Raw genomic sequence first — 139,042 nt, 5'->3', positions numbered from 1 at the left:
CAGTGAGGTACTCCTCTAACTGACAGAATTTCTCACTAGCCTCACGGGCGGACGATTCCACCAGGCTCTCAAGCCGCCTGACCTTCAGCTACCGCTCCTCTGCCTCGCCCTGAAGGCTAACCAGAGCAGCTTTGAGCTCGGAGTATAGCTTGCAGAGGAGCGAGCCCGGAAATGCTCGGCCTCCATGTCTTGGATCTGAGCCAGCCTATCCTTTATTATAGCCTCGGAAGCATGTACCTTCTTTTTGGTCTTCTGAAGCCGCTATGCGGCGGCTGCAGCTTTCTCCTCGGCCTCACGCCGCTGCTGCTCAACAGCGGCCGCCCGATTTTCGGCCTCCTGTTGACATTGCGCAGCAGATGCCGCTCGGGCTTCGAACTCTTATTCTCAGAGCTCGGCATGCTCCGTCCTCAGCCTGAGCGCCTTCAGCTCCTCCTGGTCGGTAAGTATGCTGGACATCAACACGTCGACCATGTGAAAAGACTAGCACGGAAAGAGAAGAGTGTCACCAAAAATTGAGCATTCACAAAGGAAGTAAACAAGGGACAGAAGGACGGCATTACTTACCCGAAAACTCGTCAGAAAAGGTGGACAGGCAGAGAAGAAGAATGTTCGCTGGAAGAAGAAAGCAATAGCCGGTGCCAAAGCTGACAGAAAGCTTCCGAGAGCGTCCGAAAGAAAGCTCCAACACCACGGCAATGGCGGCTGAAGAAAGAAAATCAAGAGCGGGAGAGGGTCAAGTAATGATCCTAGGACCCCCTTTCCAGGCCTTATATAGGCCACTACAGTGGCTCCGATCAGGTAACATAAATGATCAGACGATTCGGGATCCGCCACGTGGCGGGCCATAAGACGGCCTCAAAAAATGTGCCAAGCCATACCCAGTTCGGTACACACCTCTTCTTGTCTATGTGATTGAAGCACTGGACAATCAGGAGTCTGCCTACTTCCATCATTCGAGCTGCGAGGCAGCTCGACCTTGGGAGTGGGGGGCAAATGATAGAAAAAAAATGGATCATCCAGTCCACAACTAAAAGGCCGCCCAGTTTCGGCCCAGTAAACGTCAATGCCAATCGGCTGAATCTTCACTTCGGCCCAAAGTCAGCCGAACTTCGGGACTCCACCAAAAGCTCCACCAACTTCAGATATTCGCCGACTCCCCCGACTAAGCTCGGGGTGCCTTCAGACATTCGCTGTCCCGCCCCGACCAAGCTCGGGGCGCCTACCTCAGCAGTACGCCCCGACTTTCGAGCTCGGGGCGCTCCACCGAGCACACCTTGGAACCCGAAAAGCTAAGCTAGTTCCAGCACCCATCAAGTAAACCTCGTCAAATGCATGACGCGATCTTTTAATGAGCTCGACCTCGCCAACGACTGCACCCATGTGCGCGCCTACGTCCATCTGCATGGTCGTACTTTGCAACACTATCGTGTCACATCTCCATATCCGGCCTTCAACAGTCAGACGGCACCTTGACCACTCCGACAATACCCTGCCATGATTGTCAACATCCTATCGTTCTCAAGAACGGGTAATACTACATGCCACCAGCCAACCTAAGCTGCGCGCCATCCGGCTCAGAGCCACGCCCCCTCATGATGAGGGCAGATAGTGCCTCTGCCACCTAGGTCACTCCACCGAAACTATAAATAGCTCGGTCAGATAACTTCTAAGAGACTTTTGGGCTGGACCAAATCTATCCCACTCTAACTTGATCGTCGGAGGGCCCTCACCGAAAACATCGGTGAGGCTTTGTGCAGGTCCACGGCCGTCGCACAGGAGGTGGCTCCCGTCTTCTCCTTCCAATCACCGGCAGCTCCTCGACTCCACCAGCGTGGTCACCCTCGGGCCAAATTTGAACTACAACAATACCTACTAACCAAAATTTTTGAAGTTTTTTTAATCGATATAGGAAGTTAGATTTGATTTTTAACTACTCCGGTATTTGGTTAGGTCTCCATCAATCCAACAAATAGATTGTAGCGTGGTGATTATATAAGAGAGGACAATTTTTAGGATTTGCTTGTATTTATATTAGCTTGCCTTTGTATGTTACAAAGATTAGGTGAATAAACCCTCTTATGTTAATTTCTAAAGTTGCTAAATAAATAGAGGAAAGATCTAAGGCTCACTATTTAGGTCGATCCTCATCAATTCCGTGGATGCCATGAAGATGCCAGACTTGCTGATTCTGAACCAACTATTGAGAGTCGAAGGGATTTGTCCCTCTTTCTTCTACTTTTGTCTTCTCAATAGTCCCTTTTTTTTTTTGGTAAATAATAGAAGGGGAGGGGGAGGGACCAGCCCACCCGCGTAGCAGCCCCATTACTGAGCCCCCCTTCCACTAGGGAATGTTCGATACAGGTCGCAGGTTTCGCGTGCCTTTCCCGACCCGTGGGCTCACCCCACTGGGATCACCGCCTCACGTGTGGGTACGTCACCCCAGTGCCACTTTGGTACAAGTGAAAGGAAAGCATAACCGCCAACAAGCCAGCCGAGCGTGGGGCATCCGGTCCCCTAATTTAATCGACGCCCGTGCGTTTCGAACCCGGGCAACTTGGGCGGAATTATCGCCCCCTTACCACCAGGCTACTACCTTGGTGGCTTCTCAATAGTCCCTTTGAGCCCTCTAATATTGACTAGCATGTTGCTTGGTGCAAAGAAGCCAGAGATGGAGTTCAATGGAGATGGTCAAATACAGTGATGGGCGTGGCTACATGCTATTATAGACTTCTCCTAATACACAACGAGAGAAGAAGAAGAAGAAAGAGAGGATAAGGTAGGAAAATGAGAAATTGCTTTTATATATTTAGTGTTTGCAGGTTGTTTATAAATCACCTTTTTATTAGACTGAACTTAATTAATCTATATATGGGTTGAGCCATCTTTTCCATTAGACATGTGGCTAACTTATTATTAGGTCTAGTTGGCCAAACCAAATATTTCCATCTTTCATCCAATATCAAATTCTCGATTGGGCTTGGCATATTGATAAGATTGGAAACCAAGCTGCCTTCTTGTTTGTCGAGTTCACACCTAATATACCTTGACTCAAACTAATGATTAGAGTTGCCTAGGAGAAGATATCAACTTAAACCAAACATTATATAATCTATTTGATTGATCCACTTTAATCAAACATAAATCTCTTTCAAATTCCCCATGCTTGTAATTTGTTGAGTTAATATGAGTAGTATTCAACCTCAAAAAAGCTTGGATCCAAACTCAATTCCAATTATTAATTGCGTTTGAAGGCAAATTCTGAGCTTAATTTGATGGATATAGAATTGGATCTTGAGTTTAGATTCAGATATAGCATGGATCCGACCGAGTTCGAACCTTTTATAGCCCCTTGGTAGATTGGGAAAGAATACTTGAAATTGTTTAGATTTGAAATTAGTAAGGGGATCCTTAAAATCAGAAATCTATTAGAGGAAGAAAAAGGTGGGAAGAAAGTTAGAAGAGATGAGCTTAGTGGATTGAAGAAACAATGCTCCTAAGTCATTTGAATTTAAAATTAGTAGGAGAATTAGTCAGTCTGGAGAGATAATAATTCGAGTAATTGACAAACAAAAAGATAAAAAAGAATATTTTAACTATGATATTTATTGACAATGTCATTCATAAATATGAATTTTTAAATAATGTTGTTCTAACTAAGGGCATTTTTTCTAGTAAATTTATCAAAAGATTTTATTCCATACATTCCTATACTATTCTATAATATACTTAAAAAAGTAAGTGCAATGCATGTTTGAAAATAATAAAAAATAATATTTAAAATATATAAAATTAAATATAAAAAATAATTTATTTTCTATAAATTAAATAATTAAAATATAAAAGATAAACCTAAGTGTGCAATCTAATACATTAAGATGAACAATTAAAAATAATTCAAAAAGAAACTCGTGTGGATGGGTACCCATTAACCTGCCTTCTTATTAGAGAATTATGACTGTTTGAATTTTTGGAGTTTTTGATTCTGCTTGGTTAATGGGAGGGAAATGGAAGGATGTGGGAATTTTAGAGAGGGGGCTTTTGAATTTTGAAAAGTTAAGGGATGAATACATGATTTAGGATGAATATTAGAATGTATGATACCCTAAATCTTGTTCTTTGGTACTCAAATATATATTGATCTTTTGCAATAAATGATTTTTGATAAGAAATTATTGGTCTGCCTATTTGTCTTTGTGACATGGGAAACGTGGAACTCAAAACTTCCACATTTGGGTAATAGATCATAGTAGATATATGATATAATAGGGAAGAGAGATAATATGGTTAGTTTATAACATAATTTGATATGGGCAGGCTATCTTATATATATATATAAAAGCTATGGTCAAGTTACAATATAAACAAATATGAAAATAATGAAAGATATATTGGTTATTAGATAATTTTAGAATTATATTTGTTAGAAATTTAAGGGGTAAATTAGATGCTTATATGAAAATATGGATGGTTAAACCTACAGTGAAATACCGATTAGTGTTCTATTATATTTTTTTATTAAGACATACATGGGATGGTGGATATGCTAAGTTTGTGAGACTAGTGTTTGAACCACATCTTGAATATGCACCATGTGGCATATTAAAATGGGTTAGTAAATTGCGTCGAGTTGTTGATGAGTAATACTATAAAGGAGGATGATATGACTGGTTTATTAAAAGTGGTTAAAAGGTAGGGTGAAGAGAGTTTGAAGGAGATATCGAGCTAATAGAAATTATTCTACAAGAGAGGCTGAATATGGTTAATGAGAAAGAGCTCAAAGTCAAAGTTCTGTGAGTATTTGCATCTCGGTAATGCTAACAGGACGGTTGGAGTTGTCTGTTTTATATTTGGAATTAGTTAATCGCCACTATAAAAGAAAAAATTAGTGGTTGTAACTAATTGAGACTTGAAAATGGGGATAGTATTAGGTAGTTATTGATCTAACTGCATGGAGTATAAGAAAGGGTATTGTACAGAAAGAGAAGATTGCTGGAGAGGAATAAAGGGGATCGGAGTCGATGTGTTGAGACGTTTGGAGTTTTCCCACATGAGTTGTCGAGCAGATGACGAGGGAGGAGGAGAGTGACTAGGGTTTAGGAGATGGGAGGTTTTTTGAAGGGTGTCTGCCGAAAGCTTCCGAAGATTGGGAGAAAGTCCTAAGTGTTAGAATTAATTAATTGATTGATGGTGCCAAACTTAGTCGGCCTTACCAAACCTTGTCAGCCTCCTAGTAATATATAAAGGCTGCTCCTATACATTATAATGACGGGCAGAAATATAATTCTTTTATTTTTTTCTCTTCTTTCCTAAATATTTCAATACTAAGGAACTAGAATTTAGCACGTGAGATGCACGTGGCTGATATGAGAGAAAATTAATAATATATATGAGAGAAAAGAATCTGACTTGATTCAAAAGGAAACAAAAAGCGCACATGATTAGAATCATTAACATATTTTTGGGATAAAAATAAGAGGTACTTTTGACATAAAAAACGATATATATATAAAAAAAATTGATTTAAAACTTATTTTTAATAGTAGTATAGGTAAGCACATGGCCAAGGGTGAATATGTGGGAGAGAAAAAACAGAAAGTGGATTTGATTGAGAGTAAACATGCTTCCTCGAGATAAAAGATAGAGAATAAGATATAGTTTCATAGCCAACTAGTTGACATTGCAGCCATCCATTTTATAAAAATTAACACTAAAATCAAAAAAATTAACATGCAGAATCAAGGAGTGTGGATTTGTTGAACTGGAGAGAGGACTCCCTATTTATTTTAATTTGAAATTAGCAGAAGAACTTTTAGGATTAGAGATAACTTGAACGAGAAAAAATATTGGGAGATATGAGATTGGTGGATTGAAGAGAGATGCTTGCATATCATTTAAATTTAAAATTAGTCAAGGAATTGTTAGCATAGAAAAAACCTAGTTTGTGCAACTGCCAAACAAAAAGATAAAAAAATATACTAGTTTCAATATGTATAGAAAATACTATTGATAATATGATTTTTAGATATATTTTTACAAAGTCAAGAACATTTTGATTAGTAAATTTGATAGATGGAATCTACTTAGTATATTCTTTTTTTATTTTAGAGAAATTAGATAGCATAGATCAGCAAAAACTAGAATTCCTAAAAAAGTTTTTCTTTTACATTATAAAAGTTTCTACACAAAATTCTATCCTAATTTACCAAAGTATACCCTTTGCAAATCCAATTTCAAATAGAATCCAGCCTATATTTTCAAAAACATATTTCCTACTGAATGTTTTTCAGAAAAAAATTTGCATAAGATGGTATTATCAAACAAATTGAGCTACTTTTGGATTCTAAAGACCAACTTTAATTTTTAACATACCTATAATATATATGATAAAACTTAAATAATTATATTATTAAATTAATATTCTTAAATTTACTATTTTTTATTTTTTATCACACTTAAATGTATCACACATGCATGCATCGTAGTACTTAGTAAAAGAGAATAGCATTAAGTTGAATCATGTTGATCTTTGCCAGCAAAAGCCTCAATCTAGCTTCGGCCTAACTTGCTCGTCCATACTTAGGCCTCGTTTGGCAGAGCTATTGGTAGTAGAGCTTTCAAAAGTAAACTTTTTTGAAGTAAAGCTTTTATAAAAAGCTATTTGATGTTTGGTAACTACATTTTTAAAGTGTTGTGAGACTTCAATATGTGTTTGGTAAACAAACTGAAAAAGTACTTTTGATATGATAAAATGACCATAAAGAAGATTGCATAGTATTATACAATAGAGCATAATAAAATATAATATTTATTAATACATAAATATTATTATAATATAGTAATATACTATTGTATACTATAGCATAATAGTATAACATAATTTGATATTATACAATATAATATATCAATGTATTATGATATTATTTAATATAATATAATATTTATAGTATAATATAATAATAAATGTATAAAATATTATAATTAATATCATTACATATTAATATTATTATTTTTTATAATTATTATATTTTATTATGGATATTTTGGTCCAAAAAGAAAAAAAAATTATAACTCAAAACTGCTTTCCGACGGGGCTTAAAAGTACTTTTTCGGAAAAGCTCCATTTTGGAGCTTATCCTAAAAAAATGTTTTAGCTTTCTAGCAAAGCTAAAACAACTTTTCGATTTTTTTACCAAACACTCCTATTTCATCTAAGAGTATTTTTAGAAGGCTAGAAAATACTTTCTGGCTCTCCAAAAGCTGAATCTAAAGAACATGAGTTTGCATAAATCAATAGAAGGTTAACCTAGCTTAACGACCCCTTAAATATAATAAGCCAAGCTTGAGAACTATGTGGCTTTACTTTGACTTGTGGCTTTACTTTGACTTGTTTTCACCCCTACTAACCTTTCACCAAAATCAAATTGTTATTATTAGACTTCATGCTAGCAAGTCCAAGCTATCGATCTATCCTGTTGCTTCAAACAATTGGACATATATTGTTGCAATACATTATGATCATGATTGTTCAATTTTATTTCCTAGTTAAAGCTAAAGTGTCACTGCAAGGTATCTACTTCTCAGGATTTATTTTCCTGGTTCTCATTGATATACAGGGCCTTAAATCTTAGCGTTTGGATACATCATAAAAATCAGGTAGTTGATGAAAAATTGTATATTCTCTCTAGTGGTCAATAAAGTTATGCTTACATTAGAATCATGCATATATATAGTGGCCAAGCTAATGTAGCATGAACAGTGAAAGGTAAATCAGTAATCAGAATTATACTAGAAATAGGATCCAATAATAAAAAAACATGTTAGAATTATTCAACCATTAAAAAATTTAATAAAAAAATCCAGCAAAAACTTCTGAATCTAAATATTTGCTGGTCGAATTCTCTCCACGAATCTACCAACCATTGTAAAGCTTGGTATGGTAGTAACTGCTCATTGTACCCTATGTTGTATCACAAGCTCCACTCTAGTCTTTGACTGGCTCATATTCGTTGATCATTACTACTTTCTTTCGATCCAATACATATGCTAATCGATAAAATGCATTTACTTTGCCGGAGTAATACGTGGATGACATAATTATTTTTTATGATATGAATAAAGTGTATAGCTTTCTTCTTTTGGTTCTTGCAAGCCTTACAGAAATGTAAACATTATATGTTGACACTAATTTGAGCTCATTTCTGGTCGGAACCTCCGGTTGATGGAAGAACTAATTTACAGCTCATTTGCAAAATAGCAAGATAAGTAGTTGTTCTTTGCATTAAAAGAAGTTGTGTACACCAGCCAATCTATAGAAAAACTATCATGAAGGAGAGGCACTTTCTTTTATATGATGCCCAGGTTCTTGAGACCCAGGACGATTCCAACGCCCATTATGTGGCCTACTGTCCCACATGCCAAGGTATCAGCCAAGGTGAATCCGGCCGGATCGCCGGTCTGCAGCCCGGATTCACGCACCTCGAGCTTCAGCCCTGCCGTCGCCTTCCTGTTAGCCGATGGTGCCAATCCAAACCTCCCGGCGAACAGCATCAAGGTTGTGGTGGTCACCATTATCTGCCCAAATTAGATCACCCCATCAAAGAACATGGACATGGTCTGCTTGTCATAAATCTTGTCTAGAGTTGAATTCATATACCAAAACATATCAAGATGTAGTTAGTTTTTGATGCCATGATTGCTTGTTCTCGGGCTTAATTTCCATTCATCAGAATATTTAAGTTCTTTTGTATACATATTTTCCTAAATATTAAAATTTACATAAATACCCTTCTAAAATTGATATTTGCATGTACATCCTTATAAAATACTTGCTTTGCATGTATACCCTTTTATTTTCTTTTTTTCTTGTATATGTATCCATACCATTTAATGCCGTAAAAAAATAGCAGTTTAAAATTAAAAATGACTGAAATTCCTTAATGAGTAGATATGTAAAAAGAAACATTTATAAGGATATATATGCAAATAATACTTTGCGAGTGTATTCATACAATTTTATATATTTAGGAGACTTTACATGGAAAAAAATTCTAATTTTATTTTTTTTCTATTTCAACTTGTTTTAACACTCAGATTTCTTTAGTGCCTCCTCCTCAATATTTTTTATAAAAATATTGCTTAAGAAAAAAAAAAGTATTTTGTGAGGGCATGCATGTAAATATTAATTTGGAGAGCATTCATACAAATTCTAATATGTAGAAGGGTATCTATGCAAAAAATCTAAGATTTTTTTTTTTTTGCGTGTATACCCTTCTAAATACATGACATTGCGTGAATAACCTTCAAAGTTGCTATTTGTGTGTATACCCTTATAAACATGTCTATTTATATATTTGCCTACTATGGGTATTTTCATCATTTTAATTTTAAATCACTAACTTTTTAACGGCGTTAAATGGCATGGATAGATACGCAAAAAAGAAAAAAAAATGATATACATATAAAACAAGTGTTTGATAATACTATACATGTAAATATCAATTTTAGAAAATTATTCATGCAAATTTTAATATTTAGGAGGACATGTGCGCATAAAATTCCATTTTAAAAGAGTTGTCTGCAGTGCTTACAATGTTTGTTGGTGAACCAATGAAGCCACAGCGAGCACCCAAAGCTCCTTTTCCCCGTTGCCTGGTCGGTGGCAGCATCACCTGCCAAAAGAACAAGAGAGAGTTGGCCAGAAATGGTTGGACTCATACAAGAAAATGATTGTGCAACTTAAACCATAACATGCTTCCCTTCATTTCTTTTCAAAAATACATCTTTTTTGTGTAATGATTACTAAAGTTGAAGAGAAATAGTAGATAAGTTGTATAGAATACCAAAGTCTAGAACTGTGAAGCATAGTAACATCAGGAGCTTATATACCCTCTAACCTTTGTTTTGTTAGCATTTTCCATCTCTAAAAAGTCATGAAAACCCACTGGAGTTCAAGGAGAATCATGCAATGGACTCCAGTGGTTTTTATAACTTGAAACTCATCACAAAAACTTTTGAGGTGGGCAAGTAGTGGTATGTAACTTACCATGGATGGTTGGGCCTTGAGGCCACTGAAGTGTGGAAGAGAAGTCATGACTGTGGGTGGAGTGGCGAGCTTGGAAGCCATGGCTTCTTGCCAGTGTAGGAATCAAGAACTACCCTTCGTTGGGTTTTCAGGTCTGGGACTTGAAGAACCTTTAAAGCTTTGGAAATGGAAGCCTCGAAATCTTGGCCACAAGAGAGGCTTGTGGCCTCAGGCCGCCAGCGGATAATCTCTAGATTTCTTGGTGCTGACGTGGCTGTACCTGGTTAGCGTTTGCCAACTGGATAAGATATCGTTTTGAGACACCGAGTTTGATGCTCAGTTTAACTGGCCATTTTGGGCTGAAAATTTCATTTAAACTTGGGTTGGGTTCAGGCATGACCACATCTATGGATTAGCTCTTTTTTTTCCCTATTAAGGGATTTATTGATCTCTTATCTGGTGTTTCAACTTAGTTGAAGGCATCTCGTGTAGCACCCACTAAGATGATTATTCTTTTAGGCTAGATGTGCGTGTGCTCATCAAGATCAAAATTATCCTAATTAACATGCATTTGCTCAGTTTAAGCTCATCTATCCCGAATATCAAAGCACAATGTTCCTACATTTATGACTCTCGATTTTTGTCCCACCGCCTAGCTGTTACAATCCTATGTAATCCAAAATTTAGGATAATAATTGGAAAGAAAGAAAAAATTATGAGTGGCAAGAAAAGTTTTTTATAATTTAGACATTTATTATTGCACTACTAAAGTTTCAAACTGCTTTTAAGCAAACACCTTCAATTGGAATGAATAATTTTTAAACAAAAATACCTCATTCTTAATTGGCATTTCTTTTTCTAATGTGGTGCTTTGAAGCCTTCTTTGTATGCATCCCCATAGAGTTGCTATTACGTGCTTTTCCTTCAAGTTTAAGATTCTTTCTCTGAAGCGCAGCCTAAAGACCTTGCACTTACAAAATAAATCCTCAATATTTTTGCTAATAAAGAGAATATGAGAGTTTTCTGAGTGCTAGGTTTTCCATATACAAACATTTTTCTTGTTTTTATTGGCCTCCCAAAATATAGTTGAGAAGCAATCCAGTCTAAGAGTAAGTATTTTTCTTTTAATTCCTCCCCCATCAGTATAGACTGCAATTCTATGAGGTAAATGTCTTCCTTCGACAGCTGTTTGAAGTGACAAAGAACAGGATCACCCCACTTATTTCTAATGATACCACCAATGCCAGATTAACTTCTTGATGTAAAGCTGTCAGTGTAAAGTTTAAGCCATTGAGGAGAGAGCTTTTCCCATAAACAAGTCTTAACAATGGAGCTTTTAGTACAATTGGATGGGATCGACTTGTTTCCAAGCTGGAACCAGTCTAAATTTTTTTTGGTCCAATATGAATTGAAGTTACTTGGATTAATATTGGATTCAAAAACATGATCCATTTCAAATTTGAATTGGATTTGGATTACTAAATTTCCATTCCAAACCAAACTGATTCCCTTTATCTTGTTCTAGTTGATACTCATTTCATAAACTTTAACTCTATCTTTGGTTGGGGTCATGAGAGGAAGGATAGGTAGGGTTGGAAAGATGGATGGCCTCCATCCACCATTTGATCCCAAAAAATCTTAGGAATGATGAATATTCGATAAAAAAGAAGAAATTACCTATCCATCCTAACCCACCAATTTGCATCTTCTTAAATTAGGAGGATGCAAGGAAGGATGGATGGAGCATGCAAGGGGTGAGTTTCTACACTGACAAAATTAGCTCTCACTAATTTTTGATAAAACCCTAGAACTTTTCATTCTTTTACTAAGACAAGAGACCCTCACTAATGTTCTGGCAAAATGTAACCTTTTATTAATAATATTATTTTTTTATGAAATAATACTTTAGTAAAAATAGCATATAAATATCATCCAACCTCCATTTTGTTCCTTCTATAACAAGAAAAATTATTTCCTGCACTGCGTACATCACGTTGCCATGCATGCGGTATATCACAATCATTTGTTTCTATAGCAATGCATCGAGATGAGCACTTGATGAATGGGTCCCACAGAAATGAGTGGCTATATACACTGCATGCACAGCCATGCGATTCATGCATGTACGGAATAATTTCTTCTATACCAAATAATGAAGGAAATCATTCTATCCATCTTTTCACGTTTCTCCAAAGCATGGAAAGATGAATGGAAGACCTATCCATCCTTTCCTTCATCCATCCTTCCATCTCTATCCATCCTCTTTTGCATCCATCCATCAGAGAGAATATAAACTTCTCACATAGCAAGGTAGCTACTTTGGATACTTTCTTCTTCTTTTTCTTCCTTAATATTAAAAAGGCCAGTTTCAATCTGCCCACAGGAATGAGCGGCTGTGATATACTGCGTGCGCGACCACGTGGTGCATGCACATACGGAATAATTTCTTTTATACTAAACAAAAAAGAAAATCATTTCTATCTATCTTTTCATGTTTCTCCAAAGCATGGAAAGATGAATAGAAGACCTATCCATCCTCTCTTTCATCCATCTTTCGGTCTCTATTCATCCTCCCTCGAATTCATCCTTCAAAAAGAATACAAGCTTTTCACATTGCAAGGTAGCTACTTTGGATACTTTCTTATTCTTTTTCTTCCTCAATATTAAAAAGGCCAATTTCAATGATCCCTTTTTTCATTATATATCAATAATAACAAGAGAAAAGGTAATGGCCTTTATAATGTTAAACAATGCAGTGTCACAATTCATTATAACATAAATAATGGTTGCCATTTTACTTATACTTTTCTCTCAATGAAATCTATTTATTTTCAAAACAAATTTTTTGCATACTTTTTCACCTAAAAATATTGTATTGTTCGGATTTAATCTTTCAATCAATGAATAATGAAATCAAAATTTAATGCCAATATTTTCCTATTATAGCCCATTATTTTATGATATATTGGTTGTTTTATTCAATAAAAATCAAAACAATATATTTTTTGAGTAAATAACCACCATTATAACCATTATAATGGACAATTAATGGTTTCAACAGGTCTGTTATAATGAAATAACACCATCATTAAAACCTTGCCTTCTTCTTCTTATACGGCATGTGATTCAAAATACATTGCTATTTGTTTGCCTATAATTATATAGGTTGTAGTTACAAATGCTATGATTGAATTGTAGACTGCATTAAATAGCAAAAAATGATTCGAACTTTATGTTTATAACTACAAGTAAAATTACACGTAGTTTCAACTACAAGATTTATTGCAAATGCAAGTAGCCACCAAGGAGTCCCCTCACCATTCTCAAACAATTAAAATTTGATGTTATAAAATTTCAACATTAAATATTAATTATTTTAATAAAATATAATAAATAATAAATTTTAACATAATAACACATGTAACTATTATAATATCAAATTATTTTATTGTGATATAATTCCTATAGCAATTGCTGTTATAATAATCTAATAATAACTTATAAATAATATTACCTTTTCTATTATAGTTATAAGAATAATATGATGATTATTGTACTATAATAGAAAAATACATTACTATAGTTATTAAAATTCTAATGTTATAATATACATTTAAAAATATAGCTATTATTATTCTTATCATCATAATAATACACTTATTTAATTATTATGTATCATAATTAATTTCTTATTGTAATATATATTTATAATATTATATAATAATGATAATTATGTTATAATAAATATTATCCTGTAATTATGAGTTGTTACACTAAAAAAATTAAACTTTTGTTAAATCTAACTACATTTCAAGGGCTATTAAGTTAGCAATGAACAATAACTAGAAATGCCAATATAACATACAAGAGATTAACTATGAAAAATTGTCCAAAATTTGGCAAAATTGGGTCCAGACCTAGATTTCAATTTTGCTAATTATGACACTTTGGGTTTGGATCAGCGATTAGGGAATGAGTATAATGCAATCGAAGCCATGTAATTTTGACCTTGGCTAGAGAGCAAATCTTAGAACTTAACAAAACTAGAGTTTTTTTTTTTTTCCCAAAAAGTCAATACATATGCTCGACATGGTATGGATATCCAACAATTAGCATAAAAAATTCACCTAATTATTGATTTTTCACAAAAAATCGAATTATCTTTTTTAGAGAAATATGCATTTTGGAAACCCATTTTTGTCCCTAGTTTTATTACAAGAAATCCAGATAGACATCTATGGGATATTCACTGCACTTGATGGGGACCATACAGTACACGTTGGAGTCGTGGGAAGAGCACCGTCTCCCCTCCTGCCACGTGACAGTTGGGCGCTTTTTTTGGTTCAAAAGAAGCATTTTTCTCATTGTTTCCTTTAAATTTCCATCTCCCAGGCTCTTACATCCGGCGCAGCACAATCGCCAACTATTTTTCCTTCCAAGTTTATAAGCCCTGCGGCCTCCGGTCGGAAATGGCGTCTTCGTGAAGGCAGCCGCGATGACGTAAAACTCCGGCCAGAGAGAACTCTCCCCCTTGGCAACCCACCCCCCCCCCCCCCCCCCCCCCACGCGGCGAAATCCCGTTACAGAGCTCGCCCTATCGCCATCACGACCATCCAAGGTTGTACCTTTCTTTCTCTCCGTTTATATCTTCCCTCGTTACTATTTTTCTCTTTAAACCGTTATTCTCTCTTAATTCCTTTTGGTTCTTCGTTTTTTTCTTGTTTGTTTTTATGAATTTTTGACCTTTTATGACGAGTTTCTTTGTTTTAGGAAAAAAATGGCGATTTTTTTTGCACCCAAATCGTATCGTTGTTCGGTTCTCTGAAATTTTATATTGTTTTGTTTGTTTTGGCGGTGATTAGGGTTTATGGATACGAATCTGGATCCTTCCTTGATATCTTTTTAAATTCGGGCCTTTCTTGTGGTTGGTCTGTGCGATTTGTTGGCTGGTTTGAGTAGTTTAATGCGAAATTAGGTTGGGTGCGTTAGAATTTGTAGAAGTTCGGCCACTTTTTTCATGGAATTAGGTTTTCGCATCTAACTTGTTCTCGAGTTATTTAACAATGGTGACTTTGAGCTTTGCTTCAGGTCTCAGTTTCTATGTTTCCTTGAATTGCTGATTCCCTTGGTTCTATTTACATAGGATTTTGACTTCTGAACTGTTTTCTATAAGTTGACCAGTATTTTTTGATGAAAATTAATTTTTGAAGTCAGTTCGTTAATAAGGTTTGCAATTTTTGTTGGTCTTGTTGGTCTCCTACAAACTTTCTTGTTGTGCTGTTTGAGAAGTTGATATTAGTTCTATGTGTCCCAGAGCTATGTGCTTTTCTGTCTACTTGTATCATTTGGGATTCATATTTTATGTTGATTTGTTTCTCAGCTGAAAGGCATTTGTGAACTTCTTATATCTTGGTATCGAAAGATGTATCTTCATGATAAAGAAGGGATGAAAATACAAGTTTTGGAATCACTGTTGAATTTTCTGAGCTGTGTTACTGGAAGTGTAAGTTATGCAATGGCTAGAACCTAAAATTTATATGTTTCGTTGCTATTTTCCCCCAACTCCGCTAGAGGATATCGTTAAGTTTTTTAATATTTTATATGTCCTTTTTCCGTTCATGTGGAGACCATGATCTTCAGCCCTTTCCGAAGTGAAAATTTTAGAGTTCTTTGTTGTCGGAATTCCAGTCTTTTGTTCGTGCTAGTCAAGTATTATTGTGATATATTGGATGACTTTGGAGATGACTGGAGTTTGGCTGATTATGTTTTGCATTTGACTTTTTTTCATTAATTTAAATTTGAATCTGACCGTGAGATTTGATTTTTCCCTCTAGTGTGACCCATTTTGGTCATTGAGTGTATTGAGATATCGGATGACTGTGGAGGTGTTGAGTGATTGGAGTTTGGTTGATTATGTTTTGCATTAGACTATTTTTCGTTAATTTAAACTTGAATCTGAACTTGAGATTTGATTTTTACCACTAGTGTGACCCATTTTGGTCATTGAGCATATTGCAATATATTGGACGACTGTGGAGGTGACTGGAGTTTGGATGATTCTGTTTTGTATTTGACTATTTTTTGTTAATTTAAATTTGATTCTGAACATGATATTTTTCCCCGGAGCATGACCCATTTGGTCATTGGGCATAAAATTGGTGTTGCTTTCTTTATAGACTTACAATTTGTGATTTGTTCATCTGTCTGTGTATTGATGTGGGAGTACATGTTAGAGGACTTGAATCAGTAGATTCCTCTGGAAGGGTTTTGTGGCTTTTCTCTATGGGGGCTCCCAAGCAGAAATGGACAGCAGAGGAAGAGGCTGCTCTCAGGGCTGGAGTTGTTAAACATGGGGCTGGCAAATGGCGAACAATATTGAAAGATCCAGAATTTAGTGGCATCTTACGTTTGCGGTCCAATGTTGATCTCAAGGTGAGTCTTTTATTAAATTGATTATCGATCAAATTCAGTTATTGTAAAATAATTTAACTTGTCAGACTTTAAACAAAAAGAATATTGAAAGTGGTAGTATTGGTACATGATAGCTTTCTCAATAATTTAATGTGATCCTAATGCTTGATGCTGAATATCAATCTAAAAATGCATTGGGTTGGTTTACAGGACAAATGGCGGAATATGAGTGTGACTGCAAATGGATGGGGATCTCGAGAGAAGGCACGGATAGCCTTGAAAAAGAGCCGACAGATTTCTAAGAATGATGATAACCCAAAGGTTCTCAATACGGAAGTTGAGGATATTGATAATGAAATTGTTGACACCAAGCATCTTGCAATGTCTAGTGAGAGTTTAAGGTTTTCTGGTCCAAAAAGATCTATCTCAAGGTTAGTGTATAATTGCATCATTAATTCCTGGTTTGAAGTTATAGACATGCAGATTTGCATCAGGCAGTTATGCCGGCCTTTTGCTATCTTAGTTGTAATTTGGACTCTAACCCTGTAATTTGAGGTAATTGTATTTGCTTTGTCTTTAAAGGGCATATATCTCTACTGTTATACAACAGACTATAAACTACTTTGAGAGATTTGTCCATGTTGTGTGCGATTCCGTCAGTGTGCTAATATAAATTTGAGGGCACCAAGCACAAATCTCCACGGTCCCACTATTCTCCTTACCTCTATACCACTCGCATCTTTTAATAGATTCACCTCACTCTAAAGTAGAGAAATAAGCAGAGTATACCTTACAAAGTTGGATTGTATTCATGTAGTAACATAGTCAATAGGATCTGTTTTTAGTCAGATGGAAAATAACAACCTTCATCTTATGTGAATTGCATGTCACAATTACACCTTATTGGGTGTGTATCGGCATAGGAGATCCCTTTTCATGAGGGTGCTTGCACTTGTTAATAATTTGGAGATGAAGAGCTTTGAGTGGGGATATTGTAGGAGCCTTAAGATTTGGAAATGTCAGCTATTGATTGGGAATATTTGTCGGTATGAACTTATGAGCCAGAAGCTATGAGAGTGTGATGGAATAAAGATTTAAGAAAAGTGACAGTTATTCTGGATAGGAAATATGGATCCATGCAAGCATGCTAGGATATATAGGGATATAGGATGTTGTCTTATTAGGCATTGATGAAGGGATTAGAAGGGATAACAGAACATGCATATGGTCTTTCCTGTCTTAAAAGAGCATATGGTAAGCTACGAGCACAAGGAATAAACAATATATTACAATTCCCAGGACATGCATGGGCAGTGACATGCCATATTTAGATCTTGCATTTTAAGTAAATTTTAGTCTACATATATATCGATGAGATGAGAAAAATTAAATGCTAAATTGGAACTATTTAAAAAACATCGGACGATATAACTTGGACAGAGACGGGGTGGCCAAAAAGCTCAGAATCTCCCTTATAGTATGGTCATAAATCCAACATCATCCCTCCCCTTACAAATTTGGCATGGCTGCCAGCAACACGTAAAATATTGCCTATTTCATTAGGAAGTAATGTTTCTCAAATTCGGAACAATGATCGGTTATAACCCATTCTGATAGATGCCTTTCTCTCAGTGCAGCATTTTACATGCTTAGGAAGTTGAAGAATTCTTCTCAAATAAGAAAGCCTTACTTGGTATGATCATATGGAAAAATCACCGCTTATATTGCTTCCATTATGTTTTCAATTGGCCGCAAATGATTCTTGCTGGAGACTAGCATGGTTTTGCCACCATTTTCCCTCTCCCTTCCGTTTCAAACTTCCAATTGTTTTCCCAATTATGCGTCATAGGTGACACACAAGGATACAACACCCTTCCTCTCTCTTTTAATCACAGCAGAAAATAAATGCTGCTCTTTTCACATCTTGTCATGTGTTTCTATTGTGCATGTGCCTCACGTTAAGACATGATAAAATTTTTTTAAGCTACTCTAAGGTGTCCTTTCAAATTTTTATTACTTTAAATCTTTTATGTTTTCTTTTCTCTTTCATTCCTTCATCTTTATTAAGGCAAGTACCTGCTAACATATAGAAAAAATATGGTTTGAAAAATATTGAGGCTATTTTTTTTGGCTTTTATACTCTTTAATAGCCGAATTTAATAAAAAAAGTTATTTGTTCATCAATATTAGGCACTCATCGTTATGATATAATCAATATTTCAACCCATAATATCTTGCCCGATATAATTTGATATAGTTTGGTATGTAGGCCACTAAGGTTTCAAGTCTTATGGGATGGGGCTGTCCCAGTTTTTGTGGAATGGAATGCACCGCTGTTCTGCCCATCTCGACACCAAGGATGGGGGATATCTCAAGACACGCAGGTCAAGATGCTTGGACGATGGCAGAATGGTCCTATCCTGATAGTTGGGATGGTACCCCATCTTGACATCCCACGAGATGTCCTTCTGGGATTTGAGACCATGTAGACCCCTATAATATCAAAATGTTGGCTAGGATTTCCTACTCAGTCTTTTACCATTTTAACTTAATTTATATATGTTCAATATTCAAATTAATATCTTAAAATAGTAGTTAATCTTAATCTTGGATTTATCGTATCTACCCAGATTTTAGTATTTCGATTCCTAAGATATTGGTTGAGACCCCAAATATCTTGACCCTTTTCCCTTTTTGCCCAAGTTTCCATCTCACCCGAGATATACTAAAGACATGGTCCATCTTGGTATCAGCTACCCACCAAGATAGCCAAGTTCTCAAGGTTTTGAAAAGCTTGTTACTAACATCTATCCTAATCCGATTCCTTACTTGAATCTATCTGGATATGTACATGAATTTTATCATCTAACTAATATTTGTAATCATAGCTGTCTCTGTCAGATAAAAATAGTTAGGAATATGAATACACAAATTCTGACATATTTAAAAAATATACAAATCAGTTTTCTGCCCTCTCTAATCTCATATAATTCTCATGAACTACAAAAGGGTAATAAGTGACAGCATTGACATATTTTCAATGGGATGTTTCTTCATCGGTTGACATCTTTAATTTAGCGAATTGCATTATTAACAGTTAGACGTTTAACCAGTGTAATCGAATAGAACTATAGGATCTAGTAAAACAGTCATGTGATCAAAGTTTTAAATATCAGTGGGATGGCAGAGCTTCGACCATCTCTAGTGTTGGGATAGGGCAATCTCCCTAGCATCGGGACAAGATGAGTCGAAAATTGGATTAGGATAGGATGGGATGTCCATCGTATCCAGTGCTGCGATGCGGGGGCATCCCACTCCATGGACATCCCATGATATCAAAACCTTGGATTTGATAGTGGATGCAATCATTTTTTGTTGTTTTTTGTACGATCATTTATTTTCTTTAGAAATAGTAAAAGAAAGTCGGGGAGGCCTGTATACTTTGAGTTAATAAAACACAAAATGGAGTAATATCCTTTCCTCAAAGTTTAACTTTCTGATTTATATCTGCAATTTTGTCCATATTGTTAATAGCTGATTTCATCCATTTTTATCCCTAAAATTACATGCACATGCAATGCATGCTATGGCAAAAAGGAAAAAAACATACACATGGATTAAATAAAATATATTATATTTAAAAAGCGCTTTATGAAATTAAAGTTAACGATTTTAATTAGTTTAGTATAATAATATTCTGATTATAAGCTTTAGGAAATTATAATTAATGCATTAAGTATAAGAAACTTTGAAGAAATATGTCATTTTATACTCCTTTGGTGGTTCCTTAAGACAGGCATGTTCCCACTGCACTGTTCTGTGTACATTTATATGTTTGGAAGCGTCATAAAGTTAAATACTTCTCAAGATGGATGATTAGAGAAATGATAGACTTTCTGCCTAGTACATTAGAGGCATTATGTTCAATAGGTAATCATGAGCTTATCATATTGAATGCAAGTAGAATAAAGAAATACAAATAATATAAATAAATAACTTATAACACTTGAAGTGCCTGATTTTACACTATTGGATGTAAAGTTGTTGAAGTATTACTGATTCAAAATACACTGAATTAAAGTGAATCTTGGAGATAAAATTAAAATTAAAAGCAAATATCAGTTGTTGCATTTTTTTAGATATGCTATGTGCACCTTACACGCACTTTGTTGTTCTTCCGTTACGAGATTCCCATCAATTTTATTCAAGGGCCAATTAATCAGCAAACTAGAAATACCATATGGGCAAAGAAGGCAATGTGATGTAGGGAGATGGGAGTGGTGTGGAAACTTAGGGCATGAACTAAAGAGAGTTATAAGAGGGAGGGAATATAATGCCAAGGTTTTTATAATCACAAAAGAAAATGAGGGAGCCAATGCGTGCGTAAGAGAGAATTGTGCCAACTAAGGAGTTACATTAGCTCACATTTTTGAGTTTCACTAGAGATAAAGATGATGGGGGCACAGTTATCAGAAAGAGCAGTAGAGGAGATCAATCTCATGATCTTGGGAAGAGACCAGATTTTAAGCACAATAAGTTATTTTAAAAAAAAAACAAACTGTGGCAAGGCCTAAAGGCAGGATGGACTGCTTGAAAATCATTATTTGGAGGTCCATGCATAGTATCTTTTATGTGCTCCCTCGCATGCGTAAGATCTTTTATGTATTCCCTCACATGTTGATGCAGCAAAGAGTGATTGGAAGTATTCACATAATCACTTCAAATCATGCATTGCCATGTCAGCACATAGGGGAGCACTTAAATCACTGTGCATGGTTAAGTATGAAAGGGGAAAGATGTACTACTCATGTATACAAGGAAAGAGAGATGTGAGGTTCGTTGCATGAGATTGTTATGAAGGGAAGGAAAGAAAATCAAGTCACGAGACATGTAAATAAATAAATGGAAACAAGCCTTGGATTCATCTAGCAGCTAGTGATTGGCTGACTTGTGAGGTAGAAAAGAGAGAGTAGGCAGAATTAGAAAATATAAAATAAACTGAAAATAAAACAAAAAATCCAATATTAGACAGAACATAAATACAAATGTAAAAATAAAATAGAAAACTGAAAAAAGTTAACATTGAAAATAAAAACACACTAAAAAAATAAAATGTGGGAAGAAAATTTGATGGATGGTTGTGATGCTATCTAAGAAGTACCGATACTTCAAAACAGGTGTTGTGGTAGTATCTAAATGTCGAATCTGGAAAATAAGTATCTGATTGTTTTATATTTATATTAGGGCTCAGATACTTCTAGGATATGTCTGGACATTTCTTAGATATTCCCGGGATACTTCTACGATACTTTTAAACTTAGCGGTGGGCCACTAGGCTTGGATCAAGCGGGTTTTGAACCCGGATTTGCATCCAGGTCTAATAACTTCAACTAAATATGGGATGACACCTAATCTCTCTCATGCCCTATGTTCTACCCTAAATCCCAATTGAGAGAAAAGAGGGAAGAGAGGGAGTGGACGGCTTGCTGATTGAAAGAGAAGAGAGAAAATGTAGTATGCATTTTTTTTTTGTGTTCTGCATTTAAGTTTTGAACAACAGAATTTGTATCATATATCTGGCTTGCTGATTTCTTAGTTCTTTTCTCTATATTTGTTTATTTTGTTGCTAGATTGTTTAATTTTTCAGCCCTTGCTCTTGCTAAGTTTTGCATTTTGCTGCATATTTTCTTATTATTTTTTCTAACTTTTTTAAATTATGTTTCTGGCTTGCTGGCTGCTGTCTATGTGTTTCCGGTAGAACGGAATATTATATTGCTGCATTTGTGCATCTATGAACTTTTAAATGTTTGCTGGACGCATTCTTATCATGTTCTTATTTATTGAGTTTTCTGTTGTTGATATTTATTAGGTTTTTAAAGCACACATTTAAAGAATACCATATCCTGGACATGTTTTATCCTATTTTTTGCAAGATTTGCTATATCGACGTATTCGTATCGTGAATCTGTATCCATGCTTCCTAGGATGCCATTTGTTAATATTTTTGTTATCATTTATTTATTTCTTATTTATCTGAATCTTTAAATAAACTTCTACTTTTGATTTGGTTAACTTTTCTTCTCTTCTAAGAGAGTGAGATAATGAGGACGGAGAAAGCAAGAGAAAAAGGATACAAAATGGAGGGATGGAGTTTGATTACAATGCAAAAAAATGAAGCCTAGTTTTGTCAGGGAAGGAAGATGTTAAAATTTTCAAGAAAGTGTATTAAGAGAGAAAAAAATCTCATTGAAGAAGAGGTGCATGAGATAATCATTTAGAGTCTGGTTCTTCAGGAAAGAAATCAGTTGGTTGCCTAATTGGTTAAGATATATGAAAGAGATCTTGAGTGCAACTGATTTATAACTCAAACAAGTGGAGAAAACATATTTACTAGAAAGATTTCTTGATTAGACTTGATCAGATTCACGGAGATGAGTTGAATAAGTGCGTTTCTTTTTTTTCTTTCTTTCCTTTTTGTGGCAGGTGGACTATAGATAGCAGTCATGAATGGTGCTAGTGTAAGGCAGGATTTTCCTAGATTTTTTATGAATTTAAAAAAAAAACTATCTTTTTCAAATAGAGTACAGATGTTGATTAAGGTGAAGTAGTGATAGACCATATCATCAAATATTTTATAATCCAATATCATAATGATTGTAGTGGCTGACCAATTTGGAGTTGTACTGACATTAAGTTATCTTGGTCAAGTGGAATATTTGAAGTTTTGAACAATTACCAAGAGAACCAAAATATTGAAATCCCTTGGCCAATTTATAACAATCAATATGTTGGACTATTGGATGATATATCAAAAGGAAGACAATTACTCTTTTGTTTAATATTTTGATTTTGATATTTCCTGATTTTAAACCCATTGTAAGAATGTGCATGTCTGTGTACATGTAAACAGGCATGTGCGCAAGGTCATGGTTTGCAGCATCTGTATGTCTACTTATTGGTCAAGACCTCAACTAGATAATACTTAACCGTGCTTATCATTTTTTAAGCATCATTTAAGATGAATTTTAGTTATTGTATACTGCGAATACAATGAGAATAGATATTATATGCACATGATTTAGTATAGAAATCTAAACCACCCATCTTGACTTCCATTCCTCACCTGTCCTCTTCATTTTCTTTGATTCTCTTTTTTAAGCTCTTGACATCTATTCATGTATACACCTCTTTCTTGTATAAAAGAGCACAGCACCCTTAGTTCTTTGCATGCAATTTTCTATTTTTTTGCTAATTATCCTTTTATCCTGCGAAGAGGCTTTTTCTCATTTTGCTGGACAAGGTCATAAAAACTAATTGTATAATTTGAAGCATATGGACTGTAGTTGCAATGGATATGGAAATGAAAATGGAAATGAGGTCTCAGTTGAAGCTGAGGGCCCAAAATTATGTGATTGGAGAGGCAGGCAACATTTTGCAATGTGTATATTGATGATTTTGCAACTTTCTTATGGAACAAGATTGACCAATTTGACTAGCTATACATCCTCTTGATTAGAGGTATAAAGAAGATCATATATTTCTTTTGACTTCCACTTCGCAGTCGTGGTTCGCAAGGGTGAACTTTTAGATTTTAGGTTTTTTTTTTGGTACATTGCTTTTAGATGCTTTAAGTGACATCATTTGTTTCCATTACCAAGCAAGCAGCATAAATGAATTTCTTCCTCCACTTCATTCTTCAGGTTTTTTTTAAAAAATCAACTAGGAAAGGCAGAAAAATGGTCTTGTCCGAAGAAATTAAAAGTACCAATTCTTGCTTTTGTGAAACCTCTGGATAAGCCCCAAATAAAGTTATTATAGCCCTTGTTATATGCAAAATGAGCTTTGGCCCTTATGTTTGGGGTCAAATTACTCTATAGGTCAAAGAGATTAGTTTTGTCACACTAAATTATTGTTTTAGGGAAATTGAACAGAGGTCCATCAAGATGGCGGCATCTAGTTCTCTGGCTTTTAGGGTGTAAAACTTTCAGTTGGTGAGGTACAGATTTCTCAAATTCTATAGGTGAATCTAATTTGACAGGATATTTTTGCATAGCCATTGAACTCAACCTGCGAATAAATAGAGCTCCAAGTGCTGAAATCTGTCTGGCTAAATCGAGCTTGTTGTTTTGACACTTGGAACATGGAAATAGAAATTTGTACATGGAAAATATGCCCTAGGAAGCATTAAATATTGCACCCCTGTCTAATCTTCTAAAATACAATTAAGCATAGCCTGTCTTGGATCTTATTTCCATAAAGTTGCTTGAAGTGGTCTCCTCACCGTCAACTGTTGAGGTGATCCTTGTAGGTCAACGAGAGAATTCTGTTCTGAACAATTTTGTTACTTTTATATCTATGATACAGAAAAAAGGAGAGAGATGAAAACTTGACTAATAGAATGAAAGCTGGGTGGGTAACTTGACATTGTGCTTTTGGGGTATTTTGGGTCTGAAACTTGCTTTCATGATGTGCGGGAAATTTGATAAAATGACATTTTATATTGGGCAATGAAGAGGGTCTAAGCAAATTAGATGAAATGTAATGGAGTTGAGAATGGCATGATTGATATGTGGTACGACAAGAAGGATAGCTCGAGGAATAAGTCACACCAGTTAAAGACAAAGGAACAAAGAACTCATTGAGATGGTATAGGCATCAGCAACAAAGATTTAGAAACGGTCTCGTATGAGAGATGCTTCAATCTATGTTGATGGTCAACAATGAGGAGTCTAAGACTAAGCTAAAATGGATAAAAGATGTGAGAAAGGATATGTAAGGGTTTGTGGTAATGCCAGAGATGACCCTTATCATGAAAGATGAGAATTAGGAATGATCCATTGACAAGGATCTATGTGGTTGACATTGGATAGTTGCAATGAGGCTTGATGGTTGAGGAATCAGCGATGCTATATATTTTACTGAAACTTCTGTTAATTCCTATTAATGCATCAACATAAACATAAATTAAGATATTTTTCACAAACATTAATAAAATTTTTGACAGTCCTTTCATTGCTAACGCCCCATTTGGTTGCACGATAAAGATGAATAAACCGGAACAAAGCTATCTTTTTCTGTTTATTCTACTTTACTCTTCCAAACACTAAAACTTTATCCCTGAAAAGGGACTTGGACGGGCAGTTTTGAGTTCCCTCAAAAAAAAAAAAACACAATTTATACTCATGGAATCTCCAAAGCTGCATTAAGTTCTGGAAAGTTGGTCAAATAGAGTTATTCCTCCATTTTCTCTCCAAGTTGTTTTTCCTTTTTCACTTTCCTGGATAACTTTATTCCTGAACCGAACGGCGCCTAAGGGTCAAGTTGTTTGTCAGTTTTTATCAATTGCATATACAACTATTGATGTCAGAGGCAGTTTTCTGATAAATTATGTTAGCAACCTAGTTCTTTACACTCCAGCATAAAGAATGTGAGCCTTCGTACGTAATGCTTATGTCATTGTCTCTTTGGAGACATCTAATGAAAGAGTTTAATTTGATGCTTGAATTGATAGTAAGTGATAAATGTTTTCCTAGTTGGACTATCTGAGTGGCTTCTTCTTCTTCTTCTTCTCATCATCATCATCATTATTATCTGATAAATTACATTAGCAGTGTCCTAGTTCTGTATACTCCAGCATAAGGAATGTGAGCCTTCTTGCATAATACATGTGGTGCTAAACAATGACTTTTCATAGTCTCTTTTGAGACATCCAATGAAAGAGTTTAATTTGATGTTTGAATTCATAGTAAGTGATAAATGTTTTTCCTAGTTTGAACTATCATCATTACCACCACCACCATCATCATCATCTTCTTCTTTTTCTTCTTCTTCTTCACCACCACCATGTACCTATTCTTTGAATATAAATTACATTAGCAGTGTCCTAGTTCTCTACACTCCAGCATAAGGAGTGTGAGCTTTCTTGCACAATGCTTGTGCTAAATAATGATTTCTCATTGTCTCTTTGCAAACACCAAATGAAGGAGTTTTTGATGCTTGAATTCATAGTAAGTGATAAATATTTTCCTAGTTTGAACTATCATCGTGGTCGTCGTTGTCATCATCATCATCATCATCATCATCTTCTTCTTCTTCTATTACTACTACTACTTCAAATATCTCCTGGTTTTAATTCTTTGAGAGGAACTCCAATGGAACTCCTACTCTTTTTAACTCTCTGAAAGCAACTCTGATAGATGAAGTCCTTCTTCTTTTTCTTCATTTTTGTTTGTTTATCTGCCATGCAATATGATACTTGTTGAAGGACCGATAGGTAACTGCCCTGATGCCATTGTACGCGTTATTGAGAATTGACTTCACTGTGGAGATAGATTACTAAAATTGGAGAAGCATTGGGGCTTCTTTTCATAAATTGGGGATTCAAATATTATTAGATTTGCTGAGGAGTCATTGAGGTAGAAAGTATAGCTACTTAACAAGGACCAACAACATTGCCCCTCTTTTACCATATTTCTTATGATATTAGAACTTTTGGTGCAACCCATTTGGCGGACAATCGTGGCTAATTTTTTGAATGCTTGGAAGAAATTTCTCTGCTCTTGTAATTCTTTTTCTTTATATATTGGATATGTTATTAATAAGGAGATCAAGTTCAAACTTAAATACCTTAAATTGGATGTTCTTCCATCATGTGACTTTCTGGAGTGCACTGTACTTGATATGGTAAATTGATTTATAGTAGAAATATGTAGTAATCTTGCAATGCCTTGCAATAACTTTGCTATGAAAATGGCCTCTGAATTGGAAGCTTCAGATTTTTCGATTTCGTTTGTCATCATAATTATCTTGTTTCTTATTTTAACAAATACTACTCTTAAATCATAATGAATAACAGATAGCACAAATACGTTTTTTTGACTTGTTGAATAGGTTTCTTTCCATTTTGATAACTCCTTTTTTTAGGAATGGAGTCTTTAGACTATTTGGGAAAGATGCAGATGTATGTATTGAAATTTTATTATTTTGATTTATTTAGAAAGCTGAGACGTATTTCAAGTAGTTTATCAATACTATCTGCTTAATGCCGCAAATAATGTAAAAGAAACCAATTTCAAAGTAGAATTTTTGGCAATTCTTTGGCTTAAACTAAGTTGATGTTGATCTTCAAACTAGATTTACTATATGGGGTTTGCTCTATAACCTGATGTCTGATATGCAGCTCACAAAAACTTGTAAGAAATGTGACATCATTTTGGATGGATATATAATTTTGATTAGGTTTACATGGTTTGCTTCTTAATGTTTGCATTATTTTTGACTATGGAGGAGGATGAGATTGATGTCTTAATTAATAGTGAATATTTCCAAGTTGGTGTTTCCCATCGATTTAGTACATCTAATAATATGCCATGTTTAATTTTTTGGTTTTTAAACTATTTTTTAAATATTTCTCCTTATGTTTATTATATTTCTTAAATTATCTTTTTGTTGGGCTTCCATGATCTTTGGGCATCTGTCTAGTGCCTAGATGCTAAATGGCCCCTTCTTTTGCTTACAGCAGTCGCTAAAACATTGTTGAAGGCAAAAAAAGGGGATCAAGATTGATGGATAAGAGATGTCACTAGTGGTGGTTTTATTTACTGCACACACATTTGTTGCATAGTACATTAGTAGGATATTGGTCTTTTTTCACAATACTATTTATACGATTATTTATTGCCTTGTAATAAGAAAAGGGAATGAGAAAGAGCTGCAAATAGCTGTATGTTGTAATTAGGGCGGCATTGGCAGCAAGATAGAGAGGCACAAGTTTTCTGCACTATACACTTGTGTCAAACTTCCATGGTATCTTTCTCAACAAATTTCTTTGTTCCACACTCTAACAACTGTGGTACCATGCCATCATCGTCGATATTATGAGTCAGATTATTTGATATAATACTTCTTGTAATTATCTCTTTCTTTTAGCTTAGCCAATTTTTTAAATGTTTTTGTACCTAAACTTTTCATCCAATGTTGAGTTTTCTTGTGACTTGGTTCCTATGCCACTTTGGACCTATCAGTTATCCCTAATAATTTCTAGCTGTTTTATTTGATTTCTTTCTTATGTATGTAGGCTGGACAATCTTATAATGGAAGCGATTACTACTTTAAAGGAGCCTACTGGGTCCAACAAGACAGCTATTGCCATGTATATAGAGGTGTTTTTCCAACCTTTGGCTGATTTTTTTTTTTGTTTATTTTACTTGGACGAAAGTTACTGTGAAAGTTTTATCTTATTTAATTGCAATTCCCTGGATGAGTGGCAACGAAACATTTAGTTTTAGTTATTTGTTTCTCTGACTTTATTGACATTAGAAGCTGGATTCAGAAACTTATTTGATTTGTTTGATCTTAAGGAAATATAAGCAAATATTTTTCGAATATTTACAATAGCTATATGCCTTGGGCATATGATCACTGTATAGGTATGCCACACTGCCTTACACAATGGCTTGATTTTTTGTTTTTATACACTTTAGTCTCCCATTTTGTCTGCTCTAGGAAAATTTTCTTTGGAAACCATTTCCTTCAGCTTTTCAATTTTGTAACTACTAGATATAATATTTGAACGGAGGTTAGATTCAGTTGGCATGCACATCCACATATTTAATTTGAATTTCTAGCTTCTTTTCTATTCGACTAAAATAAATGAATGTGGGCATCTTATCTTAGAGAATATCAACATTGCACTTCTCCTTTTCATGGAGAACAAATAGTTCCTCCTTTATATTTCGGTAAGAAAGAGAGAAAAGGACAGGGCTGAGCAAAATATGTGCTTAACTTTTAGCATGTTCACTTCATGGAACATGTGCAAGTGTGTAAGTTCGAGCATGACCTTGCATAGATGAAATAAAGGCTTCTTGTAAGATATTTAGTCCAAGGTTAGCCGTCTTCGTACCGGACCCTATACTGATGCTATACTAGTACAATGTCGGTATGGTACGGTACGAAATTTTTTTGGCATACCGACACAGTATGGTATGCTCTGTACCGTCCGGTTTGGGCCGGTACAGCATACCATGATTTAGTCATAATAATAAGAACACTATTATTCATATTTCAGAGCAGGCGATCATGCATTTCATGTCAGATTATGGGAATCCTTTGCTAAATGAAGGTGTTGCCACTGGGATTTTTCTTTTCCTTTTCGTGTTGAAGATGGCCGATAGTTTTATCAATCAGTATGATGCATGCAGGAACAATACTGGCTTCCCCTGGATTTCAAACGGTTGTTGTCTGCAAAACTGAAGGCATTGACTGCAAGTGGGAAATTGATTAAGGTAATTTACCTTCTCATGCAAAATGCAAAAGTTATATTAGATCATGGCAAATATTGTAAGATGCATCGCAACAGTATTGGGCATTGATACCAGTGCATTGGATTTGTTCATTTTCCTCTATAATAATGGAAAGTATCTGGTGCTTTGGCATTGACTTGCTATGGCTCATTTCGAACTGTCTAATCTTAGGTAAAAATTGGTCTAGATACTCATTTATGATTGTTTAGATTTAGTATTATATAGTTGTTTCAGACTGGTCCTTGGCAAATTAACAAGCTGTTGACTGAAGCATTCTCATGGTCTACCCTTTAATAAAGCAAATAGGGTCACCATCTCTGACCTAAAATCCAGTTATATTTAAGAAAAAAGATTATGCTATATTGCATGTTTTTCTCATTAATTTTCCTTATGCTGCATTGGTTAGTTTGAAATCTTTGGAAGACTGATTAGAGAGGTTGATGAAGCTGGAGCATGTCTACTGAATTTTGTTAGGGTGAATGGATGGAGTGTTGGGTGGAACAAGGGAGTTCCCAATGAGTTTTTAATAATGGTAATTAAAGAATTAGGTGGAGAAAATCATAGTTGTACTAATAGCTCACTTATCTAAAAAGAAATCTTCAGGAATCTTGATATTGCCACTGCAGGTGAAACGCAAGTATAGGATAGCACCAAGTTCAGTTTTTTCAGAAAGAAGAAACTCCAAGGTGTTTCTCCTTGAGGAAATGAAATTGGAGCCTCTCAAACCAGAAAGGGATGATATAAAAGTTCTTACAAAAGCTCAAGTTGATTCTGAACTAGCACAGATGAGAAGCATGACTGCAGAGGAGGCTGCAGCTGTTGCTGCTAAGGCAGTTTCAGAGGCAGAGGCGGCCATTAAAGAAGCCGAAGAAGCGGCGAGAGAGGCAGAGGCTGCAGAAGCTGAAGCAGAAGCAGCAAAGGCATTTGCTGAGGCGGCTATATTGACACTTAAAAAACGGAATGCAGCTAAACTGGTAATGTTGTGTCACTTGTGTGTATATGTCTCCTCAACACATGCGCACACACACACACATGTGATTTGTAGTCAGTATTTTGATGCTTTAGTTGATTGACCCTTATTTGGGTCTTTATTTCAATGCACATGCCTTCTTTTATGGTATGCATAGCCCATATTTGAGCCCTTATTCACAAAATTGCAATCCTGTCTTCCTATTTTATGCCTTGTATGGTTCAAATAGCAATCAAGGGACTCTGTTTTGTTTTGTTTTGTTGGTGGAGATGTTAGTCTACAACGTGTGCCGTATTTTTCAGACTTCAGACATATCAAGCAAGTGCCTCTTGTTTCTGTCAATTTATCTTGTACTTTGTAAAATTACCTACTTTTCTGTTGTTAAAGTATTCGGGATTTCTCACTTTTAATCTTGAATATCTTTTTTTGGATGTGTATTGATAAATGACTGTTGTCCAATTAAGTCACTCATTTGTGTCAGGTTTTATGTGGTTGAACTTTCCCGAGGATATATTGATTTCTCATGTATTTCTTTAGCTGTAAAGCAGTTTTAGAAAGATGTGATATTTCTTATACATTACAAAAAAAACATATTGGGGTTCGGGGTTAATTATTTGGTTGGATTTCAAACTTTATCTTGTTTCACTTCCCCCTCAACTCAATCAAACATTCCACCAATGCCTTTTCTTCTTTTAAGGGTTTGAGGCAACATGATCCTCTGCCGGCCATTTAATTACCTTGATATTTGAGGTCTTCCATGTGTTTTAATGGTCACTTTTGGAGAATCTAATAGTTAGAAGTTCATATATTCTAGTAGGTCTAGTTTGATAATGCATCTTCAGGGGTTCTTGGGTACTATTTTGCCATTTTGTTTTAGTCTTTTAGGTTTGAGGAGAGTTTTAAGAACAGTTGTAAAGAATTCTTAGATATTCTAAAATAGTTCTCATTCACTGTCTCTTTCTCTCCTTTTCCTTTTTACCTTTCTCTTTTCTTCTTCCTCACTTCTTCATCATCCCCATGATGAGGGCCCTAATTATGATTGCACTTTGATTGCAAATTTGCAATATCTATTGCTGCCATTAGATGTAGCTATGGATTTTCCATCTGCTGACCTAGAATAGGTTGTGAGAGTCAGCTTAAAGAGTCATGTAGGATCTTGGTTAAGCAGATTCGGGTATCCTAGGCACTTGCATAAAGTCAAGCACTAGGGAAGGTTCAGCAGCCATCTAAGCTGCCTCGTAGAATGTTGCATCTTCTCTCTTTTTTCCCCCCATTTCCTTTTTATTCCTTTTTTTTTTCTTTTTCTTCTTCTTTGTTTTAGGAAGGAAAGGGTGATTGGGTAGTGGGTGGGGAGGTTTGTAAGAGTCTCGATTTGTTGTTTCCAAGGTTTATCGAACTGGTACTAGGGGTCATATTGGCCGGCAATCGATTCAGTACAGTACAGGTCGTATTGTGCCAATCCAACACGTACCAAACTAGGGAGAGGGAGTTAGGGAGAGGGAGGAGAGGGAGAAGGGGAGAGAGAGGGGCCCATGGAGAGGAGGGTAGAAGGAGGAAGAGAGGGAGGGAGGGAGAGAGAGAAGTGGGATCGAAGGATGTCGACGATCGCTATCGGAGAGGAGAGAGAGGGAGAAGAAGAGAGAGATGTGGGATGATCTGATGGAGGAACTAAGCAGGTGGCATCGATGCGAGAGGCGTTCACCTTGTTCGATGCCTAGAGCCCTTCGACCACTAGCTCCATGACATGGGAGAGAGGGGGACCTATCTCGTCAACGGTGGTTGGCATTGAAAGAGAGAGCGACAGAGCTAGGGCACGATCGGAGGATCTTCCATCTTCGAGAGAAATCTTCACGGGGTGAGGGAGAGAGTTTATAGGCCACCAACCTGCAGGGCTGAACTATCTAGAGTCGGTGTCAGTTCAGTACGTGCTAAACCACCTTATTGGGTTGGTTTGGTGTTCTTTAGTTGTTTTGCTTTAGTCAGCAATGACATCGTTGTCTTATATATTTGATACTTGGAAGTACTTTGAGTATCTAATGTCACTTTTAAAGGCTTGATCCGGTCACTTTGTTACAACTTTTTCATGCATTAAGTAATTTAAGAATTTGATGTTGATTTTTAAGGTTTCACTAGGTGTGTTGTTGCAAATGTTAATTAAAACTAGTGCAATTATAGGATTTAAGTTTTTCGGATTGATTATTAGGTCAAATGCTTGATCACTTTTGTGTGGGATGTGGAATCATTCAGTTATGTTCATACGGAAGAATTCTTTGTAGACACGGTTGTACCGTAATTGCCAAGTTGTGAAACTTTAAATGGAAATGATGATGAATGAAATTATCTCATGCCTTTGTTGTTTTCTTTGATATGTGAAATCGCTTAGACATATAGATGGATACATGACTAACCACTATTATGTCAGATTTTCATCTACAACAATCAAGTTCGCATATGGTGTAAAATCTTTGCTTTCCTACTGAAATAAAGAAAAGGAGTTGCTAGCCTTTTTGTTTCTTACAAACATGTTAAATGAGGTTGGAAATTCTCCACCAGGAAACTTATCTCTTAATGGTACTGGTGTTTAGGAATTAAAATATTTTGAAGAAATATTTTTTGTTGAAGAGGATGTTTGGAATGGGTTAGAAACATTTCTTCTGCTAAATCATGTTTTCCCATTTGGGAGGGTTTGCTGGTGAGATCAAAACCTCGCTATAATGTGATTTGACACTGGATTGTTTGGGGGAAATGTGAGGGAATTGACGGTTCGTATGCCTATCAAAAATATGCAATGTGCATAAGGCTAAGGGTGGGAAGACTCGTATTAGAAGGTTGGGATTGTGACCACAGCTCTTTTAAGAAGTGATTTTACATGTTAGATATTTTGGGTCATTGAATAAGAGTACTGGTTAGAATGTTGAATCCATTTTTCACTTCACTTTCCCGTTACTATTTTTTGTGCAAGTTTGAATTGCGAGTAGTGCAAATCTATAGTTCCTTCTATAATCTCATTCCCACTATGATTTCTAGGTGAGATTTGCAATTCTAAGATTTAGAGGGTAACGAGAACATTCTCATGAAAAAAAAAAATGCCGAGTGAGGTAGTATAATGATGGAATGCTTTACCTCTTAAGTTAATCTTTCCTATGCAGGGGACTTTAGAAAGTTGGGATGCTTCTTATTGGATATCACGTTTTAAGACAAATATAGATTCAGGTTTTGTGATATCCACAATGTGGTCCAACCTCTTTTGATGTTGTTGTTTGAAGCTTAAATTTGATTTTTATAGGAGATGCCAAAGTGCAAATTTGTTTTTAGTTTATGGCAATGAAATGCTTTGGTGCTTATCATTAAGCAGAAAACGCTTTGACCTTTACTTGTCCATTTTCTCCCACCTGGTTATCTTAGAGCCAACGAGATTCTATAAGTCCAGCAATAAGTGGGCTTTCATTTTGAATATCCTCTAGTTTTTGTTACATGCTATTATATAGTGATATTGTATGACTTGTTTGATAACTTCAATTCAAGAGGAACTAGTTTTTCATTTGGCTGGTTACTCTTGGAATAAAAAACAAGGAAAAAAAGGGAACTTTACAACCTTTTGAATTGAAAAGGAGATGGATAAGGTTATGTGGGCTCTGTCGTTGAGAGGATTAAAATATTTCCCATCTACTCCTATCATCTTTCTCATGGGTAATTTGAACCAGATTCTGGTGCAATCTGACACCCCTTGCACATGTATAGACATTTTCTTGGACCTAGAGGTGGGTGCTAGGTGGATTGTTGAACTCTCTCTCCACATGAAGTGGTGACACATGGCTCAGTTGAAACTAGGATGGGGAACAACTAATGGACTGTCCCCTCTTTCTGATGGACAGGCACGTAGCAACACTAGCTGCAAGAAGAAGATGCCCCCCCCCCCCCCCCCCGGTTTTTGCTGGACCAGCAAATAGCAGAACTAGCAGCAGAATAAGGAAATGGAGAGGAGGAACGATAGGGGACTTACTGGATCCATAAAGTTGCTCATCCTACCACAAATATGGCAAAGGTTATCCTACATATAGGTGAATGGAAGTCCAATTGATCCGTCATGACCTTGTACCCTACATTTAGAAGTGGGGTGGGCAATCCAGGGGTTTGCTTTCCATGAGGTCTTGATTTAGTATCCTCCGCAAGGTTGAGCAGAAGTCACAAAGTTAATGCATCTTCATCAGATGGTTCAGGATAACTCAATTTCTTGTAAGATGCTTTGAGGACACCATATGTTGCCATTATCATCATCACTCAGATCTTTCCTGTTTGAGGAAGTTCAAAGGCTCATAGATCATGTGCATAGTGGTATAGTACCCTTAATATACTAAAGGCGAACACCAATGTTGACATTCTCGTCAATGACCAGAATTCAAGAGGGCAAGGGAAATTGTAAGACAGATACTCATTTTCATCAATTATATTGACCCAACTAAGGTTCAGTAACCTTCACATGGCCAAGGAGAAAGAATTAGTTTTCTGTTCCCCTTAAATTTTGAATCTGGCATTTTATGTACATTATTATAATGCCTCATACTTGATATTATGTAGAGCATCTATTCTTTTACATATTGCTTGTATGGTTGTATGACTGCACCCATTCTTTCATTTGACAGCATCTTAGTTTAATAGAATAGATTAAAGGAGGCATTCCTCTTTGAAGGACATAATTAAGTGCAGTTTCATCTGAAGTGGGAGAAAACATGAACCTGCATACAATAATCATCTAATGAATTCTCTAAAGATTCAAAGTTGGCTACACTACCACCTATGGACCATTAAAGTGTCAAGTCAGTCTTTTGCAAGAGTTTGCATATTACTACTTTCATATCTAAATTGCGGTATGCTGCATAAGTGACTTTTCCCTCGTACATTAGAACAATTTCAAACAGACAATTTGGAATTTATAATTTTTAAAACTAAAATTTTTTATCTTTGCGAATTTTTGCAGATGGTTCGAGTTTGATAGGGAACAACTGGGTTATTCTGCTGTATTTCCTCATTTTCTCCATACAACATTGCCAGACGTGCTGCCTCTTTGTTTTGTCAAATATGTATATGGACAAGGTCTGTATAGCTTGGATAATGCAGGTCTCCTGTAAATAATGACCCTGGGAAACCTTTCTTGGCTCATGATCCCTGGCTGGAGGTTTCCCAGTCATCATCAGCTCCTTGACCTTATCATTTTGTAAGACATTAATGTGCTGTCAGAAGTGTCAGAGTGGAGAGCTGGGTTTCCATCAACTGAGAACTTATTTCAGTTACTTGGTGCATGACATCATTTGGACTTGAGTTGTGTTCTGTTGTATGTGCTCTTTCTTTGGTTTTGCTGTAGAAGCGACTTAATAAAGAGGATTGAATTTTATTCCATCTTTACAGGCTAACTCTTTGCTTTTTGAAAGATGATATGGTGATAAGGTTATGTTTTTGGTTACAAAATCATGTAGACCTAGAAGTGAAGTGGTTGCTCTTCCTGTCATGTGGTGTGGAATTTTTCTGGTCAGTGAGGTCATGGCTTCTGATCATATTTTTGTGAAGCTCTTCTTAGAAAAAATCTCTCGGGCTAAAGCCGCAGGCAATATCAAATACCTTGAGGCAATGCCAGAAGCATTATTGTCTTGGTGAAATTTTGTTTTCTTGAGGTCTGTTTCCCCTGCATTTTCTGGAGGTCCTGTTCAGGTGATTCACTGCATTTTCTTGGTTGAATGCTGGAGGTGTCCTAAATATTGTGCTTCCTCAGCCAGTCGTGACATTTTGTTTTCTAATCTTTCCGGATGAATATGTACTTATGTAGTTTGTTATCATCCATCCTATCAATTGTTTTTTTTAAGAAGTGCTTATTTGGACCTGAATATATTCATTGGTGATTGTTGATGGAATTGTTGCATCGATAATATTTTTTATTATAGCATTATTGGCTGCAATTATTTTCAGGCAAGGTTAAAGAGAAGGGATATGACCATATTTATATTTTCATGTATTGTTGTTTGGTAAATATGGATATGGATATCAATTGAATGTTAAAATTTATATTCATTTTATTTTTTAAATAAATGTGGATACAAATCAGATGTTGACAATAAGGATGGCGATATGAATATAAAATTGGCTAATTAAAACTTTGAATCCCTAAATTGAATATATTACTGTATGAAAAATAATTAAATTAAAGACATGCTAATATTGTCACTTTTTTTAAAAGTGTTATTAGATTAAATAAGATTGTTAATAGAATTAGATATTCAAAAATAAAACAGATGGTTGTGCATAGACATTTATATCCATTTTATTTTTCTTATGGATGCAAATATTGATACAGATATTGGTCGAATAGTAAAGGTTGGATACATATCTTTGTCGGATGCTAAAATTTGTATATGTATTTAGATAGATTTAGATATAAAAATAAATTTAAATAGGTATTATTCTATTCATTTTTACGTTTTGTCTTATATTAGGAGGAAAAATGTTATCCTATGATGAGGCAGCTTACATTAGAGAACCTTTTTTTTTCTTGGAAAATGCTATGGGGCACCTACCGGCCACCCAAAAGGTTTCTCATGCACTCAATACCATACAAGGTGCGTTATGATCTATGGGAGCCAGCCCCTGCTTTATCAGTTCAAGGTTTCTGATCTATATTATCTTCATCGATGACTTCTATCCTTTAAAAGGAAGTCAGATTTCTTTAGATACTTTGTTATGTTTCACGAATGGTAAATAAATAACTTGATTTTAAAAAAATCAAGATTTTTCAGTCAAATGGTGGTTGGAAATTCGGCAAAAAAGAGTTTCTCGATCATTTTTCTGCTGGTGGAATAATTTTATTTTTCTGTTGTCATGTCCTTGTACACGGAACAAAAATAGTGATACCTAGTATTGTGGTTCAAATTTGGCCCGAGGGTGACCATGCTAGTAGAGTCGAAGGAGCTGCCGGTGGTTGGAAGGAAAAGACGGGAGCCACCACCTGTGCGATGGCCGCGGACCTGCACAAAACCTCACCGGTGTTCCCGGTGAGGGCCCTCCGACGATTAAGTTAGAGTGGGGTAGATTTGACCCAACCCAAAAGTTCCTTAGAAGTTACATGACTAAGCTATTTATAGTCTCGGTGGAGTGGCCCAGGTGGCGGAGGCACTGTCAGCCCTCATCATGAGGGGGCGTGGCTTTGAGCCGGGTGGCGTGCAGCTTAGACTGGCTGGTAGCGTGTAGTACTGCCCGTTCTTAAGAACGGTAGGGTGTTAACAGTCACGGCAGGGTATGGCCAGAGTGGTCAAGGTGCCGTCTGACCGTTGAAGGCCAGATATGGAGACGTGATACGGTAGTGTTGCAAAGTATGGCTACGTAGATGAACGTAGGCGCGCGCATGGGTGTGTTTGTTGGTGAGGCCGAGCTCGTTAAAAGGTCGTGTCATGCATTTGACGAGGTCGGCTTGATGGGTGCTGAGAGTAGCTCGGCTTTTTGGGTTCCGAAGTGTGCTCGGTAGAGCGCCCCAAGCTCGAAAGTCAGGGCGTACTACTGGGGTAGGCGCTCCGAGCTCGGTCGGGGTGGGTTGGCGAATACTGGAGGCACCCCGAACTTGATCGGGGGAGTCGGCGAATATCTGAAGGCACCCCGAGCTTGGTCGGGGGAGTCGGCGAATATCTGAAGTTGGTGGAGCTTTTGGCGGAGTTCCGAAGTCGGGCTGGCTCTGGGCCGAAGTGAAGATTCAACCGATTGGCGTTGATGTTTACTGGGCGGCTTTTTAATTGTGGGCTGGACGATCCATTTTTCCCCTTACCATTTGCCTCCCACTTCCGAGGTCGAGCTGCCTCACAGCTCAGACGATGGAAGTAGGCAGACTCCTGGTCGTCCAGTGCTTCAATCACATAGGCAAGAAGAGGTATGTACCGAATTGGGTATGCCTTGGCACATTTCTTGGCCGAGAGCTCGACGTCGGACTTGGGAGGTTCGAGCTGCCGGGTTTTCTTGAGTAGAATCTGCCGTGGAAATTTTCTAGTGTTCCATTTGGGCATTCCTTTCTGAGGGTTCGCTGGAGTAGGACGAGGAGGGTTTTGATCATTAATTCTCCATCCCCCGAAGCACTCCGTCTGGCGGAACGTGAGAAGCCGGCCATTAATGTTGGGTTGTGGAGCCTGATCCATTCCCTTTTTCTAGACCCCTATGTGCACTATGGTGGTGGAGGATCAAGGGAAGACAAGCCGGAAAGAGTTCGAGAAGATTCAGAGTTGAATCAGCAAAGAAAAATTCTTCAGCAAGGTCCGGAATCGACTCCAGCAGACTTGGAGTCGACTCTGGCATGCAGGTAGACTTGGCACAGCTTTTTGGAGTCAACTCCAGCAGACTTGGAGTCGACTCCCTAGTGTTGGAGTCGACTCGAGAACTCTAGGAGTCGACTCCCACAGGTAGACAGAGAGGCATTTTCTGTGGACTGTTGCCGAGTCGACTCGCAGAATTGCGGGAGTCGACTCGAGCACGATTTTTACGTGAGGCTGAGTTATGAACCGAGTCCAAGTCAAAGTTTTTTGTGCCCTAATCAAAGTAAGAGATTGGGAGGTATAAATAGACTTCTTGAGGAACACGAGAGGTAGGCGGCAACCTAGAGAAACCCTAGAACTCATACATGAGAGGCTTCAAAAGGAGATCCTTGGTGTGCATCAGGAAGACGATGTGTTGCTCGTCTTGAGAGAGATTATTTGCTGTGAAAAAGAGAGTGTTCTCTTCTCTTGAATCTCTGTAACTTCCTTTTGATCATATAGTGAAATATTGATCTGTGCGGCTGTGGACATAGGAGCAAGGGACTCCGAACCACATAAACTTGAGTGTCTTGTGCGTTTGCTATCTTATTTGCTGTGTTTTTCTTTCTCCTACTATTCTATATATTCCGCAATCGTAGGGTTGATCCCTAACAACTGGTATCAGAGCATTCTGGTTCAAAGAAAAAAGTGGGAGCAATGGCGGCTGAAGAAGGCAAGGTCAAGATTGACATATTTGACGGCAAAGATTTTGGTTTCTGGAAGATGCAGATCGAAAATTATTTATATCAGAAGAAACTTCATCTACCTCTTGAAGGTGTGAAACCGAAAGACATGCCACAGGCCGACTGGGATTTAATGGATCGTCAGGCTTTGGGAGTTGTTCGCTTGACGTTGGCTAGAAACGTTGCGTTCAATGTTTTGGAAGAGAAGACAACAGCAGGTTTGCTGAAAGCATTATCGAATATGTACGAAAAATCTTCGGCCTCCAACAAGGTGTACCTAATGCGCCGTTTATTCAATCTGAAGATGAGTGAAGGTTTCTCAGTTACGGATCACATCAATGAGTTCAATCTGATTACGAGCCAGTTGAGCTCAGTGGAAATCAGTTTTGAGGATGAAGTTCATGCTCTAATTCTTCTATCCTCCTTGCCAGAAAGTTGGGGTGCAACGGTGACAGCTGTAAGTAGTTCCTGCGGCTCAAACAAACTGAAGTTTGAGGAGGTCCGAAATCTGATACTCAACGAAGATATCAGAAGGAGAGAGTCTTGTGTGAACTCTGGTTCGGTCCTGAACACATCTGAAGGCAGAGGAAGAACTATGCAGCGTAGTGAAAACCGTGGCAGATCGAAGTCTAAGAGGAGGAGCAAGTTTAAATCGAAAGGTGATGGTGCTGGCATTGTGGCAAGAAGGGCCACACGAGGAAGAATTGTTGGCTCAGAAAGAAGAATCCAAGCAAGGGGCAGAACGAGGAGTCCGTGAATGCAACCACAGATGAAGCCAATGATGCTTTGATTCTCAGCGTGGACAGTCCTATGGAATCGTGGATACTAGACTCTGGAGCTTCTTTTCATTCTACCTCACGAAAGGAGTGTATGCTGAATTACACTGCAGGAGACTTCGGAAAGGTTTATCTCGCTGATGATGAGCCTTTAAATATTGTGGGGAAAGGTGAAGTTCATATCAGGATGCTGAATCAGTCAGTTTGGAAACTGAAGAATAGTGAGGCATGTTCCAGGCCTGAAGAGAAACTTGATTTCTGTTGGGCAGCTTGACAGCGAAGGGTATGTTACTACCTTCGTAGGTGGTTCATGGAAAATCACCAAAGGAGCTATGGTAATAGCACGTGGGAACAAGTTGGGGACACTCTACATGACCAGTGACACCAAGGATACGGTGGCATTAGCAGAGACAGGCGCAGATAGTTCTCTTTGGCATCGCAGACTCGGACATATGAGTGAGAAAGGTATGAAGATAATGGTGAAGAAGAACAAGCTAGCAGATCTAAAAACTGTTGATGTAGATCTCTGTGAAGACTGCATATTTGGGAAGCAGAAAAGGGTCAGTTTCTCAAAGGGTGGAAGAACACCGAAGACAGAAAAGCTAGAGCTTGTACATACAGATGTGTGGGGGCCTTCACCGGTTGCATCTCTTGGAGGCTCACACTATTATGTCACGTTCATCGACGACTCTACCAGAAAGGTTTGGATTTATTTCATGAAGCACAAATCAGAGGTATTTGTCACCTTTAAGAAGTGGAAAAGTCTGGTGGAGAATGAATCTGGTGCAAAGATAAAACAACTAAGGTCTGACAATGGCGGTGAGTATGACAGCAGTGAGTTCAAGGAATTCTGTGCAGTGAATGGAATCCGAATGGAGAAGACAATACCGAGCACATCGCAGCAAAATGGGGTGGCTGAGCGAATGAACAGAACCCTGAATGAGAGAGCCAATAGTATGAGGATCCATGCTGGTTTGCCCAAGATGTTTTGGGCTGAGGCAGTCAACACCGCAGCATATCTGATAAACAGAGACCCGTCGGTTCCCCTAGATTGCAAATTGCCTGAAGAAGAGTGGACTGGAAAATTAGTAAATTTGTCACACTTAAGGGTCTTTGGGTGTGTCTCATTTGTGCACATCAATGCAGAGAAAAGGGACAAGCTAGATGCAAAGTCCAAAAAGTGTTTCTTCATTGGATATGGTACAAATGATTTTGGTTACAAGTTCTAGACTGCGCAGAACAAGAAGGTCATCAGAAGCAAGGATGTGATATTCAATGAGCAAGTTTTCTATAAGGGCAAGAATACTTCCGATCTTGAGAGTGCAGGGGAGCAAAGCAAGAAAAATCAGCAAGTTGAGTTACAAGAGATTGCAGAAGAAGACGTTGCCAAAAGAGTTCAGAAAAATCCTAAAAATTCAGAAACTTTTGCGGCACAACCTCAACCAAGTATACCGCAGCTGAGAAGATCTACAAGAATCTCGAGACAACCGGATAGATATTCATCCTCTTTACATTATCTGCTATTGACAGATGGAGGTGAACCCGAGTGTTATGAAGAAGCCATGGAAAGCGAAGATTCGGTGAAGTGGGAGTTAGCCATGAAGGATGAGATGAAGTCCTTGGATAGAAATCAAACTTGGGAGCTTAGTCCACTACTAGAAGGTAAGAAGGCTTTACAGAACAAGTGGGTCTACAAAGTTAAAGAGGAACATGATGGCAGCAAGAGGTACAAGGCAAGATTGGTTGTGAAAGGCTTCCAACAGAAGGAAGGTATCGACTACTGAGATTTTCTCTCCGCTAGTCAAATATTCAACAATCAAAGTGATTCTGAGTATTGTCGCAGCAGAAATCTGTATTTGGAGCAGTTGGATGTTACAACTGCATTTCTCCATGGAGAGATTGATGAAGACATCTACATGCAGCAACCTATCGGCTTTGCAGTCCCTAGCAAAGAGAACTTTGTATGCAAGCTGAAGAAAAGTTTGTATGGTTTGAAACAAGCCCCGAGGTTGTGGTACAAAAGGTTCGACGGATTCATGATCAACAATGGTTTTGCAAGATGTCAAGAAGATCATTGCTGTTATCTCAAGATACTTGATGGCAGTTTTATCATCTTACTCTTGTATGTTGACGACATGTTGATAGCCGGACCGAACCTACAAGAGATTGAAAGATGGAAGAAAGAACTATCAAGGAAGTTTGCAATGAAAGACATGGGTGCAGCAAAACAGATGCTTGGGCTGAGGATTGAAAGGGATAGGGTGGCTGGAACACTGAAGCTTTCTCAAGCTAACTACATTGATAAGGTGTTGAATAGATTCAATATGACAGAAGCAGATCCTGTGAAGAAACCTTTGGCGAGCCACTTCAAACTTTCAAAAGAGCAATCACCCAAGGATGATGAGGAGCTGAAGAAGATGTCAAGGGTACCATATGCTTCAGCCGTAGGCAGCTTGATATATGCTATGATATGCACGAGACCCGACATTGCACATGCAGTGGGAGCTGTGAGCAGATACATAGCCAATCCGGGTAGACAACATTGGGAGGCTGTTAAATGGATCCTAAGATATTTGAAAGGTACCAGAAATGTAGGCTTGTGTTATAGAAAAGGCAGTCAAACACTACAAAGTTTTATGGATGCAGACCTAGGAGGTGATACTGACACTAGAAGAAGCACCATAGGGTATGTTTATACCGTAGGCGGGACAGCAGTGAGCTGGTTCTCACAACTGCAAAAGATCGTTGCTCTTTCGACAACTGAGGCAGAATATGTTGCCATTATAGAAGCCGGCAAGGAGATGATTTGGCTGCAGAACCTTCTGAAAAAGCTAGGCAGAGAGCAGAAATGTAGTATACTATTCTGCGACAGTCAGAGTGCTATTCACTTAGCTAAGAACCCAATGTTTCATGCGAGAACGAAGCACATCCAGCTGAGATATCACTTCATCAGAAAGTTGCTAGAAGATGGCAGTTTGTTACTTGAGAAGATTCAAGGAGTAAAGAATTCAGCTGATATGTTGACTAAGACAGTCACTACAGAGAAATTGAGGCGATGCATGGCCTCAATTGGCCTCCAAAGATAGTTGAATGGAGGTGCCGCACAGAGAATACAGATCAAGATATGGAAGTTTGTTTATTTTTAAGATAGATGCACGACTGGATGTATCAGTCTCCAAGTGGGAGAGTTGTTGGGTTGTGGAGCCTGATCCATTCCCTTTTTCTAGACCCCTATGTGCACTATGGTGGTGGAGGATCAAGGGAAGACAAGCCGAAAAGAGTTCGAGAAGATTCAGAGTTGAATCAGCAAAGAAAAAAAATCTTCAGCAAGGTTCGGAGTCGACTCCAGCAGACTTGGAGTCGACTCTGGCACGCAGGTAGACTTGGCACAGCTTTTTGGAGTCGACTCCGAACCACATAAACTTGAGTGTCTTGTGCATTTGCTATCTTATTTGCTGTGTTTTTCTTTCTCCTACTATTCTATATATTCCGCAATCATAGGGTTGATCCCTAACAATTGATGCTCCCTTCTCCGAAGCGTCTTGTCTGGCGGAATGCGAGAGGTCAGCCATCAGTATTTCGAGCTCCGGAGCGCCCTCCATAATGATCAGCATTTAGTGAGGGCAATTCGAGGAGATTTGTTGAGGCCGTCTTATGGCCCGCCACGTGGTGGGTCTTGGGTCATCTGATCATTTAGACTGCTTGATCAGAGCCGCTGTAGTGGCCTATATAAGGCCTAGAAAGGGGGTCCTAGAATCATTACTTGACCCTCCTTTGCTCCTGATTTTTTTTCTTCAGCCACCATTGCCGTGGCGTTGGAGCTCTTTCTTCTGGATGCTCTTGGGAGATTGTTGTCATCTTTCACACTGGCCATTGTTTTCTTCTTTCGGCGGACATTCTTCTTCTTTGCTTGTCCACCCTTTCCGGCGAGCTTTCGGGTAGGCATTTTATCCCTCCTTTCGGTCGCTCGAAGAGTCTTTCGTCTTCCCTCTTTTCTATAATCTTGAGATCAGGGCAATGGACTCACCGACGAGGGCATCAATGTTCGATGTAGGTCCATCGCGAGCTCAGGCCTCTTCCGAGATGGAAGAGGTTGAACACGACGAGGATGGAAGAGGTGGGCCCAAGCCTGTATGGAACCAGCTCACTTATGAGCGACGAGGATCTGGGCTCGGTTCATGCCCGGTTCTTCATTCCTCTGGAGTTCGTCCTTGAACTCCCGGACCTCGGAGGCTGAGTCACTAACCTACCTAATGGTTGGGTTGGAGTGTACATAGATACACTCCAAGCAAGGCTGAGGTTTTCTCTGCACGGATTTGTGGGGGAGCTCTTGACGGCGTATGACCTGGTACCTATGCAGCTCACCCCGAACTCATGGAGGCTAATCATCGACTTCCTCGCCCTTTGCCTGGCACATGGCCTGTCCCTCTTAGTGAATATCTTCAGGAGTTGCTTTATATTAAAAAGCAACCCTATGGATAAAGAGTGGTGGTATTTCTCCCCTCAAGGAGGCCGCAAGCTATTTGGGGGCCTGCCTACTTCCATCCACGGATGGAAGGATAATTTTTTCTTTATCTCCTCCGAGCGGTCGTGGAGATTTAATCCGACCTGGAGCTTTCCGCTGGCCTCGGTGAATAATAGGCTCCCGCAGTTGTCGTAGTCCAAGCAGAAGACCTTAGATAGTTTGCTCGGACTGAAAGAAACTCCTCGGCTCCTTGACCTGCCGAGCGAGGAGGCTTTAGTGAATCTTGGCTTGAGCCCGGCTCGTCCCGAGGGTAAGAGTAATTTGGCTTTCCCTTCTTTCCTTTTCACATTAGGGATGTTGATAAGATTTTTTGTCTCCAGATATTGCAGGGATGATCTTCAACACCAAGACGCTGATGGCCACATATAGGAAGAAGAGGGCCGCCCCTGAAGGGGTTCGGCTTGAAGGGAGACCGAAGAAGGCAAAAGTCGCCCCCGGCCTCGAGACCGAAGAGGGCGGCCCGAGGCTGCCGCCCCTGTTCTGGCCAGACCAAGCCGGGGGCTTACAGAAGAAGCCAAGGTGCCCCAGTCGATGACTGGGGGGGATCTTCTCGACCGAGCAGCGGTCGCACCTGCTGACCAAGTCCCAGAGATCGCCGCGATGATCTAGCCATCCGGACTGGATTCCGAGCTGGGGAGTGGGCTCGGGACTTCGGTCCCCCCCACGGTTTCATTATGCGCCGAGGTTGCAACCTTCTCCGAAGTTCCGGCCTTGGCGAGAATCGAGCCGATGTTTTTCGAGTCTGGCGGGGAAACAAACACGGCACACACCTGAGGGCGATTTGGCCCTCGAATCTGAAGAGGTTGCTCGTGGGCTCGTACGCACCATCATGCTTCCGTGCGACCGCACACTGATAGAGAAGAACCTTGGCGACCTCGTCCATCACATTTACTCGACGAGCATGCAGGTAAGTAATGTTGTCCTTCTGTCCCTTGTTTACTTTCTTTGTGGATGCTCAGTTTTTGCTGACACTCTTCTTTCCGTGCTAGTCTCTTCACGTGGTCGATGTATTGATGTCTGGCATACTCGCCAATTGGGAGGAGTTGAAGACGCTCAGGCTGAGGATGGAGCATGCCGAGCTCCAAGAATAAGAGGCCGAAGCCTGAGCAGCATTTGCGCGCAACATCAGCAGGAGGCCGAAAATCGGACGGCCGCCGTTGAGCAGCAGTGGCACGAGGCCGAGGAGAAAGCTGCAGCCACCGCACAACAGCTTCGGAAGACCAAAAAAAATGTACGTGCTTCCGAGGCCATAATAAAGGATAGGCTGGCTCAGATCCAAGGCATAGAGGCCGAGCATTTCCGAGCTTGCTCCTTCTCTGCAAGCCATATCTCCGAGCTCGAAGCCACTCTGGTTCGCCTTCCGGGCGAGGCGAAAGAGCAGGAGCTGAAGGTCGGGCGGCTCGAGAGCCTGGTGGAATTGTCCGCCCTGAGGCCGTTGAGAAGTTCCGTCAGTCAGAGGAGTACCTCGCTGAACTGGCAGAAGGGGCTGCTGCTGCTATGGTCCAAGATTTCGACAATTGCCATCTCCAATTTTAGCAGTTCTGCCCTGAAGTCGACCTCAGCGGCCTTGAACCAGACTTGGATGAAGCTGCCGAGGCGGATGGGGATGCTATGGAAGCCACCGCTGAGGCTAGGCTAGAGTTTGCTCCCAAGGCTGCCGACGGGACGGAATCAACAGCCATTCCTGACGCCGGCATCGGAGCTGAAGCTGCTGAAGCAAGCAGAGATGGCACTCCCGAGTTCGCAACCGAGTTGGAGGCTGTAGCTGACACCAATGTGGAGGTCATCCACATTGATTGATTTTTACTTTTATTTATGTATGATTGGCCGTTTAGGCCTTTTGTAATTCTCCCGACCACAAGGTCGGACACCCTTGTATTTGGCCTTCGGTCTTTTCTATCAATAAATTTTTTTTTCTTTCAATAAGTACTTGAGTTTGTTCTGCTCCATGTTCGAACATCAAGATCCGAATTGCATGGCTCGAATCCGGGCCCATCCCACATAGCAGGGGTTGTATTAAGCACTTGTGGCTCCTCATTCAATAGATGTTTACCCCCGATTTTAAAAATAAACCTTATATGAGGCGAGCTCGTAGCTCCTCATTCAATAGTGCGGGCCGCTTTAAGCCTTGCCTAGGGGAACGAAATCAAAAAAGGGAAAACCAACAACTGCAGATTAACTAAGGATAGAAGTCCGCCTAAGGGCTCTCGTTGACTCGGGAGCACAAGCGAACTCAGAGATAAACATTCACCTGAGAATAGAAACCCACTCGAGGGCCGAGGCCAACTCAAGATTCAGAAATCCACCCGAGGGCCGAAGCTAACTCGGAACTAATAATAAGCTTGGGGATAAACAAATACCCGAGAGCAGAAATCCACTCGAGGGCTGAGGTCAACTCGAGATTTAGAAATCTACCCGAGGGCCGAAGCCAACTCGGAAATAATAATAAGCTCGGGGATAAACATCTACCAGAGAGCAAAAATCCACTCGAGAGCCGAGGCCAACTTATGATTTAGAAATCCACCCGAAGGCAGAAGCCAACTCGGGAATAATAATAAGCTCGGGGATAAATATCTACTCGAGAGCAGAAATCCACTCGAGGGCCGAGGCCAACTCGAGATTTAGAAATCTACCCGAGGGCCGAAGCCAACTCGGAAATAATAATAAGCTCGGAATAAATATCTACCTGAGAGCAGAAATCCACTCGAGGGCCGAGGCCAACTCGAAATTTAGAAATCCACCCGAGGGCCGAAGCCAACTCGGGACTAATATTAAGCTCGGGGATAAACATCTATCCGAGAGCAGAAATCCACTCGAGAGCCGAGGCCAACTCGAGATTAAGAAATCCACTCAAGGGCCGAAGCCAACTCGGGACTAATAATAAGCTCGGGGATAAACATCTACCCGAAAGCAGAAATCCACTGGAGGGTCGAGGCTAACTCGAGATTTAGAAATCCACTCGAGGGCCGAAGCCAACTCGAGAATAATATTAAGCTCGGAGGTAAACATCTACCTGAGAGCAGAAATCCACTCAAGAGCCGAGGCCAACTCAAGATTTAGAAATCCACCCAAAGGCCGAAGCCAACTCGGGACTAATAATAAGTTTGGGGATAAACATCTACCCGAGAGTAGAAATTCACTCGAGGGCCGAGACCAACTCGAGATTTAGAAATTCATCCGAGGGCCGAAGCCAACTCGGAAATAATAATAAGCTCGAGGATAAACATCTATCCGAGGTCGGCGAGGTTTAAACAAACCCTGCCATTGCCTTCCAAGATAGGAGGCGCATCCATGGAATCCTGCAGATGGGGGTGCCCTTCCTCGGCTCCCCGTTGATGCCAAAAGGCATCCCAAGCCAAGCTCAAAGGATGACTTTGTAGATTCCCCCCACTTAAATCAGGGAGCGTACTTATAGAGTCTTGCGGATGGGGGTGCTCTTCCTCGGCTCCCCGTTGATGCCACAAGGCATCACGAGCCGATTTCAAAGGATGATTTTGTAGATGCCCCCCACTCAGATCAGGGGCGTACTTGTAGAGTCTTGTAGATGGGGGTGCCCTTCCTCGGCTCTTCGTTGACGCTGCAAGGCCTTCCGAGCCTAGCTCAAAGGATGACTTTGTAGATGCCCTCACTTAGATCAGGGGCATACTTGTAAAGTCTTGCGGACGGGGGTGCTCTTCCTCGGCCTGTTGACATCGCAAGGCATCCCGAGCCGAGCTCAAAGGATGATTTTGTAGATACCACCCCACTCAGATCAGGGGTGTACTTGTAGAGTCTTGCGAACGGGGGTGCTCTTCCTCGGCTCCCCGTTGACGGTGCAAGGCATTCTGAGCCGAGCTCAAAGGATGACTTTGTAGATACCCCCCTACTTAGATCAGGAGTGTACTTGTAGAGTCTTGCGGATAGGGGTGCTCTTTCTCGGCTCCCCGTTGATGCTGCAAGGCATCCCGAGCCGAGCTCAAGGGATGACTTTGTAGATGGCACCTGCAGTTGCGAAACCCTAGGGCTCTCACCAAGTCCTGCAGGGCGCCCCGAGGCAAGCTCCAGGGGCGACTTTATAAAGCTATCAGCATATAACCCGTGCTGCCAAGGCATCAAATGTGCGTCGAGCTTTCTAAGACACTTCAGAGACGCTTTGGAAAAATTCCGGAAGATAACTTCATTAGATTACGGTCTAAGGGAGAAAGCCCTGACATGAAGGAGGCTAAGGTTCTTTCTTGAGGGAGTAATTTACATCTGGGGTCACCAGCCTCGGGCTGGTGAATGTGGCCTCTTCTCGGCCCCTTAGGGCTAGGGTGGCATCAATGTGTGAGACTCATGGACGGAGTATTGATAATACCCGCATTGAGGTGTCCGTCATCGGTCCGTCAGATGGTCCCAGAGTCTGCCCATCGGGCTCTGCTCCGTCGGTTGACCCGCCAACGAACCGGCTCAGAAAATCTTGGCGGACGATCACTTCGATCCTATCATGGAGCTGATAGCAATCCTCCGTGTCATGGCCGTAACCCCTATGGAAGCGGCAATATTTGCCTAAGCGCTTCCGTGACTTAGATGGTCGCATCTTCGGAGGAGATTGGAGGTAGCCGCAACGCTTAATTTTCGTGAGGATTTCGGCCCGGGAGGACGTAAGAGGAGTATACTCCTCAAAACTTCGGTGGGAGAGATGTCTCCCAAACTTTCGAGGGGACCTGCTCCTCGATCGATAACACTTCTCGCGGAGTTCCGCGACCTGATCCCAAAGCATCTGGATTTGTCTCCCCGCTTCCTCGACCTTCCTGTCGAGTTCAGCGGTTGACGAAACTCCAGCTGGATTAATGGTTTGAATGACCACAGCCAGGGTTTGGACTTGCTGGGCGAGCAAATAAAACTGCTATGGCTGGATTTGAGAAATTTGGTCTGCCAGCACATGCGATGTAGGAGGTGGGCTTTGGAGAGAGCAGTCGGGCATTGATTCCTGGCTACTCGATGCATTTGGGACCTCCTAGCTCATTATCCTTGTGGTTACGGCTCTGGCCCTTCCTCTAGCGCCAGAAATGTTGTGGTTCAAATTTGGCTTGAGGGTGACCACACCGATGGAGTCGAAGGAGCCGCCGGTGGTTGGAAGAAGAAGATGAGAGCCACCTCCCGTGCGACGGCTGCGGACCTGCACATAGCTTCATCGGTGTTCCCGATGAGGGCCCTCCAATGATCAAGTTAGAGTGGAGTAGATTTGACCCAGCCTAAAAATTCCTTAGAAGTTACCTGACGGAGCTATTTATAGTCTCGGTGGAGTGGTCCAGGTGGCGGAGGCACTGTCAGCCCTCATCATGAGGGGGCGTGGCTCTGAGTCGGGTGGCGCGCAGCTTAGGCTGGCTGGTGGCATGTAGTACTGCCCGTTCTTAAGAACGGTAGGGTGTTGACAGTCACGGCAGGGTATAGTCGGAGTGGTAAGGTGCCATCTGATCGTTGAAGGCCAGATATGGAGACGTGACATGGTAGTGTTGCAAAGTACGGCCACGCAGAGGAACGTAGGTGTGCACATGTGTGCGTTTGTTGGCGAGGCCGAGCTTGTTAAAAGGTTGCGTCATGCATTTGACGAGGTCGACTTGATGGGTGCTGGAAGTAGCTCGGTTTTCCGAATTCCAAGGTGTGCTCGGTGGAGCGCCCCGAGCTCGAAAATCGGGCGTACTGCTGGGGTAGGCGCTCCGAGCTCAGTCAGGGCGGGTTGGCGATACTGGAGGCACCCAGAGCTTGGTCGGAGGAGTCGGCGATTATCTGAAGGCAACCCGAGCTTGGTCGAGGGAGTCAGCGAATATCTGAAGTCGGTGGAGCTTTTGGCGGAGTCCCAAAGTCGGGCTGGCTCTGGGCCGAAGTGAGGATTCAGCCGATTGGCGTTGACGTTTACTGAGCCGAAACTGGACGGCCTTTTAGTTGTGGGCTGGACGATCCATTTTTCCCCCTATCACCCAGCATGAGCATAGACACGTAGTTGAACTTGGCCTGGTCATGCTACATCAGGCTTCTATTCTGAAACGCTTTTGGTTCAAAGCTTTTACGACTGCCAAATTTCCTATGAACAGTTTATCACCACCAGTGCTGGGAATGAGACGTCGATACGCCCATCTTTTGGGCACCATTGTTATCCATATCTCAGAAACTATGCAAACAAATAAGTTTGGTTTCGGTTCTTTGCCATGTGTTTTTCTGGGATATAGTGAGCAACACATTATGGTGTTTGATGGGAATGTCTTTCCTTCTAACTCAATCTGATTCAGTACATGAGGATGCGGAGCTATCCGTGTTTCATAGATGGCTTGATCCATGTGAAAAAAAAATCATTGTTCACCATTTGGTCCCATAACTTTTGATCATGCCAGGCTCTTTAACAAGCCGTTTTCCAGGCTCATGTTGATAACCATGGTACGGTTGTCTGCACTAACGCAAAAGTTTCCCATGATGATGCTACAATGGCACCACATCTTGATGTGACCGAACAAGTTGCATGCTCGTACAAGCTGATCTCTACATGATAACCAACTTGAGCTATCATTTAACGCACTGACGGTACCATATCGATACTGAATTATGAATTAATATATAATGTAGAAAATATACTGACATTCAGTATGTCGAATCGGATATCATACCAGCATACCAATACTATAATAGACTGGTATAGGTTTCAATACCGAAACGGAAAACTTTGATCTAGACCCATCATCTTTTTCTTTGCATGCTAACCAATGCAATCCTTCATCTCCTCTTGCTCCGTTGCTTGTACTTGTACCATCTCACATGATGATAAGCAGAAGTAAAAGATAGTGTATTTAAACCAAATACAAATAAGCTCTCTTATTTATCTCTACAACTACTATTCTTATGAGCCAAAAAGTGAAAATGCCTAGAAACACCCTGGGATTGCTGATTCACTTGTTCGATTCACTTAAATATCATTCAATCTTCATGATCTTGCTAAATTCCTTAATTCAAACTATTTATATTATTTTGTGATAATTCGGTAGCTCTGTACATGACAATATATCTCATATTTCATGCTTGTATCAAACACATCGAATTGGGCTATCATTTTATCCATGAGAAGGTGGCTCTTAGATCGCTCGTCACTTGTTTTTGTCTCCTCTAGATACCAACTTGCAAGTACTCTTACAAACCTATTTGCCTCATGCTTTTCGCGATTTGCGTATCAAACTAGGCCTTGGGCCGGGACTATAATCCAGTTTGAGGGCGAGCATAAAACAAAGTAGTACGACGATTTGGACGCATAATGGAAACTGGACCAATCAAGTCATAATATGTGATGGGATATCACATAGGAAATTTTGAATTTGTCTTTGAAATTCTCCTCCATTCAAAGTTTTCTAAAGTGACAACATTCTTAGTTCATATTCCTTGCAAATCCACAGTTAAGATCACACGAGGCCGCTTCAAGATCTATAGCTAAAAATGATTTGAGATCTATACAGAATACGATCCAATGACTAATATCATGAAAAAAAGAGATCAATCATTCTTTCAATACAACCCAAACTCTTGAGATTGTGTGGACAAAAGCAATCGAATAGGAAACTTGTAATATAAATAGGTATAAGAGAATCCACACTCCTTGTTTCCATAACAAATACTATGACATTAATACTATAAGAATACTATGACATTAATAAATTTTGCATAAAAAATTCGATCGATTATTGATTTTGTCAAAAAAAAGGTTAAACAATTTTTTTTTGTTTGCAAAACAATAAACACATAAAAATTTCCTGACAATATTATCTTTGGATATATGTACTAGATAGGAATACATGTTTATTGAAAAACTGATGCATATAATTCGAATATCCCTTACATATTCAATTAGACTATTCCTTGTTTTGCACTTCAATACAAGCATAAATCATTCCCGAACCTTTAATCATATATCATTTTATGAACAACGATCTTTTCAAACAAAATCTATAAATCATAATTTTTTAATGCAAAACCCACTTGAGATCATCATGGGTCCTTGTTGAGTTTTATGCTAAACAGCTAAATGAGTGCTCAAGGTGCACCTATTTCCTACCACAAATGACATGCTAACTCTTAAGTTATTATCCTAGCCATGGCCACATGCTAAAGTTATCCTATTCTCTGCTATCATGGTAGCATCTAGCATGATCTCTTGTTCCAATTTTTTCAACATCAATCACCATCAAATTTATGACACACATTAAACCAGCGCACAGGTAGTTGGTAGTGATTTGTACCCTTAATGCAAGCATTCAAGTAGGTTAATGTAGCTACCAGTATTGTTGGTTTAAAGGGATGACCATCTTCTAGATGTAGACCTAACAATCTGTATGTAAATAGGGGATCTTTCATCTATCTTGCCCCCACCACCTTATAAACCCTAATAAGTGATAGAAAATTATATGATCCTAAGCTTTGTCATCACCTTAACACCCTCCTAATATTCCAATCCAGAACCTCCTATTTATCAACTTTTTAACACCCAATGACCCAATCCACCAAGCACATTTTTTTTATAAAATTCCCGGTCCCCCTAAAACCATGCACGCCTGACATGATGATGGATGGGGGAGGGGCCAAAAATTAAAAATTGGTCCATAGCTCCTTATCTTTACGTAGGGTACCACAAAAGGGATCGTATGTTAAAAAATAGTTATCTAAATATTATCTAAAAAATCAAGCTGTAAGATTTTATTTAATTTTTTTTAGCTCCATATAAGTATCCAAAAACTATTCAGTGCACGACTGCGTAGAACTTGTCTGTCCGTTTAGTGGCTAGTCGGTGTATGTAGTCCGTTCGATAAGTCAGCCAGTCGTAATCATACCGAGCCTGCTGAAGAACTTTTCCTCAAGTCTGTTAAACCGAAGAAAGATTCTTCTCCTTCTCGTTCTAGGAGGGATATGAAGGTATATGATATTATCGCTCGCATGAAGAAGATTCCTGCTCTGATGAGCATTAAGGATTAGCTGCGATTCTCGTCTGGAGCCCATCTCGTTTAGCTCTCAAAATGTCGAGAAACACACGTCCGTACGGTCCTCACCGTTCGAATCCAAACCATATCCATAACATCTGCATAAATATGACACAAGAAACAGCATTTTAATCGTGCATCAAGATATACAAGTGATCCATGTAAGTAGATCAGCGTATACAAATGACAGGAAAATGAGAAGAAACTGCCGTTGATAGGGTTGCTAGAGGTTCTGGATACCAATGAGTTAGAGTCCTATCTTTATGATAATTAATAATCTTAATAAAATTTTAATCGATCTCATCCATCTTTTTCTCGCAACAAGATGACGTAAATCCTGGCACAGGAATTCTCCTTGGCCAAAATGATTTATGATGGTGCACCATGACTTCATAATTATGCGATCATGATGGTGTAGAAAAGGGAAGCATCACAAGTGAGTGCTGCTACTGTTGAATCATCACTCCCTCACAACGGCTAGAATCCCGGAACCATCATCTACTCCACCATATACACCAAACACCATAACTACAAGCCATTGTGGACGGATGGCGCGGCCACCTCAACTCCAAGGTGGGTCGGAGTTGGCAAGGCGTAAACCAAAAGGCAAGCACGCACAGGCCATGTTTCGAATCTCAAAGCATTGAAAAAAACAAATTATAAAAATTTCTATAAGATTTAAATTTACCATACCTATATCCAATAAATTATAAAACCTATCCTTACAATCAATTATTTAGTTAAATCAATGACATTAGTAGATTTATTTATTTTACATCAAAAAGTTAAAATTATCACTTAGCGAGAAAAAAGATACATGTATCTTTTCTTGTGTTCTTTAAGTGACTAGAATTATCATTGTGGGAGAAGGAGGATACATGTATTCTTCTCTTATGTTCTTATGTGACTGGTATATTGCATAAAATTATTTTAGTTATTTTTATATTTTTTGGATATTTGAATTTTATTAAAAATTAACATTTTGTTGAATTATACATTAAAGTATTAGATAAAAATAAAAATAAATATACATTTTTATGTAAATATAATTCATTTTTAACTTTGATTTTTTTTTATAATTTACATTAAAAAAAATTAAATTATAAAATTTTTTGAGAGTCTTATATTTCACTACCCCAACGAATTAGATAGATCACACGGCCGCAATCAATTTATCATATCACTTCCGTACAAGGTTCCACTGTGTGCTAGCTTCGTTTGGCCTGACCCACCTTTGAATTTTTTTTGCTTGCTTTGCCTCTTTACAGTTTCCACATCTTCCGCACCCACATGGTATTAGTTGTACGTTGCTTCGCCCCAATATTATAATTTACAAGCAATAAATTAGTTGCCCACAACTGATTAAATAACATAAAAATGATTTTTTTTTGGATTTTTTTCCCTTCAATGGGGGTTGTGGTTTGATACCGTTGGGTACTACTGCTCAGAGGGAATCTCTCTGCAGTGGAACCAGAAAGGCCTTGAAGTAAAACAACTAAGAATTGCGAGCAAAGAAAGAGGAGGGTGGAGAAAGAGAAGGGATTGAACTGAGAAGTAAGGTCAAATACCCCACTGCTTTTGAGGTTGTTCAGCTAGTTTGTTTAGAAGTTTAGAGCCTATGGTTTTTTTTTCTTCTCCCCCTTGCTGTGGTTTTGGTTGTCCTTTTTTGACAGGTGGGCTCTGAATGGGATGGTCCCCATTCTGCAATTGCAATATGCTGCTTGGAAGGTTATGTTGAGGAAGTAAAAGAAAGGACAGAATAGAAACTGCCCTTTTGGAGGGTCTTCCATCCATCTTTTCTTTTCCCATTTTGGCTGTTTAATGGGGATTGGGTTCCTTGTGGGATTTGCTGGTCTTTGGAATTTGTGGGTGATGGCCTAAAGTTTGGTGCTTGGAGGTCAGGAACTTTTGTTTCCCTGGGTTCTTGGTTTTCTTGGGCTTTGTGGCTTGTGGAGCATCTCTGGTTTTAGAGGTTTTGGTGGGGGTGGTGGTGGTGGTGGTGGATTTGGCACTGGCTTCTGGGGGTTTGGCGGGTGGGAGCAGGTCTGGTTTTTCCTTTTTGTTGCGTATATGCCCTAGAATTGGTTCTGGGCTTAGATTGGTGGCTTGGTAATGTTTCGGTGGTTCGGATGAGGAAGGTCTTGCTTGGAATGGCTTAAAGTTTGGATTTTGGGGGTGGGATAGGGCTGAGATTACTGGTTTCTGGTCTGTGATTGGGGTTTCGTGGGGGTGATTCATTAAACTGCAACCTTTGATGTCTTTTTTTTTTCTTTTTTTGATGGAATGCAACCTTTGATGTCTTTTGAGGTTTTACTGATCTTTCAACTGGTTTTTGGTTTCTGAAGTTGTTGTTAGGCTGAAACTTCCTGGGTTTTGCTCGAATTTGGATTTGTAGTTGGTTTCAGCTTGGTGGTGATGCTTTTGGGAATCCAGTTGCAAGAATTTTGGATTTGAAACAAAGATTCTCTCTCAAAAGTTGTTTGTCAAAGCTTGGAGTCTTAACTCACTCTGTGCTTCACTGAGGTATATTAGTTTCACAGAGAAGAGTTGACGCCCCTGATTCAGGAGTGTATTCAGAGGTTGGTATCATGGATCTGTGGTCCTCCAGGCTTGTGTAACATGCTTGTAGAGTAGTGTTCTTTTGGAGGTCCTCTAGGGTTGCTTAGGCGCGGCTAGGTTCTCTTTTAGGTTCTCTGCCCTGTTCTTTCCTTCTTAGGTTTAATAAAACATGGCTTGTATGAAGCTGGGATCAAAAACTGATGCTTTCCGAAGGCAAGGACAAGCCTGGTATGCTGCATTCTCTTCTTGTAAAATTTATTGATTAAATTATCTTCATGTTCTGAAACAGCCTTGTGATATGCTTAATTTGTTCTGCTTCTGTATTATTCTCTATGATCAGTCCATGTTAGTTAACAAGTTTGATCTGATAATCAAGGGTCTAAATGGGGAATGTAATTGTTTAGACAACCTGTAACTTCTTGTATACTTTGTGGATTTAGAAACCTGTTTGCTTGTACTTTGACATTTGTATATATATTTATAAAATTGACAAATATATGTGCACGACCTCACAAGTATAAATACCATGCATAATCTTTTCATTGTATGTGGACATTATTTTTTTGTTTTTTTTCTATTATATAAAATCCAGATAATATGAACTGCTGTGATGATGTGTATTAGAAAATTGAGATCTTTTCTAGTTAACCACTATATACCTTTGTTGATTGAACTACTCCCTGTATGATTTATACATCTTTCTTTAACCTGGTACTCATTATGTGAGCATATCTCAAAAGTCTGCTCAAATGTGCGATATGAATTTAAAGACTGATGATTTACATCCCAACTGTTTTTTCTTATATAAACCTTTTTCTTTCTGCATAAATCTTCTACTAAACTATATTGTTCGAGAGGAATTTGATGATATGAAATAATTCATCTCTGTTTTAAAAACTTCAACTGTGGTGTTAATGATGAAATGGAAAGCAATCTTGAAGGCATTTTCATAGAGAGCCAGCCAATTAGGGATCTTACCGCTTGCATGGAAACACATTTCCTTGTGACCTCTGTTGGCTGTGCAGTTGATGACTACTATTTCCGTGAATCGGTAATGCTATCTTTTCTTTGGAGCTTATTTTCGAAGGAGTGACCTCACCAGTGAATGAATGATGCAGCGAGTAAAGGTTGACCCTTGAAAGTGCAAGGAATTAGGAGGCTTTTGAAGAGTTTGACTAAAAAATTGTTTCAGAATCAATGAAGCAGCTATTAAAGGTTGACCTTTGGAAGTGAGGAATTAGGAGTACTTTCCAAGAGTTCATGTAAAACATTGTCAAATTGTGTTCAAGCAAATTTAGTTGTGCCTTCTCCACCGGATTGTAATCATTTAAACCCCAATATGTCAAAATAAAATGGAGCATATAATTTGGTAAACCACAAGTGTTTAGATAGATTCTTAAAGCACTAGAGCTATGCTCTTACAAGCTTAAACTCAGTTATATTTGAGGATCAACTGTGGAGCATATGCAGTACCAAAGGTAGCAGTCTCGTGTAATTATGCTGATTGCATCTTGTGGAATTTGATGATCTATATGATGGTACATACGAAGATTCAAGCTTTATCCATGAATATTCTGTTTGTACATTTGGTGTATTCTTATGCACTTCAGACATGTCAGTTATAAGGAAAGACACCAATTTTTAGCTTACACTTTATCTGCCTTTTCTTTTAAGTGAGATAATGTCACTGTTGACTAGGTGTCAAATTTGGTTTACAATGAGCAAACAACTCTTGTTTACGGGCATTCTACTGTATTACACAAGCACCTTTGGTGCTTCGCTATATGACTGGCTGTCACAGGTAGAAGACAAATGAAATATGCCTCCTATAGTTTCTCTTCATTAACATGGTGGTTGCTTAAGAATGCCAAGTGGGAAAAACAAAACCTCCCTTTATTTTAGGTGATCATAACCATTTTTCACTAATATACACACAAGTGCCCTCCTATAATGAAAGAGCACAACCGTCCACTTCATATGCTTCTGCTCTTTCTATCTCTTATGGATATATAAACAATCAATATAGCTTGTTTCTCTCTTGATTTTCCATCATGGAATATCTCGCTTGCAAATACATTGCAGGTTCATAATAATAGTAAAATGAAAGATGGCCATTTGGTTCTTTAGTTTCTCATTTATGACCAGCCTCTATTCTGCAAACTTGTTTTCTGAACATCTTGTTAGATTTAGCAGGGGCTTAGAAGGTACTGCTATTTTGCTTGCAACTTTGATGATGCTGAGGTTTCCTAGGCTCAAGCATCTTCTCTTCAAATGTATGTTGTTCACTTGCACTGAAGTCTTAAGTAAAAAGGAAGTGTTTTGAAATTGAATTAGTGATCGTGCAACCAAAGCAAAGAATATTGTCTTTGAGACATATTAAGGGCAAATGAAGCAATTGAGGAGTTTCAATTTCTCATACATTAGACATCTTTTCTGTCCAATTTAAAGTTTTGATATAGTCACTATAGGGTTAGACTCATGGGCATCTGTTCTTGAATGAGAAAACCAGATGAAATGAGATCTGAAGGTACCTGTGAACCTGCTCCTACCTAGAAGCTTTAGTTGTTAAATAGTCTAGTGCTAACACATCAGGATATTCGAGCACAAAATGATACCACTTCAAAAGTTTAACATCCTGCCCAGCGTATGCCGAACCGGCCCGTACCGGCCGGTACAAATCGGTCCGGCCAGCTACCGATACGCCGGAGCCGTGGAAACCGGTACAGACCGGTTCCTTGCCAGAGACGAAGAAGATGAGAAGAAAAAGAGAGAGCGCGGGGAAGAGAGGGAGAGAGCTCACCTTCGGCCGCCATCGGAGAGCCGCGGAGGGGCGTCGGAGGCCGGTGGGGGGCGGCGGAGCCCGGCGGGGGACGGGGGAACCCGCGGGGGCGCTGCGGAGGCCGAGGCCGCGGCTGCGTCCACTGTTTCGAAAGAAACAGGGAACGCGGCCGCGGTTTTAAATTTGAAGATTTTAAGTGAAGTCGTTTCGAAACAGTAGACGCGGCCGCGGCCGCGGCCTCCGCAGCGCCCCCGCGGGTTCCCTCGTCCCCCGCCGGGCTCCACCGCCCCCCACCGGCTTCCCGACGCTCCTCCGCGGCTCTCCGATGGCGGCCGAAGGTGGGCTCCCTCCCTCTCTTCCCCGCGCTCTCTCTGGTTCTCTTCTTCTTCCCCGGTTACAACGGGGAAGAGCTTTCTGGTTCGTACCGCCCGGAGCATGGTACGAACCGGCCTGTACCGGTCCGGTAGGCAACCGGTACGCCTACCGGACCCGGTATGGCGGACCTTCCTGCCTATGTTAGCTTAAAGCACTGGCGCTTGGTATTGCATCTTGATTTGTTTTATCGTAGGATAATTTTGTGCAAGTGATTGCAGTTGCACTATAATCTCAACTATTCAAGTTCTAAAGAATATTTGCTTAAAGCTCCCAGGCATTAAAGTTTTGCATCTGTTCATAATTATTGTCAAATATTATAGTTGGAATTGTGATTTCATAGGTTATGTGTTTAGAGATAATTGTGAAGCTTTAGTTCTAAGTAGGACTAGAAATAGGATCGGGTTGGGCTGACTTTGGGGGGCTACAGGCTAGGCCCAAAAGACTTTAGGCCGGATTTGGGCTTAAATATAGGGCCCATTTATTTTTTGGGTTGAGCTCGGGTATATCATTGGCCTGGCCCAAGCTTGGCCCATTCCTGAGCCCGAACAAGGCCCAACATGGAGCCCGAATTCAGGCTAAGCAAGCCTCAAACCCTTCATCATCCTTCCTTAAATCTTTGAGCTCACAATAGTTAAATATTGGTGTTTTCAAGCTTCTATAGAATCTTCTGAAGGCATAATAGTTGGATGTGATTCAAAAAATGTTAAAATGATCAGAATTTTGAATTATCAATGAGAAATCTATTTATGATTCAATGAACCACAGTCCACTCCGCAAATTCGGGCCGGCCCAATCGGGTTTTGGTCAGGCCCGGGTTGGGCTCGGGCTTGGGTTTTCCAAAAAATTTCGGGCCTAAACTCGCCCCGAAGCCTGAAAAAAAGAAATTTGGGCCAGGCTTGGGTGTAGGAGTGTAGCCCGGCCTAACCCGGCCCACTTCCAACCCTAGTTCTAAGTGAATGCATAAACCTGTGCTGAGCCCGACCTAATGCAAGGATTTCCTTATGCAAATGCTTATAGCTTAATATGCTGGTTTTGTATAGTTTAATGTTTTGATCTGGTTGAACATAGTTGTCAATGTCTTCTTTGTTTTAAGCAGCAAGATATATATTTGTTATTATTAGCCAATTTTCTTGCATCTTCAATAACTAATACATGAATGTTGCTGTTGATGGGTTTTCCAAATTTTTCATGACTCATGCTGAAAGCTCTGTAATGAACTTTGTGTGCTCATCATGCCTGACGATAAAGCATATACCTATCAATTACCTTACAATGTATGACTATCCTCCATGTCCATAATTAAATATGAGTTGCATGAGAATCATTCTCATTGGCCTGTGCAATTTCAGGTTCTGCACAACTGGACTTCCCAGTGATGTTACTGTTGAAGTTGGAGATATGTCGTTCCATCTTCACAAGGTAAAATCTTCATTGATGAAATTGAACTGGCCCATACTCATTTGATGAGTATATTTTGATTCTGTTCTATATTGATGTCTCATGATTCTATGATATCATTCTGTTGGATCAGGATATTGATCTCAGTTTTACAAGCAAGCTTTCTTTCTCTCTTCCCCCCCCCCCTTTTTTTTGTAGTGGAACCATAGAGTTTCCACCATTTCTTGTTGGAATATGAAAAGCTTTAGATGTCCTTTTGTTGCACATTTTCTTCATCCTTTTTCAACAAATATCACCGAATGTAATTTTCCTAATGACCAGAACCACAAGTCATCAATCTTAGACTAATGCCAGTCACCTTTTTCTTTTGGTTCATCGGGATTGAAGGACATATTAGTGAAATCTAAAGGATATGACGTTGGCAACAAAAGTTTCTGTTATAAGATGTGCCAAGAATCCATGTTAGTCCTATCAAGAAAAAGATTTAGATAAGTGATAAATCTGACTCAATTCATATGATCATATTTCTTTTTGACAGTTCCCTCTACTATCCAAGAGTGGTCTTTTGGAAAAATTAATTGAGGAGAAATCTGACGATGAGGAGGGCTGTGTCATACAGCTACATGATTTTCCTGGCGGTGCAAAAGCATTTGAGCTTGTTGTTAAGTTTTGCTATGGTGTGAAGTTAGAACTTGCTGCCTCAAATGTTGTGTACCTACGCTGCGCTGCCGAGCATCTTCAAATGACAGAAGAAATTGCAGAGGGCAACTTGATTGCTCAGACTGAAACCTTCCTTAACCAAGCAGTACTCCGTAACTGGAAAGATTCATTAAAAGCACTCCAAACATGTGATGATCTTCTCCCACATGCTGAAAATCTTCATATTGTAAGGAGATGCATTGAGTCATTAGCTGTTAAGGCATGCACAGATCCAAATCTATTTGGCTGGCCAATGATGGAGTATGGAATCATGCAAAGCCCTGGTGGGAGTGTCCTGTGGAATGGGATAAGCACAGGAGCCAGACCTAGACAATGTAGTTCCGATTGGTGGTATGATGATGTCTCGTCTTTGAGTCTACCCATTTATAAGAGGCTGATCTCAGTCATGGAATCTCGAGGCATCAGACGGGAGATAATTGCTGGATCATTGACTTATTATGCCAAAAGGTATCTTCCTGGACTGAATAGACGTCATAGTCTGGGAACTGTAGCTTTGACAGCTGCACCATCTGAAGAAGAACAGAGACATCTACTCGAAGAGATTGATCGCTTGTTGCCTCATCAGAAGGGTGTGACATCAACTAAAGTTTTGTTTGGGCTTCTTCGCACTGCTATGATTCTGCGAGCCAGCCCGTCATGCATTTCTAACCTGGAGAAAAGAATAGGAATGCAGCTAGACCAGGCCACCTTGGAAGATCTACTTCTGCCGAACTTCTCATACTCCATGGAAACACTGTATAACGTGGACTGTGTCCAGAGAATTCTTGAACACTTCTTAGCCATGGATCAGGCAACTGGTGGGGCCTCTCCTGGTTTGGTTGATGATGAGCAGCTGACAGGCTCGCCTTCTTTGACACGAATAACTACTGTTGCCAAGCTAATTGATGGGTACCTGGCAGAGGTTGCACCTGATATCAACTTAAAGCTGCCAAAGTTTCAATATTTGGCTGCTGCAGTACCTGATTATGCCCGACCACTGGATGATGGACTATATCGTGCTATTGACATATATTTGAAGGTAATTATTTTCACATTTGTTCATAACTCTGTGTTCCAGATATGCAACTTTTCAATACTTCTTAATTCATTCTATTTTCACAAAACAAAGATATCAAGCTTCTTCTTTGCCCTCCTGTTTTTCAGAAAAATCTTTAAAACTGGCTGTCTGTTAATTGAATGAAATGCTTGTTTTGTCATGAAAGATTAGTTTCATAAAAAAATAATGTGGATCCCTACCATTATTCCTTCTGGAATCTTAGGTACAATTGTTCATTCGTTGTCCTAATGTTCTGGAGTCAAATTTGACATTGTGCCAATGAAAATAGTTTCTGAATTCAATTCAGCAATACATATATACAGGCACACCTATGGCTAACGGAGTCTGAGAGGGAACAACTGTGCCGGCTGATGGACTGCCAGAAGCTCTCCCTGGAAGCCTGCACTCATGCTGCACAGAATGAACGGCTCCCACTCCGAGTGGTGGTTCAAGTCCTCTTTTTTGAGCAGCTTCAATTGAGGACCTCAATTGCCGGATGCTTACTTGTCTCTGACAACATTGATGGGTCACGGCCCCTGAGGAGTGGCCTTGCAGGCTCAGGTGAGGGAGGTGGATGGGCTACAGCTGTTAGGGAGAACCAAGTCTTGAAAGTGGGCATGGACCACATGAGGATGAGGGTATCTGAGCTTGAGAAGGAGTGCTCAAGCATGAAGCAAGAGATCGAGAAGTTAGGCCGTGCGAGGAGCGGATGGGGCGGTGTCCCGAGAAAGTTTGGATTTAAGATGAAGTCCCAGATGTGCAGTGCTCAAGAGGGTTCTGTGAGTGAACAGCAGAAGACTGGGAACAGGAAGATTGAGAAGCTGCAGGTAAGACTTATCAAGCACAAGAAACAGGTGTCTACAGATATGTGAACTCTCTCTCCTGATCAGCACCACATGACTGTGATATTAGTTTTCTGTTATTTTTTGATTCAAATGCTTTCTGTCTTAGATTCACACTATTTGTCTAGTAAGATGTGAATGCATGGTCCTCGATTTTCCTTCATGTTTCTTGAAAGTTGTAACATAATGCTAGAACTGCAGGTTGGAAAACATTCCGTCTTTGCCAAAAAATTGTTTTTGAGTCCTTGTCATATAATTTTCTTCTGTAATGCCACATTAACTATTGATATTGCTGAAAAACCCAAAATATTCTTTTTGTAGCTTCTTGTTCATGTCAATGGCAAAGATTGGGCTAGAATTTCTGAATTCATGATGGTGTTAATTTTGAGTTGTTACCATACAGCATGCTCTTTCTTTTTCTGTCCAAATTTTTCTGAAGCGGAACCCTGTATTTAGAAGCTAGACAAATAGCAGGATGGGGATGGGGAGTGACCATGAGTGGCTTCAATTAAAAATAGGTGTTGCATTAACTAGTTATCAAGTCATGTTTCTGAAATCAGTTAACGGATGAGTTCACACCGTTCGACATCTATTTTCAGTTAAAATGGCTCTGCTTTTTTTTTTTTTTCTCGAAATTGTTCCTTAGAGGTTAGAATAGATTATAAGATGTTTGTTTCGGACCGAAATGGTCAATGGATGGAATCTTGATATTTCTTTGCATTGTATTTATGCAGAGCCTACTAACTTGGACTTAATTCGACAAGCCTAGTCCTCAATTGGCGGTCATGGGTTTTAGAAAGCTTATCTATAAAGCCTTGATAGTTGACCTACTCCTATTCTTCAATTAAATGTAGATCTGGGTAGGTGTTGTGCCAGTTCATTTCTAATTTGCTGCTGAAGGAACTTTAAGAATTCAATTCATGAATAGTTATCAGCTTTGATTGAAGAAGTTGGATGGTCGTTTTTAATTAGCTGACCTCTTTGGCTATGGGGAGTTGAGTCCTCTTGCACGGCCAAGAAGCAAGACATCCATGAGAGTGGCTAACTCGCACTGGAATTTGTTGTTTTTTGTTTTAGAAACATTGAACAAGCACAAAATGAGTTGGCTTATGTTGGTGGGCTTAGCATGACAGTTAGATTCTTTCCTCTTCTATTTTTTGGATAGAACAAAGAGAAGATTCAAACTACAGTTATCTAGATCCAAATACTCGGAAGTCCACCATCCAAGATTCGAATTTAAAACCTTTTATTGCTACGCAAAGGAGCATGATCACCATCGAGGCAAGTCACTTGACACCCTCTAATTAAATTCATGTATGAGATCATGCAACCAATTTAAAAAGGTCTGTAATTTTCGGTATCCTTAAAAGTTCTGGAACCATGCCATCTGCTATATTCTTTCATCTAGTCTTCACTCAAGAATGTCATATAAGTTCATATAACTGCAATTTGGCGAGCCATATCAGATCGATATTATCATTAGATCTTGCAGTCACTGATGACAATTTTATCAAAATTTGCTGGCAAAGTAGCCAGAACAAAAGCTCACATGCTAACTTAGGATTCATGTAGGACCAAGCTTGATATAAGAGCATAATGTTCATACAAAATGTCACTGTGAGATCGCAACTCTTTACTCAACGTTAGTGTTTGTTTCCATAGCATGCCGTAGCAAGGCAAATACATCGAGTCCAATCCATATGAACACAGACTTTGCTGAGAAATATACGAATTTGATGCGTAGGGAACATGCTTTTGGAGATGAATGAAGTCAGGCTGACATCCAAGTGGTTGGCGATAATGTCCAAGTCTTGCGAATAATTCCAAAAAGAGCTAAGAATAGATTGGACTTGGAGCCACCTCCAAACCTTACTCCCGTCTTTCCAATTTGGCTGCTGTTATGTCTTACCTTTAGAATGCTGAGAGGTTCATAGCCCTCTTTCCATCTGAAACCGTAGTAGCATGATATGGAAAAAGATTTTGACACATCAAATTCGTTTCTTATGCCCAAATTCTGTAAACTTTTCAATGTAGAACTTTGAAGCTTCCTTACAACTGCTACAGAAAAAAAGGTAGTAGAAAAAGACTTCTTTGAGCATGCAATGGGTGCTCGTTTGACAGCAAGATTTGGTGGACTTGATTTGCTTTCAAGTGTTCACACAAACTTTTATTTTAGACGAAAAGTCGCTTGGTTTGACAAGTCCAATTATTTCTTTTATATCCAAAGCATGTGCACATGAGATAGTATAAGAGTTTGTCTAGTAGTGAATGTTCTTCCTTCTCTTTCCTTATTAAAAATATATTCAGAAATTTGGATTCTAGATGATTATACACTCGAATGATGAACTAATCAATGAGATGGAAGGTCGAAATACTACGTGGATGAAACTAACGGTGCAAATGGATTTGCTTAGATTTGGATGGTTTGGCATGCAAATAATGAGAAATGTTATAAAAAGTTCGTCCACTTGGGTGTAGGTCTAATGTTTAGTTCAACTAAACTAGGCGTATTTTTTTTTTTTAGAATTTGAGCCGATGGAGGGACATTATTGATCAGCCATGTTTATGCAACTAAGCTCCAACCTAGTCAGATGGACCAATAAATTTTTCCATGATATTTTGAACTAGTGAAAAAATCAATTATCAAAAATATATAGAGATCTTATTCTACCCCCAAAGTTACAAATGTTTCCTTGTCATGTCTAATAGAGATTGTGCTAATGGTTTTGTCGCCCCATATGGATGGTGATTGAGGTGATTTTTTTTTGACGGTTAAACATATGGCTCAAGAAATATTGAAAACTATAGAAGGACAATATTCGATCATGTCATATAAATGGAAAAACAATTATCCATATCAAATGCCTAGAGAAGCACCTTGATATATTCGAAACTTATAATGAGACAAGATACAACCACTAAGCTGTACGTAATTTGTCAAAAAATTTCACTCATAACATGATAAGTATTCTTTCATCATGAATGAGCAAGAGCCCAATTCTCGCATCCTCCTGCAGATGGAGGAGATTCATGGTTTGAAAATACCGAATCATTATCTAACTACAGGAAAAATAGTTATCCCCGATACCCAACTGCCGATGCTAGGGAGAAGCATCGGCAATTTGGCTGGTGCCCCAAAATTTATGCACGTGTGTAAATAGCGTCGGAAGATACCGATGCTTTCTCTAAAGTAATGGTGAGAGCCTGACTTAGACGATGCTAAAAGGCGTCATCAGAAATCAAAATAAATACGACGCTTTAGAAAGCGTTGTCGGAGGCTGATTCCCCAACGATGACGCTTTCTAAAGCGCCGAAGGCATTCAACCCCCCTGCCACGAACGACGCTTTAGAAAAGCGTCGTCGGAGGCCATTCTTCCCCTCCCAATCCCCAACCCCCCTCTAGCCGCGCCCCCTCCTTATGAATCTCTAACCTCCCTTCTCTCTCCGTCGCTTCTCTCTCTCTCGTGCGCCTCCCTTTTTTTTTCAATCGATCCATAGCATCAATCTTGGGAACGACGATCGCAACCTCTGCTTGGCCTCTATTTGCTACGTGGGTTTAGGTATTGATCTCTTCGATCTCCCTTCTCATTCGAGATCTGCTCTAGATTTTTTTTTCTCTGCTTGGCCTCTATTTTCCATGTGGGCTCAGGTATTGATCTCTCCGAGCTCCATTCTTGTGCGAGATCTGCTCTTCGTTTCTTTTCCTCTGCTCGGCCTCTATTTGCCGCAGGGGCTCAGGTATTGATCTCTCTGAGCTCCCTTCTCATTCGAGATCTGCTCTTCATTTTTTTTCTACTCAGATCTGTTATTGTGGATGAGATTTAGGTTATTCGTCTTTGATTTTAAACGTTTTGGCATGCTATAGTGGCGATTTGCTGATGGATTAGAGTTTTGTTGCTCATTTCACTGTTTTAAGATTGTTAGGCTCTTCTTTGTGAATTTTGGGGATTTTCCTGTTGATTATATTTTAAGAATCATTTTTTGTTGTTCAGTGGAACTTACTGGCATCGTTCATTCTAATCTCTCTCCCTCTCTCTCTCAGGTCGGGGGGTTCTTTTTGATGATCGATCAGCTAGCAAATCTATGATAGTTTTTCTTCTCATAGTGGTTGGTGGGCTGGGTTCCACAAGCAAACCCATCAATCCATCCCAAGCTTTTTCCTCTCTCTCTCTCTCTCTCTCTCTCTCATGGCTCCATGGGGTACCAAATACTTTCTGTTCCTCTTCATGTTACTGGCAGAGTTGAGCTTCTGCTTTGCATCTCAGGTAGGTTTCTTTTGATGATAGCTTTTAAATTTTTCTTTCTTCTTTTTGGGATATGACATTTATTTGGCAATAAACCACTTTTTATACTTCTCAGGCTTATATCATTTATATAGGAAGCAGAAGCACTGATGACCCAAATGAGGTATTGAGACGGAATCACCAAATGCTTGCTGTTGTTCATGGAGGAAGGTTTGAACAGGACTAATATTCTTGTTGCAAAGGACTAAATCTATGGAACTTAGAATCACCAATAAAAAAGCAAGAATGGAAGATTATTAGTAGTTATCAAAAGTTTGAATGGAGACTGGAAGGATGACCTCTGACCTTTAAAATAGAAAAAATTTTTTAAATATTTTTTTAAAAAAATAATTATAACGACGCTTTAAAGCGCCGCAAACTAAAAAAATAAGTAGTTAAAGCCGATGCTTTCAAGCGTCGCTAACTGCTCAACGTGCATAAGCAACGCTTTCTGGATTAGGGCTTTTAACGATGCTTTTCAAAAGCGTCAGCAATTTTTTTTTCACCCTCACCTAGCCAATGCTTTTGCGATGCTTTAGAAAGTGTCGGTGGAAAAATTACCGACACTTATAAGCGTCAGTATAGGCTTTAGAAAGCACTGGAAAAGATAAATTTTTTTTTAGTGTCTTCTCAAGTATTTCAATCTAGGTACTCACTCGGATGATTCTTTTTTTATATCCCTTACCAAACAAGAATGAAATAGAAAAATCAAACCAGATATTTTTTTTAATTCAATGTCAAATTGGCAAGTCTGGTTTTTCATTCATGATAGTTCATATATTATGCGATAATCATGATTTGGTACATGTATGGCTTGGGACCTATTAAATCATGAAAAAACTTGTAAAATACATGGTCCACTGTGATTGGAAGATTGAACATCTTCTTTTTGGTGAATTAGAGAGTGTTAGAACTTGAAAAGATTTATATGGCACTATTGTGCTTGAGTGATGTATCATCACTTGGATATATAGATCATCATCATCTAATTTACCTTCGAGTGATGTAATTTTCTACTATTTTAACCGTTATTGTTGTTCCAAATCTGTAGAACTTAATTTTTCTAGTTTTGTTGTCATAATTAATAATCGATCTAATGTAGCACATAAGGATTCATCTAGTGCACAATCCATGTTGTAGTCCCCATGCGTCTGAGGTTTCTTTGGGACATCTTGGTCCGATCTCCTCGTTCAGGTGCGGAGGGCAAGCGAAGCAGAACAAAAGCATCCGAACTTCGAGATCGATATCTTTCCAGCTCGATTCCACAACTTCGATTGCTGACCCTTACTGAGCAAAGCCTTCTTGCAGAAGGAGCTGCTCGGCTTCCATCGCCTCAAAGGCGCATTTGGTCTCACCACATGCCAGATTGTTATGGCACATCCCTAAGATTGTTACCCCACATCAACAATCCGCTATAGCATAACCCCAAGTTTGTTAAGATGTGATCCTGAAAGAAGGTTTTGGTCCCACCATATGCTAGATTATTATGGCACATCCCCAAGATTGTTACCCCACATCAGCAATCTGTTGTAGCATGGCCCCACATCTGACTCCAGTTACAAATAGGTCCAAATGGTTCTCCAAAAAAAATAACAAAAATTAATCTTGGCTTAGGGAAGACTCTATCACTCTATCTCTTTGTTATTTCTTTTTCCTTTGTTTGCCATCCACAATACTTTTACAAACTTAAGCATCAAAGGGCTCGATCGAAAACAATCCAGCAAGCCTTTACCCTTGTCCATTATCTTGCATGTCCCAAAGGCAGTCCACATTGACATCTCAGGATCGACAACGACAAATTGACGCCATCAATGGGAAAGAAAAGACAAAAACCATGTGTCTATCTGACCTACTCCAAATGGTTCCCTATGCAGTTTTTTAAGGTCCAAATCTTTAACCCCCTACAGGAGGTGTTGATACAGGATGATTCGACCTCCTTTTCCAACAGATACAAGCCCTGGCAACAGTGGTGCAAGATCTACAACAAAAAACCAATAATCCTTTGGCCAATCAACTGAATCACTAGGGGGTTTCAACATAGAATGGTGACCACTGTCAGCCCTAAAGCCCAGCATGGGGCCAAAAGAATGACCACCTCTTCCTCGACACAAGCTCCAACTTTAAAAACTCTCTCCCATGTCAGCTAGAAAAAATCTCTAACAGGAAGGCTGGCCTCTGTCGCAAGATTGAGGAGATGCAACGTCAGATCGAGGTATTGTGGAAGTATTGGACCGATGTAGGAGATGACATAAAAGCATCAACAATTCACCTTTCGACAAGGAGATCCTAGAGAAGCCCCTACCAAGAAGATTTAAGTTGCCAAAGTTTGAGCATTACGATGGTGCCACTAACCCGATGGATCACCTAACGAGTCTTAAAGCTATCATGCTGCTCAAGGGAGATAAACTTGGAGAGCTGAATTTCAGATACTCCCATGGAGGCACTCCAGACTTAACTGGGACCTCTGTCTGGTGAACCTATATAACTAGGGAGCTAAACCCAAAGAGCATAACTCTAGGTACTCCATAGAGATGCCCCAAAATTAAGTGGGACCTCTATTTTGTGAGCCTACATGGCATGTAGGCAGAGAGCTAAACTTCGAGAGCCAAACTCTAGGTACTTCTATAAAAACATTTTAGAATTAACTAGAACCTCCATTCTATAAGCCTATGCAGCTAGGGAGCTAAATCCAGAGAATCGAACTACATGTACTCCCATGAAGACACCCTAGAATTGACTAGGACCTCTGGAAGTCTTAGTTCAACTAGGCTCAGATGGAAAGAAGCACGCTAAGTTTGATCATCCGGGAGTCGCCAACCAGAAGAATGCAACCGATCATAAGTCATAGCCTCAACTAGGCTCAGATGGGAGAAAGCATGCTCAGTTTGATTACTCGGATATTGTTGACTAGAAGAACCCAACTGATTATAAGTCCTAATTTCAACTAGGCTCGAATGAGAGAAAGCGCGTTCGGTTCTATCAACCGAACGTCGCCAACTAGAAGAACCCAATCTATCATAAGTCCTAATCTTAACTAGGCTCTGACAGAAAGAAATATGCTCAGTTCAATTATCTAAGCATCACATAAATCCTAGTCTCAACTAGGCTTGGAGAACCCAATTAAATGCTAACTCAAAAGCTTGCAAGGGGCTATGCTATGCTCCAATGATATCTCTTGGTCCATGATACTATTATCAACCTCAAGAATTCTCATCTTATCAATTTATGTATGCCAAGGATTCTCTATACTGTATTATTCAATGTCACAGCCACTATGGGATTCCTCCCATGATTTAACTTGTTCGCAAGAAGCATTATTTCCAAAATACTTATTGCTACCTCAACTGGTCCCCTCTTCGTATGGTTCATCTCGTCCTGGCTTTTTCTTATTGTGGTTCTTGAATTTATCTCTCTCTCTCTCTCTTGACTGGTCTTCAAGAGCATTATGTCATTGTCTCATTTGGCTTATCCTGGATGATGAATTCTGTCCATTATTGTTTCATTTTGACTATCTATCCCAACTTGGCCATCTAGGCATCCTAAGGATGACCTGATGCAAGCAATCTAAATAGTCAAAATCCTAACACCTCATCCTAAAGCTAAAGGAAGGATATGTCCAAGGGGCTACTTGCCTTTTCCTGATGAAGGATTTTCATCTAAGGAGTCTCACTTCCTCTTGGAATGACTCCCATTGTGAACGAAGCATACAAGGTCTGGTTGGAGTCTAGCCATTCCTTCTGATACTCCCAGAAGCCCTAGCAGAAGAACTTAATGATCCCCCATTGGTAGTTGGCTGAGGATTTGAATTCCTCAACAGCTTAGAGGGCCTTTCCCTCAGCGTCAACAATTTGTTGCCTGGCCATCAACAGGTTTTTTTCGATTCTAAAGGCCCAAATCTCAGCTGCTTCAATACTGTCTTCAGTGGCCCTTAGCCGAACCTCCACTTCAGCGATCTTTCATTGAAAATCGGCACCTAAAAGAGCCGACTCAGCAGCTAGCCTCACTCGAAGAGATTTGAGCTTTGTCTCCACTTCTGCCATCTTCTCTATAGCCTGTCGAAGAACCAACTAAAGCACTTCAATATGTTGGTAGAGACATCTCTCCCACAAGGGATTCATCAGAATGCTACACTACAACAAAGATAGAAAAAGTGGTCATGAAATTTCTACACCTAGGAATAATTCTGCAAGTTGGTTTTGCAGGGGGTCATCCCTTGCCTTCTTATAGGTGGTTAGCCCAGATTGATTTGTATAAATGGATCGATGGATGCATGTCTTGTTCCTTTTGCTCCTAATAATGAACATCTTCTCGAAAGACCAAGAGACAGAGTTCAACTGTCGAAAAAAGGAGACACGACCTATGGGTTAATGTCCTTTTTGAAATAATGCTAAATCCAATAATAACTACTCCCTTCATCCGAACCAAAATAGAGCTTCGTGTGCGGAAGTAGATGGATCAGTGTTATGGCAATTAATAATCGGTCTAATGTAACACGTGAGGATTCGTCCGATATGCAGCCCATACTGCAATTCTCACATGTTTGAGGTTCCTCCAAGCATCTTGGCCGGTCTCCTCGATTGGATGTGGAGGGTAGGTCCGACAGTGCAGAAGCATCCGACTCATAAGGTCAATATCCTTTCAACTCAGTTATGTAATCTTGATTGTTGATCCGTGCTGAGCAAAACCTTTGCCTAGAAGGAGCAGCTCAGCTTCCACCACCTCAAAGGTGCACTTGGTCCCACCACATGCCAGGTTGTTACCAATCCGTTGCAACATGACCTCGACTTTGTTAGGTTACAATCCTAGAAGATTTCGACTCTAGCTATAAATATGTCTAAATGGTTCTCCAAAAAAATAATGGAAAACAATCTCAGCTTAGGAGAGACTATGTCTCTTTATTCTCTATTCTTTCCTTCTCCTTTATTTTCAATACACAAAATCTTTATTGACTTAAGCATCGAAGGGCTCGGCCAGAGCCAATCTGGTGAGCCTTCACCCCTTGCCCATTATCTTGTAGGTTTCGGAGGTAGTCTACATTGACACCCTACGCTCATCAGCAACACCTCTACTTTTATTTTTAGTCCCATAAGCACTGTCTATGCGATGAAGGCTAAAAATATCCAATGAGGTTTGGTCACAATGGCCGGATGCCTCCAATCGAAAGATAGCAACGACACAGAAACATCATTTCCCACATTCTCACACTATGTGATCACTTGTTACTCTGCCCAAGAAACAACTTCTATCCATGCATGGCTTGGGATGTAATAAATCATGAAGAAACCCATAAAATGCATAGATCATTCATATTGGGAGATTTGGACATATTTAGTTCTTCTTGGATTGGAAAGGGCTGGAATCGGAAAACAATTATATGGCACTATTACCTAGTGGAGCTTGAGTGATCGATGTATCATCACTTGGATATATAGATTATCATCATCATTATCATCTAATTTACCTTCCAGCAATGCATTTTCTAGTATTTTAATCATCATTGTTGATCAGAATTTGAAGATATTTTTAAGTATTTTCCATCGGCTTTCATGCTGAAAGGAATATTATGCTGCCCCAAAAAGCTACCCTTGATGGGAGTAAAACTCAATGACTTGTGCAACTAAAGAATAGGTTCAATCTGCGAAGGGCTAGTATATGCCATCACTGTACTCAAAGCTCCCAATATTATTTTGGAAGGGGACTTAAAAATGGTCATCACTAGGATCTCTAGCCTCTTTGAGGACTTGAGGAAAATGAGTTCCATGCTGAACTTCTTCAAAACAATTTACATCATCTTAGCTCACGAATTTAGTGTACTCTAAAGCTATGGATTGAATTTATACTAGGATCATGTAATATAATATCTTCTACAGAAAACCTGATTTCCAGCCTTTCCGGCTTAAGCTCTTTTGGTAGCTTATCATATTTAACTCTAATTTTATCTCTAGCATCACAAAATCTAATAAGGCTGGTCACGTTGGCCGACTGGCGGAAATGCCGCCAGCCGGAAGATAGCAACAGCCCAGAAACGGCTCCTTCCGCATGCTCACACTATGTGGGCCCCCTGAAAGAATCCCAACATCTTTTTTGTTACTTAGTTATTACTCTGCCCAATGGAATCAACGCCGCTGGATTCTCCTGGTGGAGAGTCTGGAGAGACAACTCTGGTTCACATCGGGTGCACTGCCGACATCGTAAAATTAATTATCAAAAATTTTTAGAGGTCTTATTCTACCCCAAAAGTTACAAATTTTTGCATGTCATGGTGATTCAGGTGAATTTTTTGCGGACAGTAAATCATGTGGCTCAAGAAAAATTGGAAACTATATAAGGCCAAACCCCAATTATCTTAAAAATTGGAGGATCATGGTTTGAAACTACAAAAGCCTAATTTTCTCGAGTATTTGAATCTAGATAGTCAATTAGATGGTTCGCATCTTTATATTCCTTCGCAAAGAAACAAGAACAAAATCAAAAAATTGAACCATTACTTTTTTTATAACTCAATACCGAACAAAAACGTCCAGTTTTTCATTCATGATACTCCATATATTATACTATAATCATGATTTGGATAGGGTTTGTACATTATAATGCAGTGTGTTGTGTCATGTATGGCTTGGAATGTGCTAAATTACGAAAAAAAAACTCATAAAATACATGGATGATTGTTATTAAGACTGGATATATTTAGTTTTCCTAGTCCCTCAAGCACCATCTATGTGATGATGGAGGCCAAAAAATATATAATGAGGTTTGACCATGATGGCCGGCCGGCCGAAATGCATGCCTCCAAGCCGGAACATAGCAGCAGTCCAGCAATACTCTTGCCGTATGCGCCCACTATATGGGCCCACCAAGATTCCGAACAACTTTTTATTGCTTGCTTATTAATCCGCCCAACGGAATCTCCGCCCATGGATTCCCCGTGAGGAGGCCGGAGAACCAAGCCTTGTTCACACTGGGCGCGTTGACGGTGCCGTAAACGCACCTGCAGCTTTATCTCGCGCTACTTCCGCCGACTTTCTCGCATCAAAAACCATCAAGGTTTAAAACGACTGTCGTTATAATATTATAACCGGCGTTATAATTATTCTAAATAACATTCATTATTTTATCTATTATTTTATTATACTAACAAACTCATCGTGGTAGGCCACTTTAGCTTCGATCGGAGAGCCGATCAGCCGAGAAGAACAATCAAGTCCTTAATCGCCCCAATAACCGACAGCCCTGACAATCCGTAGTCGTGGCAGCACCACGGCCTGCGCCCTACTAGCGCTGCCTATGCGGATGACTCTCACGCCGCAGCTGTACTATCGATCGTTATCTGACCATCATTGCACACCACGTCCGATCAAGTAACAACAAAGAGGTGGCCCGAGAGACCTCAGGCGTGACATTCGTTCCTCACCGAGAACTATACTTTGCTGAACCTCTCTCCCTTCTATACTGCTACCAATCTATTATGACTTAGGTAGGCAGAAATTCTCCGGCAAGCAGAATTTTTTTCAGGCCATCTCCGAAGGAGCCTAACACCTGACACCCCACCCGACCTGCTCAACTCGCTTCCAGCCGACTTCAAGGTTGACCGAGCTGCGCTTTGACCTCAGACCGGATTCAATGACAACACACCATATAATTACAATAATGACCACTATTTAACAATTTATCATTTTTAAATAAAATTATATTGTAAATTCAATTATCATTTTTCATTATCATCCATTATTTTTTCATTAGTATCTTAACTATTCTTGTAACTACTTTTATTTTAATAATAGTACTACCATCAATCCCTAGATTGATGGAGTAAGTTGCCTCCATGGATCTGTAAAACAAGAAATAGAGAGTTTGCCGGTTTAGCTCCAATCGGATCCTTGATGCTTAAGGCAAAAAGAATTTTTTTTGGTGAAAAATAAGGAAGAAGAAGAAAATAGAGAGAATAAAAGGCACGGTAGCAATAGCTGCAGTAATGCTGATGTCAAGGGACACACCCTCATAGCTTATCTATAGTTGCCATATTCTCGAATTTTCTAGGAATTGTATCTTAGCAACCTAAAGTCATGCTATAACCATCAGAAATTACATTATAACAGTTAGAAGATTCAGCATAACCGTGGAAGGTTATTATTGTAATCTTAATCCATAGCTCGATGGAGGGATGGATTATCCTTTCAATTTCTATATAGGATGAGAACACCACCAATCGAGATGAGAAGGATGTCCTCTCGATCTATGGGGCTTTATATCGGATGGCGTGCAATCTGGAAGATTTTTTAGTCTACGGTCGAGATAGACTTGGTTCGGCTACGCGAAATGCCACATCAGTTCGGTCGTGCATTTTCCACCCCAACAAATCGATAAATCCAAATCATAGAAGATATTTATGTTAAATAAGATTTTTGTAGTTATCGCCCAGTCAACAACCAAGATATCGCATCGGCGGTGATACGGCGAGTGGCCTTTATCCCTTTAAAACTTTTGTGGGAGTTTGTTACGGTGGAATAACACCGTCGCTGAAACGCTGCCTTCAGGTCACGACTATCAACAGGTGATCGAGACGGACACGTGCTAACCGGCCGCTTTCCAGTTGGATTTGACCACGGACTCGGGGTTTTTGATACCAGAGTATCTTCGGAGCAAGTCTCCCCTCCTCCCCTTCTCTCCACTCGCCGTGGAGGAATATCCGATCCTCCTCTCTATTCCGGCGGTCAGTCCTCGTTATTCCAGTGCCGGAGATTCCACAAGGTAGTTTATTCTAGATATATATGGTGCTCTTTTGTTTTCCTATATATATATGTATATATATATTGGCTCCAACTCTCCGTCGACATCTATTGGAATATTTTAATTCCCATTTTCATTGTTTTACTCCATATTATAATAGATTTCGTCTCATCCAGTGTTCTTGGGGATTGAAAATAAACATGTAAAATAATTAGGGGGCATGGGGTTTATCTCGAAGTGGATGATTGGGTTCCGTTCGGCAAGCTTCACTGGTCTCATCGGCAGTGGCTGTTGTTTGGGTATATATTGTTGGAATCTAGCGGTACTCGCCGGCCAGGGAAGGAAGCTGTGTTCGTTTTCTTTGTAGAGTTGTGATGGTTTTGTCTTCTGTGGTTCTTTTCTTTGATGTTTTTTTTATTGGGATACCTCTGGAAATTGGAAAGGTCTAAGCTTAGGCTTCTACTTCTCTGCTTAGTTTTCATAGAGCAAGAGGGTGGTTAAAAAGAAAAAAAAAGGGCCTTGACAATTTTCTCTTTCATGCTGTATTTTATTTTCTTTCCTTGCGGCCTTTTTACTGCCGATCCTACCCGAGGAGATCCCAAAGAGGCCTTAGAATAGTTATGACTCTGAATAAACCCGTCAAAGGGAGTTAGCTATTGAATTATGATGCCTACGCACATGAGATGTTTCTAGGATGAGCATATGATCTCTTTGCAAAGGATTTTTAAGGCTGCTTAAACAGAAACTTAGTATTTCTAATGAGTCAATAAAATATTTATTAATCATTTTCTGAAATATAATTAAGAATGAGAAGTTGCTGTTCATCCTTTTTTTCTTGTTGTTTTTTTCCAACTCGGTTTTAGTTTATTATCATGCCAAACTCACTCTTTGAGTTAATCATGATTAGAAAAAAAATAATAGCAGAATATAGAGATGGATTTTATTTAACATATATCTCCGTGCGCGCTAAATAGGCTATACACATCACAAGTATATCATGCACTGAGTGCATTAATCATTGAGATGAGGTAGAATGAATGAAACCCACATTAATGCATCTCATTGATTGATGGCGTGCACGAGCACTATCTTGCATCACCAATCTTCTTTCTCCCTATCAACCATTGGATGGCAACCTTTACAACTCTCAAAGCACTCCAAACAATTTTATTCATCCATTTGCAGAGATTGCAATCCAACAGTCGATTTGTGAGAAAGATTTTGTCCCTTTTTTTTTGTTTTTTCTGAAAATTTTCCCTAGCCTTCCCTTTTGGCGTGAAGCCAACGACACGCTATCCTAAAGAAGAGAACCATGTCCGCATGGCTTTCGGTGCGAGTCAATCAACTTGCTTGGAAAAATTTTTAAAACATAAGAGTCCAGCTGTGAAGCATGGCCGAAACGTCCCTCCCTTCATAAGTTAGGGGACGTACACACCCAATAGAATAGAATACGGCAGAAACTAGGAAAGCCTGGAGCATTCCCCATCGCTTCTCTTGGTTGCTTCCACCTTGTAACAACCCTTCTTTCTCTCTTCCATTCTAGCAGGGAAAGCGAGACCCCTCGAAAATATTCTGCTTAGAGAGAGAAAATGGGAGCCGGAAGCGGCAGCGGCGGCGGCGGCGGCGGGGAGGTGAAGAGAAGAGGGTGCTCGTGCACCAAGGAGGACTTCTTTCCGGAGGAGTCGTTCAAGAGCTGGGTTAATTACCGGCAGGCGCTCCGGGAGACAGGGATGCGGCTCCGGGACCGGGTGACAGCCCGATCGCATGACTTGACGGAGCTGCACGAGGTGCGGGCGAGGAGCGGGCATGAGATGAAGAGGAACCTCTCCTGGTGGGATCTCATCTGGTTCGGCATCGGCGCCGTCATCGGCGCCGGAATCTTTGTGCTCACCGGCCAGGAGGCCAATAGAGATGTCGGCCCTGCCGTCGTCCTCTCCTACGTCGTCTCCGGAATCTCCGCCATGCTCTCCGTCTTCTGCTACACCGAGTTTGCTGTTGAGATCCCGGTCGCAGGTAAATAGTTTTATTTGTTTGTTTTGTTTGTTTGCTTAAGCTTTGGGTTAATATAAAGGCTTTAGTTGGCGATTCCTGTGGATAAATTAAGGTGCCAACTAGCCTTAATAGTTAAAAACTCAGGGAAAATAGCCTGTGCCAACTAGGTCAGTGATTGGTTTGATTAATTTTTTAAAAAAAAATAGAATTGTATTGGATTTTTTTTGGATCTATCAAATTTATCAATTAATAAAATATTATTCGATTCGCAAATAAACTTTTATAATATAAGTATATAACAATCATCAATATAAGTATATACATAACTAATTCAATCCTTCTCTTCCATAATAAATTTTTCTCTTCAACTTAATTAATTTCTCCGAGCAAACTTATTCCTCTTCTGTCTCCATGTTTCTCTTTAAAAAATCTTATTTATCTCAAATCTCTATCTCCTAATTTTTAATATTTTACATTATTTATTATTTTGTGTGGATAGTATTAATTAAATGGCTAGTTGGTTGGCTGTTCGGTATCAAAAATCAAATTAATGGGTATAAGTTCTGTGGATTATAAGGATTTTGTGCTGAAGATTCTTCCAACGGAGTGGGGAGGATATCGAAGGTCTTCTTTCATTCTTTTGGCAAGGCTACCAAAAGTCTTCCGAGTCCCTTTCAGAGGGCCGGTTGCTTGACCCGACCGTCATGCACAGCTCTTTTGTGCGTCTCATTTTTTTAAAAACGAGAACGATTGACCCACCTCTGACATCGATGGTTCCCTGTGCAACCAGAAAAAAATCAAGGTTTGACAAGTGCGCTCATGGATACGAGCAAAGTTCAGTGCTTTTCCAATACAATTTTATTTTTAAGAGAAAGGCATGATAAAGGTCAATAGAACTTGAATTCAGTGGCTGCTATTTTTTTTCTAAAGATCTGTTTGGTTTCGTGAAAAAATTAATTTTTATATTATATTATTATATTTGATAGAAAAGTGAATGAGGAAGATGATAAAATAAATGGTATGTCGGAGAATTACCAAATGAAGATAATCTAAAAATATTATTTTTAATAAAAATACTCTCACTTATATTATATGAATATTATAGTAATTATATTATATAATAAATACTAATATTATATTCTTAAGATAACCACTGTTGCACTTTGCATTGCATTGCTTTAGTTCCAGTTCCATGTTCAATGCGATTAACTGAGTGGCCGCAGTGCTTACTTTTGTATAAAATTTTGTTCAAAATACATTGAATCTGATATTTACTTGAGATAATTTGAGGTGTAGAATGGATGTGTGTGAGGTGGGACTTAATATTTTTCTAAAAATTATATTACTCATTAGAATAATTAATGATAAATAAAATATGAATAATTTAAGTATTAAATAATTTAAATTTGTTCGGATATATAATTATCTTATGCTCTTTTCGTTTCCTTTGCATTATATCTGACTTAGATATTGAATTATAATGGATTTAGGAAAAATACTTGCAGGGTCAAGCTGGCTAGGATAGTCTATAGTGAAAAGGAAACTATATGTGATTAAAGCAAAAGATAATTAAGTTGCAAAGAACTATTGAGTTCTGTGTGTGTGTTTAAATTGTCCTAGTGATTTATTAATGCTACTGTTCATGAGAATGAAACACATGCTAATTCATTTCATCAGCAAAAAAGATTAGAGGATAAAAAATTCATCTAGACCTTGGATTCACAGAATTAAGTCAGTTAAGTTGTGTAAGAAGATGTAAGAAATACATGATCTGTAATATCTTCCTAAGGAGTGAAATCATTCGAAGAGTCCTACTGGCCACTTGTGAGAACCTTCGTATTTTTTTTTCAGAAGTATTTTAATCCTGTATACTCTTTGCAAGTTCAGAAATCATGTTTATTGGGATACAAATTTCCATCCAATTAAGCATTTTACAAAAACTTTATTTCAAACATGTAGTTTGACAGTTTTTCTTTTTTTTCTCTTTTTTTGTTTTTACCAATGAAAAAATTATCCGTAAGAATTCTTGAGAAGAAAGAGCAAACCATTTTTTATCATTCTTCTCGTGTTTCCAGTTTCCGCTAATTATCTACCATCTTCCATGTGTTTAGTAGTAAAATTACCCTGGAATCGTAGTCTGGAAGATAATTAATTACGTTTTGTAGCTTTGCTTCCATTCTAATTACCATCTTTCCTTGCCTTCGTTGCTTCCCTTGGGTGATATATATGCTTGAATGATATCAACTCGATCTCTGAAGGTGGTTCCTTTGCCTACCTCCGGGTGGAGCTCGGTGACTTCATGGCGTTCATCGCGGCGGGCAACATCCTCCTCGAGTATGTAATTGGTGGTGCTGCTGTGGCCCGTTCTTGGACCTCCTACTTCGCCACCTTGCTTAACCACGACCCCGAAGACTTCCGCATCCATGTCTCCGGCCTCGCCGCCGATTACAACCGCCTCGACCCCATCGCCGTTGCCATCATCACCATCGTCTGCATCGTGGCCGTCCTCAGCACCAAGGGCACATCCCGCTTCAACTACATCGCCTCCATCATCCACGTCGCCGTCATCATCTTCATCATCGTCGCCGGCCTCACCAAGGCCGATGCCAAGAACTACACCCCCTTCGCCCCTTACGGTGCCCGCGGCGTCTTTAAAGCCTCCGCCGTGCTCTTCTTCGCATACGTGGGCTTCGATGCGGTCTCCACCATGGCCGAGGAGACCAAGAACCCTTCCAAAGACATCCCCATCGGCCTCGTCGGTGCCATGTCCATCACGACGCTTGCCTACTGCAGCCTCGCCGTCACTCTCTGCCTCATGCAGCCATACAAGCAAATCGACGTCAATGCAGCCTTCTCGGTAGCATTCGAAGCCGTCGGGATGGACTGGGCCAAGTACATCGTCGCGTTCGGGGCTCTCAAGGGCATGACAACCGTCCTCCTCGTCTCAGCCGTCGGCCAGGCCCGGTATCTGACCCACATCGCCCGCACCCACATGGTTCCGCCGTGGCTAGCACAAGTGCACAGCAAGACCGGCACTCCGATCAACGCCACCGTCGTGATGCTCTGCGCAACCGCCACCGTCGCCTTCTTCACCGACTTGGGCATCCTGTCCAATCTCTTATCGATCTCCACTCTATTCATCTTCATGCTTGTCGCCGTGGCTCTCCTCGTCCGCCGCTACTACGTGAGCGGCGAGACCTCCGACTTCAACCGGTATAAGTTTGTCGCTTGCATCGTGCTCATACTGGCATCGTCGATCGCGACGGCGACCTACTGGGCGCTGAGCAAGAAGGGATGGATCGGGTACGTGGTGACGGTGCCGATATGGTTCCTGTCGACGTCGTGTCTGTGGCTGGCTGTGCCGCAGGCGAGGGCGCCGAAGCTGTGGGGGGTGCCGATGGTGCCATGGCTGCCATCGGTGTCGATCGCGATCAATATATTCTTGCTTGGATCGATCGACTCGAAGTCGTTCATGAGGTTTGGCATCTGGACGGCGTTCCTGCTGATATACTACTTCTTCTTCGGTCTCCATGCGTCGTATGACACAGCGATGGCCACGACGGCCTCGCAGCCGATGAAAAGGTTGGAGGAAGGGGGATCTGGGCAGAAGGCAGCAGAGGAAGCCACTAATGCTAAGTAAATGGAGTGGTGCAAGGAGAAGATCAGGAGCAGCTACTAATATAAGATTGTGTTTTCACGTTTTCTTTTCTTGTTGGCCTTTTGAAAAGAAGAAAAAAAAAAAAGGGAAATGAGTTGCAAGAGTGTGAAACTCTAGTTTGAGACGAGAACGTCTTAGTTGGAGGGTGATGTTAAAAAGCAGCAAGTTTGTAGCTGGAATTGTGTGAAAGTATCAAATGCTAAGCAATGGTTTTCAAAAATCAGCTTTGAGAATGACAGCGAGCTTCTTGGTGTTCCAACTCCAAGAATTCCGATTCTCTTGAGATACTTCTGCCTATATGGTGTCACCAATGTATCATGTATTCTCGAGTGACATCTTTCTTTAGGAAGGAGTCTTACATCCGAAGGACTTAATTAGAGAGCTTTATGCTCAACTTGTTCAGGAAGAGACAGACTATTTTGGTTGGTCATGGGTGCAAAACGTAGCATCTTTAACATTAGTATGATATCAATTTCAAACTATGAGCACCAATTCATGAAAAGGCAATTCAAATACGAATTTTATGCTCTATAATTGTTCTACTAATGTAGATTATAGGAATCAGTAGAAGCAAATCTTTAATCACAGAAGACCTAAAGGCTGGTGATGGTCCAACCGAGCATCCCCATTGAACCTCACCTAGCCAACCAATCTGACGATTTGTTTGTTACCCTCCCGATGGTGAGACTTTGGGCACTTGGTCGATTCTTTTGATTTGCCAGATGTCTCTAATGGGTTCAGTGGTGGTTTGAGTAAGCTGAGATTAATTACTAATCCCATGAACAACTGCTAATGAAGGCCCACATTTGAGAAGCTCTCAACACATCGAAAGCAATGCACTTCCAAAGTTGCTCTAATTCTAGTGGAGGGACTGAGCACACACTCAGTGATTCAGAAGAGGCTGCACACATGAGTTTCCTGCATGGTCCCCAATGAGGAATCCTGCACCAGCAGAGTCGTTCATCACTAAGACACCGATCCATCAAACTCAATCTTGAGTGCTGGAAAGGACTGCCAAGCAACGGGAATTGGATGTAGATTATGATGATCGGTCATCAATTAACGATAGCAAAAGATCGAGACTATTATATAGATCAAGATCAGAGAAATTAATTTGTGCATCATACTAGAAGAGCTATTGTTGGCCATTTGTCACTCATATAAGAGGCCATATATAGGTAGAGAAAGCTATTTGGACAAGGACAGGTTAGTCATATAAGAAATCATCGGCAATCATCAAGGAGGAAGTTACAGGGAGAAAGAACCACCCAAAAGAGGATAGTTATTACTGTAAATAACTACCAATATAAATGTAAGTTGGAGGAGAGGGTTTCACTTGAGATCTCCCACTCTTAACATGGATTTTTGACTATTATGATGTGGACAAGATTTCTATAACTTTTCTATGTACCACGATAGGCGTTGAGAGGATTTTACATCCATGATCCTGGTCCAAAGTTCTCAAACATGAAATCTCACTTCATCTTGGAGAAAATCGATTGAGTGTCAAGAGGATTCTGCATACTTGGCCCTTATCGACATATCAAGTTCTTCAGCGTGATGACCATTCAACCCTGGAGAATATCTATATTACACCCAATTAATTTACTTTCATGTAATCAGTCTTCATTGTATAGCTCCTCTAGTTGTCAGTTATTGGTTCTGTATTTACTTTCTTTCTTTGCATTATTCTCATCGTATTACAAATTTACTTTCCTTGTTTGCATTATTCTCAACGTATGCTCTTAATCTACCTGATAGATAAAGCATGCTAGTTATGCGATCGACAACTAGAATTGTTTCCCAACAACCTTTTTTTTTGGCACACCGGGTGGAAGAATTATGTAAAAGCGTAATCCACTAGAAAGTATGTGAGCTTAAAAAAACTAATGCAAAACTAATGTCCCCATCTTTTTTCACTTCTACTTGTCAAAGATGAAAATTTGTCTTTTCAAGGAAGTGAACTCTTATATTTTTCTAACAATATACTAAATGCTTATTTTCTTAAGGAAACATGGAATTGAAAAACTTAAGCAATCTCTTATATTGTAGAATAATGTCTCTTATATTTTTGACATATATTGATTCCTTTTTTTTAAGATGCAGATTGAGTTAGTGGTGGTGAGAAGAACTATGCTACAGCAGGGGCTGGTATGTTTTGTTTTTATTCTCAATGATTTCTTTGTGTATGTATGATGTTGTCACTTATTCTAAGTGACAACTTTGATGTCGGAGCAAGGTGTGGTCATTTGGTGGTTGTATTGTGTTTTGCTTGCACATAGGATTTGAAATTGAGATTTTTTGGAATGCACTGAGTTTGAGCTTGAAATTTATGCAATCTTTAATTAAAAAATGGAGAGTAGTATGCTTCCCATTCAACTCCCTAAATTAACTAAGGAGAATTATGATCATTGGAGAATTCAAAGTAAGTTTTTGTTAGAATCACAAGATTTGTAGGAGATAGATAAAAAGGGGTACAAAGAAGCTCATTACAAGTAGAAGAATGGCACACCAAAGATCAAAGAAATGTTCTCAAAGAATCAAAGAAGATAGATAAAAAAGGCTTTGTTTGCCCCCTATCAAGACATTGAGGAAGCTAATTTTGAAAAAAAAATATAATGCCAAAACTTCGAAGGAGTCAAGAAAAATTCTCAAGAATGCACATAGGGGTATTGACAAAGTTGTGAATGTGAGGCTCTAAATTTTGAGAAATGAATTTGTGGAGATGAGCATGAATGAATCGAAGTCCATTCATATTACTTTTCAAAAATGTTGTCAATTGTAAATGAAATAAAAAGAAATGGTGATGAAATTGATAATGTTAAAATTTTACGTTCTTTGATTCCAAAATTTGAGAATGTGGTTGTAGTCATTAAGGAAGCCAAAGACTTGAGCATCATAACAATTAACCATTTGATGGAATTGCTACAAATTCATGTGCATAGATTGAGAAAGAAAACTTCTAGCTCTTTAGAGCAAGCTTTCCAAGCAACCTCTCTCTGTAAAATGTTGAAAAAGAGTGCCATGTTGCTAGTATCAAAGAAGCTGAGGTAGAAGCTATGATAGCCGAGGAAAAAGTTATAGAAACTATGGAAGAGGTTATGTAAAACAAGGAAGAGGTTTTAGTAATCAAGAAAGAGGTTCCAATTATAGAGGAAAAGGTAGAAGGCATGGTAGAAGAAGCCAATTCTCATTCCCTCCAAGAAAAAGATCAAGGGGTAATTTTACTCATTATTCCAATCAACAAGGCTCTGACAAGAGGAATGTGCAATACATCATGTATCAAAAGTATGGGCACTATAGCAATGAATGTTGGGCAAAACAAGGTAATGAAGTTGCCTTGTTTCCTAATCTCATTAAGAAAGTGTATATTGATGTGGTAATTTCTACTACGTTGTTGACTCATAATGGAAATGAAGAAAATGACAGCAATCCATAGTTTCTTAATACTGGAGCAAGTAACCATATGATAGGAAAAAAGGTATTATTTGTTGACTTTGATAAAAGTGTGCAAGGTTATGTTAGTTTTAGTGACGACTCCAAAATTCCAATGTAGGGCAAAGGTAATATTCTCATCAAGCTCAAGAATAGTAATCATAATTTTATTTCAATACCTATTATGTCCCACTTGCATAGAAATCTTTTGAGCTTGGGTTCAACTTTTAAAGAAAAATTATTATGAAAAATCACTCTCTTAGTTTGAGGAATGGTCATTGTAATTTGATTACATATGTAAAAATATCACATGGTAAAATATTTTTTTTGTATATTCAACATGATATACTCAAGTGTTTTAGCTCTATTAAATAAGACAATTCTTGGTTATGGCATTTAAGGTTTGGACATCTTAACTTTGGAGGCATGAAGCTTTTGACTACAAAGACCATGATGAAAGGGCTGCCACATATTGATCATTCACATCAAATATGTGAAGGATGTATTCTTGGCAAGCATCAGATATCAAGATTCGCTAAAGAAATAAAGTGGAGAGCATCAAAACCATTGGACTTTGCGCACATCGATATTTGTGGCCCTTTGAAGCCTATGTCAAATGGCAAGAATCGATACTTCCTCACCTTCATTAATGACTTTAGATGGAAGACTTGGATGTTTTTGTTGAAGAAAAAATTCGATACATTAGATGCCTATAAAAAGTTTAAAGCTTTTGTTGAGCAGCAAAGTATCTATCAATTAAGTTCCAAGATCCAATGGAGGTGGAGTTTACACTTCCAATCTCTTTGAAGATAATTGCCAGGAGCGTGAAATTATGCATTAAGAGACTTCATCCTACATGCCTCAACTTAATAAGGTTGCCGAAAGGAAGAATTAGACAATCTTACAAATAGCAAGGAGTATGTTGAAAGAAAAAAGATGCCTAGAGAATTTTAGACCGAAGCAGTTGCATATGCTATCTACTTACTGAATCGATGTCCCATAGTATTTACTTGAAGATATCGTAAGAAGTTTGGAGTTCTTTCAAGCCAAATATCTCTCATTTTAAAGTTTTTAGGTGCATTACTTATGCTAAAATTTTAAAGGCTAGAAGGACAAAGCTTGATGATAAGGGTGAAAAGTGCATCTTTCTTGGCTATAGTGGGCAAACAATGGGCTACAAGTTGTACAATTCAATTACTAAGAATGTGTCCGTAAGTAGAGATGTTGTATTTGAACAAGAAAACATATGCAGTTGGAGCTAAAATGATACTACTCTAGTTGAACTATAACTTGAACAAGAGAAAGTGCCAAAACAAGTTGAGAATGAGCCACAATCACCTCCTCATGGATCTCCTTCCTCATTACCATCTTTCTTATCATCGGGAGAAAGTTCTAGCAAAAAGGCCAATAAGAAGCTTGAGGGAAATCTATGAAGCTAAGGAGAATGAAGATAACATCAATTTGTATCCTATATGCTTTAAGAAGGCTATTCAAGAAGACAAAAAGAAGAAAGCAATGGATGAAAAGATTAAAGCAATTGAGAAGAATGGTACTTGGCCTTTGACAAGCTTACTATAAGGCAAAAAGGCAATTAGTGTGAAGTGGGTGTACAAGACAAAGAATGATGTAAAGGAAGAAATTCAAAGATGCAACGAAAAGTTGGTAGCAAAGAGTTATAAGCAACAATCCTAAATTAATTTTGGTGAAGTATTAGCTTCCTATTGCCCAGTTATAGACTATTAAAATGGTCATTCTTTGGCGGCTTAACACATGTGGAAGATTTATCAACTTGATGTGAAATTGATTTTTTGGAAAGGTTTTCTTGAAGAGGAGATTTATGTGGAACAACCTTTGGTGTATGCTAAAGTATGTCATGAACATAAAATGTACAACTTAAAGAAGGCTCTTTATGGGTTGAAGCAAGCACTGAGAGCATGGAATGCAAGAATTGATAAGTATTTTCAAGACAATAGCTTTGAGAAATATCTTTATGAGCATGCTTTATGCATGAAGGTGATTACTAATAGAGATGTGTTACTTGTGTAACTTTATGTTTATGACTTGGCCTTCACCAACAAATAATCTAACGCTACTCAATGAATTCAAGAAGAGCATGATCTGAAAATTTGAAATGATGGATATAGGATTGATGGCTCACTTTCTTCGCATTGAAGTGGTGCAAATGGAAGATTGAGGCTCACTTTCTTCGCATTGAAGTAGTGCAAATGGAAGATGTGATTTACATATCTCAAAGTGGCTATGCGAAGGACATTCTCAAGATGTTTGGAATGAAGTCTTACAATATGATTAATAGCCCCCTTGAATGTGGCTTGGAGTTGAGAAAAAGTATTGGAAGTGACAATATTGATCCTACTTACTTCAAAAACTTGACTGGAAGCCTCAAGTATATCATTTTTACATGACCAAATATTCTTGATAGTGTTGGGTTGATTTGTGGATATATGAAAGCACCAGATCATTCACATCTCAATGCCACCAAGAAAATCTAATGCTACATTGAACATACACTCAATAATTGCTTATTCTACTCTTATTCACATGATTTAGATTTATGGGTTATTCCAATAGTGGTTGGCGTAGAGATTTGGATAAGAAGAAGAGCATCTCCACTTATTTCTTTGTGGAAAATGGTGCATTCACTTGGTTCTTCAAGAAGTAATCGATTGTAACTTTGTCAACTCGTAAGGTGGAGAATGTGGCGATAACTTCTACCATTTATTATGCCATTTGGTTGAGAAATTTGTTAAAGTACTTGAGATTTTCTCAAGAAAGTACCATGAAAATTTTTGTTGATAACTAATCGGCAATTACTTTAGCTAAGAATCTGGTGTTTCATAAGAAAAGCAAGCATTTTGATACCTATTATCATTTTATATGAAATTATATAAAAGAGAAAAGAGTGGAATTGGTGCATTGCAAGTCTCGTGATCAAATGGTAGATATCTTCACCAAGTCATTAAAGCATGTTGTGTTTAAAAGATTGAGGAGCATGTTGGGTATGAAAACTTTTGGAAATTAGGATCAAGGGGGATGTTGGAAATATAAACCCCATATCATGGGTTCTTTAGTTTATTTTGTTTTATAGCATCTTATGTAATTGCTTTGTCATTAAGTGTACTTAAAAGTCTTTTTAGTTTGGTCCCACTTTATATAAAAGAGAAGAGCAGACCCAGCTGGTGGGTTCTTGTAATAGAGAGGGAGTTTTTGAGTTTTTTTTGAGATAGAAATGAAGAGTGGTGAGGGTTTGGTAGAAGTTTGAAGAGCAGCTGATTTTGTGTATGAAAGGAAGAACAATCTGGGGAGAAAAACGATTTTCTAGCAAGCCGACGCCACCTGTCACATCCTAGATTCGCACATGGTCATGCTACTATAAGATATTGCCCACAATAACATGAAACCCACAATATAAATTATCATAAAAGCAAATTTATAGAATAATAAAATTAGTCTAAATTCTATTTGCTAAACAAAAGCAGGTACAGAGCATTTAAATCCAACATTTGAATATTCAAGATTATATAACGCAAACTATATAGTTAAAACTATATTTATTGATAGCTTGCAACTATGCTTCGTGCTTTATTCTTTCATCCTTCATTCATTTATTCTTCCCCACTCCTAGCAACCTTACTTGTCTAAAAAATATATATAAAGAGACAAATGAGCTTTGCGACTCAGTAAGTATAACTATGCACCACCTTATCAGATCAAGGATAAATTTTTATCATGATTCAATGTATCATTTGGAAAATAAATAAAATATTTCATAAACATAATAGCAAACTATGTCATAGTAAATCAATCCTGTATGCCCAAATTATGCAACTTTGTAAAGCTAAAAGTATAATTTAAAATATTTATAATCCTCAAATATTTGCTATTTATCCATACTTTTAATTAGAACAGTGCTCACAGATTTTTTATGCTACGGTCACTATAATCTGTGATAGGGTCATCTTCGTAATCGACAAAATATCATAGTTTGTATTCGTTGCTAACTTTAACCCATTAGCAGAGGGTAGTTTCGTTGGATGCTAGCTCTAAGGTATCAATTGGCCTCCATTTCTAGAGATTGTCATAGCAATCTTAAAGCTCATAAAATATTTCATGTTTTCTTCAAATATATTTCATTAAATTATACATGAATAAAATACTAAATAGCTTTACAGAGTCCGTAATCCATAAATAATCTTTAATAATAAAACTATCATAAAATTATTTTTTATAAATCTGCTATTTTCATAAAAGTTCATAATTTATAATTAGACCCTATATGGATCACCTTCATAAGAAAATGCACCTTTTCATAATTTTAGAAATCATTCATCCATGAGACAATGCTATAAAAATATGAATAGTAAAAACAATCATATATTTAATCCTATTGCAAAGCCAATCATATCAATATGATTTATATTTTTATAGTCCAAATAAAAATTAGTAAGGTTTGTTTTAGGTCACTTACCTCTGCCCGCCCAAAAATTGCTAGGTTTAGTTGGACAAATTTGTTGCACCTATCAAAACCATTTAAGAAGCTATTCACTATTAAAAAAATCTAAATACAAATTACAAAGCTCTAAGCAACCCTAAATGGACTTGATCAGGCTTTAAATCCTGACGGGGTAAATCGGTCTAGAATCTAGAAATCAAATAGAAAGAAAAAAATTGAACCGAGGATGGGACCTGTCTTACTTGGGTTCCTGTCTTTTAGAAAGAGAAATAGAAAAATTAGAGAGAGAAAAGAGAAGAAATGAGAGAGAGGAAGAGAGGGATGGGTTTTCTCTCTCCCCATCCTCTTCTTTTTCCTCCTCTTTCCTTTCTTTTTTCTTCTTTTTTCTTTTCTTGGTAATCAGGGGAAGGATGAGAGGAAGCTGGATGGAGGATCAAGCAGAGGAAAGAGAAGGGATTTATAGAAGGTATCAGAGAGATAAGCTCGACTGTCTCAACGATGGCCAAGGAGATCAAAAAACCCTGGCCAGGACATTCCAGTTGGGCTGGCTAGATCCGTGTGCATCACCACCGCTATCTACTGCCTCCGGGCTGTCACATTGTGTCCCATGCAGCCAATGCACCCAGACTGACGTGCATGCACCGTTCTCTGTAGCGTTCCAGGCAGTGGGTCTGGGCTGTGCCCAGTATATTCGGGCCTTGTGGGCCGTGAAACCATTCACAACAGTTCTTCTAGGTAACTCACCCACATAGAACGGACACGCGGTGCCACCTTCTTCACCCATCCTCGCCAACCTCCTGTCCGTCTCCACCCTCCTTATTCCCACTTGCCATGCTTGCGAGGCAATGCTACATGCGAGGCGAGACCTCGGACCAAGAACAAAATTAATCTCATCAGGTTATGGGCCATGATTATAGCATCGTCTGAGGTGACTGCATTGTACCAAGCAGTGAGCGTGGGTGGGCGATGCATGCAGTGTGACGATGTGCAATTGGTTGTTTGTCAAGGAGGCAAGGAAGCCGAGGACGTGAGGGGTGCTGTGGCTGCCGTCGGCGTCCAGTTCAGTGAATGTTTGTTTACCTGTTGGGCTCAATTTGCAGGCAGTCTTCTATAAGGTTTGGGATACGGACAGTAAGGGTTGCTGGTGTACTACTTCCTCTTCGGGCTTCTTGCAGAACTGAGACCAATGCACCAAGCCTAAAGGATCCTGATGAAGAAGGTAGTGTTAGTTCCACGGAAACAAATAACAGCAAGACAGACTGACGTCAGAGATGTAGGGATGAGAAGGATGAACCAGCCGCCTAGCTGTGTTTCCATGTTATTAGAAATAGATTTGTGTTTCAAGATGGTAAGCCTATCTTCGGGTCTTTTGCTTCTTTTCCAGGGCAAAGATTCCTAGATTCTCTTATTAAAGTATGACGGCCTGATTCCTTTATAAGTTTTAGTTCAGAGACCATTTAAACATTGATTCCTAGTGACTGAGGCCTATACAGAACAAGATATCAACAAATGATCTGAAATGCAGGAGCTTACAGGGCCTGTGATACTTTCAACTAATCACAGTTCGTCCATAATAAAACTAAAATGCCGCTTTATGACACTTTCAGTCAATCTCAAAAGATTGAAACAGCAAGGGAGGCTTCGAGAATTCTGATTTTTGAACTGTAAAAATGACTCGAATTTCTGAAGAAACTGTCATATACAAAATCCTCACAGAATGCTCCTGGTTCTGAATATACAAACCGTCTGCTATACAACATCTCTCGCAAACCGCAAAATAATTTACACCAAAGGAGTCGGTAAATAGGCTGGAGTTGATGACTGAAGGGCACAGATAAATTATAATGTGTGGTAACCTGGTGAGCTTGCTTCCTCCTTAGGGCAGGATGGATCACTGTCAAATAATATACAGGTCGATTCATACCACAATCACACAAACCAAAAACCTTGCAAGCATAACATCAAGAAACTTGATTGTAAGATTTCTGAGAAACAAATCGTAACTGCAGAAATAATGGAAAAGAATTCCTTCGATAGCACGGGTAACTTGTTTAGGTCAACTGCGGGCTCTCTCTCCTTCTAACATGCTTTCCTTCTTAACATTGTCTGTCATGTCCCTATTTTGAGAAGGGAATTAAGAGATGTGCTATTGAATCTTTGGGCAAATCCTCTTATCACAAGAACAATGACATCACGCATGTGCCGGCTTTGCACCATCAAGTCGACTTCATTGTCACTGTCAACTACAATCTTAAAACGGTGTTGGTCGTTGCGATAAAGTTCAACCTGCAAAACAAAAGTGACAGGCCAATTATCACCAACACGTAAAAACTGATGCCAGGTGTCTCCATGTAGAATCAAAGCCTGTTCTTAAGTCCATGTCCTGAAAGTTCATCATCGATGGTGGCCTTCCATGGCTCTGAGAGCATTCACACAAGTTCCTTCACAACTACTAAGCAAGCATTTGGTGACACAATTCTAGAGACAAAATTTATTTTAATCATTCATGTGCATGACATTTTTCCAAGTTGGCAAATAAATGTTAAGAGTTGGAATAAATTTATTCTAATCATTCATTTGGAAATAGAAAAACTTACATGGAAAGGAGGGGCATAAGTTCCCCGGATTTCAGTAGTTGGAAAAGAAGTCTTCGAACCCGGTTTCATGACCTTGACCCTCTTTCTGTTGACTTCTAGAACTCTTCTCTCAAGATTTCCCACTCCTAGAGCCTGTGAAAATGATGAGACAATGGTTTCAGTCTCCAATTCATCTAACTGTTTATGATAATAAAAATGGTCAATGAGAAGATGACATGAGGGTATATAAACCAAGGATAACCACCTTCTTTGGGGACCGGTCTTTGTCACACAATGCCTGCTTCCAGTAGAAAATGAGGAATGTCAACTTTCCAGAAAAGAAAACTGGCGATTTAATAGGCCACATGCAAAACTCTCTACACATGCCCGCAAGTATGACCATAAATATGTCATTTCTGTTAAAAAATTAAAGTTCTTTTGAAAAGTGAAAACCCCTGAAAAGTATCAGGGATAAGTCATTGAATAGCCATTACTTGTGATTTGTGAAAGTCCAAACAATTATTGGTTTTATCATTATCGGTGCTATATATGCCACTTGAGAAGGTACTACTCTGCAGTTTTTTATTGCAATAATTATCCATGCGCATATTGACAATGCTTGATTAGATATAACAAAGAATGACACAAAAAACATATAAGACAAATCAGATCAAGGGCAAGACTGCTGTGTGGAAGGAACATTTCATGTGTGGTCCTTTTCAAAAGAGTAAGAAAAGAATTTCACAACTGCAACAAGTATCACCTCAAACTTGACTGATCCAAGATCCAGCTTCTGCTTCACTTCTTTGTAAACGTCAGGCTCTGCAAATGCAGAAAAGAGCTAACTAAACATATACAGGGCCAGAAAACTAAATCCAGAGGATTTAAAAAGAAAGAATTTTGTAAAAAATAAAGAAACATTAATTATGGACTTGGATGCATTGTTTGAAACAAGGTAATTCATCTCAGTACTAGGCTTTATACCAGTGCCACCCTATTACTTTGTTGGTACGTCTAGTACGGAAGCCATTTTGGCGTACTAAGTGTTGGTACACCCCTATACCGCATATTGGTACCATACTGTTACACCCCTATGCTCCATACCCTCCGATTTGGTACGATGTGGCATACTTTGGTTTGAAAGTTGATTGATATATACAGACATAACATAATATAGTGCCAAAAGAGTAAAAGTCGAGACGACTTCAGAGAATACAGCAGTCTTAGGACTTGTTCCTACAAGATGAGGACCACAGGTTCTATGTTGAAGTCGGAAATTTCAGTTGTAATCCTTTTGGACTTTTTGGATCTAACAAATTATGGACAACTGCTTTGGCATCTAATTCTACTTAACATAAAGTAAATTATGCATCCGCACTAGAATACTCTACTAAAAAAACCATTTCATGTATTTTGTAATTTTCAATAAAAATAATAATAAGACAGATGCTTAATGTTACAATCCATTACCTAAACTTCTCCTTGTTAGAGAATGTACAAAAAGGTACATGCCTTTTGATATTTACAGGGCATACTATAAGCTGAAGTTAAAATCTTCTCACACTAAACTATCAGAATATACTTCATATCAGAAAGAATCTGATTTAGGAATTGATAGTAATGCCTCCTTAACTACATATTGTGAAGCTTAACTTCTAGATTAGTTTTCTATTAGCAGCATACTTGTCTTTTACCACCCACTTATCTATTGGTCTAAACTATTAGCTTTTTGAAGTTTTGTATTCACAGAAATTGGCTTACACAAGCTGGATAGGCAAAAGAAATTTGATCATCTATTGATAACACAAATAATAAGAACTGAAATCAACAAATTGAACAATGAAATTAAAAACCCACTAATGCATCAAAGAATACAGATTAGCACACTAGTTATAAGGAAGATTATAAAGTTAAATAATCTCAACTATACCAACTGAAATCGGATCTGTTGATGCAGAAACAGGTCGTCCCTCAACTCCATCTTCCCTTATAGGAGAATAAACTGCTACAAGTCTGTACCCCACATCATCAACATTAGCTTCATACATCCTCCCTACTTCACCTGTATTCAGATCATTTACTAATGTTAACAAGCAAAAAGATTCTAGAAATGATGTGAAAATACGTTTAGATGCATGAATTATAACATATACAGCCTTTTTCATGATTGCGTTGGATACAGATAATGGATTGGTAACTAGTCAGCATTTGAAAACAATTTAAAAATAAAAAAAATAAAGTAATCAGGTTCAAAATAAGACCATGCATGGCCTGCTCAATTATAGGGATGGATCTCACTGCAGAAATCACTTATGTGCTCTTAATATGTTGTAAATTAATATTGCTTGATCCTAGGTGTAGTCCATGAATCTGGAGCTTAATGTAAGGGTTCTCCTTGTTTTAGTTCTCCAACACTATGGTAGGTTTCCCCAGCAAACCACTGGCATTCTAAGTCTCATGGCAGTCCAGTCTCATGCATAAAGTTGGCTTGGCCAGGAACTCAAAGTGATCCATATATTGTTGATATCTAGTCAACAATGGTTTTAAAAGACAGATGCCTCAGCTGCCTAGGCAGTCCGCGTAGGCAAGGCAACCTAGGCACCTGCCTTAATATTTTGTGTCAGGATAGAGTATGCAGAATGTGATTGATTTAAAATTAGTACTGGATGCTACCAAGTTGATAATTCCATTGACTTGCTACATTTATCAGACAAATTATCTTCATAGACCATAATTATCTTTTAGATTTGTCATTTTATTTATTATTTACTTTATCATTTTGGGCCATCTTGTCCCTTGGGCGCCCACCAAGGCATTAGGCAGCCCCTCTGGCTGCCCTTCTGCCACCTACAGTCTTTTAGAACCTTGCAATTTGATGGCAGATTTTTGGATGCTCTCAAAATTTAATGAATGCCATGATCCACGAAGCCAGCCAATATCAATGGGATCAGGCTTGTAAGTAAGGCCTAAGGTTCAATCTTTGTCAACGTTATTAAACGGGGTTTTATGTTAATGGAACTTGATATAAATCCAAATTTGGGCCTGGATGGTTCAAATTAAGTCACTTTTGACGTCACTCAGTTTGCAGAGACAGAGCCCAAGCTCATACCGAACAAGGAAGAGGAACATTCTTTAAGATAATGTTGACAAGTTAGCTCCATAGAACAATATGCTACTGCTGAAACATAGAAGAATTGAAATCTTAGATCAAAACACTATGTATAGATGATATGAACTGCTTAAACAAGAATTCTTGAACGGCGAACAACCAGAGCCTATTACTCACTATATCAAACAATTTCCATTAATGAAACCATGTAAATCCATCAGAAAATCAAAAATACGCATGTCCGATGAAATGGTTGTTGCTACCTGCTCCAATAACGAATCATTGGTATATGCAAGCAGGAAAGGAGGCATGGATAATATTGATTATGGACCTCCACAAGCAAAACTGTTGCTGATGTAGCTAAAGCTAGAAATCATGGAAAATTTGTTTCGCATCACAGTTTACATAATATTTGTTTCTTGAATAAAACAAATTTCATGAATTTAAACGGCATGTATCATCACAGCTTTGACAGCAAACTTATAATACCAGGTATAGATATGAGATCAGGGCTTCCAACCATCGCTCTGAGCCATTGAATTTTACTCTTGCCTTCTTTTCCTCCACTATAAATACCTCGAACAGCATATAAATTCGTGTGGTAACCTCTTCCTTCAATCTCCAGTTTATCAATTTTGGGTATCCCTAAAAGTAACATTATTTTAGATCATAGAGTAAACCAGCAATATGCCATGTAATGAATCATATAAAAAAGATAGTTAAAAATGTGGAATGTTAATGAGCCACTTTGAAATTTAACATTACATTTTCGATAAAAGAAAATTCATAAACAGGAAAAACCTTTTATATATAAGTACTAAATAAATATCAACTACAAGATTCTTTAAGTTCAATCAGTTAATGTAGACAAAAAAATAAATAGTTAATAGCTAGTAAAAGATGAAAAATAATATGAAATGTAATAAACTAAACTTCTTGTCTGAGGTGGGTAGCATGAGATAGTAGCATTTCCTCAGGTAATTCTTTTTAACTAGAAATGCATTAATTTCACCTTGTTAAAGTTTGAAGAATAATGTCAGAAAATTCAGTCAAATTGAGTTTGACTCGTTTACATCAAAAAAATGTCATTTTATCAACATTAATTGCTTTGCTTAGTTCAGCATTACAGCTAAAAAGCAAAGTCATGAAAATCACCTGGCAGTATAGGACCAGTTACTGCTGACACAGACTCACTGGACCTTCCAAAAACATCAGTGATTGTGCATTCACATTTCATACATCGACCTATGTCCTCTAACCGCACCTTATACGAGCAGGAGCGCTGAGAAGGCAATGGTTCAAAGGATTGGTAATCTCCCATTCCCACTGAGCAAAACCTGCAACCAGTATTTTACATGATTATGGAAGTGACAAAACATACATTAATATGATAAAACTAGCATTTTACCATTCGTATTTAATCTCCTTCTTGTATTTATCCCAAATATGTTGTTGAATCACACTCTTTGGGATTACTTCAACAGCAGTTAGTATTTCTCCTTCAACTTCCTTTCCTTTGAGGGAAAGCATCTCAATTTTTGGAACTTCTGAAGGATAACAGGAAAACATTGTGCCTTTTAGAAATCACGTAGACTAGTATGACTAAAGAACACTGATAACAGGGGAAAACAATGGGATGCTAGTGAATAAAGGTTAATTTTGAACTGAATGAGTTAGAAACTAAAAATCAAGACAAGCTGAACCCATTCGTCTTCTAGATTAAAATAGGCCACATGATATATATCTGAAGACATCTGAACTAAGAAGTTCAAACCTGAGAGTGACAGATCAAAAAATTTTGCGGAAAAAAAGAAAAATTACCTTAACAGGAAGAATATGCAGGATGAAAAAATATACCTAGATATATGCATTTAGAAATTGAGCTTTAGTGGCTTTATTTCAGGGACCCAACATAAACAACAGAAACAACCAGTCCCCGATAAAAATGCAAACCAACCAAACTGGGTTATTTTTTAATGGAAAAACAGCTTTTATTCCAGACTGTAAAAGCTACTGCATACAAGATTATGGTAGCAAAAATAAAGAAATATGACATAAGGAAAGCTGATTTTTTGGAGGAAGGAACTTTAATAACAATGGAACCAGTGAGTGTACACAGAGGAACTATCAGAATTCTAGGTCTATATAATGTCATATCCCTTTCATTAACAAGAATATATAAGTCTCCTTAACTAGTACACTAATTTTTTAAAGAAACATGGTTGAAGAAAGACAAGAAGTGTCTGCTACAAGAATATGCAAGACCAATTAGGGAAGTATGGGTTTCACTTTGGCAATTCATTACCTCTAAGAAGTGAATTCAACTCATGTAATAGTTACTGAAGATGATCTGAAGTCTTAGAACTCTACATAGTTTCAAATTTACCTGGAAGAATTATATCAGATGGTTCAGATAGTCTGAGTTCCCCCACAACAGCATCTGAACGAACAGGAGTATAGCTGCCAAGTGATATTTCGATGTTAACTTGAATTAGCAAAATACTGAACAATGTAATTTCAAGAAGAAAGTGTTAAAAGAAGATAATTGCTACCTTGAAAATGTGGAGTATGCATGTATACATACCACACTAAATTCATAACAGATTTAGAGGAATTAGAGAATGAGGCCACAGCCCAAGGACTGAATTAGTGTGGTATGCATTCCAGTGCTTGGTATGACAGTATGCCAGTGCATGGCAAGTATGCCAAGCCCTAGCATGGCAAGACATGGAATGTATTCTGCCAGCGCTGGGCTGCCACAAAACCAAGATGTGATACCTCATGAATTGGTGCCTAATACTACCAAATTTGAATAGGCTTTATCCTTGGTTTCAGCTTCGATGATTTCAACTAAATATTTTATTCTGGTGATAACAAAGCTTCCTTTTTAAAATAGAATATTGTTGCTAACCAAAAAAGAAGATCTGTAAAGGGAGGGGGGAGGGGGGGCGTTGCACTGCTGTCTAGTAACAATAAATAGCCTGCATTTGCAAAAGAATACCAACACTTTCCATGTTTAGATGCATTTTTGGAAAATGCAAAATTCACTAAAACATGCTTTTTAAGTTCAACATTAAATGTTTCCAAACAAATCTACACGATGCACTGTTCTTCTACCACAAGTATATCTAACATAAACTTTTATGTTTATTATAAGTCAGTTTTAAGAAAACTTCTCTTGTGAATCCTTCATGAGACCATATTCTATGTCATTTCAAGCATCCAATTATCATTTTATCATTTCTTTGTTGATGTTACTTAAATACACAGATTCCTTTCATAGTGCAATTTAAAACCCCCTCTTCCAAAGTCATGCTTGTCATAACACTATTTCTGCACGAGTAGTGATAATATAATCAAGCAACATTGCCACAGCCAGGTTAATGAATACGAAAAGAACAACAGACAGATACTAAAGTAGTTACCCAAACAATAGACGACAATTGTAATCCAAATCAGTAACTTCATAAGTGGCAGAATTAGCTCCACTGAGAAGAACAATTGTTCCTTCATTAGTTTCTCTGTACCAGCTATACAGGCTTGATCCTTCATATCCACCATAATATTTCCCCTCTCCAGCATATACACCAGAGCTCAACTCCTTTATGCATACTTCAGAAACAAATGGAAGAGCTATATGGTACAAAATGCGCTCAAGATTAAGAGTAAGAATAAAAAGTTAAACAAGAAAAAGGTATAGATAGATCAGCATGATAAGACTCGCACAAAAGTCAAAGATTTAACCTGCCATGACTGGATGGTTGCTTGGGGCAACTAATGGATCTCCAAGTTTCCCATCAGCACGTGTAGGCTCCCAGTAAAGTGATAAGTAAAAGCCAACATCTTCAAGTGAAGGTGTATATGTTCTGATTATGTATTCCACCATCCAGTTGAAAATGTAAGTTCTACAGAGACTACTAGATCTAAGGATCATAACAAGATTCATGATGACTGCAGCAAAAAACTCACAAGGTTTCTCCAACAACAAGAATATCATCAGAAGCAGTAGCTAGATTCACCAATTCTGACTCCTGCAGCTTCTCTTTAGTTCTGTACCAAATGTACTTCCCATTGCCTTCTTTTCCACCATAATAAGATTTCAGTGGGACGACTTCCTTGTCCTGGCAACTACTTGGTAGAATAAGCTCAATACCCTTTGGATCCGCTGCAGCAGAGGACAGCGAAAAGATAAACCATTGGACAAAAAAGAACAGCTACATTTATGAGCACTGAAATTGCCATGTTTCGCAAAGGATTATGATCTCTGGTTAATTATCGTTAGGCAAGGCACCCCAAACCTAGAAACTTGACATGTCTTGCCAAAATAACAACCATGAATAAACATTTTCCCTATTAAATACAATGAAACTTCATAAAACATTTTTTTTATTAAATTCAAAGTACTGTATTACTAGAAATATGTGATTTAATTGCAAATCTGTTTGTGCTCATCAAAAGTGCATAAAATGTAAAAGCAAGCTTTCCAATAAAGATTAAGGCGCATGATCTCACACCTCCTACAAAGATCAGAGCCAATCTTCTGCAAGGGTGTGCACCACTTTTAGTTGCACATAAGCATAGCACCCTAAACTGTTCATCACTTTATTGTGTCACAAGTCTTCTCCAATGTACTCATATCCAAGTCTATCCTCCATAGTTTTGCCAGAACATTCACTCTAGCCATCTCATCTCATTGTATCTTCCTAACATCCTCATAGATACATTTTTTCTGCCTTAAAAATGTCTGAAACTTTAGTTAGCAGTATCATAAGTAAGTTCAGGTCGCACAGTTCTCAGAAGCCCATCTCCTAGCCACCTTAAATTTCATATTAGAAAGATTTTTAATATTAATTTCTTGTTTTTTTTCAAAGTTGTAGTAATTTGCATCATATCAAGAATAACTCGAAATTTTCTTCTTGTTTCTGTAAAATATTGGTTCCAAGACAGCAGTCCCATCATCATATAAATCTACACATTAAATGGACTTAGATTGACCTCATTGAGCGTCGTTATCTTTCATGGTTTCAACAAAGAATCCTAAGCTTCTCAAATTCAATCAAGAATTCAAGATGCAAATCTCAAATTACATCGAATTCCATCATAAATGTAATACCCACAATCAGTTAGTTTTAGAACATATTCTTACGCTTGTTTTTCCTTTCTTCAAGACCTGCAATATATTTATCACCTGTCACTAGATTTCAAATAAAAATAACAGCGTCAAGAACTCATTTCCATTTAAATGAGTTGATAAACTCGCATATGCATGGTGCTACATGTATTTACAGGATATTCTTAAAAATGTCTGATCATTCATGTTGACATGTATGAATCCAGCTTATTTATCTTTACAATTTCCCCATACCACATAACGATCTAGATATTTTTATAGTGACAAATAATATAGTCTTCATGGCAAACGCAATGCATATAGCCGACATTAGCATAATTTGTGTCTGAAGAAACACCCACCAGGAACAATCACATCTGAGATAATGCTCTTTGGTGATCCTCTTGAGCCATCCATCCTTATAGGTGTGTAAATGAGCTCAATGCAGTAACCAACATCATCAAGAGTCAAATCAAGATATTCTGCAAAGGTAATAGCATTTTTAGTTTTTCAGCCTGAGAAGGGTTATGGCATTTTAAGTGATGAAGCTTGTTGTAGGAATTGAAAGGACTCACCATGACCAGTTAACTTGTCCTTTGTACCATTACTCTTCACCCTAAACCATTCGTGGGTACAATTTCCTCTTTCACTAAGATGGGACAAGCAAATAATTTTCAACTGTACAATACAATATTGGAATTAGCCAAACAGGGTAGGATGTAGGTAAAGAGGATCTCACCCTCCAGTGTATTCAGCAATAAAGCTCAGGCGGCCTCCTTCAACAATTGATCCTAGAAATTTGAGTGATTGACAAGTTGGTGGTCCTGCGAAAGTGTAATAAGTCAGCGTTTGGTTGAATTTCTCAATAAAACATATATAGCCCTAGTAAAACTTTGGATAATTTTCAGCTAGGGTGATTGACGGCTGTCCAAGAAAACCATTTAATGTGAAGAGATAACAGAAGTAAACTACAGTGAAATTAAGGAACTGTTTGCAAATATACAATCAAGAACCAAGTTCAAATATCTACTTTTTCCAATAGTAGACATACCAGGCAAAATAGGACCAATATATTCAGAAACAACTATAGGGCCACGAGCCCAGTCATTTCTAACAGGTTCACAAGAAACAGAGACAAAGAAGCCAATATCATCGCAAGTTAAGGTGTATGATGTGGTTGTAGCACCTTTGATTTCCTTCTGTGTACCATCAGAACTAGTCTGCAAATGCATAATAATTCTATTTAAATAGGGAAGGACTATATATAACTAGCTGCTTAGCATGATGAAAGTTGAAGCAGATTGGTGACTATTTACACAGAATAAAAAGAAAATCTAATTATATTCTGGCGATAGAAGAAGTATTAAAACATGGTGCAGCCAAGGGAAATATATTTGAGTCAATGTTATTGAATTTAGTGGCAAGAAGACATAGCTGACCAACTTCCACTTACCAAGAACCAGCGGAAAACTGAATCACCTTCTTCTCCCCCCCAATATTTCTTGTTGGAAACCAATGTTGCTCCTTCGACAGCCTTACCTGTTACCTGGAGGGAAAGCAATCTTGGGCTTCCTGTAGATTGAACAACAATTTAGAAATGATTACTTCTTGAGTCAAGCTGTAAAAGAAGCAATCATAACATTTAGGCAGGAGAACTGCAAATTCCTAAGTTATCAATGAAAGACAAGGCCGATATAAAATTATTAAATCTTTTTTTAACCCTCTTTCTCCTCATTTTAGAACAAAAGTCATGTCTATTTTGCTAGGGCTTACTAGTGCAGTCAGTAAGTACTTCTTCTGTGGTCTACACAAGCTTAATTACATATATGCTTCTCAAAGTTCAAACTTCCCAAGTCTGCAAAACATTTATGAACCTCATGTTTTTGAAAATAAGTAAGTTCTTTATGGCATTAGAAGTTTTATTTAATGTTTTGCATTATTAAGGGTCACGTAAGCACCTGGGCGAACTCGCTCCTGTCCTAGGAAAGTTCTTGGCTCACCAACAGTACCATCATCCCTTACCGGAGTGCATTTAAAAGAAATAAACTTTCCAATGGCATCCTTTGTTATGCGATATTGAAGAAGTCCTGATACCTCTGGTATTAACGCACCTATGTCGGTTTCAGTCTGCAAATAACTAAATCAATAAGCAAGGAACAGAAAGCAAGAGAGCAACAATGCTTTGCTCCCAGAAAAAGTAAGGCGCTGACAACTGACAATATACAGGAAGATTTAAACTGCGATCAAATCAGAATTTATCACAAGTATATAATTCTTAAACCCTTAAAACATGCAGGATTGATAAGAAAAAGAACAAAAAGACATACTTCATGGAGAAACCAATTGTATAGGCTTTTGCCCTCATGGCCCCCAATATAGCCATATGATGCTGTCAACATTTCACCCTCAGAAAAATCACCAGTGACTGACAGAAAATTTAGGCTTGGTGGAAGTGCTGCATAAGTAGTCAAACAGTTAATGTGCTAGAAGATTATAAATCCCAAAAAAACAAGGATAGGACATGAAATACAATAAAGCAATAAATGATAATAACTAAAGGTTAAATAATACGTTGCCAATGTCATTAAATTTTTCCACGAAAAAGCCAAATGCTCTGAACCTTTACTGAAGAATATTCAACTTTGCAAAATGACAAAAGTGATCAGATTGGGTTATCTTAGATGTATGAGAGTATCAGTGCATTTAATTGCATTTAATTCAGTGAAAGATTCTATCAGGCTAAAGAATCTAATGAAAAAACATCCATAATCAAACACCATTCAAAAGTATTAAGCATCCTCAATTCACCTCTTTTTTCTGGTCAAATATAAGCAACTCATACTGTAAGGGCTCAATCCATTAGATTGGCCCATGTTGGCTTGGGTCGGCCTAAAGTGGCCTAGATTTGATTCATGCCTGACATGTGAGGGGAGAGGACTCCTGATAGGAGTCTGTCTCCTCTTCCAACTCTGTCAAGCAAAGGGAGTCTAGGGTACACTGGAGGCCTAGACTTAGTCTATAAAAGAACCCCTGGGTACGATTATTTATGTTTTATATATTATATGTGTATCAAATATTGAGGACTTTTCGAATATATGGAATATGGTATCGATTGTTTGAAATTTTACAAGGAACACAATGTTATATTATATTTACCTTGAATAATTAAGAATAAATAAATTGATTGGTTAAGAAAAAAGGTGTTTGGACTAGCCACGTTAAATTGTGGCAAGAACGTGGCATAATTAAGAATAAATAAATTGATTGGTTTAAGAAAAAAGGTGTTTGGACTAGCCTCATCACGAGCAAGAACGTGGCATTATGGATAGCCTGCCACAGGTAGGAAAGTGGCATTATGAATAACCCAGCCAAGAAATGCTGAATCGGCCCGTACCGGCCAGTTCAGCCCGTACCGAACCGGTCCGGTTCGGCCTTACAAAACGGTTCCGACCCCATAGGTGCTGAAACCAAGTGGTACCGAGCCGGAACCAACCACTATTAGTTGCGTACGAGACGGAACCGTCCGGTATGGCTAGGAACCGGTGCAAACTGGTCGGTTTGCACTTGTTCAAATTGTTTTTTTGCTGCAGCGCGTGCGTTGTGGCTGATTTGATTGACCACAGCGCAGACGCACCTTTTTGGCCACAATGCGGACGCTATGGCCATTTTGGCCACAGCACGGGCGAACCAGTGGTACCAGTTCAGTACCGGTTCGATTAGGTCGACCAGTACGCCTACTGGTACCGGTTCGGCATACCTGAATCCAGCCATAGGTAGAAACATGGTACTTGAGCTTGATGGTCACAGGTTAGAGCGTGGATGTGGTTAGTCCAAAACCTAAAGATAACTGCTGATTGATTTGCACCAGGTTAATGAGAAATGAATGATAAGACATATGAAACCATTGTTGAATCTCTCGAATAAAATGGAAAATTGTTGACAATTGATGTACATTTAGGTGTATATACATATCGTTTATTTGAGCTATGCTGGATGTTTGATATGAGATTTCATAATTTATGTTTTCCCTTCAATATTGTTTATTCACTATTTTTAAATTATACTATTATGCTGGTGTGGTGTGGAGATTTTTACTGGGCTATAAAACTCACACCACCTCTTCACTTTTTCTTTCAGAATTGCAGGATGCTTAGTCTCGAATAGGTTGGGCCTGGAGTTTGAGCGACGAAGTCATCAGTTAGCTAGATTAATTTATGATACCAATGAACATTTAGAAATTCTGTAATTGAATAAATTTTACTATTTGATGGTGATGGAGTTATTTAGTTGGATTAATATGGCTGAATTGTATCATTAATTTAATTGTTCTGGTATTATTTGAACTTTGTTCATCTTAGGCCTTGCATCACACCTAGGGTCCTGCTCTAGAAGTCATGTAGCCGTGTCGCGTGGTCGACCCGGGTGATGGATTTGGGCCATGACATATATAGTCAATTAAATTAAGCAGAACATCATGTAAACTAAAACCATAACTATATACCGAAGCATCATAATAGACAAACTCCTTCCCCTTCAATACTTCCGATTAAATTGTTTTTCTGTTAATGAAAATCAGGAAATATTGCCAGTGAGACTAATTTAAAGGAATTGTATTTAGCTCTAGTAAAGCATTTCCTAATTGATCAAAAAAACAAAAAAAGAAACATATTCGTGCATGTATGTAAGTGTAATAGAAAGAAACGATGAGATTATTAAAATCACAGATCTTCAAAAAAGGAATGTTTCAAACATTGTTAACTCAATATAATAGGAAAGCACGTGTGTTGGACTTTGAGGCCTTCCATGAAAAACTTTCACCAGCTTGGTATTTTCCATAATTTCTTTTCCCAAAAAATTAGGAGGCTAGACTTCGTCCCAGAGGGTTTCCTTGCATGTGCATCAGATGTGCTAGACTCTAGTGATTAATAGGTGAAGAATGATCCATGTTGTGGATTTGCTAAATCTTTTCTATATATTCCCCCTCATAATAGGATTATTTCAATTCAATGGTCCTCATGTACCACCTTGGTATTTAAATATAGCCTACAATCTAGCACTGGTACCTGCTACGAATGAATTGGAGAGAGTGAGTGAGAGAGAGAGAGAGAGAGATGGGATTACATGTCATATATTGTGAAAAAGTAAAAAAAAAAAAAAAGTTTCTTCATCATCATTCAAATGTAAATATCTAATCTTATCTGTGTATTTTTGTGAACATCATGACATTCGTGTGCAAAGTTTCAGTTTTTATTTCAGATATCAAGCAAATTCCATTATACTTGCTAACAAAAAAGCATACTACTAACTTACTTTCAACAACTTTTTCTGATACGACATATGCCGGTTCACCAGTTTCACCATCAGGGGCCATAGGAGTAAATTTTGCAACAATATAGCAACCAACAGCACCAAGGGGGATACGAAATGCCTACAAAAAGGTCAAAATCAGGAATTCTCTATCGTTTTTTTCTTTTTGGGTAAGACAGCAAGTTTATTGAGCAAGAAAAACACAAAGATAACCTGCAATAACAATTAAGAAACAATCCTTAGCGAAGTTACAGCTAACTTAAGATTTTGATAAAGTTACAGCAAACATAAGATTTCCAACCTTTGCAATTTTGGAGGTACTAACTGCTTCAAGACCATTTTCACCCTCTACTTTTGAGGAAGCAGTTTTAAACCATTGGACCCTACTGGAACCTTCAGTTCCACCAGTGACAGTAGCAGTAATGGTCAGCTTATTCCCTTCTCTCATATCTCCAACTATTTTCAAATTGGTTACCTTTGGGGGAGCTGAAAATGAAATGGAGAATAAATATAGAAAAGACAGAAAAGCTTATAATTATAGAAACATTAAACTGATGTACCATGTAATTTCTACCTTGCTTTACAATCTCTGTCATGGCAGATAATGATGCCCCCTCCTGGCCTGGAAAAGTATAATAATTTCATTAACACTAGCATAATTACGAGACTTGAATAAATTAGAATATGCAGGACATTTGAGTACCTTCCAAATTAACAGGAATATAAACAAATGTTATACGTCGCCCGACATCCTCCTTTGTCAGGGTATACTCAGTGGTTCCACGTGATAATAATATGAAGTTACTGCATAAGGAAAGAAGATATTGGACAAGGATGATGCTAAGAAGAAGAAGAAGTTTAAATAATACATATCGAATTTCTTAGTCACAGCAACTGATATAAACAAATAATACAACTATGAGATATTAAAGCAGTGGTAGAAAAATAGTTATGAAGGGCAAAACAATATAATAAACTGAAATGCATGATTAGGTAACATCAAAAAATGCACTCAAAAACATGAACTACAGTCACATCATGAGACATAAAACACTGTTTGCATAGGACAATGTACATATCAAATATGATAAAAAAAATCTACCACATTTTCACAATAGAGATCAGTAAGTACATACGTAACATACCTGGTTTCCTTGCTCTCTCTCAACCACTCAAACTTGCTTGGGCCCTCCCTCCCTCCAAAGTATTCTCCAGCCCCTTTTATTTTATTTCCTTCAACAGCATCCCCGATGATCCGCACATTATTAACCGATGGTGCAGCTGAAACAAAGTTTCATAGGCACAGAATTGTAAGCATTTGAAGCAGTTAAAAACAATTTAGAAGAGAAGACACTTAAATTGGCCGACAAAAAAAATGCGATAAAAGAAGCCATAGATAAAGTGTGATATACGACTAGTTTTCATGCAAAATGTAAGAAATGCATCATTATGCCATGATGCGTTGAAACTAAGCTTGGCTTCCTTGGTCATGATAACTTCGGCAAGGATAAAAGCAGAAGACAACTACTAAAATCTGCAAGAATGCAACTATCAAAAACATATATAGCTCTACAAACTTCAACTTTTTGCATCTTAAGAGAAAATACTAGCAGCCAGGAGTAGTCCCAAGCGGAACCGCATTTCTTGGTAAACACAACAAAGACATATTCCACTATAATAACAGCAACTTATCCATAGCATGATCACTATCAAACAAACAGAACATAGCTTTGGGTGCAAATCATAGAAAACAATGCAGTGCATGTGCACATTCTAGAATAAATTATAAATAACCTAAAAAGACAAAGCTAGTATAGCGATATGAAAGTAAATAACATCCAGGCACCTGCTTTTATAAAGTCAGTCATCACATACTGCGGTTCTCCCTTAACACCTTCTTCTGTTACTGGAGTATACATGTAAACCAAACTTGAATCAATGTCATCTACAGTCAACCGATATTCCTCATCTTCAGCTCCAACTATTACCACAGGACTACTATTCCATCTTCGCCTCAACCAACTAGACAAAGGTCAAAAGAACTTATAAACTTTATAAGAACAAAGATTTCATTTATGAAAAGGTGATGATGGTACAGTTTTGAAAGTGTGAAATACTGAAACATATCTAAATAAACTTTATATATTACTTACCTTGCTACACCTTTCCCTGGTGTCCCACCACACCATGCAATCTCTGCAAAACCCTTGATCAAATTTCCCTCCACAAGTTCACCAAGCAACTTTAAGTTTAGAACTTTTGGATATCCGGTTCCTGATCATAAAACTGTAATGAGCGCAAATAACAGCAAAGTAAAGCAAGATAAATCATAAACAAATCGAACATTATGGGGTTACTTTTGAGGAACCCAATATGTATGTCATGTGAAGAATAAATGTTAAGAAAAGCCCTTACAGAATTGACATTGAATTTCTTAAACAGCATCAACTGATGATTCCTTTATTCATAGACATAGAATCAAAAATGTTCAGCAACATTTTACCAACAACAGAAAAACCAGCACAGAGTTCATTAAATCATATACCATAAATATCTCGCCTTTTACCAACTATGTGGAATCGGCTAGTTCATTAAATTATATCCTAACTAGTTTTTGTCACAATGCCTTGTCAACAAGTCAAGAAGCACACATAGATACAGAGGAAAGAAAGTTGGAAGCTGGCATTAAGAGGTCAGCTGTATGGATCTCACTTGACCATCAATTCCCATTTCAACCCATGTCTCCATGTTAATCTATCTGCACAAGCTCGATCAGGAGATGATGTCCCTGCTAGCAGTGGAGTCTCAGCTGACATACCTTAGATAGGGTGATGCTTTCTTGTTGGGCTCAGAGCAGGCGAGGGAAAGGACAGCTGGCCATACGTTCATCGGCCAGGCCCAAGAGAGAAACAAGTATCTTCTGTTGGGGCATTCAACTATGTTGTAAAGCAAAGAAAGGATTCAAGAATCAACCACTCATCCTAGAAAAGAAAGGCAAGCAGAGCTCTCATCGTTCTGCAGTTCCTTCAAAACATAACCCATTATTCACCAAAGATAAATAGGACCATAAGATTATGTTCCTCATCCTAAAATTCTTAATATGCTATTCATGATTGCTGTATAGGGATTTTTTTAAACTAATCTGTAACCAAAACATAAAAGAATTTGACATCACCTCCTCTTATATGTCAACAAGGGTCTTTCAAATTTTTGTTATGTTTAAAATAGAATATTTGTTCAATCAAATGGTGCTTCCCCAATCATCCAGTTTGGTTTGGTTTTACAAATTTCAGCCTTCTTATTTTCAGATACGAATTGTCAATTTGGAAACATTTCTTGTGAGAACAGGCCCCAAAAGGGGCTGAAGCCGGCAGGCCAAGCCAACTTCAACCCAGGGCCTAAAAAAAAAAGATAGAACAGAGGATCGCGATCGCAATCCTCTGCCCATGCGTTACGGGGGGCGGAGATGCTGCGGCAACTCCACGGCCTCTTGAATGGCCTCCGATCCCGCTCAACCGCCACGAGCATCACAACGGTGAACAAGCCATGGCCATTCGAAAACTGCCTATAAAAAAAAAAAAAAAAAACTCCGATCGCTCACCATTTCCAGAAACCCTCCCCTCCCTTTCAGCTTCTCTCCCTCCTTCCTCCTTGGTTAGGGTTTCTAAGCCCTTACTGGTGCCACCGGAGAGGGAGGTCGCAGCTCCTCCCGGAGCTAGGTAAGACTTCCGATCTCTTTCCCCTTTCTTCCCCTTTCTTCCCTGCCTCCCCTCCTCCCGATCTACTCAGGATAACAGAACCAAGGAAAAGAGAAGAAGAAAGAGTGGGGAAGAAGAAGAAGAAACAAAGGAGAGAGAGAAAGAGACCTGCATGTGCCAGTAGGGTATGATACAAAGGGCATAATAGTACCTTACTGTATGGCTGATACAGACTGGTATATACCAGTACTTAAATCGTTGCTATGACACCATTAGCATAAATTTCATTTTAGTGATTTCTTCAAATTTTCATGTTATGAAAGCCTTTCAGACTATTTTAAAGGAATCATTCAGCTTATAGTGCATTGTCTCATATAGTAATTCACCTCCTATTAACATAGAAAGTACGTAAGATGGACTCATGAGGGGAAGTCCGATGATTGACAGATTACATAAAAAAGGACCACATAATTGAATTTTGACTTAAAAAAGCAATACATTAAATGACAAACAATAAGTAGCAATTTCAGGATATAGCATAGCAAAACATCTATTACTATGTGTTCGAACCAGGTTAGTAACTAGCTGAGAGGTACCAATGGATGCTAAAACTCATATTATGCTGCAAGTGCAGACATGCTAAAATGCTAGAGGCAGGAGCCTTTGAAATACTAGAATCCTTACAATTCCTGCTTTCAAGATAATAACACTTCAAAACCATCATAGATAAGGATTTTCTAATGTTAAAAATTAAAATAAACAAAGATAATATTAAGTTAATTGCTATAAAGGATAAGTATATACATTTCTCATTTGATGTGGCACTAGATTCACAAAGAAAAGAGAAGCAGTAAGCCACAATCTTTGTAACTTTAGTCCTCCAAACAATGACTAAAAAGTTGCACCATGTGGTGTAGAACTATTTGAAAGCTTTTTATATATAGCAACAGAATCTATTGCTGGCTTAAACTATTTTAGAAGCAATAATCATGCCCCATAGATGGTGCAAGACTGATGTTTTTTTTAAATGAAATTTGCATTCTTTTTTCCCAGAAGATTGTAGGATGTTAAGCCCGGTTTAGAAATTCTGCAAGGTTACACTCTATGGTTTACAAAAAACAAACTCAAGTAGAATATTTCTTATCTCAGGGCTAAGGGTAGATAAAACATTCTCCATTTTATGTAAATCAACCGATTAATCACAATAGAACACAACTGAGATAAGAAACTAGTTTTCACAGGGGAACATGCATGCCATGAATTTCACATTTTCTTCAAGTACACTGAAAAGAGCTGATGACGTGTTAATGTCACTAGGAAACTTAACTTCACCAGAGCTTCTACAATAAGCAAGTTTTGGAGTTCAAATTCTCTCGATATATGGTAATTAAACCAATCCTGCATATCACTAAGTTGGTTATGTCATAAAGATCAATGCTGCTTTACTCAACCTATCACCCTCATTTAAAAGTCATATATATGGGGCCCTTATAGGCAGGCATACAGGAAGATATAGTGAAAAATGGGCTTAGTAACCAGTACAGAATCTGCCACATTAAATATTGATACATAAATAGGAAAATAGTTAGCTGTAACATTATTCTGTGGTAAATAAGGTAGGAGTCATTTGACTGTCCCACACAAATTCCTCTAATCAAGCTGTGATTTTGGAGCATGAGTTCAGAAAGACCAAGTGTTTGTTGGCCTCGTAGTTCTTGTGTTATTCTATTCAGTATTTGACACTTAACAAGAGCCCATGGATAGATATATACAAGAGGGTAGGACTCATCTTTGTTGTTGCCTTGTTGGTGAGAGATATACTCTACCTAGTTACTTGACCCTAGAAGCTGAAACCGTTAGAGAATGGGTCAACAATGTATATCAGGCTCAATATCTCACCATCGCATGTGGCCGCGATCACACACATGGAGGGAAGAACAAGTCAAGACAATAACTAAAATGGGTCAGTATGCCAACTGGATTTATCAAATAAATAACTGATATAGAGGAAATTTGAACTTATTACTTCCAATAATCTAAGTTTTGATACCATGTTAATTAAACCAGTTGGACCCAAAAGCTTAAGCTTTTGGTTAACAATACTAAGTGGCTGACTAAGGTGGCTAAGTCCATCCAAATTGTGCTTATCTTAATGAGCCGCATAATCCTTGATGGCAAGGACTTTGTGATCGAAATACATGTCTGGAGGCTATCAAATTTTACTCATCAGAAAGATCTGACATCTGGAGTGGAAGTGGGGCTACAGATCATGGATGGACAAGATCTCAACAACAACAAGAGTAGTAGGTAATTCTTAATCTTATTTGAATAATAATTATTCAATAATATTATTGCGGACAAATCACAATTCAATCTCGTTGTATATATTTTGCTCACAAAATGTCCTTGAGCTTTGCATAGAGAAAGTGATGCTATGGTTTGCGCTGATGCAACATACATAAGATATACCATTATCGTGCTTTCATGCATTTAAAGCTTCAGGTTTACCCCAATACCTGAAGCAGTCTCCAATAACTATCCAAAGTTAGCTATTTATTCATGTATAAAAAGAGTTCTATAATGGGTTTTTTTTTTTTTTGAAAATTGTTCCATTCTAGATGGCTTCATTTTGCAAGCCATCTCAATGAAGTTTTAAAATAATAACTCAAGTGGTTTATCTAATTTAATATACAAGGAGAAAAGTGCAAAGAAACTATAAAAGGCAGGAATGGGCTCTAGCAATTTTTCACTGTACATACACAAGTTATACCAAGTCACCATACCGAGTACATTTAGATATAAAACTTTATCTATACAAGCAAGCTCACATGAGAAATAAGCATGGGGATTTGTGAATAGCTAGAGAACACATCATGTTATAATCGCATGCATCCTTAACATGTTGAAATCATGAAAAGAGAAAAAACTTGAATTCAGAAAGTGGTGATTTATTTCTTTGAACATGGAATTAGATATATCTAAGGTCTCGCACAAGGTAGGGTAGCTCCATTGTGACCTATCTCTCACAGGTAACAGCTCCCCACCCACAGGGGTAAGGCTGCATGCATTTGACCCTCCCCAAACCCATAGTTGTGGGAGCTTAGTGCACTAGGGCCCTAGGCCACCATTTTTCATAGAATTAGATATATCTAACTAGCTAGGCACATCATGATATAACCATATGTACCTTAACATGTTGACAATCATGCAAAGAAAAGAGCCTTGAATTTAGAAAGTAATGATTTATTTCTTTTGAACATAGAATTAAATATATTTAAATATTTATGGATATTTTGATGGACTTACCTGGGGAAATAGGTGATGTTATAGCAAAAATAGGCGGGTACTCAATATCTTTCAATATTGGAGTGCATTCAATCTTCAGATGTCTATCGATATCCTCGTGCTTTGGCCAGTACACCTTGTTATTTACCAACAATTAATGGATTATCATATTCTATCACCAAGAAAAACTTAATGATTTTGAGCTCATAGAAACAAATATGTCATACCTCGCCTACTGCATCGGCAATAGGCACAAAATTCGTCGGGGTTCTCTCTCCTATAAACCATTGATATTTAAGAACTAACTCAGAATCATTGCTAAGGTTGACAAAGTTAAAGTGGCAGTGGCACGCATCTCCTTCAAATGGCTTCTCTACAAAGGTTTCTTTAAGCATGTAGCCAGGAGGCAAGTGATCCTTCCATTGTTCAACCAAAAAAGAAAACGTTGAGTCTGTCCAATAAAGTAGTAATGGTTAACAAGTTTTTTAATGAAGAATGTTAAAACCAAGCAGATATCCTTAATATGATAAGAAATATTTCAAACAGGTATCTACGTTAAACACAAAAGTAGTCAATCCTAGATTATCAAACGATGAGCACTTTTGGGTTTACAAATCAAGAAAGAAGATGCCAAGTTCAACATGAATCAGACACAAGAAAGATAACTCGAGATTCAAAGTGTCAGCACCAATAATTGTACCATTTCGGACCATACCAGACCGACACATGGCATGGCAATGGGTGCTGGTACAACAAAGGCAACACCAACTACCATGCACCAATATGGTACACAACCGAGAGGCATATATCCATTACTTTTATGGACTGCTTCAGTATGATACTTAAATCTTTGATATAAAACAAATTGCCATGGTTATATTAATTGTCATAAAATATCAAGGGAAATTTAAATATTTGGTATTTTATTGAAGTTTCGATCTTTCTGATGACGAGAGATCTTTTAGTCTGGATACAAGTTCAACATTCTAAATCTTGAGGCTTGCAGTTTAATAGACCACAAACAAATTAAACAGACAGACTATTTTTACGAGTATGGTGTTGTTGATTGTAAAGAATTCTCAGGTCCAAGAACTGGGCCATTAGCTGTTCATCCTGACAAGATAAGGAAATGCCGACAGCAGAATGGATGTATAAGCATACGATGCAGCGCATATTTAATCACAGGAGTAAATACACTGATTCAAATAAACTGTTTCTTGAATAAGGGTCAATAACCACAAAGATTGAAAAACCAACCGTAGTGGCCAAGACCAGTATGGTGGACACCATCATGCCCCAAGTTTAGTAAACTGGAGCCAAACCATCCCAAATCTCGTCATATCAAGATGTATCAACCCTATCCCGCTCCACACATTTTTAAATTGTTTATGTTAATTGGTATTGAGAAGTACTGCCCTCATGCCGGTATCATACTGTCCAGTGAGTGGTATGGGTCCATACCTTGATTTAAAGTTATTACCCAGACAAGTTGCCTATATTAACAAAAGTGTGCTCTAATATATCATGGAAGTAGAGGCAGTTTCCCCATATGATATAATGAAAGAACCATATTTGGGATCTGAAAAAGGGCATACCTGCAGCAAGTTCCGAATGGCAAAATTCCCAACCATCCCTAACACACAAAGCTGTATGAGCAGGATATAGTTTTGCAATTTCAAGCTCGTCAGGAGAAAGATCTGCAAATTTTGTTAAAATTAATTTTGGATAAGAAATCAAAAAAACCAGTAACCATACTAACAAAAATTGGTTATGCATATTTATTTATATAATATATATAAACACACTTCTTACAGCAATTAAACAAAACAAATCAAATGGGCCACTAGTTTAGCTAATTATGTCTTTGATAGATCATGCATCAAGCAGCCAAAAAAATTCTACCCATGAGCTTAATGAGGCTTTTCATAGACCCTGGATGAGATATAAAAGATAGTTTGCATATCCAATTTCAGTTTCGATATCCAATTTCGGGCAAGCTTATCTAAGCATCCAACCAAATTGATGTTTCAGAACAATCATGTATATACTCAAGAGATGACACAGTATGAAATCATAGCATACCAAACTTTGCCATTTCCCATGGCAAGGTAAATGGTTTCATGCAAAGTTTGTATTAGCCCATGTCAGTGTGTGCCAAACTTGCAAATCAACACAAGCAAGCCACCATGGACCAGCAAGCATGATACAAAGACATGAACAAGTGTATCTTGACCTACCAATGCAAAATGGTATGTAAGGTAACCTTATAGACTGGGACCTTGTTGTATCTTAATCCATGGTATAAACATACTTGAACAAAAGTCAATATTTAGTTCATTTCATGCATGATAGGATATAGAAGGTTTTCAATCTTGGTACTGGACCCCATAATATTAATAACTTACCAATGCAAGCCTAGACAGTATGATATACTATCATATTAACCAAGGTCCACAATCTTGGTATTATGTACTATACTTGTTTGTTACTGGTTTGCTATGTATAGTACAGTACACACCCCTTATTGAGACCCCTTCTCTCACTTTTTATCACCATACCGTCCGCAAAAAGGTGCTACGGTACAGTGCTAGGCAGTACAGTACGGTTCAGATCAGTATGGGCCGATATACTACAAGTGACAACAAATGTACTATATGTCGGTATAGTGACGTATCGAGCCCCAATACCATACTAATATCTAATTGGAACAATATAGTATGGCTAGTACCGGATGTTAAAGTTCAGCACAGAAAACCTTTTATGGAATAACCCTATGAAGTTTGGCAAACTAAAGAAAAGAAATTAGGTAGGATAGGGGAGCAAGATCAGATGGGACAAGCACATATTTGACAAATAAAACACAAAAACAACATGCACTAGAAAGATAATTAAGAGTAATTCTATGAATAGATGAATGGTTAAAAGATAAATGAAATAAACTCCATGCAAAAAAAGCTCTATCAAATAAAATCAGCAAAATAATTAAAGATTTAGGAACTTGAAAGATACCTCGGTCATTAAACTTCTTTAGGGTAGGTCCAACAAGTAATATGGAAGCAGCTTCTAAGTGAGGCATCTCCAGGATAGGATTCTCCTCCACCCGCAAATGCTGCACATGTAGTAATTTGAAGCTCCATTGATTTGAACAATAAAAGAACCAACATTACTTTAAATACATGGATCTAAATTGCATGAAAATGTGCACCACTCTTTCACAAGGACGAAAGGATATAACTTGGATTTTCTAAAGCAAGATATATAAGGTTATTCTTCAAGAGTTGCGAATATAAAATATTAATTTCGCCATAATTAACAGTTGACAATTCATGGTAGTACTTTTCAAGTACAATTTATTCAGCAATATACACGAAGTGGATCAATATACATGCATCATAGTTTAACACCTATCATGCATCACATTCCTCTCATGCATATCATCTGAAACAGATCATAATAACTTTTTTTCTGTGTGAAAGAACTTGAGAGGAATTTTGTTTGACCGCATGTCTAGATGCATCTAACACTTTGTTGAACATGCCCTGCCACTTGTACTTCTGCACATGCTATGTTCAACAGTCATTACTCCAAAGGTTTCTTCTATGTGTTTACTATGCCATCAGTTAATTTTATGCTTGATTTATTAAAACGACACAACTTTTGCAAAGCTATTTTGAGGATTAGATAAAATCCTACAACTTTGATTAATGTTTAACAAACTTAAGTCAACTAAATCTATGGGAACATGAATTCCTGTGACATATAGGTAGTAAACATGTCTGGCTTTTGAAGTCCAGTCAAATGATAATCAACAAGCATTATATAAGCAGTCTTATGGTTAAATGCAAGAAAAATTTTGTCACATGTTCAGAAAAGGCAGGAAAACAAAAAACGTGGTAAGTCTAATAATTAAGGCAAAAACAAAAACTAACCTCAAGTAGCGGTAAGTCAGGGAAGCCCTTCAGAGTTGATATTTTGTTTTTGCTGGCTGCCAATACCTGGGCGAATGCCAAACAAATAAAATTGAAAATCTAAATAAACCATTACTATTTAGAGTATAAACTGAGACTAGCTGACCTGAAGTCGAGGCTGACTGGCCATGCAAAGTGATTTTAACCTGTTTTGAGCAACAGAGAGAAACTGGAAGGAAAAAAAATCCGTTTTCAGACTTGTAAAACATAGTTAACAATGCCATGGCAATTGAAATATAGATGCTGTCAAGGTTAGGAATAAGATACCTCCAGATTAGGAAGTTGAGGAAGGGTAGCAAGCGATGTTATTTGATTTCCAGCGAGATAAAGTTGCTGAGTTAAAAAGGAAATATCATTTTTTGTTGCAGAAATGAAAAAATTGGAAAATATATTCATGTCAGGCATATTTGATTTCTCAAGGCAATATGCAGAGATAAGAGGTGTGCGAACCTGCAGGGCTTTGCAATTTCCAAGAGGCGCAAAATCGGGCCCCTTAAAATCATTAAAGCTCAGGTCAAGAACCTACAACGTGGGTATATAGAAAAATATACCCAGTCAGTCTCAAGCTATCAATATGTTCGGAACTGCTAAGTATTGGAGATGCTAGAAAAGCAAAAACCTGCTGAACTTGAAAGATGAAACAGAAAAGATTGTAAAGAAACTAGTCAAGAAAGCGTACTTTCACGCGCTTCAAAATCTCAATACCCTCCACAGATGATAGCAGATTGTCCCTGAGATAAACAAACTACAAACTAGAAGTATTACTAATCAAAAAATATTAAAAAAAAAATCTGCAAATTGAGATTTTGAGATGAACAAACTAGCAATACTCTGTAAATTGTTTCAAATTTGCAAAGTAGTCCCCATGTCCATTTTGAGATGAACACAAAAGGAAGAAAAGAAAACAAAAGGCTATAGATGCTGTCAACTTAAAGAGGAGTCCCAATTTTTTAAATGAAGAAGCAGCAGTCTCAACTTATCTGATCAAAAGCAGCCAAATATACCAGTTATTATGTAATCAAAACAACATTATCAGCTTAAGATAGATCGCTTTTCCCAATAGAAATGCACACCAGATAAATTATATGCTTAGTAAACAAATGACAAGGTTCATGTATTTAATAAAAAAAAGAATTCATTAATGACATGTACCAAGAATGCAGAGTCTATATGCCAAAATTGGTGTTCTCCAGATACTTATACTTCAACCTAATCCAGCTGGTCTACTAAGCCAGTAAGCCATTCCATGGCCTAATCCTGCCTAGCACACTGAGCCATTTTTTAACTAGCTTAAGACATCCAAAAGTCCAAACTAGCTCATCCTAGTCTACTTGAACTTGAGTACTGGACAAATCCTTAAAAGTTGTAAATAGGCTAAAAAAACATAGATTCAGAAAACACAAAGAGGTAATGTGAACCTAGCAAAGCCACACTAGGTCCAAAAACTCTCACATAGGCCCGTTTAAACCAAAACTAGTCTATATAACCTCTCATGTACAAGCCAACATCATCATTTCATCACCACTGATCACTGCACCAACTCAAGATGCAAAAGATTCACCACAGCCGGCAGAGAACCCTGTAACGTGACCACATACCACACCATTGCAGCAACCTAACCCCCTAGCAGCCCCATCACTACACTCAACTAACTTGTGGATGCCTTATACCTTACACAAAAGCAAATCTTTACACATATATTAACCTGCCACCAAACCTTGCCTCGATCATTTTTGTGTTGTAAGTTATAACCATCATACTTCATTTTTTTTTCTAACGACATGTTCTAACCACAATAAAACCAACTCAGAGTTTATCCCTTTAAATGACATCAGATTCTATTACTCCATTTCCTATGTTCCATCCCTCACAACATAATTCAAACGATCTGTGACTAACAAGATTGTCTCCAATAAACCGAACCACCCTCCTTTTGTCACTTGTCTTGCATGCATACAGACACTTTAAGAACTCTGAAAGCCATCATTAAGAGCTTGGCCAATTATCAAACCAAAAATTCCTCATATCAAATCTCTTACCCAACCCAAACATCCCATTCTCCAATCCTTCATCCCGACCTTCCATGATACATACAATCGTGCCCACTATCCCTCTCAAAATCAATACTTTAAGAACAAGCGAAGTGATATCATCAAAATCTTTGATCCCTTTATTAAATCTTTTGTTTTCTAACCTTTGATATACTTTATGAGCACCAATCTTATACTAAAATCAATGAGGTCCCAAGTGATAGAATGGCTTAACCACCCCTATCATAGTACACAATACTATCATCTATTATTGTAATTCAAATATTCTATCATTTTGTAAACTTTCCATATCTGTTTTACAGAATTTTTGAGTGGTTATATCATGGTATATTGAACCGGCCCATACCGAACTGGTCCGGTCCCTGACCGCCTGGTACCAGCATAGAAAATGGTACTAGCTGCGTACCGGTGGGAATCGGACCGGTTCGCACCGGTACAAGTCCGGTAACGCATTGTACCAGTGGGAACCAGACTGGTTCGCACTGGTACGCCCGCGCACGGGGCGCCCGCACGTGCTGCAGAGCGCTCGCGCGGGGCAGGGCGCCCCGTACTTTGGGCAATGCACCCGCCTCACGACATCGCACGAGGCGCGGGGAACCGTGTAAATCAGTTCGATACCGGTTCAATACGGCCCGAACTAGTCCGAGTCTCCACCAATATGCTGACCGGTACCAGTTCGGCGTACCTTGGGTTATATATTGTCATTTGGTGCTCAACTCACAAACATAACTCCTCAAATTCCTTGGAGCCTAAAACCTTTCTTGTGGAAATACCCCTAAAGCATTTTAGTCTAACATAACAATGAATGTGGATCTATATATAGGACTCCAGTGACCAGGAGTGCAGAATGAAAAGCTAGTTAGTGTCCTACTATTTTGAATAGGGGGAAAAAGTGTCCTACTTTCTCTAATGCCGTCATGGGCTACTGTATTCTCTCCTATTTCTCGATCAAGAGAAACCTTTTCCTTTTTCATTCTACTTTTCAACCTCGTTTTCCTTTTCAGAGGGACAACTTCAAGTCAAAGTTTGGTTTGTTAATCTCCTTAAGTTATGAACATACAGGAGAAGGCTACAGGATAAAGACCATTGCATCTTGGAATCAATGATTGACATTCATACCCATGCATAGGGAGGCATAAGCAGTTCTAGGGCAGTGATGAACACCTTAATCCCGACTGGCCTATTTCTCTTATCTTATTTGAATATCTCGTTTAATTATGTACATCAAAATAATTTTTTTTGGCTTTAATTAGGAACAGTGATTGCCTATATAAATCCGTTATTGCTCATAACGAGAAAAAACATCAAGAATTACCTGTCTACCATCATCTTTTAATTGTAAACATACTTTTTATTTCCTATCATGAAAAAAATAGTGCAATTAATAACTTATAAGAGGGAAAATAGAAAGGTCATTTGTATATTCATGAAATAGCACCTTTGTCAAGGGCATAACTGACTATGCCCCTACTCATGATCTCTCGTCGAAGGATCTTTCTTTACTTTTTGTCCTTCTCGTCATGGCTTCGTATGTTCCCATTTTTATGTACTTTCTCACTCATCATTTACGATGTTCTTTTCAGCCTTCTCAATTTGCCTCAAAAGTGATCCCACCTGATACGGGACACTCGCAGTTTGGTGCTGGAGCTGACCTTCTGTCAGATTGCTCATGTATACCAGGAGGCGAACAGTGCAGCAGACTAGGTTGCCTCTTATATTACACGGCATACGGAGGAGGTCCTCTGGACTAGCTTAGATTGCATCCCACACTCTTTATTTTGTTTACTTTCCTTTGACATGTCTGGTTGTATTCACGTTAGAGGTATATGAAATGAACCGTTTTGACCAAAAAAAAAAAAAGTGATCCCACTCACCATACATTTTGGGTAATTATCTTCATTCAAGCATCATTTCATCAACCTGAGGCACTTCATAAGCCCTGCAATCCCATGTCATATTAAAAGTTGTTATCCTATTGATGCTCCTTTAATGTGTTGCTATAGCCACATGGTCCTCGTCTAGATGATCTTCTCACACCACATTGCTACTGAGAGTGCATGCCACGTTTTGCCCTTTATTTTGGGTTTATAAGGCTAATTCATGATAAAAATGTTGTTCCTTTGTTTTAGACATTCATGCCCATCATGAGCTCCAACTTTTTCTTTACATGTAGAGTGCCTGACAAGCATGGCTAAGAAGCCATCACCTCTCCAGAAAATCATTTCAATTCTTGCTCTTGAGGCATTCATTAGGTAACACTGTAACAGTGAATTTACAAAGATAATATTTGTTTTTACAGATCTTTCGAGGCTTGCAAAATTTCTTCAGGTGCTCTTAGCTCTATCCAGGAAAATGCATATATCACTCCAACGCATTTGGTCAGATTAGGAAGATGAAAATAGTTTTGTACTTTAATTAAATGAAATTTTATGACAAACTCATTTACCTAATAAACTTAAAGAATGTTAGTCTCTAAAATAAAATGCCTAATAAGGTTTTCAAGGAAAAACTTGCTAAGCTTTTATGCCCTTCATGTGGTGTATAACACTTTTATCTCATAATAGCCCAAATGGGGTCCATGCACCTGATTTGAGCATTTTCACCCCATTGCTTGTCATGCTAACTTCAATGAAAGTTACTATGATTACGCTACCTTCGCTTGGCATCTCAATATGAAGATGTTGCCATATTGTTTAGGTTGACAACCATAAATTAAGATTATTTTTCCCATGGTTATCATCAGAAGAAGAAAATCAGTATATTCAGAACCAACTTATGATGACGAGCCTTTCGATACCCTGCTTTTTTCAACTTTTAAAGTTCAATACTTTCTGTCTCCAATTTAGCACATAAAGGTATCCAATATGATACACACCAGAAATAACCAATGGAGCTTCATCTAGAGTTCAATTCCACATGCAAAAGTCCTTTGAGATTTTAATTTGTAAAGCAGTGCTTCTTGTTGTATGCATAACCTTCAAAACTCAAACTTTTTGCATAATGTTGGTTCACATGCCACTTCATTCTTCCATTCATATTCAACTAAACTTGATGAAGAATTTAATTGAACCTTGGTAACGAGAGCTGAGGATTTGGATTGATGGATTTTTTTATCCTTTTTTTTATTTCTTTGTGTCAGGGATTGCCAAAGAAAACATGGATGGAAGTTGTATAGAGCTATTCATGTGCTGGCATAAGATGTAAACTAGAATTGCAATGAATGATCCCAAATAATTGGAACAAAGCTTATCATTACAATCACAACACAATACTGGAAACAATCAATACCACGTAAAGCATATATATGATAGAGAATTCCATGAAAATGTTCATAATATGGCTATGAGCATGCTATAATAGCACAATCAGCCCAAAAAGAAGATATATGGAAAAGGGCAATAAAGAAGCTTCAATTGCAAACTTAAAAAGATGTAAAAGTTCTAATGGTAGCTATGGTTATTGTCTAAAATATCATTATGCTGTTTTGATCTACAACTTGACTTCAATTCAGCAATATCATTCCGTATGCTTTTGGCAGACAATAAAAGTTATGGGCCTCAACCCAAATACTGGAAGCTTTGGGAATGAGTCCATCCTTAAGTGAATATGAAAAAAGTGCAAGATATCCGTACAGAGTCATTCTTTGATATGGAATAAAATAAAGAATTTTCAAATAAAAAAGAAAGCAATAAAAAGGCATATGCTGGGGAAGCTTCCCAGAGGTCTAAACTTGGAAGCACATGTTAGTGAGCAACCCTGGTGATGAGGATTTTTCCAAATGGCTGGCAAAAGATTAAAGATAAGCCTTTAGAACACAAGCCCTCAATGGACAAATTTAGTGTAGATTTTTTTAATCATTAAATATGGGAATTGCAAACATCGTGAGGAGTTATACAAAACATAGTTGTTCTTTTCACTGCTTTTGCATTATTGAGTCAGTATCTCCAAAGTTCAAACCACAAAAACAGAAATGTTTTTTTCTTTTTCTCATTTGAAATAATATTAGCTGGTTATAAACGAACTTAGAAATTAAAATGGTCACTGAATATGATAAAGTTACCTCCAAATTTGGTGACAATTTCAAGGCACCAAGACTACGAACTCTGTGACCTCTTAAATCCAGCCTCTGGGACAATGATTAGAAAATCAGCAAAAACTACAGCTAAATAAATAGTGTTATCGAGCAATGGAGCTAAAGCTAATAAGCTAATCCAATGAAGTAGTTTATTTAGTTTCCCTTTTCTTTTCAGTATGTTTGAATAGAGAGAGGGGAGAGAGCAGGCAAAAATTCAATTCCAAGGGCCAAAAAATCCAAAACATAAGTAACGTTCAGCACTTACCAGCTCATCACCGGCTTTGACATCAATCTGTGGCAGCATGATCAAACGAGAATCACGACTCTCTGGAGTTGAAGGTTTCCTCCGACGTGATAAAGATGAACCTCTGTCCACTGATGAGGACATGGATCCAAATTTAAAGCTGCTTGATACTGAAGGTGAGCGTGCTGATGGAGAAGAAATATTAGAAGCTGCCCTTCTGAGACTACTGCGGCCATTGGAACTGTCCACTGGAGAGGAGGGAACCCTTTTCGAGGAAGTAACCGATGGCAATTGTCTAACAGACGGCTTCCGCGTTAAATTTGCCTTGCCACTGTCAGACATGGTCGAGGTTAAGTGTGAGATTGTAGGTGACTTCTTGGTCTCCAAGCATGTCACCAAGGCCGGAGCTTTTGGGCTAACAGAAGGCAGGGATGAACGCCTAGTTTCAGTCTTACTTCTCTTTCCAGGATCTGAAACCGATGGAGAAACCTTTTTGCCTTCACTTGCACCTCCATTTTCCTGTCGTTTTGGCGCTGAAACCGGGTGCTTCTCTGCCATGCCTCCCGTGCTGTTTCTTCTATGCAAAGAAGCAGCGTTCGAACTGATGGTGGGCTTCATGAAACTGAAACTAGACCTACTGGAACTCATATCTGGTGCCCCTACATCTTCCGCCTTCTTCCTGACAGATGAAACAGTCCCGGAAGCTTTAGATACTGGCATGACTCCACCAGGTTTCACTATTTTCGATGATTTTTTCACACTTTCAGCTGAAGCCACTGGCGATTGTTTCGAGGAAGCCAAAGATTGGGTCTTTTTGGCCCCGTCCTCACTATGATTCTCAGATAGAACCTCCATTATCCAAGAATGTAGTTCAGAATAAGTGAACCCTCATCCGAGGTACTTCAATCAGGTAATGACCTCATCCAACCCACGAATCAGGCAAGATCACAGCATAGAGATACATCTCATGAGAAGAAACCCCTCAAAAACCACTGCAGGATCAACAGAAAACTCGATTCTTAGCTCGTATTTAGAACTTTCTCACAGCCAAAACTTGATTTTTAGCTCACTTTCAGAATTTTCCTATATCGCTTCAAAGCAGAACACCAATCCTAGACGAAAATGTATAACAACGTCCGCATCAAATCGAATAAACACAAGAAAACATCAGAATTGTAATTTCTGAGTCCCACAGTACTTCCAGAAAGCTAAGAAAAGAAAATGAAACATTTGATCTTAGCATCAAACCAGTTAACACCCAAAACAACCCAAGAAACCATAGGGAAAATCCGAAAAACAAACTAAGTCTAGCATTTCCTGCGATCTTCGCGGAATGCAGGCCCTAAAACAAAGATCCGACAGTACTACATCGATCTACTCGAAAAACAAAAAAACGAAAAAAAAAACAAATTGGAAACAGACCAGAGAAGATTCGACGCTGCGATCACTGGGATCTCACCTTTCGCGCCCGTGAATCGGTCGTTAGATCGAAACGAAACCCTACTCGCCTCCCCCGACAAAGTCAGTCGAGAGTACCACCCACCAGTGAAGGAGAGAGAGAGAGAGAGCGCGCAGATAGAGAAAGATTCCGCCGGAAACGTCTAAAAAAGTTATCGTAATTAATTAAATAATAAAGGTGCTTAAGAAACGGTAAAAATTCCCGCTCACGTATTGGTAGGTATCGATTCAAAAAAAGGCAGGGAGTGAGTTCTTTTGACAAAAATACCCTTTTCTTGTCGGTAGTACATTGGGGAGGATTTGGTGTCGAATACAACTTCCGTCCAAACATCTAAACGAACGCCACGTGTACAATCTTAGAGGTAGTTCTGGCCGAGCGGACTCGTGGCTCTCCCCTGACGTGCTTGCGTGCGGCGGCCTTCCAACGCTCCTTGTTTCTTTATATGGAGCACGTCCTTCTATCAAGCAAGCAGCGCGTGGGGGTGACTGTAACCGCCGCGGTACGTGGACCGCGGTGACAGCTGTCGGACAATTTGCCTTTTCTTTCCGAATAAAATAATTCGTCAGTGGGCGACTAATCAGCATCGTCCGATGCAGGGCACGAATTATTTCGACGCTCGAGATTGTGACAAACGAGGCTCTTCGGTAATAATAATGACGAACCGAGGGCATTTTGGACCGTGAATTAGTAGAAGGAGTTAGGAGCAAATTAATCCCGCGTTAGGGGGTTACTTGTTAAATTCTAAAGCATCCAATTAAAGCTTAGAAAAGCGAGCGAGGCGCTGGCCCGCATTTTGGAGAGCGCCGGATTCCTGGAGCACTCCACCGACACAAATTGCCAGAATTTTGATAGGGATGTACTTTTGGATAACAACGCCAAGATAACAAATGCACTGGAATTTGGATCAAGTTTTAGGTTGGGGGTGGGGTTGGAGGAACCACTAGGGGTGACTTAAGGCAGAAAAAAATTGCATACCAACCATACCAATGATATGACCCAGTAACAAATCTGGTCCAATGTGACGTACAATATTGATTCGTCGATGTTTTGATTCAATAAAACATACGCCTGCATTTCACCAACTCTATGAACTAAGAATTATGTAATGTTTAATATTATTTCTAATTTAAGCATCAAATTATAAGAATATGTCATTGCAATTGCAGATATTCTTTGAGAAGATTTTTTACCTGGAAGAAGCCACATCTATTAGATATGATGTATCCATCACCTGAGATCTTCTTGGCGAAGTCATCTTATAAATGCTATATTTAGATCATGATCACTTCATAGTATATAATATGAACTGTTTCCTCATAGGTTAGCAGCCAATGTAGCCGTTGATGAACATATAATTAGGACTTATATAGATGAATGAAGATTATTTTCCTCCTAAAGCATTTGACACCTACGAAACAGATCTACATGGTACAATTTATAGGACACATTAGATATTCCAACATCCATAGTGTTTGGTAGATGATCTGGAAAAGGCCATATAGACATAAGGATTATCATGTAATAAATAATGAAATTGGTTTCCTATCATGGATTAACTATTAATAAAGTGGTCAATAGATATCTGTGAGGAATTATATATTTAACACTTTAGCATCATAACTATTGCATCTAATGATCGTTTACCTATAAGCTAATGTAGGTCATCATAATGTTAATCCAACAACAAAAATCTTAGTTGCATTCCACCTTTTATCACCATCCCATGACCTAATCCATTCTTATTCTCATAACAGACCTACTAGCTAGAAATAACTACCCTTCTTAGCTATCGTATTAGACTCTATTGCTTCTTACTTTGACTTTGCAACAAGCACTTTTTTTTGAAATTCCACCACTTTGTATCCTACATTGTTGGACATAACTTTGTTTTCCATCAATAAGTCCACTAGTACATGCAATTATCTTAGTTTGCAATCATATATACACTTTCTTTTTTACTACACTAGACAACTCAAATAATTCTAGCATGAATATATCTAAAAAAGTCAAAATACAACAAGTTACAAAGCACCCGAGGTAGTGCCGCTAATAGCCATGTCCTAGATGTCCCGAAGCAGAAAATGGTGCCTCGAAGTAGGAGATAGTGTCCCACAGCATCCACAGGACACTCTCAGATCCAACTGATCATTATAGTCGAATCACAATTATATATACACTTAATGACATATATCTAATATCTCATTCACATAATCTTATTTTTATTTCTTGTACTTATCTTTTTCGTGAAGATAGAAAATTAAACTAAGCAAAACATACAAAGGAGACTTGCAGATAGATTGCTCGATACTATTTTTTCCGTTGCAATGCAGATTCCTTTAGAAGCGTCTACTTGAAAAACTCATATAATTTTTGCTTTTTCTTATTATATGCCTCTTATATAAGCCTATGGTCCATAATATTCTTTCAGAAACAAATTGTTTATATATTGATTTATTCCAAAATATATAATAATCTTTACACAAATATTTCAAGTTCTTTAGATCGCATCCACAGCTTGAATTTTTAATTTTTTAATTACAAACATTGAAGTTTTTAATGATGTATGATCATTTTTTGCACATAATAACCAGGCATTGTGAAGTTGGATATCTAATTAAATCCGAATATCCAATGACCCTCTACTTTGGCGCTCCACTTAAGGATAGCAAAATATGACCCAACCCGCCAACCCGACTTGTGTTCGACCCGCGATAAACAGGTTTGGGTTTGGCCTAAATAGGCTCAGATCATAAACATGTTGACCCATTTAACCTGTTTATTAATTGGGTCGGATACAGGTTTAAGATGTCTGATCCGTTTAACCTGTATGACCCATTTAATAACATGTTTAATATATGGGTCAAGTTGGATAAGGACTACAGCCCACAAGGACCGTCACCCGTTTAAAATATTCTCTCCAAGACTCCAAGTTCACCTGGGCACCGGTGCCCTTATTTTTTTTTCGGTTCGACCTCTCCCTCTAGTCCACCTCCTCCCCCACCCTCTAGCCCACCGCCTCCGACCCCTCTGACGGCGCCGATGACCCCTCCTGCCTCCCCGACCGCCTCTTCCGCCCCCGCAAGCCAGCCCCCTCCCTCCCCTCCCGCCGATTCGTCGCTGAGTCGGTCGCTGCACGATCTTGCTCCTTCATCGGCACCCACGAGTACGTCGCCCATGAGGTCGCCGCCGGCCGCTCCCACAGTCTCATGGCAGTACCGCGTCCTCCTCTACGAGCTTCTCTACTGTTGGACCCCCTTCGCTGGGCCCAACAACGAGGCCACCCTCCGCAACATCGTCCAACAGCCCCTCGCCTTCCCCCAAGCTGGTGGCCCGATCGACGTCAAGCCCCACCCCTTCTTCAAAGGCTTGAACCTAGCTCTCCTCCGCTCCTACCGCCCCCCGGTCATCCCCTCACTCTCCGGTTCGGATCCGAAGACTGAAAGGTATGAAACTCTAACTCTAGATCTCCTCCAAGGATCCGGATCATCCCTTGTTCCATGATTTTTGCGAAGCCATGGCGTCTGGGTTCCCGAGGTGCGATCTCCGCGGGGGCTTCGGGTTCGGAGCCGGATCCACGATCCAGATACCGCCGTTGCCGAACCGATTAGAGCCCGCTGGCGGCGAAGGAGGAGCCGCGGTGGCCGGAGGTCTACTAAAGCAGTCGCTCAACGAAATGGAGAGGCAGCAGCGGTTGCAGCTTCAACATGCTCTTTTTCTTCGATCAGTGAAGCAGAGGACCCATCTTGCCTCTCCCATCTCCTCCGACGATGGGCGGTACGTTAGGCTCGACAATGCATCCTCCAAAACTCCGATCTGTTGAAATTTTTCAAGCTGCCGAGGCTCCCGAGGACAATTGCTAAACGGGTCGGGTCGGATCGGGTCGGATAGGTAGGGATGGGTTAGACAGTTTATTAAATAGGTTAAATGGGTTAGATTGGGTTACCTGTTTAATAGACAGATCGGGTTCAGATTGTAATTTCTGTTTAATAAACCGATCGAGTTCAAATTTATGATTTTCTGATCCGATCTATATCTAATCCAACCCATTTATATCTGATCAAATTGCCACAACCACTCTTCTCGAGTAAGTGCCTCAAAGGACCCTCCGAACAAATACACCTTTTATTTTTTCCGGGGCTTCTTCGACTCGAGCAAGCGACATCCACTGCACATCCCCAGCACCAATAGTAATAGAGACACGAGACACTCTAGAAGCCATAAGAGTATCAGAAAAAAAAAAAAAAAAAAAAGGAAGAAAAAGAAACAGCGGATAATGATCTTATGAGTCATTGAGTTAGACACTCCAACAAATCCATAATTAGCACTTTAACTTTTTTGGAAAAAGCTTGAATGGCACCTTAGACTTGTACGCCCAATTTAGAAGCAATCATGACATTTCTAACTAACATCCCATCTCGACAATCATGACCTCATCTGGCCATGGCGGTGATGTAAAAAAGGAATCAATTATAAATCCACAAGGTACTAACTGCTAACCAAGAACTTTGTTGTTTCCTTCAAGTGGCTGCATTGATCCAAAAGCAGTAATCCTTAGTATCTTCGAGGACTCGGGCGGTTCGACAGAAAAAAAAAAGCCAAAAAAAAATATGGTCAATAGAAAAACAAAAAAATACTTTTTATTTAGTTGGAGTTTTAAAGAAGAAAGATGTAAAAATAACGTTCTCATATGAAGAAGATTTCCATATTTCATAAAAAAAAATCATGGGAGATATAGAAGAGATGATTTTCCACCGATTAAAAATTGGGATCTTTTTCTATATTAAGGGTATAATAGGTATTTCATATAATTTTTTCGAAAAAGTAGATGCTTAACCAAAAATAAGCCACTCTATAATGTACCACTTTTTCATGATCAATCAAACATGCTAAAATTATTTTCTTAGGCATTATATTCTTAAGAATTATCTTTCTTAAAAAAATATTTTAGTGAAAAAAATTTCTGCGAACCAAACGAGTCTCAAGGATTATAACAGGATATGATCTGCAAATTAGATTGTTTCTTACGGCAAATAGGGTGGGCATGGATAGTCGTGTGAATAATGAAGCAACGAAGAATTAGGGTGCATAGTGCATCAAGCAAACAGCAGCCAAGAAGCAATGCAACCATCTCTTGCCAAAGCATGCTAGGAAAGCAGAGATCACATATGATCACGAGTGATATTCGAATATGGTGGCAATATCCACTATGTATTTAGGCACTATTTTTTTTAGCAATGTTCTAAAATCTGCTTGAGCTTGGCTAGTCTTTTAACTGGTTCAAATGTAGCCACATGCATCCAACGCTCGACATAGAGCTTCATGCTGGATTGACACTTGGATTCGCACAAGAATCACGAGATCGTAAGAGAGAGAAGAAATATAAGCAACCAACTATTATCTAAAAGAACAAGGATCAAAACTCAGCTCTCTTGAGAAGAAAATTTCAATCTATCCAATATGTTGAGTCCTAATACTATTGCATGCTTGTGCAGCTGAAACCTAAAGACCTATCAATTCCAAGCTATTGGATTATAAAATCTAACCACTATAAGGAATATAAAATAAACTATTAAAATATAAAAAATAGATGGGGAATTGACCTTGGCGAAGTCCCTATAATCTGGGTCGTTAATCCTTGTAGCGAGCTAGGGCTTTGATTTGCCTCCATGGCCTCTCGTTGCTGATCTCCATGTGGGGTCTTGCGCCTCTCTCTCTTTCCAAGTCTATGGTCGTGCCCAGCTCCCCTTGCTCCTTGAGAGAGAAATGATAAGGTAGATTAGGACCACCGTAGATCTAAGATGAAATAATCATAGGTAGATTCATTTCATCCTAAGATAAAATTATTAGATAGATCATTTCACCCTACGTCCATGCTGGACCTGGTCCACTTAACAATTTCTCCTATGGAGGAGTCTAAATAGGAGGAGAATGGGCATCAGGACTTTAGCCTTCCTTTATAATATATATTACATGTGAGAACATGCCTGCATTGGACTGAATTTGGCAGGCCCAACTGACTTCGACCTACGACCAAGGAATCAAAATAGATAATTGCGATCACGATCCTCTGCTCCCTCTTCCCCATTCGTTGAGGGGGATAAGGCCGCGGAGTCATGGCTGAGTCGTTGAGAACTACTCCGCGGGCCATTTAGTCATGCTCATCCACCACGAGAATCACGAGCAGTGCAATGACCACCGAGTTCATCCTCTCCCGAAGTCCTTTATAAATTCTCCTCATACCCCGGCCGAGCACCATTGTCGAGACCTTTCGTCCTTTTCCTCCCTCTTTCTTCTTCTTCTCCAATGGTCGGCATGCCACCCCAGCTGAGCACCATCGCCCAAAGCCTCTTCTCTCCCTATTTTGTTTTTGTGTGCTCTCTTTCACTATTCTGAGACTCCTCTATATATCGAAAGCTATCGTCACCGATGCTGCAAGGACCATCGCCACCACAGCTGTCTTGATGAGTTCTCTTCCTCTTGTTCCTCTTCTCTAGATTGTCACCGGAGCCTTCATCTAAGATCATTAAGAGAGGGGCCGAAATCGAACTTTCTTCCTTTTCTTTTTATCACTGGCCACTACCATGATTGTTGCCGCCTCCATTGCCAGCTCCACCATGATTGATCGTCGGATCCCCAGCACCCACCGCCAGATCTTTCCTCTCTCTCCTCTCCCCTCTCTTATCTTCCCTTTCATTCTACCTTCTTCTTCCTCTTCTAATCTTTTTATTTCCTTTCAATTATTTATTCATTTATTAGTTATGGATTAGTTCACAAATCCTATTTTCTCTCCTGATTCATGAGCCAAACATGATGATTTAGGATGGTCTGTGCCATCGATGGACCGAACCTAGACCTCTGGCTGAACCCAAGCTGAGATTCTATCTTCTCTCTCTCTTTTTCTCTCTAGACAAGCTCAGGATCGTCGTGTAAGCATTGGTTTTCTTGTTACTCAGATCCAAATTGAACCAGTTTGGAAATTCTGAACCGCCCTGGTACCCGGACAGTAGACCAACCCATTACTTTAACTGCACTAGATCTTTTGAAATTTGGCCATTATTATCTTTGTCTGATCTGTTGAATTTTTCTTGCTTGGACCCATTAAGCAGTCGGGCACTGTCACTTGATCGACCTGATTTGGGGGCATGAGGTCATTTTTCAGTAGTGTTTAATTTTTGACTTCACTTGGCTTCCACAATGATGATGAAATTAATAATATTTTAATAATATCAGAATAGGTGCACTTGACTTGTCTAGCTTAAGTGAAAATTTTGAAGCGAGAAGATATAAGTAACCTAATATTTCAAAGTATATTTTTTTAAAATTTTGATAAAATAATAATTAGTTGATTAAATTTAATTATAATATCTCTTGTATATTTAGTTAAACAGGCCAGACATATTAATGTTATGATAATAATCATTTTAAAATATGTTATATGTTATAAAATTTGAAAAATATGACTAGGCAAATTATAAAATTTGTTTTATATGCATGTATTTTTAGTATGGTTATGGTCTGGCTCTGCCAATGAAGATTATTCATTGGCCCTGTCAACTTATAATCTAAGAAACTAGTTTTAACACCGCACCACCGGTAATTAGATTAGTGATATTTGGACATCGTACCATCGGTGGTTAAGAATAATGGTGTTTAACACTTTGTGCATTATGACCAATGCCACTGAGTTACGTAGCCATAGCTTGTTGGAATTCTAGTATTAATTTATGAAAATAACAATATACTTCAAAAGAGATATATGTATCATGCTAAAATTGATTTATTTTTCAGCCAATATCTTGCTCTTTAACTTATTATTTGGTAAGCTTAGACCCTACTCTGGAATGTTATGTTGCCTACTGGGCTAGTGTAGCTCATTATTATACCTTTTCTATTTTTTAGATCCAGATGCATGATTGCTCGTGACTTGTAAGAGTGCGCTAGATCTTCTGAAAATACTTTCAGTTATTGAAATTCTAATCAGACTATTTAGACTAGTTAGAATATTTTGTTTGAATTAAGTAAATAGTTAGCATATATTGATTTATATCACTTTGAAACTATTGTAAGAATTATTTGAATAAGTTTTTGACTAAATAAATTTTTAAAAATTATTATTGCTTTGATATGATCTATAGCCTTGCATGCTTGTATAGTCCGCTATACAGATATGCGGCGTTTGTTACGCTCTAGGTTCAGGGTGGGACAAATTTGATTGTACCATCGCCTAGGTTTTAGGATCCTTAGGATTTGTTGGAAGAGTTGAGAGATGAGTAGGAACTAGACAATGAGACTGTATTAATTGCTTTTTGTTAATAACCTTATATTATTTTGTTTTGATGTTATTTGTGATATTTGTTTTATTATACTGAATCAGAATGCCACCTCACCGTTCTCCTAGTATGAATGAGGCAATTGGAGGCTCTCAAGGTAGAGTCCCTACTAACCAAGCGGCCGAGACATCTTAAAGTCTGAGGCACCAGAATGTGGCCTCTGGAATTCACCAAGATGGCAGGGTTGGTCAATCAATTGTGAATCAGCCAATTCAGAGCCCTCAAGCTACTAAGACCCAACAAGTGGAAGCTTTTCTTGCTCTACCTCAATCAGCTCAACCATCTTCTCTCAAGCATCAGACGGGGAAGAGATCGTGCACTCAGGATCATGTTTATGCATTGACTCAACAGGATACTCAAGCATTCAACAACATGGTAGTAGGTATCTTGCCGATTTCAACTGTTTATGCCCATATGTTATTTGATTCTAGTGCTACACATTCATTTGTGTCATCTATATTTGTGCAAAAGCATAACATGCCTTTTGTGCCATTAGAGTTTGATTTGTATGTTAGCACCCCTACTAGGGATGGGGTAATCGCTAATCAGATATGTAATTCTTGTTTAGTTCAAGTAGGTAGAGAATTGATTGCTGATTTGATAGTCATAGAGATTTATGACTTTGACATAATTTTGCGTATGGACTAATAGCGTCACATTTTGCTACTATTGATTGCGTTGATAAACAGGTAAATTTTTGGATCCTTGGGGATACTAAGTTTAGCTTTATGGGTAGTGGTGCTTATACTTTCTCTCGAGTTATCTTTGCTATGTAAATTAAGCGGTTACTCAGGAAGAGGAGTATGGTATATATAGCCATAGTAGTTGATACCGGACAAGCAGACCAGAAATTGGAAGATATCCCAATAGTGAATGAATATCCTGATGTCTTTTCAGAAGAACTCTCTAGTTTGCTACCAGATAGAGAAATTAAATTTGCAATTGATTTGATTCTCGATATGACACCAATCTCCAAAACTCCCTATAGAATGGCTCCAACTAAAATGAAGGAATTAAAGGCGCAGCTGCAAGATTTTCTTCATAAAAGTTTCATCAGACCTAGTGTTTCTCCTTAGAGAGCTCCAATATTATTTGTGATGAAGAAGGATGGAAGTATGAGGTTATGTATTAATTATTGGAAGATAAATAAGGTGACAGTAAAGAACAAGTATTCTCTACCAAGGATTAATGACCTATTTGATCAATTAAAGGGTGCACAGGTATTCTCCAAGATTGATCTTCAGTATAGGTACCATTAATTGAAGATAAGGATGGAGGATGTGCTTAAGATTGTTTTTCGTACGGTACGAATACTATGAATTTTTGGTCATGCCCTTTGGGCTGACAAATGCCGCTGCAGTTTTTATAAACCCGATGAATATAGTATTTAAACCCTTTTTAGACAAATTTGTTGTTGTCTTTATTAATGATATTCTAATTTCTTCTAAAGATCTAGTCGAGCATGAGAAGCATTTGAGGATAGTACTAGAAACTTTGAGACAAGAGCAGTTGTATGGTAAATTGAAGAAAAATAAATTCTGGTTGGACAGTGTGATGTTGCTAGGGCATGTGATATCTAAAGAGGGGATTTATGTGGATCCAAGAAAGTTAGAAGCAGTGGTCAACTAGAACAGGATGAATAGTATTTATGAGGTTCGTGGCTTCTTGTGTCTAGCTAGATATTATAGATAGTTTGTTGAGAATTTTTTTCTCTATTGTTGTACCTTTAACTTGACCAATTCGTAAAAGAGTTTTGAGTAGTCAAATAAATGTGAACAAAGCTTTCAGGAGTTTAAGCAACATTTGGTATCGGCTCCTATCCTTACCCTTCCTTCTAGTAGTGGAGGTTTTATCATCTATAGTGATGTTTCAAAGAAAGAATTAGGTTGTGTGCTGATGCATAATGATAAGGTAATTATTTATGCCTCTCAACAGCTAAAGTCATATGAAGAAAATTACCCCACTCATGATCATGAACTTGCAACTATCGTGTTTGCATTAAAAATTTAGAGCCATTATTTATATGGTGAGTCTTGTAAGGTGTATACTAATCACAAAGTTTAAAATATCTCTTTACTAAGAAGGAACTGAATATGAGGCAGAGAAGATGGTTAGAGTTGCTTAAAGATTATGATTGTTTATACTTGACCATTCGAGAAAAGCTATTATGGTGGATGATGCACTGAGCAAAAAATCTATGGGTAAAATTGCTTCTTTACTTACCTCTCAGAGAAGCATTTTGGAAGATCAGAGGAGAGAAGAAATTGAGGTATGTGACATGATTCTGATATATATTTGGCTAACTTGCATGTCCGACTTACTTTAATAGAAAGGATAAAGATTGCTCAAGTAGATGAGCCTCAGTTGCAAAAGATTAAAAATGATGTTGAGTCGGGTTCTCAATCAGAGTTTAGAATGCATGACAATGAATCATTGAGATTCAAGAATAAAATTTGTATTCCAAATGATTTTGAGTTAAAAAGAAAAATTATGGAAGAAGCTCATAGCACCTGGTATACAGTACATCCTGGGAATACTAAGATGTATAAGGATTTGAAGAATATATTTTGGTGGAATAACATGAAGAGAGAGATCGTACAGCTTGTAGCATGATATTTGACGTGTCAGCAGGTTAAAGTAGAATATCAGAGACTGGTAGGTTTGTTGCATCCTCTTCCAAATTCTGAATAGAAGTAGGAATTCATCACAATGGACTTTGTCTCTGGATTGCCTCGTACTCCTAAAGGTTATGATGCTAGATGGGTAATTGTAGACAGATTGACAAAATCAACTAACTTTTTGGCATTTAAAATAGGAACGACATTAGAAAAGTTTGCAGAGCTCTACATTGAGAAGATGATAAGGTTGCATGGGGTACCTATATCTATTGTTTTTGATAGGGACTCGCGGTTTGTAGCTCATTTTTGGGATAGTCTGCACAAAGCTATGGGGACCATTCTTAATTTCAGCACAGTTTTTCACTCTCAGATCGATGGCCAATCAGAAAGGACCATTTGAATTTTGGAAGATATGTTGAGAGCATGTGTGATTGATATAGGAGGTTCTTGGGACCGTCACCTGTCTTTGGTTGAGTTTGCATATAATAATAGTTACCAAGCAAGTATTCAGATGGCCCCTTATGAGGCTCTTTATAAAAAGAAGTGCATATCTCCTATCTGTTGGAATGATGTAGATGAAAGAAAACTTATGAGTCCCGAGATTGTTTAGCAAATAGTAGAGAAGATATAGCTAATCAGGAAATGCCTCCGATAGCTCAGAGTAGACAGAAAAGCTATACAGACAATAGAAGGCGAGAATTAGAATTTCAGGTTGGAGATTATGTATTGTTGCAAGTATTTCCTTCTAAAGGAGTAATGCGATTTAGAATTCGTGGGAAACTTAGTTTGTATTATGTGGGAGAAAGAGTTGGAGCTGTAGCATACAAACTGACACTTTTACCATCACTGTCTGGAGTTCATAATGTATTTCATGTTTTTATATTAAGAAAGTATATTCCATATGCAGGCATGTGGTAGAAATGGCTCCTTTGCAGCTTAGAGAAGACTTATCATATGATAAGCAGCTTGTATGTTTTATTGATAGAAAGGAACAAGTATTAACAAGGCGCATGATTTCTTATGTCAAGATCTAGTGGAGTAATCATTTAGAATGTGAGGCTACTTGGAAACTGCAGGATGAGATGAAAAAAAAATATTTGGACCTGTTTTCAAGCTAAGGTATGTTAAATTTTGAGAACGAAATTTTCTTAAAGAGGAAAATATGTGAGAAGGTCTGTATTGGACTGAAGTTAGTAGGCCTAGCCGACTTTAGCCCATGGCCAAGGGAAGAATCAGAACAAAGGATCACAATCACGATCTTTTGCTCCCTCTTCCCCATTCGTTGAGGGGATAAGATCGCGGGGTCGTGGCCGATGACGACTCCATGGGCCGTTCAAACGGCTGCCGGCTATTCGATCGTGCTCATTCGCCATGAGAATCGTAGGTGGCATAATAATTGTCGAGTTCATCCTCTTCCGAAGTCCCCTATAAATTCCCCTCATTCCCTGGCCGAGCACCACCACTCGAAGCTTCTTCTCTCCCTATTGTTTTTCATGTGCTCTATTTCACTGTTCAAGACTCCTCTCATCGTTGGAAGCTGCCACTGCCACCACTGCAAGGACCACCACCGCCGTAGCTGCCTCGATGAGATCTCTTCCTCCTGTTTCTTTACTCTAGACCATCACCAGAGCCCCTGTCCGAGATCATGAAGAGAGGGGCCGAAATTCCTTTTTTTTACCCTTTCTTCTTTTTCTTTTCATCGCCGGTCTTCTTGCCACCTCTATCGGCCGCTACCACGGTCGTCGCGAGCTCCATCGTGACTGGTCATCGGATCCCTGGCACCTATCGCTTGGTCATCCCTCTCTCTCTCCTCTTCCCTCTCTTCTCTTCCCTTCCATTCTACCTTCTTCCTCTTCTAATCTTTTTATTTCCTTTCAATTTTCATTTATTAGCTATGGATTAGTTCACAAATCCTCTTTTCTCTCCTTATTTATGGGCCAGACATGATGATCCAAGATAGCTTGTGCCATCGACGGACCAAACCCAGCCCCCTGGCTGAGCATGAGCTGGGATTCTCTCTCCTCTCCCACTTTCTCTCTCTAGCAGGCTTAGGGTTTCTCGTATAAGCCTTGCTTTTCTTGTTGCTCGAATTCAAGTTGACCCAGTTTGGAGACCCTGAACTGCCCCGGCACCCGGACGGTAGATCGGCCCATTACTTCAGCCCCAGCTAGATCTTTTGAAATTTAGCCACTATTTATCTTCATCTGACTAATTGAATTCTCCTTGTTCGGACCTATCTTGGCAGTCGGCACTATCACCTGACCGATTTGATTTGGGGGCATTAGGTCTTTTCCAGTAGTGTTTAATTTTTGACTTCGCTTGGTTTTTGAGATAATAATAAAATTAATGATATGTTAATAATATTAAAATGTGTATACTTGACCCGTCTAACTAAAGTGGAATTTTTGAAGTGAGAAGATGTAACTAATCTAGCTTCAAAGTGTGCCTTTCAAAATTAAATTTAATTATGATATCTATTTTATACTTAATTAAATGGGTTAGACATGTTAATGTTATGATAATAATCATTTTAAATTATGTTATGTATTATGAAATTTGAAAAATATAACTAGGCAAATTATGAAATTTATTTTATATATTTGTATGCTCAGCACGACTATGATCTGGCCCCACCAATGAAGATTATTCGTTAGTCCTGTCGACTTATAATCTGAAAAATTTTGACACTGCACCATTGGTAATTAGAATAGTGGTATTAGGACACCGTACTACTGATGGTTAAGAATAGTGGTGTTTGGCACTTTGTGCATTCTGACCCATGCCACTGAGTTACATAGCCATAGCCCGTTGTTAGATTTCTGGTATTAGTTTATGAAAATAACAGTACACTTCAAAAGAGATATATATTATTTGAGAATTGATTTATTTTTCAATCAATATCTTGCTCTTTAACTTATTATTTGGCATGCTTAGACCCCACTTTGGGATATTAT

At 38.6% G+C, this 139,042-nt stretch overlaps 5 protein-coding genes across 25 annotated transcripts; 3 read left to right on the top strand and 2 right to left on the bottom strand.

Annotated features, from left to right (window-relative positions):
* Nucleotides 1-8,242: 8,242 nt before the first annotated feature.
* Nucleotides 8,243-10,227, bottom strand: PSAK (photosystem I subunit K). The gene is made up of 3 exons (XM_008796247.6): nucleotides 10,043-10,227; nucleotides 9,588-9,668; nucleotides 8,243-8,571 (listed from the first exon to the last, which is right to left on the bottom strand). Exons 1-3 carry the CDS (start codon nucleotides 10,121-10,123, stop codon nucleotides 8,344-8,346), a joined length of 390 nt encoding a protein of 129 aa, XP_008794469.1. The 5' UTR covers nucleotides 10,124-10,227; the 3' UTR covers nucleotides 8,243-8,343.
* Nucleotides 10,228-14,387: 4,160 nt separating this feature from the next.
* On the top strand, nucleotides 14,388-36,100 carry LOC103710510 (single myb histone 6-like). 10 transcript variants are annotated; one of them, XM_089925289.1, is made up of 9 exons: nucleotides 14,429-14,639; nucleotides 15,402-15,524; nucleotides 16,269-16,453; nucleotides 16,643-16,863; nucleotides 28,509-28,593; nucleotides 29,632-29,715; nucleotides 30,140-30,265; nucleotides 30,360-30,707; nucleotides 35,682-36,100. In XM_089925289.1, the coding sequence occupies exons 3-9, from the start codon at nucleotides 16,304-16,306 to the stop codon at nucleotides 35,694-35,696; spliced, it is 1,029 nt and encodes a 342-aa protein (XP_089781415.1). In that variant the 5' UTR covers nucleotides 14,429-14,639; nucleotides 15,402-15,524; nucleotides 16,269-16,303; the 3' UTR covers nucleotides 35,697-36,100. The 10 variants fall into 10 exon arrangements, with proteins under 10 accessions (XP_038987890.2, XP_089781416.1, XP_089781412.1 ...); XM_089925288.1 differs by having other exon boundaries at nucleotides 14,625-14,639; nucleotides 16,255-16,453; XM_089925290.1 differs by lacking the exon at nucleotides 15,402-15,524 and having other exon boundaries at nucleotides 14,402-14,639.
* Nucleotides 36,101-55,398: 19,298 nt separating this feature from the next.
* Nucleotides 55,399-64,012, top strand: LOC103710509 (BTB/POZ domain-containing protein At1g30440). Of its 2 annotated transcripts, XM_008796244.6 has the most exons (5): nucleotides 55,399-55,542; nucleotides 55,657-56,770; nucleotides 61,046-61,115; nucleotides 61,633-62,832; nucleotides 63,174-64,012. In XM_008796244.6, the coding sequence occupies exons 2-5, from the start codon at nucleotides 56,712-56,714 to the stop codon at nucleotides 63,720-63,722; spliced, it is 1,878 nt and encodes a 625-aa protein (XP_008794466.4). In that variant the 5' UTR covers nucleotides 55,399-55,542; nucleotides 55,657-56,711; the 3' UTR covers nucleotides 63,723-64,012. The 2 variants fall into 2 exon arrangements, with proteins under 2 accessions (XP_008794466.4, XP_008794467.3); XM_008796245.5 differs by lacking the exon at nucleotides 61,046-61,115 and having other exon boundaries at nucleotides 55,409-56,770.
* Nucleotides 64,013-76,441: 12,429 nt separating this feature from the next.
* On the top strand, nucleotides 76,442-82,572 carry LOC103710508 (cationic amino acid transporter 1-like). Its single transcript, XM_008796243.6, has 3 exons — nucleotides 76,442-76,723; nucleotides 78,249-78,715; nucleotides 80,953-82,572. The coding sequence occupies exons 2-3, from the start codon at nucleotides 78,292-78,294 to the stop codon at nucleotides 82,332-82,334; spliced, it is 1,806 nt and encodes a 601-aa protein (XP_008794465.3). The 5' UTR covers nucleotides 76,442-76,723; nucleotides 78,249-78,291; the 3' UTR covers nucleotides 82,335-82,572.
* A 9,340-nt stretch (nucleotides 82,573-91,912) lies between these two features.
* On the bottom strand, nucleotides 91,913-125,298 carry LOC103710506 (187-kDa microtubule-associated protein AIR9). Of its 11 annotated transcripts, none has more exons than XR_015968698.2 (39): nucleotides 125,141-125,298; nucleotides 123,703-124,673; nucleotides 123,423-123,488; nucleotides 117,991-118,056; nucleotides 117,762-117,833; nucleotides 117,579-117,644; nucleotides 117,418-117,480; nucleotides 117,273-117,338; nucleotides 116,353-116,452; nucleotides 114,939-115,040; nucleotides 113,571-113,794; nucleotides 113,365-113,479; nucleotides 108,514-108,634; nucleotides 108,207-108,382; nucleotides 107,506-107,641; nucleotides 107,064-107,164; nucleotides 106,935-106,982; nucleotides 106,662-106,846; nucleotides 106,364-106,481; nucleotides 103,381-103,508; nucleotides 103,012-103,180; nucleotides 102,507-102,625; nucleotides 102,105-102,273; nucleotides 101,793-101,877; nucleotides 101,629-101,702; nucleotides 101,416-101,535; nucleotides 99,913-100,108; nucleotides 99,688-99,809; nucleotides 99,369-99,576; nucleotides 98,330-98,403; nucleotides 97,352-97,490; nucleotides 97,099-97,280; nucleotides 96,433-96,588; nucleotides 94,765-94,896; nucleotides 93,598-93,656; nucleotides 93,100-93,135; nucleotides 92,856-92,987; nucleotides 92,263-92,544; nucleotides 91,913-92,152 (listed from the first exon to the last, which is right to left on the bottom strand). XR_015968698.2 is itself a non-coding variant. In XM_088704118.2 (38 exons), the coding sequence occupies exons 2-38, from the start codon at nucleotides 124,534-124,536 to the stop codon at nucleotides 92,368-92,370; spliced, it is 5,136 nt and encodes a 1,711-aa protein (XP_088560244.2). In that variant the 5' UTR covers nucleotides 124,537-124,673; nucleotides 125,141-125,298; the 3' UTR covers nucleotides 91,913-92,367. The 11 variants fall into 11 exon arrangements, 7 of the variants coding, with proteins under 7 accessions (XP_088560244.2, XP_088560247.2, XP_088560245.2 ...); XR_015968699.2 differs by having other exon boundaries at nucleotides 93,100-93,132; XR_015968700.2 differs by having other exon boundaries at nucleotides 93,100-93,132; nucleotides 123,703-124,793; nucleotides 125,141-125,284.
* Between the last annotated feature and the right edge of the window lie 13,744 nt (nucleotides 125,299-139,042).

Source organism: Phoenix dactylifera, chromosome 9, assembly GCF_051530095.1.
Source record: "Phoenix dactylifera cultivar Ajwa chromosome 9, Ajwa_hap1_PhDact_Kaust_v1.1, whole genome shotgun sequence".
NCBI lineage: Eukaryota > Viridiplantae > Streptophyta > Magnoliopsida > Arecales > Arecaceae > Phoenix > Phoenix dactylifera.
This window is presented reverse-complemented; position numbering and strand designations above follow the sequence as displayed.

Coding starts and splice junctions, on each gene's coding strand:
- LOC103710506 (XM_088704118.2), bottom strand. CDS start 124,536: ATGGAGGTTCTATCTGAGAATCATAGTGAGGACGGGGCCAAAAAGACC. Junction 113,795..114,938: donor CCATTCGGAACTTGCTGCAG/GTATGCCCTTTT, acceptor TTTATTGGACAG/ACTCAACGTTTTCTTTTTTG. Junction 103,181..103,380: donor ACAATTGGTTTCTCCATGAA/GTATGTCTTTTT, acceptor AGTTATTTGCAG/ACTGAAACCGACATAGGTGC.
- LOC103710509 (XM_008796244.6), top strand. CDS start 56,712: ATGGCTTGTATGAAGCTGGGATCAAAAACTGATGCTTTCCGAAGGCAA. Junction 56,771..61,045: donor CGAAGGCAAGGACAAGCCTG/GTATGCTGCATT, acceptor GTGCAATTTCAG/GTTCTGCACAACTGGACTTC. Junction 62,833..63,173: donor CTATTGACATATATTTGAAG/GTAATTATTTTC, acceptor ACATATATACAG/GCACACCTATGGCTAACGGA.
- LOC103710510 (XM_089925290.1), top strand. CDS start 16,304: ATGGGGGCTCCCAAGCAGAAATGGACAGCAGAGGAAGAGGCTGCTCTC. Junction 16,454..16,642: donor GGTCCAATGTTGATCTCAAG/GTGAGTCTTTTA, acceptor GTTGGTTTACAG/GACAAATGGCGGAATATGAG. Junction 30,266..30,359: donor CCAATGAGTTTTTAATAATG/GTAATTAAAGAA, acceptor TTGCCACTGCAG/GTGAAACGCAAGTATAGGAT.
- PSAK (XM_008796247.6), bottom strand. CDS start 10,123: ATGGCTTCCAAGCTCGCCACTCCACCCACAGTCATGACTTCTCTTCCA. Junction 9,669..10,042: donor TCAAGGCCCAACCATCCATG/GTAAGTTACATA, acceptor TTCTTTTGGCAG/GTGATGCTGCCACCGACCAG. Junction 8,572..9,587: donor TTGGTTCACCAACAAACATT/GTAAGCACTGCA, acceptor TAATTTGGGCAG/ATAATGGTGACCACCACAAC.
- LOC103710508 (XM_008796243.6), top strand. CDS start 78,292: ATGGGAGCCGGAAGCGGCAGCGGCGGCGGCGGCGGCGGGGAGGTGAAG. Junction 78,716..80,952: donor TGTTGAGATCCCGGTCGCAG/GTAAATAGTTTT, acceptor CGATCTCTGAAG/GTGGTTCCTTTGCCTACCTC.